Source organism: Dermochelys coriacea, chromosome 4 (genome assembly GCF_009764565.3).
Source record: "Dermochelys coriacea isolate rDerCor1 chromosome 4, rDerCor1.pri.v4, whole genome shotgun sequence".
NCBI classification, from domain to species: Eukaryota; Metazoa; Chordata; order Testudines; family Dermochelyidae; genus Dermochelys; species Dermochelys coriacea.
The window spans coordinates 122,731,902-122,876,080 of NC_050071.1; the positions used below are offsets into that span (position 1 = coordinate 122,731,902).

The 144,179-nt window shown below is 42.0% G+C and overlaps 2 protein-coding genes and 1 long non-coding RNA gene across 9 annotated transcripts; 1 reads left to right on the forward strand and 2 right to left on the reverse strand.

Annotated features, from left to right (window-relative positions):
* Positions 1 to 2,803: 2,803 nt before the first annotated feature.
* Positions 2,804 to 64,866, reverse strand: ACOX3 (acyl-CoA oxidase 3, pristanoyl). Of its 5 annotated transcripts, XM_038399104.2 has the most exons (18): positions 64,520 to 64,862; positions 57,257 to 57,441; positions 52,084 to 52,317; positions 50,803 to 50,877; positions 48,343 to 48,432; positions 45,938 to 46,081; positions 43,421 to 43,509; positions 28,362 to 28,458; positions 27,892 to 28,074; positions 25,546 to 25,668; positions 24,258 to 24,378; positions 21,401 to 21,523; positions 20,440 to 20,553; positions 14,581 to 14,696; positions 11,474 to 11,648; positions 10,605 to 10,672; positions 9,609 to 9,695; positions 2,804 to 4,519 (listed from the first exon to the last, which is right to left on the reverse strand). In XM_038399104.2, the coding sequence occupies exons 2-18, from the start codon at positions 57,422 to 57,424 to the stop codon at positions 4,400 to 4,402; spliced, it is 2,127 nt and encodes a 708-aa protein (XP_038255032.1). In that variant the 5' UTR covers positions 57,425 to 57,441; positions 64,520 to 64,862; the 3' UTR covers positions 2,804 to 4,399. The 5 variants fall into 5 exon arrangements, 3 of the variants coding, with proteins under 3 accessions (XP_038255032.1, XP_038255030.1, XP_043368435.1); XM_038399102.2 differs by lacking the exon at positions 64,520 to 64,862 and having other exon boundaries at positions 57,257 to 57,475; XM_043512500.1 differs by lacking the exon at positions 64,520 to 64,862 and having other exon boundaries at positions 52,084 to 52,312; positions 57,257 to 57,445.
* LOC122459710 lies at positions 9,833 to 10,598 on the reverse strand. The gene is made up of 2 exons (XR_006280565.1): positions 10,088 to 10,598; positions 9,833 to 9,934 (listed from the first exon to the last, which is right to left on the reverse strand). It is a non-coding gene; the product is annotated as an uncharacterized LOC122459710 (long non-coding RNA).
* A 462-nt stretch (positions 64,867 to 65,328) lies between the features above and the next one.
* Positions 65,329 to 92,732, forward strand: TRMT44 (tRNA methyltransferase 44 homolog). 3 transcript variants are annotated; one of them, XM_043512501.1, is made up of 12 exons: positions 65,381 to 65,651; positions 69,166 to 69,294; positions 70,461 to 70,578; positions 72,497 to 72,716; positions 75,573 to 75,641; positions 80,517 to 80,624; positions 82,331 to 82,402; positions 85,793 to 85,899; positions 86,552 to 86,735; positions 87,237 to 87,642; positions 88,707 to 88,823; positions 92,124 to 92,732. In XM_043512501.1, exons 1-12 carry the CDS (start codon positions 65,450 to 65,452, stop codon positions 92,354 to 92,356), a joined length of 1,965 nt encoding a protein of 654 aa, XP_043368436.1. In that variant the 5' UTR covers positions 65,381 to 65,449; the 3' UTR covers positions 92,357 to 92,732. The 3 variants fall into 3 exon arrangements, with proteins under 3 accessions (XP_038255034.2, XP_043368436.1, XP_043368437.1); XM_038399106.2 differs by lacking the exon at positions 69,166 to 69,294 and having other exon boundaries at positions 65,329 to 65,651; XM_043512502.1 differs by lacking the exon at positions 75,573 to 75,641.
* Positions 92,733 to 144,179: the final 51,447 nt, after the last annotated feature.

Below are 144,179 nucleotides of genomic sequence, written 5' to 3' on the forward strand. Positions count from 1 at the left end.
AGCAGCCAGGCGATTTGCCTCAACCTCCCACCCCGCCATAAACGTGTCCCCCTTACTCTCACAGATATTGTGGAGTGCACAGCAAGCAGTAATAACAGTGGGAATATTGGTTTCACTGAGGTCTAACCGAGTCAATAAACTGAGCCAGCGCGCTTTTAAATGTCCAAATGCACATTCTACCACCATTCTGCACTTGCTCAGCCTGTAGTTGAACAGCTCCTGACTACTCTACAGGCTGCCTGTGTTTGGCTTCATGAGCCATGGCATTAAGGGGTAGACTGGGTCCCCAAGGATAATTATAGGCATTTCAACATCCCCAACGGTTATTTTCTGGTCTGGGAAGAAAGTCCCTTCCTGCAGCTTTTGAAACAGACCACAGTTCCTGAAGATGCGAGCTTCATGTACCTTTCCCGGCCATCCCACGTTGCTGTTGGTGAAACGTCCCTTGTGATCCACCAGTGCTTGCAGCACTATTGAAAAGTACCCCTTGTGGTTTATGTACTTGCTGGCTTGGTGCTCTGGTGCCAAGATAGGGATATGGGTTCCGTCTATGGCCCCACCACAGTTAGGGAATCCCATTGCAGCAAAGTCATCTACTATGACCTGCATATTTCCCAGGGTCACTACCCTTGATATCAGCAGATCTTTGATTGCTTTGGCTACTTGCATCACAGCAGCCCCCACAGTAGATTTGCCCACTCCAAATTGATTCCCGACTGACCGGTAGCTGTCTGGCGTTGCAAGCTTCCATAGGGCTATTGCCACTTGCTTCTCAACTGTGAGGGCTGCTCTCATCTTGGTATTCTTGCGCCTCAGGGCAGGGGAAAGCAAGTCACCAAGTTCCATGGAAGTGCCCTTACGCATGTGAAAGTTTCGCAGCCACTGGGAATCGTCCCAGACCCGCAACACTATGCGGCCCCACCAGTCTGTGCTTGTTTCCCGAGCCCAGAATCGGCATTCCACCGCATGAACCTGCCCCATTAGCACCATGATGCCCGCATTGCCAGGGCCCGTGCTTTGAGAGAAGTCTGTACCCATGTCCCCATCACTCTTCACTGCGCTGATGTCGCCTACTCGTCCGGTTTTGCTTTGCCAGGTTCTGGTGCTGCATATACTGCTGGATAATGCGTGTGGTGTTTAATGTGCTCCTAATTGCCAAAGTGATCTGAGCGGGCTCCATGCTTGCCGTGGTATGGTGTCTGCACAGAAAAAAGGCGCAGAACGATTGTCTGCTGTTGCCCTGACAGAGGGAGGGGCGACTGACAATATGGCTTACAGGGTTGACTTACAGGGAATTAAAATCAACAAAGGAGGTGGCTTTGCGAGAAACTGAATGGCTGCCTCAAGGATAGAACTCAAAACTGGGTTTAGCAGGCCATCGATTTCACAAAGGGTGGGAGGGAGGGAGGAGAAAATGAATACAAAACAAATCTGGTCTATTTCTTGTTTTGAGCCACTTCATCATGCTGGCAGCAGACTGTACAGTAAGACCGCTAGCCACCGTCACCTCCTGGGTGCTCGGCAGAAGACAGTGCAGTATGACTGCTGGCCATCGTCTTCTGCTGGCTGCAAATTAAAAGACAGTGCACTGCAGGTAGGACTCAATCGCCATGAGACGAAACAAGGGAAATGACCTGGCTGAGTCACTCGCATGTTTGCCCAGGCGCCCGCTTAAAAGAGCACCCAGGACTACGTTGACGACAGCTACCAGTCATACTGCACTGTCTGCTGCCAAAGGCAATAAACTGCTGCTGTGTAGCAATGCAGTACCATGTCCGCCAGCACCCAGGAGCCATACGGTGACGGTTAGCCGAGTGGGCTCCATGCTTGCCGGGGTATGGCGTCTGCACAGGTAACTCAAGAAAGAAGGTGCAAAACGATTGTCTGCCCTTGCTTTTACAAAGGGAAGGAGGGAACGGGGGCCTGACCATATGTACCCAGAACCACCCATGACAATGTTTTAGCCCCATCAGGCACTGGGATTTCTACTCAGAATTCAAATGGGCAGTGGAGACTGCGGGAACTGTGGGATAGCTACCCACAGTGCAAAGCTCCGGAAGTCGACTGTTGCCTTGGTACTGTGGACACAGTCCACTGACTCCATGCACTTAGAGCATTTGTGTGGGGACACACACAAACTCGACTGTATAAAAACGCTTTCTACAAAACCGACTTCTATAAATTCGACCTAATTTTGAAGTGTAGACATACCCTAAGCATGGTTGTGCTACGTCTGCTTCAGTGGAACACTGTTAAAATTTTGTCTATGGGATGATGCCACCTATTGGATATTCTTAGAATTAATAAACTGAAGCAATTCAAAGAAAAACAATTCTGATATGCATGAGGAGTTTTAATAAATCTGGCCACGTTTACATCTATTTTATATAAACCAGTTGCTAGAAGAAAGTGTCTGTTGGGACATTCTGAATTTCGGTATACTGCTACAAAAATGAAAGGATTGCTAAAAAAAAGCAGTTGGGAAAAGAGAACCTGGATCCTTTGCCACACCACTGGAAAGAGAAAATGAAGAATAGAAAAAAAAAGAAAATGAGAACTATAGGCAGGGCTTAAAATAAGAAGTTTTCACTTCGAAGCACTTTAAACTAATCTCATGAATTGCCCTTAGCAACCTAAACTAAAACTTTAAAAGGTTTCTGCTTTGGAAAATGTACCTTGAGATTCTCCAAGAGCACACTGTTAAAAATGAAATGCCCTTTCAATGGCTTTTCCAGCAGTGAAACACCTTCTATGTTCGATCTGATTTTGGTGAAACTTTAGAAGGAGCAATATAATTACTTGATCATATGGCAAAATCTGAAAATACCACTTTTAAATGTAAATGATTAAATGTATTCTAGTAATATTTGCACACAAAAAACCAGCACAATAACAGTTATTTAATATTTGAGTCATAACACTATAAAGACTTACAAACTTTGGAATTCTGGCACAGAAACACTTCATCAGAATCATAAGTGTAGAGCTGGAACAGAATGGTGACAATTAAAAAAAAAAATCCACTAATGGCAGGGGTTTGATCCTGCTCCCATTGAGAGTCAAAAGCAAAACTCTCATTGACTTTAATGGCACAGGATCAAGCCCTGAATCCTAGACACCTTCCTAACAAATAGTCCCCCTGGCCTGAACAGGACAGCTCATGTGAGTACGGTGAGCAGGATTTGGTCCTTGATCAGTTCAGAGTAACAGGGAAATCATACAGTATAGAAAAGCAGGCAGTATCTTTCCAGATTTTATTTTAAAAATATAAAATATTTAGCACTTGAAAAAACTTACTAGTGCCTCTTCATTTGCAAAGGAAACTACTCATTACTTGGGGAATATTTACTAAACATATACAAACAATTACTCAGCTGCAGTAATTATGATCCTACTATCTTGTCCCTGACTAAATGTCTACAACATCTGGCAACAGACAAGATTTTGTTTATTTTTAACAACCCACTTCCAGATCACTGGACTAAATTTGGACCTGAAGGAAGCCGGTGCAGTCCAACATGTGTTGACTTGCACCAATTGATCTGTTGAGCTTAAAAGCTAACACTGTATAGATGGGAAAACAATAAAACAATCTAACTACTGGTGAAGTTATACAATCATTTTACATCTGCATTACCATAAATTAATATAACAATGACAAGTAAATGAGAAACTTTGAATTAGTGATATCTACAGTGATACAAAACTTGAGGGGATTAATCAAAACCTCAAACTGGAAGTCAATTTATCACATCTCTTGCATTGAAAGAACAATCAACTATTTTAAACGTTGTGGAACAGATAGTATCTTCTAAAGTAAAGTATCTTCATGGACTTCAAAGAGACTCTCTTACTCAACTCCAGTGATGCTATCCTAGTTTATCTCCACTGAAAATCCTGCTGGGTTCTAAATACCCCTTTGCTTTGCTAATACTCTCCCAGAAACTTGAAAAAGTAAAACTGGCCTGTCTGTTGATAGTTCATAGATAGTTGATAGACTTTTTTGCATGTTTAACTTTTGTAGCATGCCAGCAATTACAAGACTTTTGGACCCTATTTGCTCTCAGGACACTGATGAAAGTAATATTTAGTTTTATATGTACTGAAGCTGTGAGAAGCAATTAACTTTAATGAGATTTCTTTTTCTTTTAATCTGCGACTGATTAACATTAGCATGATTACTATGAACTACATTCAGATGTGTTGCACCATTCTTGCCATTATGTCAACAGTCCTTAAGATTGGGTCATATTGGATTTCAAACTCATTCTATCTCTTGGCATCTTCTGTATGAAATCTCCTTCATTTGCAACACTTGAAATATGTGCTCCTTCCCTCTCAGTGTCTGAAATTATGTTCTCAATCGTTGCCCTATCTGGGCCACTCTTAAATGTTTGATTTACATCCTTGACCTCAGCTTGCCAACAACGGGTTTATTAACACAAAATTCTGCCCACCATGATGGTCTCTCCAGTACCTTGCTGCCTTGAAGGACTATTGTCCACAGATTTTTATACAGCTGCAAAAGAAGAATGCAGATTAACATAAGCAGAAAATCATTTAAACAATTCAAATTAAACCAACTGAAATGGAATTGCAATTGCAACTGTATTTCTAGGAATACAGAACAAGCACAAGGAATAAGCACAAAATAAAATGCATAATTATGGGAAAGCAAGAACAAAACAAATTTGGGATCAGATCTTCAGCTGGGGTAAACTGGACAAGCAGTGTTAACTTAGCTGAGTGAGGCTGATTTGTGCCACCTAAGGATCTGGCCTTTTAACGTTTTAACTGCTATGAAACTATCACAAAGCAAAAGAAAAACAGCGAAAATGCAGTTCATACAGGAAAGATTAAATGAAGCTGTTTCATTCCGTCCATGCCTCTGAAAGTTATAGCAGAAAATACTCCGTTTTTACCCTTCTTTCTATATGTTTTTGGCAAGTTACAGAATTTTTCTCCCAGATGTGAACACTTCTGTTTGAGCATCAGAAATTCCTCTCCCATCAGCATATTGTTAATTCATCAGTCTTTCCCAACTTGTTATTTTATACAGCCCAGTTAAAAGCATTAAATGGGAAATAAATTCTGCAAAAGGCCACTTTAATAGCATAGATCTGTTGAGCGCTGGTCAGGTTATACTTTTTGCTATTTGGAAATATTTGACAGTTTCACAATTAATTTAAACTTTTTAATACCATTCTAGAAAAATGGGAGAAGGTGAGGGAGACCAGATCCTCACCTGGTGTCAATCACCATAGCTGCAATGACTTCAGTGGTGCTACACTGATTTACACCAGCTGAGGCTTTGGCCCTACATGTTTTAAATAAAAATGTCAAAGATTCTCCAAAACAGTTAATACATTTGAACTTTGATTTTTCTGGACCATAGTTAGCTGAGACATTTGGTTCCATAAAAAAGTTGGTTTGACCTCAGCATACAAAATGTTAAATTTAGTACTGAAAAGCTAACGAAAACTTTATACACTTAGGCTGAGATTTTCAAAGCTGCCTTGGATGGAAACTGGGCATCCAAGTCTTCCAACTTTACTCTTGAATCATTCAGTCCTAAAGCTGCACAGTAAGTTCTTAAGCCTCTTTCCTGCATAGTTTAAGAACTGCAGATTCCTGACCCCACCAACCCCACCTTAATAGAACCTTGATTATCCAAATGAAATTCATTTCCCTGTTACACTCAGATGATCTGGCCTGTACAGTACTGCAATTTGTACTGTATTTTTTCCATTGCCTTTCTACTCTTCATTCTCTTTATTTTTACCTCTGAAATACAAGCTGTCTGTAATTTATTAACCAGTTAAATCCACTATCTGTTCAGAATACACATTCTTACTGTCATCAATTTCTTCTGCTTCTTACTGGATATTTTAACATTCACATTTACAGTCATTTGGATACCTTTCTTTCTAATTTTCTGCTTTCAGTTATTTTGTCTTTGGATTCTCTGACTCATAGCTGTGGCCCTAATCTTATTTTAAGAACCATAATTTCCCTTTCCCGCTCTGTAGGTGGTTCATATTTTAGTCATTTTTTAAAAATTATTCCCTCTAAACCACTTCCTCAAAAACATTAATTGGATGTTCAAAGATTCGGTAGGAAACTTAGCAGGCAATTGGGAGCCTAGGACTCATTGACTGTCCATGGGATTTAGGCTTCTAACTGCATAAGGGCCAGATTTTTAAAGGTATTTAGATGCCTAGAGATGCAGGTAGGCACTTAGTGGGATTTTCACAAAGGGATTTCACTCCTATAGGAGTTGCGCGCTGAGGTGCTTTTGAAAATTCCATTTTGAATGTGGGACTTAGGAGCCTAAATCACAGAGACACTTTTGAAAATTTTACTCCTAAACTTTAATAAAGGCAAGAATCTGTATAACTCCACCAAGTACCCTAACCTTATGAGCCACCAAAGAAGTGGCTTTACTTTAAGGACCTGTATGAAAATGAGACCACTGATTTAGATGCCCAAATAGGAATTTAAGTACCTAAAAGCGGACATGCAAGTGTGAAATTTTACCATGCAATTGCTGACACTTAGCCACAGAGTGATTTTAGCCCTTTCCCCCCATGAATAATCCTCCCATTGATGGGGAGTCCCCTTCTTCAGAGGCCACACCCCAAAACCACCAGGTCTAGAAGAGTATAACAAAGTCACAGGTAGACTGTGTTCAGTGCCATGAAAATGACCACCTCCTCCTTCTTTCTCCTAATTCTCATGCGTCTGACCCCCTTTGGTAATGACTCCCCTGCAATTGAATAAGTGAATTAGAAGCTGCGGCTTTCATTTTGGATAGCTGCAACAGCTTGATTAGGAAGAGAGTACCTCTTTCATTTAGATAATTAATTTTTATGTTCTTGATAGTTCAAGCAGTAAACAAGGAAGTGGAACAAAAACTGTCTTCAGCATTTTGATGATGTGTCTAAAACCACATTTTAATTGGTGTCTGCACAAGATAAAGCTGAAAATGCAACTTAGGGTTCCTGGAATGGAGACATCAATTGGAATAACAGGGCAGATGAGTGATCTTTAGTCTCTCTTGTAGACGGAATGAAATACTTTTTAAAGGAGCTTTGCTACCACAGGATACAGGGCCAGATTTTGCCTGCCCTTACCCAAGTACACAATATAGGTGACAAAGGGAATGATGTCAATATAGTACAGCATGTTTTGGATCAGACCCAATATTCAAAGAACATTCTTATACTCTAGCATGGCCTGTATACAGGCCAGGCAGAATTGCCATGTGTCTGCTTATGAGAGCAGAGATTGTTCCATTCGTGCTCCCAGGAAGGGGAACAGATAGTGCACTGGGGAAAGCAATACCTCATGAAGGGGTGGGTATTGTAGTAGGTGCTCTCTGCTGCATACTAGAAAACTAAGGGGGGCACTCTGAATACTTTTCACTGTTCCTTGAGGGAAAGGGCAGCTCTGCACAACCCTTGTTCTGTGAGCTGTGCCTATCAAGTGTATTCACTGTAGCTCTCTGAAAACAGTACATATTGTTTTGTTCAGCCTCAGATGTAAGAGGCTAGTAAGATCCACTAAGAGGAATTTTTAGAACAGAAATCTTACAAGAATCATCCAGCTGTACAGAAAGACACTTTCCAAAGCCCTTCACTCTTAACTGGACTGAGGAAGAAACTGACATGCATAAAGAGAAGAACAGACTGCCTCTAGGGATATTTGCAAATGAACAACACTTCCAGGACCCACGGCACAATGGTATTGCTTAGGTGGTGCTAGAACTGACTGAATGACACTATGATGAAGGCAGACACTGAAACACTCTGGCCAAGATTTTCAAGTGTGATTTTGCGTGCCCAACCTGAGACACTTTGAAGAGGCCTAATTTTCAGAAAGTGATGAGAATCTATCCCCTTCAAAATCAGGACCTCTAAAGGTGCCCCAAGTTGGGTACCCAAAACCCCCAGTCACTTTTGAAAATCTTGACCTGTTTTTTTAATCCAAATTGGTTTGAGGCTCCGTTAGTTAATGTTTGTAAAATACTTTGAGATCCTCCCAATAATGGTGTAAAGCACAGTGGTGGTGTTATCATTATTATTTCTGATCTATAAGTGTACCTGTTACTTTTCAAGCTAAGGGCTGTCTCAATCCAACCTAGAGAAAGATGGGGTGAGTTGTGCATCTCTGCCATCTATACCACACACCAATTTCAACAGCATGTCGTGTATGTGTAGCTACACGCTGCAGTTTAAACGGCTGCGGCCACACTACGGTGTGTAGCTACATGTGTCAGTGACAGGCTCTGGCAGGGAGGAGGCGGCAGGGAAAGGATCAGTTTTCTCTGCTGTCTCCCTCACTGCCAGAGACTTTCCCTGCTGGAGTCTTTCCCTGTGGCAGGGAGTTGCTGGGGTCTTTTCCTGCAGAGGGAAAAGGCTCTGGCAGTGGGATGCAGCAAGACTCCACACTGAGAGAGTCATGGCACGAGTGAGCAGAGAGCATGTAGTGTATGTACTCTGGGTACATTCCTACACCCTTCCGGCATACTTTTACTTGCTTACTCCATGTCTCATGGTCTACACTGCTATTTATGTCTGTGCTAGGAGGGTTCTGCATGTACATACACTACACACTGCTGAAAGAATCCTGCAGTGTGGATGCTCCCTTAGGGAGCAGTCTGCATTGTGTCTCTGTTTTTGATTCTTGTGTGTTAAGGTTCTGGATTTTAAGAAATAAAGTAGTGTTAAATCTTTCTGGAAGGTTGCAATGTAATTTCTCTGTTTGTAGGCCATGACCATAACAATTCTTAATTGCAACAAGTTTTAGTTTCACTTTGCTCTCATATGAGACATTGTCATTAAAAATCGGGAAAAGAGGGTAAATTACATTAACAGATGACACTAAAATGAGGGTGTTGTGAGCACCAGTAATATCAGAGGAATCATTCCTAGAAAAGTTAGAAATATAGGCAAGGAATAAAAACACAAGATTCCAACTGGTAAAATGAAAGCTATTACATCTGATGAGACAATAATTTGAAACAGCAACAGAACTAAACAGAAACAACCACCTAGGATGAAAATCTAGCCCAATTACAATCAATGGGAGTTTTGCTATTGACTTCAAAGAGGCTAGAATTTCACCTTGAGGATGATACTGGATGGCAAATTAAACTATGCTGGGCGAAGTGATAGAGAAGTAAAAAAGACCAGACCACCTTTGGGGGCTATGTGGATAAGTAGAACATCACGGAACAAGAAGATAGTAACAGAGAAACCGACTCAATGAGTTTGGGAATCAGAAGGGTTGGCAAAGTCAGAAGGATGTTGGAGGCCCTCCAAATATTTAAATATCTAAAAAAGAGATCTTTCACTGTGGAACAGATTTCTACCAAAGCAATACATTCTGAACAGTAGCATGTGACTTCCCCATATACTGGAGCATATCCTCAGCTAGTGCAAATTGTCATAGCTCCATTGAAGTCAAAGAAGCTATGATAATTTGCACCAGCTGAGGGTCTGCCCTTTTCTTCTAGCTGTGAAGCTTCTTAATTTAAATTATTAGTCCGGTTACATAAATGCCTTTTTAATTATTAGCTTTACAAACACAGGAAGGTTTCTCTTTACCTCTCCATCAGCTCTGCCAATGGGCGAGTTCAGAATGAAGTCAGGAGGTGCAATGACATCCACCAAGGCAACTGCATCATCTTTCAACTGTTTAAAAACAAAGAGCATAAATTTGGCGGCTCTTCTAGATTTCTATGGTTACCTATGAACAACAAAGCAATGCTGCAAGACACCAACCAATGGTAACTTAAGAAGTTACACAGCGTCTATTCACACTATTTTTATCTTTCTTCCATAAAATAAAAAAAAAAAAAAGAAAAAAAAGACCCAACTCTATTTTAGAAGTTTTCCATGCTTTCCTTAAAAGCATTAAGTTTTATTTTCACCTAGGCAGTACTCGCAAAAAGAAAAGGAGTACTTGTGGCATCTTAGAGACTAACAAATTTGAGCATAAAGCTCAAATTTGTTAGTCTCTAAGGTGCCTCAAGTATTCCTTTTCTTTTTACGAATACAGACTAACACGGTTGCTACTCTGAAACTAGGCAGTACTGTGTATGTTCATACAAACTGATCAATACACAACTCATTCATTAACATACAATTTCCAGATTCTTCTTCTTTACAATTCATATCTTGCCTGGTCAAAATGTGTGCTAGCTTGAAAAGCTATGTGTTGAGAAAAAAATAACACAGACAATATTTATGAGCTGAGATGATAATGAAATAAATAGAACGGCATTGCTGCTTTCAAGTGTTTTATTGGCCTCCCATTTCATCCAATAAACACATTACTTCAAATGACAAATGAAATCCAGAGCATCTTCTTCCAAAAATTTCCCCTCAAAATATGAAATATTACTTTCTATGAGCTGTTGTAGAATACTCAGGCTTTGACCCAATGCTACTAACCTTCCCCTTTTTAAACAGGCTATTCAATTGCAAATAGCATAGCATCCTGGTAATCTCTTGAAGTGCAGAGTAAGTGGTATGTCTTTCTTCTGTTACTAGCATGTTGTGTTGCTGTCCATCCACACCAAAATGATATTAGAGACTTACCTTGGAACAAAGCTGCAGAATAGCATGCTGTATGAATCTACCAGGCTGTTCACCTGAAACATATCCACCTGCAAATATATTTACAATGAAATTAAATGGTGAAGCTAAGATTATGTTGATATATTCCTTTTACCAATGGCATGGTTTTATAAATCTGCTTGGCATTTATGAAGATGAAACTTGTGAGAGTTGTTATGACTCTCTCACTCAAGAGGTAGACTTTAAAAACTCGCTCCCTTAGGCACCAGGAGTCTTTTACATGTATAAGTCACAAGGCTTGTCTATGGTCCCAGGGTGTGTGAATTAGAGCATGCACTAGGGTGCTGCGCTGTAATTGCTCCATGTGGATGCTGTGGGCATGAACTAAAAGGTACCTAGTTCACAGTAACATAGTGACATCTGAAAGAGAACTATGTTAATTCAAACTAAGTACCTTTTAGTTTGCCCCAGCAAATGTCCAAATGTTACAGCACAGCATGCTAGTGTGCACTACAGTTCACTCCCTCAGAGTCTGAACTGCAGGGCCGGGTAGACAAAGACACACTTGCAGTATGGCTATATATCATCCCTCCCCCAGGAGCTGGATCTTACGGAGGTGTATAAGTTCACTACAGCCCTTGTGCTAACAGAACTGAGGCTTTTAGCTTAGCTAATAGAGTCTGAATCTTTTAGATCCAAAGTTGAATCCCTACTTCTGACAGCCTACCCAGTAATGTTGCATTACACAGGCAATAACTACACGTTCTATCATATATTCCAGTCAAGATTCTCTCTCCCTGCCGAAGTGCAATGCACTGTATAGAAAAAGTAAAGGTTACAATTAGGGCTGTTTAAAAAGTGATCCACACTGAAGATAGATTTGATCTCACCTTGGTAGAGCACAGCCATGTGTTTACTTAAAGACCACAATCCATACAGAGCACTAAGATGCTTTAGCACAGGCTGGAGTGTAGATGGTGTGTCGGGATCATGAGTGTATTCATGATACCTTTGTAAGACTGTTTGCTCGATAAAAGCGATGGCTAACGAACGACAGTAGTATACCTTAAGAAATAGAAAAGGATTAAACAACATGTTGACAAACAAAACACAAAAGGACCAGATCCTCAGCTACTATAAAATGGCATAGCAACACTGAAGTTAATGGAGTTATGCCGATTTACACCAGTTGACAATTCAGCTCAAGTTTTAACAAATAAACAAGACGCTCTGGGAAGTGTGTGCCTAAGGAAGTGCTTTCAAAGTGTGCATTTCAAATGTCTGCTTGGCTAGGGACAATTAGGTTTTTCAAAAACGCAGTGGACATATCTACTGCAACTGGAAATAAGGTTCCTAATGCTCCACCACCTCCCAACTTGTACAGTCACTTGTACCCCTGTCAAATGGCAGGGCAAAACTGATGTATAATATGCTACCGTTCTGATCTGGAAGCATTTCACACCCACTTTGTACAGTTGTAAATGACTACATAAGGTGGAAGACAGTTGAGAATCAGGCCCAAGGTCTTGTTAATGCCCATTGAGCCCTAACAGAAAATGCTATAGAAATTAATATGAATGATACCAGTAGGGTTCTATGGAAATTATAAAATCTATAGTACTGAATAGAGACTGCTCTCCTTTCTATAAATGTTTTTAAACAATCTTATGGAATTCTATAGCAGGGATAGAATTTTCTACTAAATTAGAGGAAAAGGAAGGGTCTGATCCTACAACCACTATTGGACATAGAGCTTACTAGTCCCCATTGACTCTAATGTTGTTTGAAAGAATGACACAACTAACCCTTTGCTCTTACCCTATTAGCAAGGTAAAAAAAAAATCACTACCTCTTACAATATTTTTAATACATGGGATAAAAATATAGGGTCTGAGTATTTGCATAGGAAGATTTGGTAGCCTTTACATATCCACTTGAACTGGAATACCATTTAAATTTGAAAGAGGATGTCATATGAATGAATATGTATATGAAGTAAATCCAGAGCTGAACAGGAAGCTATTTGTATTATAACAGTTTGTTACACTGCTCTCAAGTGTTTCATACAGGCATTAAATTTTGTATTAATCAACTTGTTGGGTTTGTTCTATGTTTAGTAAATCATAGTTGGTTGGGTTTCTTTTAAATCACTGCAAAAGACAGGATATTTAAAACATCAAAAACCTCTTCCAAATAATTCCACTTTCTTTGTATAGTTCTTTGATAGCACCCTTGATCAGTGTCAGAACCAGAGATAAGCTTGAACCACAAAAACCACATCTGAACACCCATAAACTTTGGGAGAGCAGAGAGATTTTTTTCACCCTCAATGGCTGCACCTGAATTTAGATCAGAATTTCATGATTAGTCCAATTCTCTAGTCACAATCAAATGTCTCTCAGTATCCCTGTGGGAGCCCTGCGAATGAGTTCTCTCCTCCCCCACTTCTTCCTACTTTATAAACCCAGTCTTGTAGTCCTGCATTTTCCCCATTAGCCTTGTGGCTAAGAACAAATGGACAGGACTCCCTTCTGAGCCTGTTAATCCTGTTCAGCCAGCATGAGACATCACAGATGAGTGATACAAAGCATTCCCTCCCCTGCTACCCTGGGATGTCTTCATGAACTTTCAACTCATAACAGCCCAGGGATAGGCCAGAAATCTGTCCCAGATCTCCTGCAGCATGACTGAACGCTACATCATTTCTCTGCCAAGGGGTTGACAGAAAGTGCTTCTTCACGCCCTGAAGTTTTAAAATCAATTCTGCAGAGGTCTCCAAAGCTCCAGCATGCTAATAATTTTCAGATGTATTTAATGCACATTATTTAAAAGAAAAATCCTCCCCTTTGCTGCACAAGCATTGTAGGGAGGGAAGAGGGCCTAATGAATACAAGGAAGAAGTAGGGCAGGGCTTCTCTATATTGCTCAGCTTCTTAACACACTTGGCTATGCACCACATTCCCAAAGGGGCGTAGTCATTGGGTAATGGGCCGTACCAGATGCAATCGTAGTTGTATTTATACTGCTGTCAGTAGTGAGTGCCAGCCAGGGGACATGTTGTTCACAATCTGATACTGACCCAGCAAAGTAGACATTTCTCTCTTATTCTAAGCTGTTGCTCTGATGAAGGGTCTGATGGTGGTTACTTCTAACATAGCTTTTGCAAAGTCCCAACTAGCAGAGCTATCCTGGTTGGTGGATGGCTGGGTGAATCCAGGTCTTCTCTACTTGGATACAGAGTTGAGTGTTTCTTGTTGCAAGTTTTCAATGTACTTTGCAGGTAAGGTTGGTAAGATTGGCCGCCTTCAGAGCAGCAGATCCCCCTCAGGAGTGACAAATGCCAAGAATTCTGTGCTTTGGGTTCCAGCCAATTTTGCTCACTGAGGATAGAGATGGATGGGGAAGTGCTGCAAGCTGTGATTTGGAGCCATCCCCCCCTTGGCTGTTAAAATCTTGTTAGGGGACAGTGGATCCACTCGTAGTGTGACTATTAATGTTTCCTTTTCAGTTTCCAGTACTGTCAGTCTGGTATCTTTCATGAGGGCTTTGCATTTGAATTATAGACATTAGAGATGGAAAAGACCTATTAGGTCATCTAGTCCATCTACCTGCCAGAGCAGGATTCTTTCCTACAGTATGTATTTGGCCACAAGCGCAGCATAATAAGCAGATGTAGCTGTACTAATTAGGAATGATAGTGGATTTAATAGTAGTAGATATAATATTCAAAAGAGGAGTTTAAAATTAAGATTAATTTGAATTTATTACACAACTATGTCTGCACGGTTCTGAAGGAAACTATTTTCTGAAAGATTTTACTGATCATAATTGTCCTCCTTTAATACCGTTTAATACAACACACATGAATGGGAATACATTTTTATCAGTTACTATGATTTTCTGCTTTATGAATGACAGAAGGATAAAGCAAACAAGATCTGGCAAACTTGGAGGAAAATAGACAGTAAATAAGGTAGGACTCTGAATAAAGTGTTACCTGACTGTTATTTCTTGCTTCAAAATCACTACTCCCAGACTGTTTCTCGTGGCTCAATTTAAGGACACTTTCTCGGAGCAGATAACAAACCAGCCATTTATATGCAGCTAATGGAACTGCAAGACAGAAGAAATTTTCCATGTGGGAAAGAGAGGAAAACTGAAATATTGCATGTTGATGTTCCCATTGCTAGTAATCACAAACAGAATCGACTTTATTCTAAACTCATGTTTTGTGGAATGGACACTGGATTCCTATAGAAGAGCTTACATAAATCAATAAAAATCTCCTGCAGCCATCACATCACAAATATTCAACCAAACAGTGTTGGGCAGTGTTATTCCCTGGACAAGAACCTCTGAGGGCCACCTAAGCACTGCAGCAAATGATTCTCCTTTCTCTGAGCTGACACTTAACGAAGCCTCCAGCATGGTCTTAGGGGACACTGTGTTGCTGGAGATGCTGGAGTAGGTTCTCCGTTGTGGACAAGTTCGGCTAATTGCAGGGCACAGGGAAGGTTTCAGGGAGTCAGCTGTGACTCCCATTCCTCTGCAACCTGATCCTAGCATAAGGAGCTGCTCTAACTTATCCCACTGATGTAAGGTCCCTGAATGACTTATGAGAGTGGAGGGCAGGCATAGCAAAGCTCCACTCTGCCATGACCCTTCCCTGCTTTCAGCCTGGACCATCTTTCCTCCAACATCCTGGAGGTGGGTGTGGGCAGCTTTCACAGGAGGAGCTATGCCACCTCCACCAGCTTGTGATCACTGGAGAGTTTCCCTTTGCTAGGGGAATGCTCTGCTGGCAACCCACTACCACAAAACTGCAACTTTGAAGTGCCTGACTGGGGCAAAGAGAATCCTGACCATAGTCTTTGAAATAAGAATAAACAAGGTCTTGGCCACATGCATTCATTAAATGTCCCATGACACTTTTCACAAGAATGGGTTGTTTCCTGTAACAGAGTCAAATTCTCAGTTTATTATTTATATTCTGCCTCCCTACAGGTTCAATCAAGTAAGGTATTTTCTCTTCCTCTTCTAAAGATTAATACTGAAAGGTACTGTGTATCTCCTTGCATTGAGGATAGCCAACAACTTGTGGGTTGAGCCCTCAAACATTGTGGAGTGACGATACATGCCGTTAAACTGTTGCCATGTTCCACCCAGATGTGGCTGCATTTAAGTGACAAGTGAAGTAACCACTGCATATCAGATTGTTACATTTTTTTAAGCACTCTGGGATTATTAGGGAAGCAAGTATTACAGAGTACATATGGGCATGTTTAGTGTTGAGAAAAAGAAGGCCGAGGGAGCACTTTATAACCATCTTCAAATATATTAAGGACTATTATAAAGAGGATGGTGATCAATTGTTCTCCATGTCCAGCGAAGGAAGGTAGGACAAGTAATAACTGTCTTAATCTGTAGCAAAGGAGATTTAGGTTAAATATCAGGAAACACTTTCTAACTATAAGGATAGTTAACTACTGGAATAAGTTACCAAGGGAGGTAGTGGAATCCCTGTCATTGGAGGCTTTTAAGAACAGGTTAGAAATACACCTGTTAGGAATGGTGTAGGTACACTTGATCCTACCTCAATATAGTGGGGGGCTGACTAGATAACTTCTCAAGGTCCCTTCCAGCTCTACATCTCTATTCTTCTTGGCTAAATCCTGGTGGCCTAAATCCTAGTCAGAGACTTAGTCCAGTGCTATTAAATGACTTCTAATAGCAAATTAATACAGATGAACAGATTTAGTGTTTTTTTTTTTTCAACTGTGATTTGGCTGCTTCGGTAGGTATTAACTGAGAGACAGAAATGTGCTTAGTTATTAGTTTGTGCTGTCCAGCATGTCACAAGCTTGAGATTTACCACAAAGACAAAGCAAACATTTATTTCAGCAAGTATTTCTTCTAAGCCTTTGCATTTTGAAGCTAGTCAGATGTTAAGTTTTTGTCATAACTATTGAGGCATTATCTCACTTGGAGCTCTGCATCATTACCGAGACTTCAGTAATCCCAGGATTTCTTCATTCAATTAGCTGAGCACTGAAGCAGTTATTTGGATTCCAGGAAATAAGCAGATTGCCTGTTAATGACATCTATAAATTAAGGTTAAATTTCTACCCACAATAAGTTTTCAGTTTCATAGACTGACTTTTGTCTTAAATCCTCATATAGATCTAATTCCCTCTAATTTCCCCCTTGGGGCTAATTTGGGTAAATAGCAGCAATAAAATCGTGGGAATGGCATGTACTGTCTTTCTTAATTTGATTATAGCAGAGAACTAAGACAGCTGCTGAAGTTTTTTTCTCACTGTTTCTCTATTTTTTCCAACCAAACTAAAGACAATTACTATACCGTGACATACTTTGTCTGTGCATATTGTACTATTCAAATGTTGCCCTGCTCTACACTGTTCTAACTCACATGCATTTTCCTTATAAAGCTATTTCAAGGCCCCAACCTAATTACATCAAATGGCGATCTGCCCACATAAGAGTCTCTGGCCTTGTCTGTACTACACAGTTTTGTCAACAAAAGTCAGGTTTCATAGACAAAACAGCGGAGGTGTACACGTAACAATGTTCCTCCCACCGATTTAACTCTCCGGCTACGCCAACAGAATAAAACCACCTTGACGAGAGACAGAGCTTTCTGCGACAAAGTTACAGCGACACGGTGTCAGTGTGGACATTGCACTTGTTTATGTTACCCTCAGTGGTCTCTGGGAGGTGTCCCACAATGCCCATCATGACCACTCTGGTGAGCAGTTTCTACTCTGCAAAGGTACTCAAGCATGCACTCCTCCCACTTTAAAGCTCTGAGAATGTTTGAAATTCCACTTCTTGTTTGCTCGGAGTGGACAGCCCACATCGCATCTTCCCAGTTGACATGCTGGCATTCCACAGCAAACAGACTCCCGTGTGGAGTACAATGGAAGTTGCTGGATCTGTTGGGTCTGTGGGGAGAGGAGGATGTGCAGTTGTAGTGCCAATCCAACCCTAGGAATGTTGACACCTATGAGCAGATTGCTTGTAGCATGGATGAAAAGGGGCAAAAAAGGGACACGTAGCAGTGCTGTGCTAAGATAAGGGAGATAAGGCAGGTGTACCAGAAGGCACAGGAGGCCAACTGTTGCTCTGGTGTGGCACCAAAAACATGCTGCTTCTACAAGGAGCTTCACACCATCCTCAGCAGTGACCCCACCTCCCTGCCAAGAGCCCCATGGATACTTCGGGGGGACTGGAGGCAGCAGCCGGCGGGGTCAGCCCTGAGGAGGTCGAGTTGAAGGAGGATGTGGGTCAGGCGACAGCTTGTCTGGTGGCGTGGTGAGCCAGGACCTCTGACTCCGGAGTGGTCTAGCCTGTTCCAGCAGTCCGGCTCTGGTATGCCTGAAGCAGGAGATGGGAGCTCTGGTGAGTACTCATTTTGCTTTGATAGTGCATGGTTGCATAAGGTAGAAGTGTCTTTTATTTTGCTACATGGTGCATGTGGGAGAAGGGACTGAAATTAACAACACTAGGTACTGTTTGCATCTGCTTCATGTTTTCCTGTGCAGCTATGCAGTGGAGGTCTTGCAAAACAGTTTGCTAATGAACACTGGGATCTTCTGGGAATCCTCCATAAAGATAAAACGGTTACCCACCTTCTTGTAACTGTTGTTCTTCAAGATGTGTTGTTCACATCCATTCCAATCAGGTGTGTGCGCGAGCCGCGTGCACAGTCGTTGGAAACTTTTTCTCTTAGCAGCTCCCATCAGGTTGGCTGGGGAGCCCCCTGGGGTGGCTCCTTCATGGTGCTCAATATATGACCCTGCCGACCCAACCCCCCTTCAGTTCTTTCTTACCAGATGTGGCGGCCGTTGGAACTGTCTCGCTTGCCTTGCAAGTACTCCCTTAGCTTACTTATCTAGTTCTCTTTTATCAGAATACTGTTACTCAGTGCTTGCAGTGATCCCTTGGGTCAAACCCTCAGGTCAAACTCACCATGATTAGCGCTCTGGCCATGCTTGCCAAGGAAAAGTGAGAAAGAGGCATATGTAACTTTTATGCTTTTATGATTCAAGACTATGAGTGAAATCACAATACTGACTCTGTGTATTGTTTCTTTTGTTTCTGCAGATGTGCTCGAGGGCCAGCTCCTACACACTGTCAGATAAGGAGGTGAATGAGGAAAAGTAAGGGCAGCTCTCATTTTGTAGTCCTTGTGCTGTAGGGCGTTATGAGCTCTACACAGAGTTCAAGGAAGGTGGCTTTATGCATATGAAAGTTCTGCAGCCACTGCTCGTCATCCCATATCTGCATCACAATCTGATCCCACCACTCAGTGCTTGTTTCCTGAGTCCAGTAGCAACAATCCACCGTGTGCAGCTGTTCTGTGAATACCAACATCAATCTTGAACTGTTTCTTTCCATGGCACACAACAGCTCATGAAATACTGCAGGATCAGCAGTTCAGGTGAGCAGTGCAGGATCCATGCTTTCAGGCAGAGATGGCAGGTGCAAAGTTTACAAGGGCAGTTGAAAAATGTCCTGAAATGCAGCTAGAAGACCTTGGAATTTTGGGATGGAGAAAACTCCCAGAACTCTTAGCAGGACAAGGTGATGATTTGCACAGTGGGATAGCTACCCACAGTGCACTGCTCTCTCTGTCGGTGCTAGAGCACCAACTGTGGATGCACTCTGCCGACACAAGGAGCATTGTATGAACGTGCACAGGAGATGTAATTATAGCAGTTTATGATAATCGATGTAACTTAAGTCGACTTAACTCTGTGGTGTAGACATGGCCTCTCCTAAAAACAATACAATAGTGGAGGACAACTACCAACAAATACAACTTTAGAGGAACAAGAATAACATTTTACTTGAAGAATACATGCAATACAGCCAATATTGCATGAAACCATTCTGTCTAGCAATTTCATGCTAGAATTCAATTTGCACATTTTGTGCCAATGAGACATATTAAGAAATGAAAATTTGGTCCCTAGTAAATTGCAGTATGCATCACACAACATAAAAAAATAGTAAAATACAATTTGATGGAGAATATATTATAAGAAGTGATGGTTGAACTGAAAAAATACTGGATCAGGTGAGAATTCAAATATTCAGCTGTCAGCTTATCAGATCTAGAGCTGGATGAATAATACAGAAAACTTTGTAAATTTTTTTATAGGATCTTTACATTTTTGAAAAATACCAACTCTATAAGTTGGCTGAAAAACAGCAAATATTTTTGCCAAAAAAATTATCAAAAATTTGAAAATTTTAAACCAGCTCTGTCTGATTCCTTTTGCTGTCTAGAAAGCAGGCTGAAAGGACATAGCACTTCTCACGGCCACCCAGGTTACAGGTAGCTCAAGAATAACACCTGTTTTTAGTGTGTCTGCTCTGGAATGAAACCAAAAGGTGAAGAGCTGTGCAAAAGTAGGAATAAAAACACCCAACAGATCAAGTTAATTCACATTTTAATCTGAATTAGTTTACTCATCCTAGTTCTCTTGAAGTCAAGGCTCTACACATATCATAATAAATACCAGAGGAAAAACATTGCTTATTAGGGATCATAGAATCATAGAGTTAGAAGGGACCACAAGGGCCATCTAGTCTAACCCCCTACCACGATGCAGGATGTTGTATCTAAAAGGATGTGCTGTAGTTTGAGCTCCCTTGAATACTGTGAGTTTGGAAGCATCACTCAATCTCTAATGCTTAAAGGTAAGCTGTCTGCTTACAAAAGATGGTGGAAAAATAAAGAGCGGATAAAGAGAGAAGAAAGATCAGCTGGCTGGGTGAAAGGGACAGAGTGAAAATAACTATTTGTATCGAGAAAATAGAAAATGGCTACCTGAGGAGTCCATGCAGTCTTCAACATTAGAGGCTGTGAATTTCTGGCCAAGAATAAGACTGTAGTCTTCCAAAAAGTTGACTGATCCAAGAGGGGATGCAATAGGAGCTTTATCTGGAATACCAATGATGAATTGATTAGTTACAAAGTCGGTGTCAGACTATTTTAAGGTAAAACACTATCCTAGGGCTAGGTTTACTCTTTCTTGATAGGCCAGGTGCAGAAATGCCAAAATATTTAACTTATTACTGCCTAGTGGGGATTCAGCCGAATAAGGAGAGGTGAATAAGTGTTGAGGAGCTGACCTGGCTGGTTGCAAGCTCCCAGTGGAGTGGAGATTGTAGATTCAATACCCATGAATGGGTTTTCCACACCTGGAAGATCTTGGCCAGAATCTTTGCCAGCAATTTGTCCCGTGATCTTTTATCCAGAAAACAACAAAAGGCTATAATAATAATTATTCAGTTAGGCTAGACATTCTGCAACCTGTACTCTCAGTGCCTAGCACCAAAGTTCATTTGGAATGAATGACACGGATTCAGATGCTATTTGACTCGTATAAGGGTGGTAGGAGATAGATAGCCTTTATATTATTTTTCAAGGACCACAGACCCCCCCTCCCTGTGCAGAAAGCTTCCAATTACTTCCAGTGAACTTGGGAGTTTGAATCCCTAGCAGAAACGGCACCAAGCCCTACATTACTTTTTATCATGTTAATTTTTCAAAACTACCTACTTACAACATGGAAAACAACTAGTTACAACAAGGTCCAGATACTGTGGAGATTGATGCAATAGAAATATATAGAGAGAGATCAAGACACTTGTTTCTGAAGGTACCTAGCACATTATTTGGATCTACAAATAATGATTATATAAATTCTGTCAGTATGAAATTATCTCCTAATCTTGTTACCAAATCACCATTAAATCTAAAACAAGATATAGTATGGCATGCAAACCTTGGTGTTTAGCATTCACCCAGCTCAGTAAGTAGTTGCTGGTTTGCTGAAGCAGAACGTTATTGTCTCCTTCATATGTGCAGTTTGGGTCATTGTCATTTCGAATATCACCTAGACGATTCACTTTTAAAACAAAAGTCACAAATTTTAATTCGTAATGTAATCATAATCAATCATTATAGAAACATGGGTCAAAAGAACTTGGAAACAATTATTCTGTGATTAAAAAAATAAGAAATTGAAATCAGTTTCCAATACAATATAATTATTCTTACCAACAGATGACGCTGAAAACTTACCCTTTGTTTACAAAACTAAATACATGGGAGCAAATTTTCAGAAGCATGACATCCATTTTATGAGGGCAATCTGCATGTTCAAAATCTGCATTGTATTTCTCCTCCTTCATATGAATTGCAAGGGCTGTCTGGATAGTTGTAACTGCCTGATGGCCAGTGCAAATATTCCACTTTGCAGCTGAAATTCATTTTGTGGGTGCAGATTTTGCATCTGCAAATTGGATCTGTGCGACACTGTACCTCAAAGTAGCACCCTGGAACCCATCTTCACCACTGTGATATGATTATGATATGTTTTGTACAAAGAATGCCTTGTGAGCTATCATTTAAAAAGTTTTGATCTGTTGAACATTACCATCCTGTTGAATTATATGTGCTATCATTGATGTAAAGTTATGAAGTACTGCTCCGTATGTGTTACTGAAATATGTTGTGAAGTGGGGAATGCTCACAGCTAGCCTTTCAGTAGCAACAAAGGAGCAACTATCACTGGCCAGATAGGCGTTGATGGCCATCAAGAAGAATCCACTCTTCCAGAGGCTTCTCGGAGAGGGCACGTATGCAATGAGGGTTACCTAACCCCCACCTCACAGCAAATATCTTTCTAGCAGCTGGAAGAAAGTATAAAAGAGGAACAGTGACATCATCACTTGGCCTCTCTCCTCCCCCATCTCAACACCTGGGAGAGCATCTGAAGACAAAGAGACCTAGACAAATTGGAAGATTGGGCCAAAAGAAATCTAATGAGGTTCAATAAGGATAAGTGCAGGGTCCTGCACTTAGGATGGAAGAATCCAATGCACCGCTACAGACTAGGGACCGAATGGCTCGGCAGCAGTTCTGCGGAAAAGGACCTAGGGGTGACAGTGGACGAGAAGCTGGATATGAGTCAGCAGTGTGCCCTTGTTGCCAAGAAGGCCAATGGCATTTTGGGATGTATAAGTAGGGGCATAGCGAGCAGATCGAGGGACGTGATCGTTCCCCTCTATTCGACACTGGTGAGGCCTCATCTGGAGTACTGTGTCCAGTTTTGGGCCCCACACTACAGGAAGGATGTGGATAAATTGGAAAGAGTACAACGAAGGGCAACGAAAATGATTAGGGGTCTAGAGCACATGACTTATGAGGAGAGGCTGAGGGAGCTGGGATTGTTTAGTCTGCAGAAGAGAAGAATGAGGGGGGATTTGATAGCTGCTTTCAACTACCTGAAAGGGGGTTTCAAAGAGGATGGCTCTAGACTGTTCTCAATGGTAGCAGATGACAGAACGAGAAGTAATGGTCTCAAGTTGCAATGGGGGAGGTTTAGATTGGATATTAGGAAAAACTTTTTCACTAAGAGGGTGGTGAAACACTGGAATGCGTTACCTAGGGAGGTGGTAGAATCTCCTTCCTTAGAGGTTTTTAAGGTCAGGCTTGACAAAGCCCTGGCTGGGATGATTTAACTGGGACTTGGTCCTGCTTTGAGCAGGGGGTTGGACTAGATGTCCTTCTGGGGTCCCTTCCAACCCTGATATTCTATGATTCTATGATTCTATGAAAGAGTTTGAACCAGGGAGATTGGTCCCAGGCTGGGAAGGGAATCTAGCCTGTATATTAAGGACTGTGAGCTGCCTGTAACACCTATTAGGGTGAGAAGAGCTATTTGATTCAGATCTTGCTTAGGCTATATCTACACTTACAAACTTACAGTGGCACAGCGGTACTGATATAGCTGTGTGGCTGAAAGAGCACTTGTGTAGCTGTATTATGCTGACAGGAGAGAGCTCTCCCGTTGACATAATAAAACCAGCTCAATGAGCAGTGGCAGCTACATTGGCAGGAAAGGGTCTCCCGCTGACACAGTGCTGTGCGCACGAGCACTTATGCCAGCAAAATGTATGTCGCTCAAGGGGATTTTTTTTCACACCCCTGAGCGACCAAAATTTTGCCAACATAGCGTAGACATGGCCATAGTCTGTTAAAGTTAGAATTTATACTGCGTTTCTATTTTTATTTCTTATGTAACCAACTTTGATCTCTGTCTACTACTTATAATCGTTTAAAATTTATCATTCTGTAGTTAATAAAACTGTTTTATATTTTATTTAAAACGGTGTGGTTTTGATTAAAGTGCCTGGGAAATCTCAGCAAAGGTTTAAAAGGACTGTTGCACGTCCCTTTGTTGGAGTGACAAACTAATTAATGAGCTTGCACTGTCCAGTGGAGTCTTGAGCAGTGAAAGATGGTATATTTCTGGGGTGCAAGGCTGGGGTGATTGCCGGGTGTGAGTCTCCACATGTTGATGGCTGAGTGATAATAACGCCTGGCGGGGTTGGCTGTTTGTCACTGGCACAGGTTGTGAGAGACCGCCCAGGCTGGAGGATTAAGGGGGCATAGCGGTCCGACAGCTCCAGGTTGTACCCTGGGGACCCCATCACAATATGTAAAAAGGAAGACGGGGCCAAAGCTCTTTTGAAAACTTACTGCCGCGGATACATACACCTGTACCCAGCAAAACCTGTGAGAGAAAGGTGTGCAAATCATCATTGACTGCATCTGTGCAGGAATTTGTAACTTACTGGCCAGGTAACCGTGCCCTCCACAAGCTTCCCGACATTCCTGTGCTGCTTGCTGGGCCGTCCAGGAGGCCAGCGGTTTACCACCAGTAGACAAGGCATGAATCTCGCGCCCAATTTCAGCCTTTGTTTAAAAAAAAAAAAAAAAAAAAAAAAAGCTCACGGTAAATAATGTTTTTTTAAACAAAACAAGTTCAAGAGTACACACAAAAAGCTAAGGGTGAAATTCATCCATGCGACTGCCAAAGTCTTGACCAAGACCAGGGATTGAACCAAGTATTAAAAGCATCAATACCTCTTGAACAAAAAAAGAGTCAGGCTCTCTAGCTGTGAGCTGTAAACAGACCCATATCTATGGACTGGTCACAAAAGGAGACACATAATACGCACTAACCGGGGTGCAAGGCCTATACACCATTTAACTTGGCCTGCACAAAGCCTGAGGGTTTAAGTGAGAATGAAGTGATAAACAGTCACTATGCAGAGCTTGACACGGGTGAATTCCACCTTAAGTTATTACAAAAATAATTCTATTTACAAAAAGGCTATAAAAAACTATATAGTGCACTTATGCTGGTCAGAGTCAGGCCCTGTAAAGTGCAGAGAGATCAAAATATTTCCTTGACAGAGATTGCCAAGAAATTCACTGCACTGCTCATTTAACCCACATTTCATAAATGTTAATATTTTACGTTAAATTATTTTCAAATGTATTAACTTGAACTGCAAACTTGAGCCTGACTCTGAAAAAATATTGTTCTGGCTTATTACAGAAACTCTCTGACATGTATCTCATGCAGTGTCAATTTCAGTTGACCAAAACTGAATCTTCATTAAGGCAATGCAGTGAGACAAGGGGGATGAGGTAATATCTTTTATTGGACCAACTTCTATTGGTGAAAGAGACACAGCCTCTTCTTCAGGTCTGGGGAAGGTATTCTATGTGTCACAACTAAATACAAGGTGGAATAGATTATTTAGTATAAGGAGTGCATATTGCAAGAGCCCACTGAAGATGCAATGACCGGTAATTACTTAGGCCTCTAACTCAAGAAGAAACATCTCTGTTTAGGAAAGAATTTGAACATATGCTTAAATCCCATTGATATCATCAGAACATAAACCCATGATCAAAGTTACCTGCTTTCCTGGCCTTTAACACCAATGTTTCTCACCACTCCTCCCCTCATTTCTGAGCCACTTGTGTATACAGGTTCTTGGTTTAACTATTGGAAGTTTACTGCATTGAAAACTCGAGTTGCAATTGAAAGGATATGTATAAACATTTCACCTGTCTTGGACTCTTATCCTTCATCAGAAGACCTATGTGAAATTCTATGAAGTTCATGAATAAAGACTTGGCGAAATGGTCTAAGGCATATGTAGCTGCCAGATAGGGAAGCAGGCGCCATTGCTGGAATGAAAATTAAATCTGTGTGAGGGAAGGTTGATATATACATATTATTAGGGGCTTTTCCAAGGATACTCAGAACCCCTGTGGTACATTTTTTCAGTTTCCAGAAAACTACCATATTTCAACTTCAATCTTCTAATTATTAAGCATCTGCCCCGCACCCGCAATACCCTATCCAAATACAGACTGTATTGTTTGCGGTTATGTTCAATTAGTAATTAGAGGTGGATGGGAAACAATTTTCCTGTCCCACAAAAATTTGAGATTTAAAAAAAAAAAAAAAATTCCCATCCCAAATGAGGACAAGTCAACTTTTCATAAACCAAAAATCCCCAGGCCCCAAAAAGAAGAATTTGGATCAACTGAAACATTTCAATAATTTTGAAATGTTTTGATTCTGTTTTTGTTTTTTTCCTACCACAATTAGTTTAAATTTCAAAATGAAAAGTCATTTTGTACCAGAAAGTGGAGTTTTTCATTTCAAAAATAATTTTGACAATTTAAAAACTTCTTTGGATTGAGAAATTTGTTGAAATCAATCCTCTCCAGTGAACAGTTATAGTTTTGACAAATTGGCATTTTTCAATGAAAAATGTTTCATTGAAAAATTCCGAACCAGCTATTTTTGTAATGGCCCTTTAAATCAGTAAAATAAATGAATCTTCTTCACAGGAATGCTCATGGTGAAACCATCCAAGTTCGTGGTTCCTATTAATTTTTGATAAACATCAGATTAAACCAGCACATTGGTTCAATGAAATTCTTTGGGGGCAGAGACCATCTTTTTATCCTGTGTTCGTACAGCTTCTGACTTGGGCTACAGCAATACAAATAATTATTTCTATATTTTCAAAGGTTAATTAAGAGAAAAGGATAAAGCAATGCACACAAACATGCTAACGAACTGTGCATTGACAAAACCAATGGTAAGGTGGAAGGTATTCTTCTTCTTGTTTTCTTTAATACCCACAATGTTGTAGGCAATGTTTACACACAAACATCCTCCCCCAAGAGCTTTCAATTGAAGATGACAAGCCAAATCAAAAGGTGAGAAAGAGAAATATAATCAAAAGAGGTACAGTTGTTATATAAGTTATGCACTTCTTGGTTTGTTAAATAATTTTAACCACTTCAGTGGTATCTGACTGCCCCTAATTTATCTATGATTAGTTTGCCTGTTTCTTGACGGCCTCAATGAAGAAATGGGTCTTGAGGATAATCTAGAGTACAGCCCTTATGGGTCAGTTGAAGTAAGGTGCTCCATGGAGAGGGAACAGCATGGAAGTAGGTGCAACATTGATTGTGGGAGATGTGGAAAAGAGGGTAGTCAGGGCGAGCATCACCAAGGGACTATGGAAGAAACAAAATGTGAGACAAAAGCAAATAAATAGAGAGGGGCAGAGCTGTGTGGACCTTGAAAGTCAGGATAAGAAATCCTGAATTTGATGCAGTGGAGAAGTAAAAGTCAGGAGAAGGATTCAACAGATGGAGTTACATGTTCAGAACAAAAGATGAGGAAGATGATCTTAGCAGCTGCATTTGGAATAGACTGGAAGATGATGTCAATGTAGGGCAGACCAACCCAAAAGAAAGCATGATGAAAGTTGATATGAAGCCAGAGTTTCTGAAAAGTAACAAGTTTCCTCTCACCAATGTCAGAAAAGTACTTCTAAGAGCTCAATAATATATTTGGGTTTCAGTATTCCAAGGTCTGATTCTTATTTACACAAAGCCAATTTACACCTCTCTGGCAGCGAGAGGTGGGTGCTTTAAGGCCTCTTTACATTGCTAGATTGATGTAAAGGGGCCTAAGGTCTTGTCTACACTTACAATGCTGCAGCAGCTTGTGCTTAGTGAAGATTCAACCTATGCTGACGGGAGAGATTCTCCAGTTGGCCTAGGTACTCCATCTCCCTGAGAGGCAGTAGCTATCTTTGTGGGAGAAGCCCACCCAATGACATAGTGCTGTCTACAGTGGGGGTTACATCAGTATAACTATGTGGTCAGGGGTGTGGCTAGAGAAGTTGGTAGTGTAAACCAAGTCTTACTGAGAATCAAGACTTCAGAAATCTATAGGACCAGACATTCAGCTAGTGTAAACTAGTATAACTTCATGGCTTTCAATGCAGCTATGCTGATTTACATGAGCTGAGGATCTGGCTTTATATTTTAATACATTCCCTAGATTTGAATGAAATGCCATATTGTAGATTTAGTTAGTACCTGCATTTGGTATTCCAGGACTGGTATTTCTTCTTCATCTGTTGGTCCAAACTGACGACGTATGGCAGAGAAGCGAATGGCTATTGATAAGGCAAGCTTTAAATTAACCACAGACATGCCTATGATCATAACTCTACCACTGGACAAAGCCCCAAGAGACGCGCCAAAACGCTGCTTGAGATCCTGAGGGAATAAAAGACACACTAAATGGGCAGGTTCAGCCATTCCATAGCTTCATAATTGCACTGCCTGCAACATCAGAATCCTGGTAGTTATGCCAAATGTTATACTTTCAAAGACTCACTCAAGGAGTTACACCCATTGACTTTAATGGCCAATGCATGGCTAAAACCCCATTCAGCTCTGAAAATAGAAGGGAGCAGTTAATAGAGTTGAAAAAAAAATACAAAGAATTCCTTCATAGCATATTTGGTAGACTGGATTCATTGCACATACAGTTCATTTCATACCTTAAATGAGCTGATGTATACCCCCTCAGCTGTGACATCTCCAGTTCTGTTCAAAACGTTTTCTTTAGGTATCTTCACATTGTGAAACATAGCAAACCTGTTCAAGTAAATAACTATATTAATAATAAAATAGGAAGATGCTTCCCGACATAGCTTGGGTATATGCCCCAACAGACTGCCCTGATGCATTAATGGCTGGCTGCATGAAGATTTCATGCACAACAGTGAACTGAAAACAATATCACAACACCGGTATTTTTAGAGTCAGATTCTGCCACAGAGAGGAGGATGCCTGCGAGAATACAGGTCTCCACATAAAAAAGTTCTATGAAATGCAAGCTGGGTACGTTTTCTGTTACACTTTTTATTTCTTATGTTAAATTTGTTTTGGTTTTTCGAAATAAGTATGACGCCTCCAGGAAAGATCCTCACTGACTGCACCTGTATTTTCTTTCTGCTGTCATCTGACCAGCTAACACTTAAAATATCATGTCCTGTGATTATCTTTAAAAGAAAGAGCTTTTGCAGAAAGAAGACCAATGAGAGGAAGGACTGTCTTCTGGTTAAGACACTAGACATGGACTTATGCAAGCTATTTCACTCTGTGTCTCAGTTTCCCATCTATATACAAATGGGGACAATAAAACCTTTGTCTACCTTGTCTATTTTGAGTCAGATTCTTACACTCATATTCAGGTCAAATCATGTGTTACTCCACAAATAATACCATTGAACTGAATGGCTCGCTCGTGATGTAAAATACTGCTCAATATAAATAAGGAAATCAGAATCTAGTTCTGAGTTTGTAAATTCTTTTGGGCAGGGACTGTCTATTATTAGGTGTTTGTACTATCCCTAGCACAGCAGGGCCCTGAATTTGATCAAATATCTAACATCAACAAGAACAATATAGAATCAACACATTGAAAGGGAACTGGAAAAAGGCATTATTGTACAGGAGCTCCAGCTATGATTTTTGCTCTCTGATACGATGTAGCATCTTAAAAAGAAATTAATATTGATAGAAGCTGCATAAACAGGACACATTTTTTTCAGAAAATCGTATACTAGTCATTTTCAGCCAAATAGACAATAAGGGCTGGCATGGTATCATAACATCAGCTCTATTTCTGAATATCTCAGCATCTAATATTGTTTGAAAATCTGTATTAATAATCAAAGCAAATTCCTCATGCTTGCCAATACAGGCAAATATATTTAATAACACGCGAGAGAGCCAGGTCTTTTACATCAATAAATTATATAAGCTTTACAATGCTACATGTACTTTAAAAATATGAGTAATTTCCAAGGAAACATACCTGCATATTGTATTTATTCTGCCTCAGAGATACAGGACATTTTTTGACTGAGCAATATATACTCATACAAATGGTTGAAATGTGCAGTCTAACTGAGCATTAGATTCTTACTCTGCATATAGACCCACTGATTTTAGTGGGACTACTCACAGAATAAGGTACTACACGGTGAGAGTGAGGGTGGTGGAGTCAAGTACAATATTTACAGAAGTCCATCTTGGACAATGGTTTTGGATCCTCTACAAAAAATGTGGGGGGTTTTAAAGATAAAAGATCTTTTGATTGATATGCAACCCTCTACTTTTCCCACCCCTGAAATAAACCCATCAAAGCTAAAATAAATCCCCAACAGCTTGTCCCTGCCTAATATTTGATAGTGGCAAAGTGTACAGGCTAGGTACAACTACAGCATGCCTGTGATACTAGGGTCTCCTCTTGTAAACACTTACTGGGAGAATGTAATGCTTATTACTACTGGCAGCTGTCCTATTGAAGTGAATGACAAAACTCCCAGTAGTAATTTAGGTGGAGAAGACTGTAACCTACTTCATGGACCCACACAGGTTCTTAATACCCCTTACTTCCCTATATGGGCTACCTGCATTCCTTGTGCGAGCACAAGAGTGAGGGCAGGTCCTAGAGGCCAACAGCTAGTTTCCACCCACAGAGGTGAGCAGGGAATTGGCAAAACATAAGTGAAACTATCTGAGATAGCTGAGCCAGTGTCAGGGATGGACTCATCCAGTCCAGCTTCTCTCTCTCTAAAAAAAAAAAAAAAAAAAAAAAAAAAAAACCCGGGGGGGGGGGACAGGGTGAGCAAAAGACCTATCACAGTCATGGTTGTTGATTCTAGAAGGAAGCTCCACCCCTGATTAAGAGTTGCTTCCGACATCATTACCTGTGGAGAGGTAGGAGCAGGACTGGAGGCAGCAGTTGCTACCTGGAGAGAGAGATGCTTCAGGCAGCAAGTGATTTAAAAAGTGATGGTCAATAAACTAGTATCTCAAAATTATGCTTTGAAGCCAAGGATAATTCCATGTGCTTGCATCACTTCTCCATTCGTAAATCTGATATACTCTGCTAAATTTCACTACTAGGGAACTTTCTATTAGTTCAATCTTAATTGGAAGCCTGATTCAGTCACATGACCCTTTTAAAATCCAGCCTCAATATTAAAAGTTTAGTAAACAGAACCAATCTGATTTGTGTAAAATTAGCATATGGGTACAATTCTGCAAATACCCATGCATGCTAATAATTTTACTTATGTGAGTAGCTCCATTTATTTCGGTATGACTATACACTTGTGTAAAGCTACTCGTGAATATTCTGAGCCTTTAATACTCAATTTCAAGTCCAGCAAGTCTCTTTTATAACACCATATTGAAGATGTACAGCTATTTATATGAGCATATAAATTACCCAAATATTCTCACCTACTAATTCTAAGAAGCAAAAAAAGAATTAACAAAATAAGTTGCATGTTGTTGTAGTGAGTGCTCTTAACGGACCAGCTATAAAAACAAAATGCCAGACATACAGAGTATTGTTTGATAATCTCTATACTGCATAAAAGATTATCCAGAATGTCCTTGATGGAAAAAAAATCCATACTATCACATTTCTTATAACTAGTGAACCAGAAAATTAAATTACATTCGCTTAACAGTAACTGATCTTCCTAGTATTACACTTTATGGGTTACATATTTACTGCTTTTTCCTCAGCTAATATCTAAATAAATCCAAATAGCAAATGGTAAAACCTTTAAAATGCTTGAATAAGTGGGCAGAAAGATAAGTTACAAATCCACTGACAACTACCGTGAGTGAAGAAGTGAGATTTATTGTTTATGAAGACTAATGATGAAAATAAAAACAGACGCATCTAGTACTCTAGATTTGAATGGGTTTATGAAACTACAGCCAGTTCTCCAAAAACTTTTATTCTTTTAAAATCTTATTTTTTTTATAGTTAACCATATAAACCAATTGGAAGGTGATGTTGGAACATATTACAAATAAATAAGATTTCATAAAGTTATAGATCACTTTTTGAATGGCTATTCTCTCAGAAAACATAATAAACAGACACAGATCATATCTGTCAACAAGTTTAGGGGAAAATCCATTTAAATGAATGGAAAAGCACACAAGAACCTACGCAATGGGCAAGGTACATGTAGTGGTGACATTGGAATTGAATAGAGACTGGGAATGGACGAGTCATTACACAAAGTAAAACTATTTCCCCATGTTATTTCTCCCCCCCCCCACTGTTCCTCAGATATTCTTGTTAACTGCTGGAAATAGCCTACCTTGCTTGTCACCATGAAAGGTTTTCCTCCTTTCCCCCCCCCCCCCCGCTGCTGGTGATGGCTTATCTTAAGTGATCACTCTCCTTAGCATGTGTATGATAAACCCATTGTTTCATGTTCTCTGTGTGTGTATATCAATCTCCCCTCTGTATTTTCCACCAAATGCATCCGATGAAGTGAGCTGTAGCTCATGAAAGCTTATGCTCAAATAAATTTGTTAGTCTCTAAGGTGCCACAAGTACTCCTTTTCTTTTTGCGAATACAGACTAACACGGCTGCTACTCTGACACCTTTCCTGTGGCCTCCATTGCAGAGCAGTTAGTGTGATCAGGGCTCGAATCATTTTGTGTTCCGAGAGATGGCTCTTATCTGTAAATATACATTGTTGGGATAATTCCATCGGGGTCTGCCTCCAGTTGTGTGTTCTTCGCCATGGATAAATTGACAAGTTCACAGATTTTAAGACCAGAAGGGACCACTAGATCGAGTCTGACCTCCTGTATAACACAGCAGGCCATCAAATTTTACCCCATTAACTGCTGTAGTGAGCCCAACTTGTGTTGGCTAATGCAGATCTTCCATAAAGGCATCCCATCTTGATTTAGACTGCAACTACTTCCCCTGGTTGTTTGTTCCAGTGATTAATCACCCACACTGTTAAAAAATTGTGCCTTACTTCTTGCTGTGTTAAACATTGGACTGCATCCCAACAAAATAATGAATGTACTGCTCTCCAAACTTATTTCAACCATCACCATTCAGCAGCCATTATCATTTCATTCTTGCATGCACAATCCTACTTGTGAAGGGCAGTCACATCCCCATAATAGCCTCTATGTCAGGGATCTAGGGTTAACAGCAGTGCTGCTGCATTGCTAATCAGTGTCCCACATACAATATTTTACAAATAATGTACACAGGAAATGTTCTAAATCTAGTACTCTGAGGTTTTCCACCATCCACCTGCATTCATCACTGATGCATAACTGGGCTACACGTATTCCTGCCTGGATCAGTTAGGCAGGGTGAAGTCATAATCCCACAGCAGCCTCTCTGTCAGGTCTGTGGCCAGTGGTGCAGAGAACATTTCAAGCAAAGTTAATCTCTCTTCCCTTAAATCATGCTACAATCATTAATCTGGAGCGCAGTAACACAGATAAAAGTGAGCAGCTGGAAAAGCAGCACGCTCCCTGTGCCAGTACTAAAGTAATAAACTGTTACCTGCAGTGCAGATGGCAAGACTGTGCTTTTGGGGAATTTCAAACCCACTCAGATCTTTTTTAATGGCCAACTTCTGTTTTTGACTATCTTGAGAATGTTGAAGTGGTAATTCCTTTAATCCTCCTAGCCAGATGTAGCCGGCATGGGGATGGGATTGGAAGATTGGGGATCAGTGATGGTTACAGGGCACAGTGATGGTTACGGGGCACAATGATCAAGTAATGTTAGAGGTAGAGTAGACCAAGGGCAGAACAGGGGACATAGAGGGATGGTGAAAGCCTGCAGAAGACAGAAAGACCAGTCACACATTTTAGAATCTGGAAGCTCACAAAGGGATGAGGTTGAAGAGAAGGAAGGGTGCCGGAAAGCTGGGAAAAAGTTTTTAAGCAGCATTTTGGGCCATATTGCCACAGTCAAAAGTAGAAGCTTGTATCTCTAACAGCAACACACAGTAGCTATGTTAATTCACCCACCTCATTTTATAGAAGCTATAACTGTGCCAGGCACTTCATGGAAGAGACAGAAAGACACAGACCCCCACCTCACTGTGCTTACATTAAGGCCCAATCCTGCAGTGAGCTCTGTGTGGGTGGACCCTTGTGTCTGCAGAGAGCCACACTGGTTCTGGTGAGACTCTGTGTGGAAAGAGGCTGTGGGGAGCTTACTGCAGGGCTGGGGGCTTAATTTTAGATGTTCCAAAATGAGCGGGAGAAACAAACCCAGCCAAACCCATATGTTTCTGAAAGGGTACTAAACACAGTTTGCCCTTGGTTATAGCTGAACTTGCACTGGGTTCAGTCGCAATCATTTGCTGACATAAATTTTCAGTAATCAGCAATTTTGCTACTGTAGAAAAAGCCATAGAGCCTTCCAGGAAGACAAAATCGCAATTTCTAAAGTGAAAAACCAGCAGAAAAAAAAAGAAATACACGCTGTCCTACTAACCCCACCCCCAAATTCTCTCCTCCCAAACCCCTCTTTTTACACCTTTTTTATATATTACAGAGAAGCAAAAAAAGGTCATGAGCTATGACAATTTGGGAATCTGTCTGTACAATTTATGAATTCTGTGTGAGATTATGAATTCTGGGTATCTTGACCTAGCTGCAAACTCCATTTTGAAGCTGCAGCCTTTTGCCTTCTCTATGGTCTGTTTGCCTCTCTGTTGGGTTGAAATTCTAAAGGCTGGTGACAAAAGAACAACAAAAGGTAACTGACTTAAAATGTTTGCCCACTGAAATGAAATAGCTCTGAACAATAGACAGGCTCCCAACTGCAGAATTAGTCTAGCAGGGGAGAGGTTGCCTTGGCCACAAGGTCACTTGGCAGAGGTTTTTGATCAGATGGGAAAGTTGGCAAGAACATCTCCTGACAAAGAGGGTTAAGAATTATAGAGAGGAGCTGACCTATCTGAGGTGTTTGGCCATTTTGTCTCTGGTTGTGGAGGAGAGAGAAACAACCCAGCATGTAGGGGTTGCATGAGGCAGGAGACCCCCAAGCACAGGGTGAGCTAGTGAGGGGTTTAGGATGTTACATTCTATATGCTCTGAGCTCTCCTGTGATTCATAGATACTAAGGTCAGAAGGGACCATTCTGATCATCTAGTCCGACCTCCTGCACAGCGCAGGCCACAGAATCTCACCTTCTACCTTGCCATAAACTAGCAGTGGCCTGGCACATCTAGTAGTATGTCACAGTTGGAAAGCCAGTGTTTGCCTTTCGACAGGTTTCAGAGTAGCAGCCGTGTTAGTCTGTATTCACAAAAAGAAAAGGAGTACTTGTTTACACAAGTAAGTAAACAAGAAATAATGTGTTACACTTGTGAAACATGTCTCTATGTTAAATGCTTCACAATCAACACAGAGTAAAACTGTAACCCAGGAGCTGCACACCTTTGGGGTGGAGTTCTGAGAGAAGCGTGTGTAAGTATGGGAGAGTATGAAGGGTCACCATTGTGCCCACAGGTTAGGCAGTTGGACGGCACGTTCCAGTTCTCAGAAGGGAATGCCGGATAGAAAGTCTGCAGCCCGACAGTGTACCTAGGGCCCCCAGGATGGTGGCAATTTCTGAACTCTGTTCAGACCCTGGCAGCTTAAAGCATTCAGGGATCCAGAAGTTTGGATTCTCCCCCTAGCAATCTGGTTGGTGACCAGAAAGGAGGCACTTGACTAGATCTATGTCACAAGCCCAGTTATTTTTTTTGAACTATCTCCATTTACAGAATGCAGCAAAGCAATACACACCCAGTGCTAGTAACAGGCAGATACTTATGCTACTCCAAACATTAAGGCATGACTGAGGCTCTGAAGCAGTTACCCCCTCTGGTGGCTGCATTATGTTACTGAATGAGAAAGATGAATAACTTGGGAGGAAAGAATGAAAAGCCTGCAATGTGCAGAATGTGTTTTTTTAAAAAATACTACACAGTAATTTGTATGCACTAAATGTTGTGTAAATGGTAGACAAGAAAAGAGATTAAAAAAATAGGTCTGGATTTTTTTTTTTATTTTTTTAAAATGGGTGCCTAAAGTTAGGCTCCTAGGGAGAGGTATTCAAAAGCCATGTGCCCCCAGATCGTGAGGTGTTCATGGACTACAGGGATGGGGGGGGTCTATAGGAGTTTGTTAGACAGACAGACAGAGTAGTCCATTCAATGACTTTCAATGGGACTTGTGCTCCAAGAGCCCTTAGGTGTTTTTGAAAACCCAACCCCTGATAAAAACATCAGGGTCTACATTACCAGGAAACCAAACCTCAGCCAAGCAACCCAATCGATTTGTAGTTTTCAAAACCAGAAGGGACTATTATGTATCTAGTCTGACCTTCTTAACACAGGCCATAGAATTTCACCCTGTAATTTCTGCAATTTCTCCCCGCACACCAGTCCTTAATAGGTTCCTAAATATGTACAAGTATTTAGGATCCTAAATTTAGGCACTTGTTTTTGAAAATCTTGGCATTAGCCCCTTCTATTCCAGTAGCAAAATTCAAGAACAGAATGTAAAATTGCTTCATCACTTTCCTTATGGGTCTGCTTCTGATCTTACTTCCGACAGTCTTACATCAGTGTAACTCCACTGAATTCCATGGAGGATTTACAGAAATGAGATCAGAATCAGGCCTTGGGTGTGCATTCTTATAGCTTATCTATTCTTATAGCTTATCTATTAAACATACTGAAGTTTTAAGTAACCTGCATATTAGGGGTGAAACTTGCCCCATTCTCATCTCCACTCAAAATGGAAACTACAGCATGCAAGAACTTCCCTTAAGTAGTCTTTTGCCTTCTAAGGAGCATATTGTGGCATATAACTATTGCCCTGAGTAGGAGGTGATGTACCACCCTAAGGGGAGTCAGGAAAGGTGTATGCCTCAGGGAGGATTTTCTCCTTATAAAGCCTGGTATGCGGGGACTGCACCATATGCACCCGCATCACTGAGAATACTACAGCCTGTCTGCTCTGCAAGCTGGTATAGAAAGGCCAGGTCACATCCTCCCCTCTCCCTTTGGGGCTTCATGTGCTTCTGGGAAGCAGTTCATCCAGTCCCCTGACTACCCGGGCTGCATTTGTAACAGACCTTTGTGCTAGCTCTGCAAGATGTGTGTGGGCAGGCAGTGGGGAGGATCAGTTCTTGTGAACCCTCATCTCCCATCCTCACACATCCAAATAAAGATTACTTATGTGACATGATTTATTCAATTTACAACATTTGGGAGGGTTAGGAATAAATTTACCCTTGTTGGTAGCTGGGATGCACATTACAACCCCCGGCAGCAGTGGGGCAGCTTAATCTCCTAGGGACGGTCAGCATTCACCTTCCTTTGTGGTTTCCACAACTGGAAAGCAGTTTTAATTTTTGGTTGAAGCTCCAAAGAAACCCATATTCCAGAGGCTGCTCAGCAGATGTACTGAATCTGCTACCCTGGCCATACCTATTCTCTGTGTAGAACCAACAGCTTCCAGGCCCTCTAGCAGACTTAGATGTGCTGGTGCCTTACTCTACTACGACCCCCATCCCAGCAGCTTTTCTGCGACTGTGGGTTATGCTGTCAGAAAATGAATGAATGCATGGCTGATTAAATCATCTTATTGTTTCCTTGTGCTCCTTGTTACAGGGTGGCTGGCCGGCCATTTTAGCAGGAGATGGGTCCAGCACCACCTGTGACATAGCCCACTCTCCTCCCTAGGTGGGGAGAATGAGGAGGGTCCGGTGACCACTAGCCCTGGGATAGATAAGGCAGAGGCTTGGAAAGAGACTGCAGAGGTGAGATGGCTCCTGCGGGGAACTCTGGGACACTGGGAAGCTGCTGCTTTGAGAGCAGGAAGACTGACCCTCAAGGAGGAAGGGCTGTGTCCAGCTGAAAACTAGGTGAGGTCTTAAATTTTCAGTTATTTTGTGTTTGAAGGATGTTGCTGCCTATCCAGAAAGAACTGAATTAGGGGAATATAAAGGAACCAGCTGGAAGAAGCCAGCCTGAATCTAATCACAGCCTCTGGGGAGAGGGCTGTGGGATCACCTGACCAGGGGAAAGGGTTTGGGCCTGAAGGGCCAACAGAAATGGTATAAAAATTCATAAATCAGACACTCCGGGAGGGTACTTGTATTTTATACCTCTGGACTGTGGGGTTTTTTTTGGAGGAGCCCTGAAAGAAGGAGAAATCGAGGCAGGTGCCTCAGAGCCCCAAGGAGAAATTTGGGAGGCAGCCAACCCCATTACACTCTCCCATTTGTCTGTCTGTATCCACCTGTTGTCTCATTTTATATTTAAGCTTTTTGGGGCAGGGACTGTCTTTTTGTTCTGTGTTTGTACAGCACCTAGCACAATGGGGTCCTAGTCCATCACTCTGGCTCCTAGAAACTGCCATAATACAAATGATAAATAATAAAAAATAACTTATACCTATTAGCCTGAGAGAGGGGGGTTAGGGAAAGCAAACTGAAAGAGTGGTTAGAATACCCACAATTATTTTAAATTAGCAGATGTCCTAACCAAGGTGGGGACTGTCTAATGACATTTACACAGCATGTTGTGTGCTATTTCTTTCTTATAATGTACTGCATGGCCTTCCAGTCTAAATGTACTGTATGCATTTTATCTCAAAGTACTGGTTACTGCCCATACACTTGAAAATAAACTGTGTAATGAAAAAAATGTCTATGGGGCACAGGATTTTAGAATACAAATATTTATAAAATAATCTACTGTTTCAGCAGTGATGCACACGCATATTATGGACACACACACACACACACGCCAGATTAAATGCTTTCTGTGTTTGTGGATCTGTACTTAAACTATTCTGCAGTTCAAATATAAATTTCAGTGTCATTACTCCATCTTTGCATAAATGCGAAGCTGAATTACTCAGTTTATTTAGACACATACAACAATGCCACCTGCTGGATGGTAGCTTGTGGTACATACGCAATAATGCATTACATTTCAAAAATCAAGTGAAATCATTAGAAAAATGTCTTGTGGAAAGAAAGAAGGAAAACAAGAAAGTTCAAAATAACTGTCTGACTTCACACCGGTGTCGTTATTAGGGGGAAATCTACCTGAATTTCCCATTGTATTTCTTCTCCCTGCAACCTGTATTTCTTCAAATGGCCTGCCTTATGGGACTTTCCTGGAGGGCAATGATGCCTGGAGAGAGGTCTATTAATGAAGCTGTGAGTACTGGAAAACAGGATGGGAGAAAATGGAATTGTTCATCCATAGCTGCTTAAAATTTCAGATTTTTTTGTCTTAAAAGTTAGCTTGGTTTTCCCAATTTTGGGGCTGTGGCCTCATTCTCTCAAGTAACTTAAAATGAAATATTATTGGTGGTGGGATATTTGCCTGCTTTGTTTTGGACTGATGTGCTGGTGTTTCTCATCTTTATTCTCTTGTTTTTAATGTGTCTGACTCTCACTTCATTTTATATGGTTAGTTTTGTCCTTGCTTCAGGGCTGGATTAACTCTCCTGTGGGCCCAGGGCTATTAGATTTTGTGGGCCCCTGTATACAAATCTTTTTTCCTAATTTTAAAACAAAATGATCACAATTATGGCATCGAGGCTATTAATGCTATCCTAAACTTGCCTTTTAATTAACAAACCCATTCTGTGGTTACATTTGCGTCTTAAAACATGGAGAATATAGTTAAGTTAATTCAAAATAGCCTACTTCTTACCTTATAACAGCTGTTATATTAGTTTCTTTCTGGGAGGGAATTTGGGTGCAGGAGTGGGCTCCAGGCTGGGGCACAGTATTGGTGTGCAGGAGAGGGTGAGGGGTGCGGGCTCTGGGAGGGAGTTTGGGTGCAGGAGGGGATTCTGAGGTGCAGGCTCCGGCTGGGAGGCGCTTACCACAGGTGGCTCTGGGCCAGCAGTGCAGCAGGGCTCAGGGAGGCAGCCTGCCTGTCCATAGCCCCACACTGCCCCTGGAAGCAGCTGGCTGCTGGCATGTCTCTGTGTGCCCCTGGGGCGAGGGGGACATGGTGTTTCTGTGAGCTGCCCACGCCTGCAAGCACCATCTCTTCAGCTCCCATTGGCCAGTTCCTGGCCAATGGGAGCTGCAGGGACATGCTGGGGGCAGCGCATGAACTCCCCCTCCCCCAGGGCTGCAGAGATGTGCCAGCAGCCAGCCGCTTCTGGGAGCAACGTGTGGCCATCGCATGCAGGCATCCTGCCTGAGCCCTGCTGCGCTGCTGGACTTTTAGCAGCCTGGAGAGCACAATCGATGGGCAGAGGCTCCAGGATTGACCAGTGAATTGAAATCGATGGGTTGGTGACCACTGAATTGTATATAATTATGAATTTATTTTTGCGTGGCCCCCTTAGCCCGAGGTTCTGGGCTGCAGCCCCTAAAGTCCCTGCATTAATCCTGCCCTGCCTTGCTTTGATTGGAGTTAAAATGCCACTGCCAACAGTGGTCTGAGACTAGGTAGTCACTTATTTCACACTGAAATAAACATTTTCATATCTAAATGTTATTATGGATAGTCTCTCTAAGGTCTGAAACCTAGATTTCAGCATTACTCTAGTCCTCCTCCACCAAAGCTGCCTGCTGTTGCTTCTGAGTGCTCAGTCAACATGACTGTGTCCACCAATGTGTGTGTTCCTAGTTCTCCCCCCTCAACAGCCTGATGAGCTGAAAAGTGTCTACCACTGAGCCATTAACTTGTATCTGCTTCAAGCCCAGGAGTGTGCCTTGCTGAATATACATGCTTGGGCTTGTTTTGATTAATTTTATAGATTCATAGATACTAAGGTCAGAAGGGACCATTCTGATCATCTAGTCCGACCTCCTGCACAGCGCAGGCCACAGAATCTCACCCACCCACTCCTACGAAAAATCTCACCTATGTCTGAGCTACTGAAGTCCTTAAATCATGGTTAAAAGACTTCAAGGAGCAGAGAAGCCTCCCTCAAGTCACCCATGCCCCATGCTACAGAGGAAGGCAAAAAACCTCCAGGGCCTCTCCAATCTGCCCTGGAGGAAAATTCCTTCCCGACCCCAAATATGGCAATCAGCTAAACCCTGAGCATATGGGCAAGATTCACCAGCCAGAAACTACAGAAAATTCTTTCCTGGGTAACTCAGATCCCATCCATCTAATATCCCATCTCAGGGGATTAGTCCTATTTACCCTGAATATTTAAAGATCAATTACTTACCAAAATCCCATTATCCCATCATACCATCTCCTCCATAAACTTATTGAGTAGAATCTTAAAACCAGATAGATCTTTTGCCCCCACTGCTTCCCTTGGAAGGCTATTCCAAAACTTCACTCCTCTGATGGTTAAAAACCTTAGTCTGATTTCAGTCTAAGCTTCCTGGTGGCCAGTTTATACCCATTTGTTCTTGTGTCCACATTGGTGCTGAGCTGAAATAATTCCTCTCCCTCTCCTGTATTTATCCCTCTGATATATTTATAGAGAGCAATCATATCTCCCCTCAACCTTCTTTTAGTTAGGCTAAACAAGCCAAGCTCCTTAAGTCTCCTTTCATAAGACAAGTTTTCCATTCCTCGGATCATCCTAGTAGCCCTTCTCTGTACCTGCTCCAGTTTGAATTCATCCTTTTTAAACATGGGAGACCAGAACTGCACATAGTATTCTAGGTGAGGTCTCACCAGTGCCTTGTATAATGTTACTAAAACCTCCTTAGCCCTACTGGAAATGCCTCTCCTGATGCATCCCAAAAATCACATTAGCTTTTTTCACAGCCATATCACATTGGCAGCTCATAGTCATCCTATGATCAACCAATACTCCAAGGTCCTTCTCCTCTTCCGTTACTTCTAATTGATGCGTCCCCAGTTTATAACTAAAATTCTTGTTATTAATCCCTAAATGCATAACCTTACACTTCTCACTATTAAATTTCATCCTATTACTATTACTCCAGTTTACAAGGTCATCCAGATCCTCCTGTATAATATCCCGATCCTTCTCTGAATTGGCAATACCTCCCAGCTTTGTATCATCTGCAAACTTTATTAGCACACGCCCACTTTTTGTGCTGAGGTCAGTAATAAAAAGATTAAATAAGATTGGTCCCAAAACCGATCACTGAGGAACTCCACTGGTAACCTCCCTCCAACCTGACAGTTCGCCTTTCAGTAGGACCCGTTGCAGTCTCCCCTTTAACCAATTCCTTATCCACCTTTTGATGTTCATATTGATCCCCATCTTCTCCAATTTAACTAATAATTCCCCATGTGGCATGGTATCAAATGCCTTACTGAAATCTAGGTAAATTAGATCCACTGCATTTCCTTTATCTAAAAAATCTGTTACTTTTTCAAAAAAGGAGATTAGGTTGGTTTGGCATGATCTACCATTTGTAAAACCATGTTGTATTTTGTCCCATTTACCATTGACTTCAATGTCCTTAACTAATTTCTCCTTCAAAATTTTTTCCAGGAAAAAAATTGCTGTGGAAAACCCACATTCTACTTCAGTAGAGCAAGCGGATGAGAAAAATATCAGAAGAGCAAAGGAAGGTATCCAAAAAAGTAGGTGAGCTGGTGGCTAAAAGCTGTGTTAAATTGTATGTGCAACACTAGTTGTGGATTTTTTGGTATTTAAATGTAACTTTAGGGGTTAATCATGCCTTTCCCTATTAATTCCATACTTGTGTAAAGTGACATAGCAGATTGCCATAATGGGCCAATTGTTTTCTTTAATCTAGGCCACTAAAGGAAGGAAAAGCACGAAAATAATGTGAATGGTGTTTTGCTGTAGCCTGGTGAATCTGGCATCCATCCATCTGCTCAATGGAAGCTTCAGCATGCAGATCTGATTTTTCTCATCTTCTGTCCCTAACGATCCAGAAATATTCATCCCTTCAGATTTGCCATCCCTAAGAATAGGTTTTTTGATATATGGGCCAACATGGTCTTTCATTACTGCAAGTCTCTTTCTAGCTGTTGTAAACAATGATTAAGTCTTTCAGGAAATACAAGGAGCCCACAATTTTTCTGGTAGTCATCCGCACTTAACTCGGATTACATCAGCCTTGGCTCAGTTTCCGCAAGATGTTCTTTTTGTGTGATGTTGTGTGATAGGGTGTACTGACTCTCTGGACTATATGGAAAGAATCTATTTGGCCAACAGTCCCCTGCATCAAGCTGATGTTTGGAAGAAAACTTTACCACCTTACCTTCTGATCTAGGGGAGTTTATCCAGGAATCACAGAGGCTAAACAAGATGGTGAATTTGACTGGGGGGCTTGGTTAACCCTATATATTGGCTAACTGTAGACTTGCTCACCTTGGGGGCTCAGAAACCAGCAAGACAGTTAACAAGTAAGGATTCTTGCCCAGAGAGCTGGGGAAGATAATTTGCGATTACATGTGACTATTTGTTTCGTTCATTGTAACTACTGCTGGGTAAGTACAGAGTATATTATTTATTATTAATTATTTTTATTATTAGAACACTTGGATGTTCACAGAGTATGAATGGTGCTATGTACAAAAAAACCTGCTTCTGTAGAAGCTAGAGAATGGAAAAGCAATGGTGGGTATTAAAATAGAGAATACTAATACTGAAGGGTCTTCAGTTTATATTTTGTAAATAACAAAATATCTTTACAGTAAGTACTTGCCTCAACATGGAACAGACTTAGCACTTTTGCACCATTTATTTATAAATAGCAATATAAGTATAGTGATTTTCTTCATTCAAATGTTATTGACTTACCCATTATCCAAACCATTCTGCCCAAGTTTCTTTCCTATGTCACCCACCATCACCCCTGGCATAGGAAGCAGCGTTTTTGTATCTCGAATCTATGTGCAAATTAAATGAAACATTATTTTAGTCCTGAGAAAACTAAAGCTCTTGGTGGAATCCTTTCAAACAGTGAAAAGTACTCCCAATCTATTTTGTTATTAGCATTTAAAAAAAAAAACAACCTCACTATTTTTCCAAATACAGGTAAATAGAATCCAGTCTTGGATATAGTTTCTGCTTAACACGCTCTTTCATCCAGGATACTATAAATTCAGTAATGAAAGCGACTTGGAAATTTTTCACTTTTTTTTGATAACATGCCACTAATTACCCTATCATGCTCCAAATGTGCATCTATATAGAAGAATCTTCCAATCACAATTAGCATGAAAACCTTCTTTTGGTCTATGTGGACAGGAACAGAAATCAACAAAACTGATTAAATTTATGTACTAATTGTGTCCTGCCTTTCCCAGGGATATACGACTGTTTCATCTGGTCAGCAACCCAGTTCATTTAAATATGTGTAGCTTTGCCACTGCTTCTGCAAGTTTTCTGCTGAAAATGGCTCCAATCCTGCAAACTGATCTCTGTGGTTGGAACCCTGCTTCCATGCAGATTGGCTTGTAGGATCAGAACAAATACTGGTACCCGAAAGAGAGGGCTGGAAAAATTGGCTCACCCATTTCACTTTCCCAGGAGAACGTGATCAATTTCTGCAAAGTCCATGCTTTCATTTAAAAATAAAATTTGATAGCCCTTAAGATTACACAGGTAACTCTCCAAATGTGCCCAGCATGTGAACTAATGCAGAGCTCATAGGATTAGGCCATTCATTTGCATTTATTTTGTTTTTGCAAACAACCTTCTTTATACATTAGGATTTTTATGTTTACTGATTTTTAAAAAAATTTCTTCATGTTTAATGCCCAGAAGTTCCTTTACATTGACTTTTCTATGACTAAGCCCCAGGAGGTCTCCCTCTCCCCACCACAAGTATCATCTCTCCCTGGTTTAGGCTTGCCCTTCTCTCTTCCCTGTGTTGTGGTCATACAAGGACCAAAGGGCTCTACCAACTACAGCAGGCTTGCACTACAAGATGACATCCATGACCAGCCAGTAGGGAAGGTCATCCCATTGTGGATGTTGCAAGACAATGTTTTCTAAAAATATCTGTGACATATTTGTGAAACGACTGTTTTCGATCAGGCCATGTTTACAGTCACCTAGTGCTTACATTCCAAATGCAAGGGTAACCCACTGGTCAGCGTGTGCTAGGTAACCCTTTCTGTGCCCAAATCACAGACAATGTGAGTCTGTTACAGCCCCTGATTCTTTAGCGCGAGCTATAGAAAACTCGCTCTCTGAGCTTTTAGGTCCCTGATTCAATCCCACTGTCGTCCAAGATGACATAAGCAGCTGGAATTTCAGCAGTTTGTAGCATCCTGCATACACATTTCAGTTTATAGATTCATAGATACTAAGGTCAGAAGGGACCATTCTGATCATCTAGTCCGACCGCCTGCACAGCGCAGGCCACAGAATCTCACCTTCTACCTTGCCATAAACTAGCAGTGGCCTGGCACATCTAGTAGTATGTCACAGTTGGAAAGCCAGTGTTTGCCTTTCGACAGGTTTCAGAGTAGCAGCCGTGTTAGTCTGTATTCACAAAAAGAAAAGGAGTACTTGTGGCACCTTAGAGACTAACAAATTTATTAGAGCATAAGCTTAAGTGAGCTGTAGCTCACGAAAGCTTATGCTCTAATAAATTTGTTAATCTCTAAGGTGCCACAAGTACTCCTTTTCTGTTTGCCTTTCGTTTCACTTGCAATACATGCTGCCACTTGAAATGTCACAAGTCTCTCCATAAATTCAATTTTTTGCTTCATACATGTAATGTTCAAAAAACAATTGAAAAAAGCTATCCCCACTTCATTCATCCCAGAAATCTGATATTTCAAAAAATGATGCTAGAATTACCATGTTTTTGGCCTCTTTGGGAGATCCACAGAAGTTAATGCAGATGCAGTGTGCAAGTGATGAGGATCCTCATTAGAAAACAGGATCTGATCTAATGTTCACTGAAAACAATGGAAGTGTTTCTACTGTTTGGCTTTGGACATTACATCCAACATATGCCCTCACTTATTCTCATTGTATTTATTATTATATATCTGTCCAGTTTGTGTTAGGCACTTTCTAAACACTTAGGGACATTTTCTGCTCTGAGGAGCTCCTGATCTAAAGTATTTCACACTTTGTAGGCCATTTCAAACTGCATATCTGATGCAATAATATGGAGATTCATTTGTACTTTCTAATTATAGCAATTTGCTATTATTAATTCGACTGTATTCTTGCCTCAAAAGCACAGTGATCAAATAAATACTGAAGTTTGGTAGAAAATGTTAGACATTTTTACAGAAATTGCTTAATAGACATAATACAGTGACATGAAAAAACAAAGTAGTACTCTTTTCTCACCTGCACAACAAAGGAATGTAATCCGTGGCACTGCCCATCAGGAGTGTACAGCTGGGCGTAGACGACAGCATGAGTGGCATTTTTCCCCATGTTGCCAACCCAAAACTTGGCAGCTTCAAAATCAGGAGTGTTGATGATAAATTTCTACAAACCGTCAAAAAGGAGGAAGTCTTAAATCATACGAATCAATGTACATCCATCACTTCTTTTTGTTTGCTGCCACTGTAACATTTTGAAAATTGCCAGCATTTCATACTGTACTTCGATCCAACATGCTCACAACAGTGAAAGTGGATTTAACAGGAATCTATAGGGCTAAGCTTTATTCTAGAACATGTGTCTAGGGGAAAGTCAGGGCAGAACAAGAGCGTGACTGTCAACCTGAGGCCTAAAATTCAGCTCTCAAATTTCTTATAACATGAGGAGGGGAGGGAGTGCCATGGAGACACACAATGGTCTCTGGGGGGTTTTTTTGTGAATGCAAAATGCTCCTGACATTTGGGCATAATCAGGCATCTTGATATCAGGCCCTATTCTGCAATGTGCTCCTCACCCCACAGACCCCGTTTGCTTCAGTGGGACTTTATATGTGAGGACAAGTCTACCATCACTGAGCTCATTGCAGGAGAGGGACATGAGGTGTTATATTGCCTAACAGACTTAAACAGAGAAAAATATATCTGCAATCATTTGCTTTCACCAATATGGAGGCCCAGTGAAGGGCAAACTGGAATTTTTGCCTCGTTAATGACATACTGTGTTTATGTTTTCAATCCATAATTCCCATTGCTTATCATTTTAGAGCCACTTTATGACATACAAGATATGTCTACACTGAAATCATTGAGTGTGATTGCAGCTTGTATAGACATACCCACAGAAATAAGATGGATTTTATCTGAGACTGCACAACTTGCTAGACTGCTTCTGAGCAGCCTCCCTGGAGGGCTGCCACAGAGCCAGCTGCTTCGGGCACTGGAAGCAGAAATTTAAAAACAAACAAACAAAAAAAAAACACCCACAACCAAAAACTGTTTTGGATCTTCCAACACAGAATTTTTCTGAAAATGTCCCTCCCATGGAAAATTTCATGTATCTGACATTTTGTTCCAATTCAGAATTAATTTTTTTTTTAAAAGCAAAATTTTTTTGTGGGATGGAAATTCCAGTTTCCACGCAGCTTTATTACTACTAAAAAGTGCTAGATATGAGCAAAGTATTAATTATTGTTAATCATAGAATCATTTTGGCCTGATATCTTTATAACAGATGTGACACTATCTTGGGGGAACTCCCTGCACCCCATGTTCATCCTTATTACATGATTGTGTGGTATCCAATGCAAAGTTTGTCATGTCAGGTGTCTTCGGAAGGCTCATGATGCACTGAGCATTGTTATTATAGTAATGTTCTAGGTTATAATTTCATGTATATAGTTATGAGGCTGAAAATGTGTCCTCACGGCTTAAAATAAGCTCAGGCAAAACTCTCCAGGAGCAGAGGGGCAGTTCACACCTCATCAGGGCATGTATGGGACAACTCAGCCCAGCCTCACAGGAACAAAGAACACTGGCCTAGGCAGCAACAAAGGATCGGTTGGACTCCTGACTGAGTCACCCCCCCTTCCCTTGGTCAGTTTGGGACTACGATGAGGTAATGCTCACCTGACCCTGAAGCGGAGGGAGGGGTGCAAAGTCAAGAGGAAAGAAAGAACATGATAAAAGGGAGAGACATTTGCCACCTACATCTACAGACACCACCACCAAGAGACTGAAGCGCTGATCAAAGGGGAGAGCCTGGCTGAAGGGCAACCAGCTAGCCTGTAGTGAGAAGCATCTAAGTTTATAAGGGCACTGAAAGTATTAAGATCAGCTTAGAATGCGTTTTGCTTTTATTTCATTTGACCAAATCAGACTTGTTGTGCTTTGACTTATAATCACTTAAAATCTATCTTTTGTAGTTTATAAATTTTTTTGTTTATTCTACCTGAAGCAGTGCATTTGGTTTGAAGTATGTCAGAGTCTCCCCTTGGGATAACAAACCTGGTACATGTCAATTTCTTTTCATACAAGCTTGCAGCATCCAGTGGGCATAACTGGACGCTGCAAGACGGAGGTTCCTAGGCTTGTGTCTGGGACTGGAGATATTGTCATTCAGCTGTACAATCCAAGCAGCGGCTGGTCAAAAGTGCTCACTCATGTGCTAGGAGCAGCTTACATGCGAGAGGCTGTGCATGAACAGCCCAGGAGTCGGGGTTCTCACAGCGGAGCAATATAAGGCTGGCTCCCAGAGTCGAGGATTGGAGTGACCTAGCAGATCACTGGTTCAGATAATGCCAGAGGAACGTCACAACAGAATGTAAACAATAAAGTACTAAATGTCACTTCTGTAGGTTACAGACTGACCTGCGTGCTGGGGTCGTATCTGGCAGTTGTTCGTATGCCCTTGGTATTGCTGCCATGGCTGACTTCAGTCAGAGCAAAACATCCAAAAATCTAAACCGTGAATCAGGAGGTGCAAATCAACTCAATGTTAACATGGTAACTCAAACATTTTAAAAGTCAAGAGCGTTACTCAATATGGTATTGCTGTAAAAATGAGTTAATAAAAATCCAGCTGCTTAGTAGGAGGTTACATTGGGCCAAATTCATCCCTTTTGTAAGTCAGCACAACTCCTGCAATAGGGTGGCAGTGCTTTTCCACTGAGCCATCTTCCTGGCAGGTGTCGTAATCCTGTAGGGAGATGCTGACTCATACCGGCAGGTGCAGATTATTAATTACACCCATCATATAAGAAAAGTGGGACTGGCTCTTTGAGTAGAAGGAATTGTTGCCTACAAGAGAGGAATGGTGGGTTGGTCTCTCTGTAGGGAAGCCACAGGAACAGCCAGTGCTTAATTTATGCCAGGGCTGAGCATTGGCACCTTTAGGCTTGGCAGTTCATAGCCCTGGCACTTCTGAGCTTCCTGCGTCAGTTCTGAATATGAAAAATTACTTGACCTTCAGCACCTTATTGCTTGAGCCCTGGTATCTCTCATTACAAATTAAGCACTGGGAACAGCCTAGTTTGGAAAAAGATTAGGCTGTCTATGTTTTATTGAAAAATTGTCAATAACGCAAACACTTGGAAGGGGTAAATTCAGACTAAATCCAGAGTGGGTAAATTCTTTTCTTAGCAAGGTGCGAAGTCCACCTGCTCGCAATTCTACTGCATTCAATGAACTGCATTCCCTTACACTAGGGCTAAATTTGGCCTGTTATCTTTATTCTTGTGCATCCTAAAAAGGCAGGGTAGTTCGATTGGATTGGGGTGAGACTGGAAAGCAAGCCCGCACCACACTCAGTCCACAGCAGCGGCTCGGCTACTGTCCCATGAAGCTGGGCCCGGCTTCCCGTTCCAAGCATTGTGACCTGGTGTATGGAGTCACAGAACCACTCAGGTTTGACCCAGCTGCCCCTCTATCATGATGGAGGGGTCCCTGGGTCAAATTTCAGTGAGTGGCACTGCAACCCTGTTGCCAGGTCACACCACCACACAGTTTCAAAGCCCTTTTGAAAAGGTGAAAAGTTTAAACTGAAACCTAAGGCAAAACTACTGCAACAGATACAAAGCACTAAGCTCTATTTGATGCTAAGGGTATTTAATTGTGTCACTAATTGAATTCATATTGGTTTAACAGTGAGCCCATCTACATAATCAACTACTTGCTACATAACATGAGCTGATCAATAAATAAGCATTTTTTTAAAAAAAAGAATGAAGGAAAAAGATCACACAGTATTTCAAATTAGTGGCAGTAAAATTTTGCCAGTATCGCTTTCATTATGCTAGTTATCCTAAGGGAAAAAAAATAAAATAAAATAAAATGCCTCTGAAATAGGGGGTGCTCTTTCACAATAATTAATACTGTATCTAGATAGTCACTAGTGTGATGTTTCTGGACTATGGAATGTAATGGATAATTCATCCTAGGGCTCTGATTGGGTGGCAGAGCCTGCCAATGTAGAGAAAGGTGAATATTAGAGAAGGCCTCCTCTCTCTAACAGCGTAATCTTAAATCTCCTTGAGGGACAATGCCAGAGCAAGTAGCGTTAATGGCTCCAGCCCCTCCTTGAGGAGCACCCAAGCCAGTACAACACAGCATAAACAGGATGGGTCAAGCAGATTAACAGAGCCAGACACTAAGGTGGATCTTGGCTGGCTAGGACTCAAAATGTGAGTTGGTTCACTTCTGTTCCTGAAACTTAAGAGAAAGCTTAACTTGTAGTGAAGTATAAGAATAGATGAGAGTAAATATACATGTTGGCTGTTATTTTAAAACTTTAAGACTTTTTCCTCTAATGCTTTGTTCTAATGGCTAAATAAAAATATTTTGCTTTAAGAAGGCGCTTGGTCAGTATCACGAGTCTCAGGTTCTGGCAGGGCTGAAATGCAGGTGCCCGAGATCCAGTCAGACCTGCAGGGTAATAAGTGGTTTATATCCGGGCCTCAGTTTAATGGTATGTCTAGACTCTAATCACAGGGTACGATTGCAGCTCAAGCAAATATTTCTGACCTACTTTTAACATCACTAGCTCAAGGCTAGAACCATGAGTAAATTACTCAGAGTTCTGGTCAGGCTTGTGTTACACTACCGTGGTTTCACTGCTCTCGCACTCAAGCTAGGTATCTACTCGAGCTGCAATCACACCTGTTATTGCAGACTGGACAGACCCTAAGAGTGGAAGAACTGCAAAATTCCACCCCGAGTCAGGTAATGGTGAAGGGCTGAACACCTGCATTCAGAGATCAGAAAGGGCCAAGAGGTGCAGCTAGCCCCTTAACCATGACAATATTCAACCCTGAAGAGTTACCCTAAAATTACCTCCATGTTACTGGTTTGTTTCACGAATTCCTGATGCCTTTCAGAGCCAGTATTCTCAATTGCACCACCAAACACCTGAAAACACAAAATGAGAGAGATGACTGTGAAATCCCTGTCAAAATGCTGGAAAGAGTGCTTGAATAAACACAACAATCACTAAGTAGGACATTCACCCTTAGTAGGGGGCCAACAGAACTGTCCAACACTTACGTCTCACTTAAACGCTATTTTCAGGGCTTAAAGTGGTGATCTGGCTTTGTGCTAGCTCCTCTGTACTGGACTGAATGTCATACAAAGTCAGAACACACTTTGCATTATACAGAAGAGAGGCCAAGGATGGAATGGGTCATGGAGACGTTGCTCCTCATGACAAGCCCAGCTTTTGGCAGCTGTAACGGAACACTCAGTGGGTTACTTTCCACTGGTGTCTGTAGTTACAGGTGCAAAAGCCAGTTTAGGGATGCAAAACCTTTGAAAACATACTAGCTCACTGCACGTAGTTCGGTTTTAAATGACTTGGGGTCTGAATCTGAAGTTGGCCAGCAAATCCATCCCAGATCTGCCGTAATTGAAAGCTTTTACAATCTCATGCTGTTCTAATTACAAAACAGTTGGTGGTCGCAATTCAGTTCCTGCTGGACAGCTATCTACGCCCCAAAATCACAACCACAGCTGGTACTAAGTAGTAGAGCTGGCCATATAGCAGAAGAAATCATCAATCAAATAAATCATTTAATGGAAATAGAAATAGTCACTAAATAATGCATTCAGCCAATGTGATTCAAACATCTCTATTGACTATCCTTACTGGAAGATTCAACTGAAGGACAAAGAATTGAGGGACAGATCCAAGGCCTATTGAAATCAATGGGAATCTTTCCATTAGCTGCAGTGATTTTGGGACATGCCCTGAATGAACAAGGCCAATTTCTCCTCTGACACAAAAAAGGGCTGGCCCCTCCAAGACGGAGGGGAGGCTCATGTGGGGAAGTTTTCAGTACCAACACCTCTGATGCACCTCTTCTATTATCCAAGAGTGAAGTCCTGGCATCACTAAAGTCAATGGCAAAGGTGCATCCCATCGATTTCAATGGAATCAGAATTTCACACCAAGACTGTCCAATCCAGCACTTTTAAACAGTTTAACTCACTCTTCTTATTTAAAAAGAGAAAAATAGTTGTATCAAGATATTGCTTTTAGAAAATGTTCCTCAAAGAGGGGGGAAAAAAAAAAAATCTATGAAAATGCAGTAACAAGACTTTTCTCTGAATTGTACTTACCTGAGCATTTAACAAATATTTGGTACCTAGAGACCAATCATACATCCCTAGGCAGTTTATAAGAACCATAACTTTTAATGGCTTCTCCATGATATCTTCCAGTTTAAGAAACTCATATTCAAAGAGCCTTTTACAGCGTAGGAATGTCAGCTCACGATACTTCTCGAAAGTCACATCTTCTCCAGGGTAGCGAGCAAAGACAGGATCATTTTCAAAAGCAGAGAAGATTCTATTCTTGAGGGGAGAAGTTGGCAATAGATATTTAATACCAGAAAGTTGGAAAAAGTTAAATATTAAAGAATCAAGTTAATTTTCCTCCCTGGCTGAATTAGGCTTTCTAGCACAGCAGCTGTTTGTTCAGCCAAAAGAAATAAATAAATATCCAAATAAAATTTAAAAACACAAAAGGCTGAATTAAAATAACTGATATATGCAAGAGAAAAATACACTAAAATGTGATTTTACAGATAATGTGAGTGCCAGATGCATCTTTCAAAGTGAGACAGCCACACACTTAGTACTGCATGAGTGAGAAGCTCCTGTAAATTGCCATTTATTAAAATTAAATCTCCACAGTACTGGATGAGTCAACATATCCCAGGAACAGTGTTAGGCCATAGTTGCCTCACATGGTTGCATTTTAGTTGGTTAGCATTATTATTTGATTATTGGCAGGAGTCTAATATTGTTTTAGAGCTAGTCCTCCTTTGAGCATCAGTGTAGAGCGCTGAGGGTCATATTCAGGCTCTTTGCCAACTAGCAGTGGCTGTGTAATGCCATCTCAGCCATTATGTGGCCACCTATGACAGCTCTCTTCCCAGAAGGGAGCAGTTGCACAGTCTATCTAGTCCAACCGCCAACTATTGCCACCAGGGCTGAGGTCTAGGAAATAGACTGCGCACCTTCTAATGGTCTAACTTGGAGCAGTTCCCTCCCTGGCTGACTGACTGACTAATAATCTGCCCAGCACAATTTTTAAAGGGAGCTTGTATCTGTGAAAATGTCTGTCTTCTTAGACAAACAGCTTCATTCATATAATCTAAGGAGAAACACACAGAGCTTTGGCAGAAAATGTGCCTTTCCCTGCTCTTCAGAGAAAAGGTGACTGGAGGAAAAAGAGGGAACCCTCTCTCCCCCCATGAAGACTATTGTATTAATTTTGATTAAATAAATGGGCCCAAAGAGTGAAAGGTGTTAACGTGACCCTGAAACTGTCAAACATTAACCTGTTTAAACAAGGTTTGGTGTTTGGTATACAGAGATCTTTTATGTTGTCAAAGATCTCTGTATATCAAACCCCAAACCTTGTTTAAACAACATAAAAGAGTGGACAGGAATGGACTTTGCGGAGACTCAAGCACTGACACACAATCATCAGGAGATAATTGGTTGACTGTTCATCAGTGATGGTGCCCCAGTGATCAATGCAGTTATGGGAGTCATGATGACGATGATGATGATACAGAGATCTCAACCTGCTTAGTCCCATGACAAACACACCATGAAGTAGCCTTTTCACCTTTTATCATAACCCAGCTCATAACAATATGCGGTCTTGGCTGGCTCAGCCAGACTCTTATTAGACAGAAGGAGAAAGGAGAGGAATAGGAAAGAGAAGAAATGAAGTAGGGAAGGAAAAGGACTGAGCAAGAGATAGAGACAGTGAGTGAATCTGACTGTCAAAGTGTCATATCCCTAATGGGTGTTTGGAATTCAGCCAGAGCTAATGGAGGTGATGATGTCATGTCAGTCCCTTTCTTGGCCTGGTCTGGTCAGGACATCTTTCAGTAAATGACAAAGACCCAGTGGTATTACAGGACATCCAAGGAGATGGTGGGGGTGGCAGCCATGATGGTAAAGCTTGTTGCAGCAGTTGCTGGCAGACAGCTGCTGCTTCTGCTTAATTTTCCCACCCCTAGTGTTTTTTTTTTATTTTAAGACCCCCAAAAGGGAGTGACGGGCTGAATAGCCCATCCCCTCATTATTTTATTTACTAATTAGAACAAATTTTTGACACCCCAGTTTTGGTCAAGGTAGATAAAAATCAATACTTTAAAATAAAATAAAACCTTGACTTTTTTCATTCAAAATTAAATATAGGTTATTTTTTTAAAAAAGTAAACCTAGTTAAAATTAGATTTGAAACTGACAATCTATTAAAATAATTTAAATTACTACATATTTTTGCCTAGTTTTAATGAAGGTCAAACCACTGAACTGGTGGAAGTGACTTACTAAGCACCTGGAACTAGATTTTGTTGAAGTGCTAAACCAGCTTTTGCCACCAGTAGTCTTTTCTGCAGGTGCAGAGAGAATATTTTCTTCATTACAGTTTATTCAACTGTGTTCAGTTCAATTACTAGATCATTCAAATTTTAGAAACCGAATGGAAGTTGAAAAAAGCAGAAAACACTTGTTTTCCTCTTCCAATCTATCAATAAAAACTAGGTGTGAGAGGATGAGATCTACTAGTTCTAAAATATTGAAAGACATGGTGAAACAATCAGTTCAATTCACTAACTACAGATAATACTTCCTCTGTTTCATAAATCAATCAGCTAGTTTTAAATACAGACCATGTTTTGATTAACTTTTTTATGTATTCAGCATATTAAAACTAATTTTATTTAATAAAAAAAATTAAAGTACTGTTGTGTATTTTTAATTAAATATTCCATCCAAATAGTTTCTCAAATCACAGGTTTAAAAAAAAAATCTTCTAGTAAATAAGAAATGCATCATTCACCATTTTCTAATAAAATATGGAAACAATAACAATCTGAATAAAGGTTAACTTAAGCTTCATAATTGTTTAAATGTACATAGATATTGTGTATCCTCCCGATTAGTGAAAAGAAGCACCAAATTTAGTGTAAAGACTATATTTAGTTGCAAATCAGCATGTTTTAATGGTTACCAGCCAAAGAGAATAAACCTCTCATTAGGAAAATAACTAAAGTACAAATGCAAAACATGATTAAAATCGATGATTTAAATCAAGATTTCCTGCATGCCGATTTAAAATCATGATTAAAAGCAGTCATTTAAGTCACTGATTTAAAATCAGTACACCCTGATTTTGGTCCATTGATTTCTTGTTTCATTTTTTGGTTTACCAGGCATGATCTTAACACAGTTCTTTAATTATGGTAATAGGCATTTTTGTTTAGACTATTTTTTTTTGTTTGTTTCCCCTTTGCAGTTTCTCTCATTTATTGGGACATTTGATAAATTTTAAATTAGTTTTTATTAGCTGAGCTTACAATTAGGGTAAATTTGTAGTCCCAGTTATTACAACAGTGTTATCTGCCTGTGCAGCTCTGCAACTCCCTGGCACAAAGGGTATTTTTGTCCTTTAGCTTTTCAGTAGGTCAGCCAGATGCAGAGCAAAGTATTTATGATCTCTCTGATCTTTTAAGGTTTGTGTATCTGAGGCCCAAAGATACTTTTGTGATGCTAGCAGACCAGGTGCCAGCTCAAGCCAAAGTCCCCACATCTCAAGTGAACGCTGGCAAATACATAGCTGGTATCAGTCTGGCTTGCCTGTGTGTAAGTATTGTTAAAATTGTTTCTAAGAAAGCGTTTAGACTACGTTGAATACTTGTGATTTGATTTGTTGCATGTATTAATCTCACTTATAACATCTGTTCCCATACTGTATGGTAATATTTGAGTGGTTGTATTGTGATCCTCTGTGACAGTGTAACTCACCAAACAGGAGAGAGACGTTAACTAGGGTGAAGTGCTGATCTTCAACAGAAGACGTTAAGTCCTGTCCAACAGGAGAGGTCTATCAGCACCAGATGGACTATTGTGGGACATTATAGAGGACAAAAGACATTTGTTCTGCCTTCCTCCATGTGAAGATGAGTCATACAAGTGGATTCCTCCCATCAGGGCAGCTTGCAGCTCAGGGCATACAGCAAGAGGGGATAAAAACTCCTAACTATCCCTGCTTGGATTCTGGGGGGGGGGGGGGGGGGAAGGGGGGAGGAGGAGGAGGAGGAAAGAGTTTTCTAAGATAAGAAAGAAACCCCCAGATGTTTAGTCAGGGTTAGCCCTAAAGGACTTATACAACTTTTTTTTTTATTATAGCAGCTTCTATTATCTTTTGATACTTAAAATTGTAACTCATTTATGTATATATGTTTACCTGTTTTAATCTTATAAATAACTCTTGTTTCCTTTTCCTATTTAATAAATATTTATTAGAGTTTATTAGAGGATTGGCTACAAGCGCTGTCTTTGGCGTGAGATCTAAAGCGCAACTGACTTGGGGTAAGTGACATGGGGGTAACCTTAATATTGCTGTGATTCTTGGTGAAGGGATAATCTATCTCAAAAATATGATCACCTGGGGGCTGAGACAGATCAGAGTACCCGAAGGGACTGACTCTATGTTAATGCTTTTTATAGTGCCTGAAGAGTTTTCACTTGATAACAGGTGGTGAAATCTAAGGGCAGGTCTACACTTAAAATGCTGCATCAGGACAGCTGCACCAATGCAACTGTGCTGCTGTCGCGCTAAAGTAAAGATGCTCCTATGCCAATGGGAAAACTTCTCCTGTTGGCACAGTTAATCCAACTCCTCGAGATGTGGTAGCTATGTGGACAGAAGAAGCTCTTCCGTCGATGTAGTGCTGTTTACACGGCAGGTTAGGTCAGTATAACTACGTCAGTCAGGGGTGTATATAGGGTAGACCTGGCCAAAGTATAGAACTCACAATTTGGGATTTGTGCCCGGTCTCCTAACAGTCTGCCCTGAGGTTGGTACTCCTGCTCGAGTCAGCACAAGCAACACTACAACTTTGATCTGGATAGGGTCTTATGCAAATATAGTAGGTCACTGCTTTGTTAATTGGAAATGGAGACTTTAATTTGGTGTCTGCTGTAATTTAGTATTGCTTCCCAATATTCATCATTAGTAGTTAAATAAAAAAGTGATATTTGATCAGTGCATTGAAAGAAGTATTATTTAGAAGTCAGTTCTACTCTAAAAAGTGACTACAAAAAATGGTAAACCAGTTGAGTGCTGATAGTCCTCTAATGCCTCTCTCCTCAACACTGACCCATCATTTATCACTTCAACTTATGCCCTCCCCTTCAAAAATACCCTCACTTTTCCCAGACAACATAGCAATCCTTGGGGAAAAAAAACAACAACAAAACTTACCTTGAATTGGATGAGATCTTCTTCATCTATAAACACTGCCATCTCCTTCCAGCTGAAGGAAGCCCTCTTACGGTACTCACAAAGTGGCCCCTCAGGGAAATCTGGTAGCAAGATGTCCCAAGAACTTTGGTTGCAAGTGGCTTCTTTCAGATCACTAGTCGATGCCATCTTGAATTTAAACACTTCTGCATCCAACAAGAACATATCTCCAATGAGCTAAAACACTGAAAATGTCTATTTTTTCCCCACAAGTACTTTTATCAGTGGATAAAAAAGGGAATTGAAGAGTGTGTCAGGATGTACCTCATCCTTTGAGGCCCCAGGGCCCCACTACACCCTGCCACCAAAGAAGAGCAGCAAAGGTGGGTCCTCAGGTCTTCTTAGAGAGGCCTCATTCGAAGCAGCCAATCAGACCCCAGTAGGCTCTGTTAAAAGGAGCTGCAGGGGCTTAGCAGCTCAATTCCTGGCTGGGGCCAGAGGGACATGGAAGGGTGCTCTGCTCTGGCCAAAGGGAGCTGGACAAGCTGCATTAGCTAAACCTGTGAGCAAGAGGAGCTGAGAGCTGTAGCCCTAAAGTAATAGGCAGAGGTAAACAGGCTTGGTTCAGGAGCAATCAAGTAAAGGAAGCAGCACATGGCTTCTATTTATAGGGTCTCTGGGCTGGGTCCTGGTGTAGTGGGTGGGCCCCATCAGCTAAAGGGGAAACGGCCCAAGTCCTGAGAAGGGGATAAGGCTTATTTAGAAGCCCAAACAAAGGGCTGGAAGTTAAGGGCTCAGGGACAGGGCTGAAAGACTCTCTGTTTGGTGGACTCTTGGTTACTACACCCGCCTCCTCCCCCCCAAAAAAAAACAAAAACCCCAAACCTTGAGATGACCTGTCTGGAGAGTTAATGCAGAGATAACTGGTGAAGACAAAGAGGCTCCAGGGAGACCGCTCTGGGGGTGGTGCCCTCTAACAGGGCAGGGAAGGACTTACAGTTAGCCCAGAAGGGTCTGAGAAATGAGCCCAGAAAGGGAGGTGAAGACACTAACAAGGGTGCAGCAATATTTCTTGTTGGGCCTTTGTTACCCCGGAAGGGGTTCATTCATGCCTATTGACTGTGTGTGTGACTTGGCTGGAGGGCTGAGCCACTGAAGATCTGCCTAGCGAGGCTGGCTGCCCACAGGGGTGCCTGGAGAAAAAGAAAATGGCGGCACCACACTCAGCTCACAGAAGTAACTCATGAGAGGTGAGTGCATCCCATCACAAAATTCTTCATTAAATCCATACATAATCATTCAGAAGGGACAGGGACTACAGACTCAACTATTAAGACTGGCCTTCTCTTTTTCTAACTTAACTGATTTAATACAAGTTAAATAACTGTCTTTGATCAGATAGAAATGGCTTATACACTCTTATTAAATATGAACTGAGCAATGTGAAAAAAATATATAATTTATGCATACTAATAAAACTAGATAAAAGGAAGATTTAGATAAAAGGAGCTGCAGAAGAAAGTGCTGTGATTTAAACATCAGTAAAAAGATTAGCTCGCTCCCAAATGAAACACTGTTATAAAATATTAAAGCATCTCCACACATGCAAAAAAAACCAAAGCGTAAAATGCAGGAGATGAAAGCATTTCTTTTCTTCCCTGACTTGTCAGTTAATGTTAAAACGAACTATTCCAAATGGCATTTGTCGGTCAGCACTTTATAACCAATCGTTTTATTCTCGCCGTATCACCAAAGTGACCAATGAGTGCCAGGAAGCCAAGGACCTCACTGAAGCCAAACTAGACAGAAGTGATGTTGGCAGGGAGACAGAACTTTGGGGAACTGGCAGGAGCTCTGACCTCCTCTTCCATTGAGGTCATCTGCCTTGGTGTTGTCTCATACACCTATGCAAAGTTCATGTAAAAATGACTGTAAAATACTACCAAATCAGCATTGTATCACTCTGTACCTGCAGTACACAGGTATAAATGGGAAGGGCAGAATCGCTACCCGGCCCTTTGCATCCACAGGATATTCAGGGTATGTCTTCACTGCAGAGTTAACTCATACTCTTACTTGGGTGTTGCTCCTATGGCCCTTCCCATCCACACACAAAAGCCCTCATGCAATCCAGACTACCTCAGTAAAACTTTCACTCCGGGTAGTAACTCACCCACTTTGCAGTGAGACCTCAAGCTAAACCACTTGAGAGCTGATAGTCCTCCAATGCCTTCCTCCCACAATGCAATGGGAAAGTCAGAGTGTGTCCTCTTACTGCATCACAAAGAACCATGGGATATGCCCCTAGAAATCCTACCAATACATGCTCGGGGGCACAGTACCAGTGAGGACACAGTAACTTGGATAGGGCTTTGCGGTGTGGATGTTCACATTGAAGGCAGGCTAACCTGGGTGCTGATCACCCAAGCTAACTCTGCAGTGAAGACATGCCTTCTGTGTAAAAACAAAACAAAAAGAAACCCCAACCCATCTGCGACCATTGTATCAAGACACAGTTGCATCGAGAACAGACTAGATTAAGTCCCCCGTGGAAGGGATACCCTTGTGACAGCAGGGATGGCCACTGCATTCCAAACTTATATTTTCAGCCACTTAAAACGTTCCCCAAAATACAGACTTTTTAGGCTGCAATGACTTTGAAGCCTAACTCCTTTTTGTAATTTATGAAGACCTCTCCCCACCCAAGGACTAAAATCATGTGTTCTAACATTGCCCTGGATCCAGCAAACAGTGGGTAGAAGTCTTAGTAAATACAAATTGTTCATCTCACAGGATCCAGACAGTTATGTAAAAATGTTACTTTCTCATCTGAATTATCGCTTTCAGTATTTCCATGCAAACCTTTCTTTTCTACCTGCTTGTAACTTTTCTCAAATATTTTCCTTGAGGCTGAAATATAGAATCATAGAATATCAGGGTTGGAAGGGACCTTAGGAGGTTCATCTAGTCCAACCCCCTGCTCAAAGCAGGACCAGTTTTTGCCCCAGATCCCTAAACGGCCCCCTCAAGGATTGAACTCAGAAGCCTGCATTTAGCAGGCCAATGCTCAAACCACTGAGATATCCCTCCCTCCCGACATCACATGCATTGAACAGGCTACTTGGAAGTGGGGAAGCCAGGAAAGCTCCCCTGTTCTCCTCTCTAAATTGTCTAGTTCCTGGTTCTTATTACACACTGAATAACTTCCTAAACAAAGAATGTACCTCTTCCCGTGCACACTTTTTTTTGTCGTTTGTATTACCGTTTTCTAGATTACACTGTACTAATGTGTTCAGACTGGCAGGTAACCTTTGGCTGAGCACAGAGGTTTTGTTACCATGTCTTTTATTTGATAGACTAATATATATATTCATGTTATTTTAATTGATGCATCTAGATGTGGAGGCAACAGGTGGCGTGGTAAATCCTTAAACAAACAAATAGCTCTCTCCATGGTTTTCAGGTCTTTACTGACTTCTGTTCCCCAGCTAGGAATTTCACAAATAAATCACTCCAAAGATGTTCATACTTACCATTTTGTAAGCAAACATGGAATTCACCCTCCCTCTGACCTTACGCTATGCTCATAGTCCAGATATAAATTACTCATCGGAGACACTTAATGACAAAATACAGGGTCTAGAATTCAAACCCAGCTTTTGTCTAAAAGTGCACTGTCTGGTCAATGGGAGAGTTTGTCTTAAAAGGAATAATACTTATACTGCGGCATTTGGAATCCCTCCCAAATATTGCAGAATCCTGCTGATAGAGGTCTCCACCCTGCAGCTGGATCTGTACAGGCAGAAATCTGTGCCTGTGCAGAGTACCACTGAATTTAACAGGACTCCATGGGAGCGTGAAGATTTAATTGCAGGATCAGGATCATATAGCTCAATTATGCCCTACAGATATACCATGGGGTGCACTGTAGAATCTCTGGAAGCATGCACAGAGAGTGCCTCCATTGTTACACTTTTTCACAGGATGCAGGACACTCTCTCCCTGCAACCTGCCAGCTGCATCTTATTCTCCACCCCTTTTGAGATAGCTTGTGCCACTAGACCTACGCAGTCCTGCTGCTGGAATTGTACCCAGTGGGGAGAACATGGGAGCAAAGGAAGGAAGTGTCACGGTCCAGATTCACTCAAATATTTAGGCACCACTGCGATCCACAAAGTTAATCCTGCTTAGCTTCCACCTAAACTGTAAGTGCCTAAACAAGTGCCCAAGGGACCTATAGTGTAGACAAAGCCTTATACAGCAAAAATGGAGGCCCTAAGTTTCTGCCCCAGGGAGGTAGCTGGACGTCTCTCATGCCTAAGCCCCAGCATGATTCTCAAACCAAGTGAAAATAGCTGTTGCCTGGCCTACATTGCCTGTGGGGCCTTATCCAATAGGCATTCTTTGAGCATGCCTAACTGTACACACAATGGTTGGGGGGAGGGAAGGAGGTCACCTTCCTTTTAAACTTTAGTCCAGTTATTAGGGTAGTCCCTTAGGATGGGGGAGATCCCAGTTCAGTTCCTCCTCTCCCTAATGAGAAGGGATTTGAACGGGGTTCCCCCCCTCTCAGATAAGTGCCCCTGCAGGGTCTGATCCATTGCTTGGTGATGCAACACCTACATCTCTGCTGATTTAGGCCCACATGCTCTTTCATCCCATTGTACACCCACACAGAGAGGGGGCAGATCCTCAGCTGGTGTAGACTGTCATAGCTCCATTGAAAGGAACAGAACTAATAATCACCAGCTGAGGATCTGCTTCAGGGACTCGACATAATCAAATTTATATGAATTTGAATCCTTTTGGTTTGTGAGAACTCTACCCTGATCTAAACAAACTCAGAGACCCACGGCCAACTTGTTTATTAACTTGATCTTGGATTCACTCCTTTTGAGTTAACATAAAGCAATCTTGAATTACTGTTACAATGAAAAGAAAAGGAGGACTTGTGGCACCTTAGAGACTAACAAATTTATTTGAGCATAAGCTTTTGTGAGCTACAGCTCACTTCATTGGATGCATTCCTGTAGCTCACGAAAGCTTATGCTCAAATAAATTTGTTAGTCTCCTTTGTACAATTTTGTACAAGTCCTCCTTTTCTTTTTGCGGATACAGACTAACACGGCTGCTACTCTGAAACCTGTTACAATGAAAGTTTGAGTTAATCAAACTGCTGTTAGGTAAAAAGTTTAAAACAAAAGTCCCCCCCCCAATTTTGGTCTTTGTTCCCCATCTTATGATCTCACCTTTTCTCCTCATCCACCAGCCTACCGACTGAGGATCTTGTTCTTGCCATCAGCTCTTTTATATTGTGTTTCAAACCTGAACAATGAGGGAGGACTCTCCCAATGTAATCCTAGATATGAGTTGAAGGAGGGGGGGAATTCAAGCCATGCTGACTGAGGGGAAGAGATAGATGGGAAAGGCATAAAGATCAGCTTGCAGTGGGCCATAAAAATGCCAGAAATTAATCTGCATGCAAAAATGGGCAGAACCTATTGGGTGAAAATCTGAAAAGCCTGAGTTCCACTAAAATCAGGCCCATGGAGTGCCCACTTGGTGGTGTAGACAGAGCAAGTTCTCTGCTACCTCCTACTGCAACCTACTCACAGAAGCTTACCAGAGGGCTGCATACTTGTTCATGTGGGCTGACATCCTGTGTTATCATGCAACCAGAGGCTGGAGGTGGAGGGACTGGTTGGAGTGGAGTGTGGGACCCAGCTGGGAGGGAAGGAGCCAAGGGACCTGGCTGAGTGTATACTCTGGCCTACATAAAGGACGAAGGAGCATGTGATCCTTTAGTTTACCACTAATGGTTTCACTCTTCTCCTTTCCCACTTCTCTCTCTGCTCTATTTTTAACCCCTTAGCATCTCTTTCCCCACAACTTGATCCTCTTAGAATGTCGCCACAGAACAGCTTTGCAGTTGTGGGTGATGAGAATGTTTTGGAAGAGGAATGGGAGGCAGAATTTCTGGGTGCCATCCTTCGGACACACAGAAGAGTTAGCAACCTGGCATTGGTGCAGTGAAGGTGATGAGGAGCTGGCTTTAGAAGAGAAACAGAAAGTAACAGACAATGGAAAAGAGCTTGAGCCGAAGCAGAAAAATAAACTACTTTTCTGACACTCAGGCAATAAAAAAAAAAAAAGGCAAGTCCAAGGGGTGAAAGTCAGAGCCTCAACTGGGCAGAAAGTCAGAGCCTCAAACCAAAGGATACAGGTTAGACTGATCTGAAGCAAGGAGAAAAACAAGATCAAAATCCTGCAATGAATGATGCAAGTGTGTAACTTCATTACATGGTAGCTCCACGGAGCTCAATGAGATGATGCATTTGAGTAAATTAATGCTCATACGTAAGCATTTGGAGAACTCGGGCCTTTTGTGTTTTTTAAAAATTCCATGACTTTACATCTTGGGATTTGTGTGTGGATGTGACTGTAAACAACTGGACCTGTTTCACGGACAGCTGCCAAGTTAAGAACGGGGTACATGGGGGAACTCATTTTAGTAGTGAAAATTCATAATTGTGTAATAATAGCTGCCGGTAAATCAGTACAGAACCATTTGCAATATACTGCTGAGAAATAACAAGGCACAAATAATGCAGCCCAGACCCTCAGGAGCGATTGGAATTCAGGGAATGGCATATAGTAAAAGAACTGTCCCTTATCAATACCACTACAGCAGCCCGACATCCTCCTTGGAAAAGGCCACTGCAGTATAATGCACAACCAGCAGAGTGAAATAATTAAAAACGTGGTTCAGAAATGAGCCTCTGCTGTCCAGCCAGCCAGAAATGCAACAACAAAGAGGGAAGAGTAAACTGCACATTTAACAACTTGCCACGGTTTTATTAGAAAACCCTTTTTATTTTTTTATATTTATATATATATATATATATATATATATATGGATTACAACCCACGAGGGCCCCTTTCAACGGGGAACGACTATCACATTTCACAGCCTCAGGGACACTATCTGGCCTATCTTCCCTCCCCAGCTGTGGGTGAGGAGAAGGGTACCGTGAATGGGACACTTGGAAGCGAGGGAATCAGTCACTGGCACCAGCGGGCTGGTACAGAGGGGAGGAGAGGGCGGGGGGGGAGAGCTCGCCATGGCTCCGTACGGGGAACAGCTGCTTCTGCTGTTACCTTTGGCTTCTCCCCTTCGCTGCCAGGCTGGCTCCGGGGTGAACCCCCAGGACGCAGCCACCGGGAAGGGGGCAGCCAGCGGGACTCCCGGGGGGTGGGTGGCTGGGTGGAGAGTCTCTCACTTACCGGCCGCTGCCGCTGCCTCGCTGCAGGAACTGACGGTGCAAGCCTGCGCCTCGCCCGCCTCCTCCCCGCCGGAGACACGCTCACTCCGCGACTCCGGCCGGGCTCCGGCACCCGCTGGCGCTGCGGGCGGCGGCGGGGCACATGGGGCTGCCGGCGGGGGCGATCGCGCTGCGGGACAGCGCCTCGCTGCTGCCCGGGGGCTTCTGGGCCGCCGTCAGCGTCTGGCTGGAGAAACCCCAGGTGGTGAACAGGAGACTGAGCGGCTCCCGCATCGAGGCGCAGAGGAGAGTCCCTGCCCCGGCGGTGGCTGGGCGCAGGGCAGGGCCGGGCCGGGGGACAGGGACAGGGGCAGGGGCAGCGGAGGGGAGGGGCGTGACTGGAGATGGGGGGAAGGGGGCAGGGGCAGCGGAGGGGAGGGGCGTGACTGGAGATGGGGGGAAGGGGGCAGGGGCAGCGGAGGGGAGGGGGATGACTGGGGATGGGGGGAAGGGGGCAGGGGCAGCGGAGGGGAGGGGGGTGACTGGGGATGGGGGGAAGGGGACAGGGGCAGAGGAGGGGAGGGGGGTGACTGGAGATGGGGGGAAGGGGGCAGGGGCAGCGGAGGGGAGGGGGGTGACTGCGGATGGGGGGAAGGGGGCAGGGGCAGCGGAGGGGAGGGGGGTGACTGGAGATGGGGGGAAGGGGGCAGGGGCAGCGGAGGGGAGGGGGGTGACTGGGGATGGGGGGAAGGGGACAGGGGCAGAGGAGGGGAGGGGGGTGACTGCGGATGATGGGAAGGGGGCAGGGGCAGAGGAGGGGAGGGGGATGACTGGGGATGCGGGGAAGGGGACAAAGACAGAGGATGGGAGGGGAATAGCTGGGGACTGGGGGCAAGGGAGGGAAGAGGAGAGGCAAGTGACTGCTGGGGATGAGGCTATCCCTCCTCACACAATGCTGGAAGCTCTCTGGAGTGATTTCTCTCGCATGATTGCTCAGGGGGACTGGGAAATGCCAGCCTTCATTAAAGAACTTGGGAAAGAAAATCAGCCTGAGACAGATGCTCTCGACCTTGATGCGGTCCTCAGAACTCTGTTCCCTAAAAGTCACCTTCACCATTGTTCCACTGCACCAAGAAAAGAAATGGTCATAAAAGGTAATTTAACAAAAGTGATGAATGACAGCACAGAGCCAGAGTTGTGGAAACTAGCTGGGGCTTTCATATATGCAAATTCCAGCTGCCTCCTGAACCCATAGCAAGAGGGGATCATAGAATCATAGAAGACTGGGTTGGAAGAGACCTCAGGAGGTCATCCAGTCCCTTGCTCAAACCAACAACACCAACTAAATCATCCTAGCCAGGGCTTTGTCAAGCCAGGCCTTAAAAAGCTCTAAGGATGGAGATTCCACCACCTCCTAGGTTTCACCACCCTCCTAGTGAACTAGTGTTTCCTACTGTCCAACCTAGACCTCCCCCACTGCAACTTGAGACCATTGCTTCTTGTGCTGTCATCTGCCACCACTGAGAACAGCCTAGCTCCATTCTCTTTGGCACCCCAAAGCAAAGGATGATAGCAAAGGAATTAAGTCACCCTGGAAATTCCTGTGATGGTACCAAGGTCAACAGTGGCAGGTGAAAGGTATTTTCCATAGGTGCTAGCGGAGTGTGTCTGACTGTTTTGTCTTTAAACATATTAGTAAAATACTTCAGACACTATCTTTTTGGGGGGAGAGAAGTAGGAGAATTTGACTTTGAAATGTGAACATCAACCTTTTAGATAAATGGGCTGAGGGGTTGTCTCGTTTCATTGCAGTGACACTGTTTTTCCTTTCCAATGCACCTTCCCAATGTTAATTATCTTTCCTCATAATCTCACATTTCTTATGAGAGTGGATAAAGCAGCACCTACAATAAGAATACCTCCGATATCTTCCATTGAAATACTATTTTCAAAATATTGACGATCAATAGGCCTCTGTGTAATCAAACAAATACATCCTTCAACCTACAGAAGTATAATAAAGCACTATGTAAATGCTAAAGATGGGATTTTCAAAAACACTTAACAGAGACAGGCACCCAATTCACACGGAAAGTAAATAGGAGATTTTGAAAATTCCACCCTAAATATTTATTATTGAGTTTGGTATGTCTATTACCCTGATACTGGATCCAAGTGCACTTTTAAAGGACAGTGACAGCCTCAAACTAGAATCCATCCTTTAAAATACCATATTTTTTCAGCTGCTCTTCTAATATTGAAAAACCTATTACCACCCAAAATGAAGCACTGAGAAAATTCCAGCTGCTACTAGATTTCTTCACAGCCTCATGCTTTATACTATTGCTAAATTTAGCCTGTTTGTTCCATTCTTGTGAACAAGGAGGATATTGAAATAATGCTTGTCTATTTTAAGAAGAAAGGAGAAGTATGGTGGGGGGACTGGTTGGAGCTCCTACAGAAATAGGGCAAACAAAAACACAGCTGGCAGTGTAGGTGTAATTGTAGATTTACAAAGCTTGACAATAGCCTTTGAAAGTATAGAACTAAAAAGGGACATCTGCAGCTGTAGAACCTGACATGGCTTGTAAGATTTTTCAAAGCAACTGGGGTCTCTCTGTCGCTTTCAAACTATCTGTTGTTTAATAATCCTGGTATTTAGGGTTGCCAATCCTCCAGGATTGGCCAGGAGTCTCCAGGAATTAAAGATGAATCTTTAAAGAATGTCATATGATGAAATCTCCAGAAATACGTCCAACCAAAATTGGCAACCCTGCCTGGCATGGAATTTTAAGCTTTCCTGAACAGAAACATACAGTAATGTGTTCTATGCACAGACAATCTTACTTTTTATGACCCTGATCCTGCAGTGTATCCGTTCAGAGTGGATCTTTACACCTGTGTGGAATCCCACTGAAGAAATATACAGGGTGTGGATTGAATTCTAATATTGGTCCTTGGAAGGGAACCTAAATCCAAAAGCGAGTAAAGTAACTAATCTAAGACACCAACACTGATAGCTGCCTTGAAATACTCAAAGGTCTTGGAATTCTTACTCAGTACCTTTTCTGAAACCATTTACAGTGTGTATTGTACTTCTGAATAATTTTTTGAGGATGGAAAGAAAAATCACTTATCTCATGTTTTTATTAGTCGACAGCCCTGCGTCTGGTTGTTTTAAAACTTCCCCAGGGGATTCTACCCATACAGAATAGCTTGGTAGACATGTTACAAAAAAAGAAAAGAAAATGATTTTGGAACATTCAGTTTAGAATGGGTTTATATAGTCTCACATCAGACAGGGGACTGGGTAAAGATGGATTAAGTTTATTAAGGTCATCCAATGCTGTACAAAGTGCAATGCTGTACAAAAATGCAATGCTATCTAAATGTGTCCATACTAGTCACACCCTTTTCCTGATCCTCCATTCCTTGCTCACACAGAACTGCTGTTGAGATCAGTAGGAATTTTGATGGTTTAAGGAATGTAAGCGTAGACCCTGACTGCCTATTTGGTGTCCTGTGACTATGTTGTTGTGTTGGAATGTATGTTTTGATGAAAATAAATAGAAAAGGACAAACACACATTGACTTATTTTGTATTCCTGCCAACTGAAGGGTGTTGGAGAAATTCAATAGCAAAATATTTGCTAGAGGATATTTTTGTGGTTACCTTTATAAGTTAATAATGCCAATGTAGACCAATAACAGCAGTAATAATTCTTTTGTAGCAATGCCATATGGAACATAGTAAGCAATTTAGGGTTATTTTATAGGAGGCTATATGGATATATTGAAGATATGGGAGGTAAAATCAATAGCATGTGAGGACTAGTTTATATCATGCTATTTATGGTTTGCTGCCCTTCTCTTTGTTTTTCCTTGATAGGAAGTTTAAATGAAATACTATTTTAAGTTATGTAGGAGTTAACCTTGATATGCACACAATTCATGTTAGAAAATGAGACTGGACAGCTAGATGGTGCAGGCATTTCAGGGCCTGATCCTTAGCTGGTGTAAGTCAGTATAGCTCCATTGACTCTGTTTTGGGACCGTATTCTACCTGACATCATTTGAAGATTATAAATGTCATTGGACCAATAAGATGGTGGTTGGATTTTATTCAGTTTCCTTTTGATTTAGAAAATAACACTAAGGAACTTGCTTTCTGCTATGCGAAGTCATCCAGAAGTATCATCTGGCTATTTGTGTGCTGTCTGCTTGTACTCAAAAGGTTGTGTTAAGAGCAAGGAGTGGGGTTTAAGAACACTAGGACATACCATTTGATTACAAAAAAGGGAAGTTAATTAAAGCCAGCCTTGTACAGTATATGTTAACAAGATTTCAATCAACAGCCGGATTATTTGACATCTCCCATCCTTGCATTAATAAGGAAAAATGGTGTGTGGAAGTTTTGTCCACCCTCGCTCACAAAAAGTACAGTTTGGGAGCTGTGTGGTTATGCTTCCTCAGTGCTGTGTGTGTAATTAAGTGCCCAAGTGCTGCATTGTGCCTTTCAAACCTTTTTTTTTTTTTTTTTTTTTTTTTTTTGGGGACACTGAGCTGAGTATTTATCTATCCCAAGTACATCTGCTGCTGCTGATTCATTTTACTGGTGAGGTTTTGACTGTCTACCTTACAAAGAATCCCAAAGGTCGTTGCTTGCAGTTAAACACAAGGAGGCAGTTGTGATTGCTACAGATGCAGAATACAGCAGCTCATTATACTGCACATCATCAGAAGGAAGTTATCTTTTGAGAGAGAGAAGAAATGCTAGCTTACCAAAAACCAAACAAGGCTCCTGCACCTGAAATGTATGATTGATGCTGTTGGGCGTGGTATTCGAGGGGCAGATGGGAATAGCTGGCTTTTACATTAATGTTTTATGATCACAAAAAACAAACCAGTTATATATAAAATTATATGTGATATCTATCCTTCCCCCTCCATTTATATGCCACTTGTCTTCTTAAACCCATATCCTTCAGACACTTGGCACATGCATAAGTTTGCTCATGTACTCAATAAGAGTATTGGAGCCAATAGGACTGGTCAGATGTGTCAGTATTTGTTAGGCAGTTAGGCATTAGGTCAGAGGCTAAAAAGTAAATGGAAATGAGAAGGGAGAGCTCTCACTGCACTAACTGAGAGGGAGTGGTCGTGTAGGGGAGCATTGCTCACTGAAGTTGGGGAGAAGAGAGAGTGCTCCTCTCTGATTTTTGGTCCCTCCCTCTTACTTTAACCCTTGCCTTGCTCCACAGTCCTGAAAACTCAACTTCAGCTGAAACCCTGCACCAGGCCACCTCGGAGATCCAACGGGTTTCCTTTGGGGCAGGGCCTTGTCTTTATGTGGGGGATCTGGATATTACTACAGTTGAAATATAATAGTAGTATTTTTTTTCAGTTTTGAACAGGTTAATTCACAAAATTGTTGATAGGTATCTTCCTGCTCTTTTGCATTACAACAGCTATGTACCACGCTGGGTAGTTGTATCTCCCTTAATTTGGAATTTACTTTCCAGGCTTCCAGTTTTAAAGAGACAGTGAGTAGCAATGTTATGGTGGTAAATGACTTTCAGTAATAGATATCTGGCCACATATTGATTACACCACATGGTCCCTTAGAAGTCAACTAACATGTTTTAGAGTTAAGCACACATGTAAGTCTCTGCAGGGTTGGGGCCTTAGAAATGCTGCAAAACATCTTGCAATAATATGCACAGTATTGCAAACTGTATAAAGAATCAGCAGTTTTAGATGGCAAAGCTGTTTCTTATACTACACCTCTCCTGAGCATTAGGTTCCTTTCTCTGCATCTAAATACAGCTTGCTTCACTAAGTTGTGCTCTGGTATAAGCAGCAAAATATTAGCTTCTTATTTTGCGTGGCTAAGAATTACCCACATTTCTACACAACATAATAGTTTGAGCCAGTAATATTCCACAGTTTACAAATCTTTTCAGATACCTTTAACGGGACTGTGACCTTTCTACCATTGGAGGAAAATGATGAAGGAAAATATCAGGTTAAGAAGTGCAACATTTATCAAATTCGACTTACACATGCTGAAGATGATGAATGGTGAGTGCTGGGGAGAGAAAGGGGAAGCAAACCTCTGCACTGGCCTAAGATGACACCATCCTCTTCTATAATGTGTCTGGATGGTTTGATTTGTGTTATATAGGGCCTGATTCATGTGATAGAGTCCCCTGCTCCTTATTTAAGCTATGATTGTCCTATGGCAGTATGTGCACACCTGAATCCATTCACTTGATCTAAAATTGTTAGCTCACTGTTTTCAGAGACCTGAACTGAGTGCATCATCTTAGGGTATGTCTATACTACCCGCTGGATCGGTGGGCAGCGATCGATCCAGCGGGGGTTGATTTATTGCATCTAGTCTAGGTTCGATAAATCGACCCCCGAGCGCTCTCCCGTTAACTCCTGTACTCCACCGGAGCGAGAGGCGCAGGCGGAGTCGACGGGGGAGCGTCAGCAGTCGACTCACCGCAGTGAAGACACCGCAGTGAGTAGATCTAAGTACGTCAACTTCCGCTACGTTATTCACGTAGCTGAAGTTAGGTAACTTAGATCGATTTCCACCCCCACCCCCTGCTTGAACCAGGTCTTAGTTAGGGCTTGATCCTGCTCCTTTGAAGGCAATGGGAATTTCACATTGACTTTAATGGGGGAAAGATTAATCCCTCAGATCCTTATTGAACGAATCATTCTGTGGATCACAGTCTCATCTTGCCGTAATAGAAAAGTAACCTTTTCATTTAATCAATTCTGCTTTCTTTTTATAATTGCTAGATGACAGTACAGAAGTGGAATTAGCTAGATATTAAATGTTTCTCGGTTAATTGAAAAATCCCAAATTTGTATCTGTACAACTAAGCCTGTTCCAGTTTTGCATGGATAGGATTATGAATTGTGCCGTCTGACTTCCTTAAAAATGTTTATAATTTGGTCACAGTCACTTCTGAAGTCTACTCAGAGTAAAGTTAAGCACTTGTGTGTTTGCAGTATCAGGGTCAAAGTTGGAGATTTCTCCAAGTTGGGACATGGTATTTTAAAATCATGAAAATTAGATTTGGGGAATGCCTGACTGATCACCCAAAGCACAGTCCTGCAAGGTACTGAGCACTCTAGTTCTGATCCACAAAGCACTTAAACACTTAGCATTTAAGTGTGTGAGTAGTCCCGTTGACTACTCACATGTTTAAGTGCTTTGCTGGATCAGGGCCAGAGAGCTGAGCTGTTGTGCAGTGTCATGTTCCTAGTCTACCCCTCGGCCAATGCTGTCGTATATACCCTGTGTAAAGTCTGGTTTAGTTTTAAATGCCTTAAACAATGGGAATTCTACCACATATTCTGGGAGACTCTTCTACTGCCTGACAGAATTCATTGCTAAGATGTTTTTTCTTTTACTCACTCTGTTTTCTGTTGTTTTCATGTATTACCTAGTTGTTTCGTATTCTGTCCCTTGCACCTCCTTGAATACCTCATTTTCCTCTTGGATCTTTATACCCTTCACATAATTGTGTAATGTTATGAAATCTCCTGCATAGGCCCCAACCCGGCAAACAGTTATGTGATTAACATGATGCACATGAATACTCCTGTTGAAGCCAATGGGGCAACTGAAGTGAGCAAAGTTATGTGTGTACTTAAGTGTTTGCAGGATTGGCGTCCTAGTCTCCAGATAGCCAAGCTATAAATATCAATTCTTCTGATCTTTCCTGGTACGTCAGTTCCTTTCTTCAGTGCACAGAGTGGGATTTTCAAAAGCACTCAGCACTGGGAGCCACTAACTACAATGGGAGCAGTTAGGCCAATGCTGAGTGCTTTTGAAAATCCTGCCCTATGATGTATGCAAAAGATAAATGTAATAAAACTTGTGTTTAAAGTGGCTTCTGCTATTTTTTTCTCTTGAATGAGTCTTTAGTTCAATCATTGACATACACTGTATTTATTCAGATTTCTTATATTTTTAAAGGTCTGTGTCTATTTTAACTTCATCTCCAGAAAACTGGGTCGCAGATGGAATTGTATACCCCAAAACAACGTGGCTTGGAAATGAACTATTGCCCAAACTGGCTAAATGGTCCACAGAGAAAAAACAGAGTGAGTTTAAAAGTACACTCTCGCTCATTTCTGTGGCTAAATACAGCAGGGTTTATCAAGAACTAAAAGAAAAATACAAAGAAATGGTAAAGGTAAGTGTGGCAATAAAATCTAGAGTCCCATTCTCTCATAGTGTTTTATGCTTCCTAAGGAGACTGGGGTCTTAGTTAAAAAAGGAGAAATCTATTTGAAAATCATTAAATTAAAATTTGTTCTTGATTTTAAAGTTCCCTGTGTATGTAAAGAGAGTTCAGTGTTATTACATAGTGTTGGTGGTAGTTATGAGTCAAATTGAAATCTGCATTATTAATTCGTAACTAGGAGAAAATGAAGAGCAAGATAGCATCTAAGGTGCAGAGCCTTGGTGTGCTGCCGATAACAATTTCAAAAGTATCTGAGTGACTTAGGAGCTTGCGTCCCATTTTTCAAAAGTGACTTACGCACTTAGGAGCCTAAATGTCACTGAAAGCCATTGTTGCCTTAGGTGCTTAAATACCTCTGACAGCCTGGCTCTAAGTGATTTGGGAAAGGATCTTAAGAGACTTTGGCACTTTTGAAAGTTTTACCCTCAGTGGCTTGCTTTAGGCCTCTGCTGCCGATGTTTTACCATCAGGTTTCCTAAAAATTGCCACCTTAGGCTTTGATAAATCCTGTGTGCATTCACATGTGTGGGAATGTTTGCTTGCCAAGCATTTGCTCTTCAAGAATTATTTTTTGAGCTCCAGGGATCCTTCATCTGTATTGAGGGTGAATTCCCTCAGAGCCAGGGAAACCATCTCAACTGTCCCTTCAATCTGGAGGTGGCATTTTAACAAGACTTTCCTTTCTGTCTCACCCTATTTCTGTGGTTGGTGCATAGTATATATGTAGCTGCCCACTTCATGCTCCTTTCAAGTAAGTCACTGGCTTCAGCCAGCCCAAAAATGCTAAGTAGGCTTGACATTGTGTACTGCCATCTCAATATCCTAGACCACCGATTCTTCGCTGGTTCCCTTGAAGTCAGTGTGGTGAGAATTAACAGGAGCTTGAAAGACACTGTCCCTGGCCGACAACTCTGAAATGGACCTGTGATTGGGACCAGTTAGGTCAGAGAGATTCTCCTATGGCATTTGTGTACTAGAGGAGACCTTTAGCACCCCATTTCCCATCCAGTTCCCTCGAATGATGTGTTTTGTTCTATCCCAAATTCTTTGCTTCCAGTGCTTTTCTCTTCCTTCCCTGGTTCTGCACAGGTGTTAGTCCAGCTCTGGAAATCAGGATACAGGTACAGTAGGGCTGTGATTCACCTTACTTCCTGGCTCCCCAAGTAGCTCTCCTTTGGTGAGTGACAGGGCAGACCTAATTCCCTCTTCTCCCTCACTTAGGGCCTGATCCAAAGCCCATTGACGTCAGTGGGAGTCTTTCCATTGACTTCAGTAGACTTTTAATCAGGCTTTAGGCACCGGAGTCTGATTCTGTGAGGTGCAGAGTGCCCTCTATTCCCACTGAAGTTAAATGACTTCACCCAGAACTTTGAAAGATTAAGCTATGAGTCAGTCATCCCAAGGATCAGTCAGCCCAGTACACAACCAGTGGATGTGGTCTTCTGGGCCATATAAGCTCCATGAACTGTGGCCAGGATTGGTCACTACACTGCCAAAGATTCAACAAATCCTTTTATGAACAAGCAGTGTAAAAAATGTTACAGGGATATTATCTTCCCCATGGAAGAAATATCAGTATAAATAAGAGGGGGGCTGGTCTTGTGGCCAAGACCTCTGACTCATGAGATCTGGCTTTAGTTCACAGCTTTGCAATAAGTAAATCACTTAGTCTTTCTGTGCCTCAGTTCCCCATCAGTAAAGAGGGTATACTACTTATTTTCTCCCCCCCTTTGTCTATCTTTTTTATTTAGATTGTAAGCTCAAGATTCCATTATACTAGGTTCATTTCCTGCTGTGACCTATAGGCACCTAAGTTCCCTCTAAGGTGCATGGCCATGCAGCAGGCTATTAAGTGCCTCCCATTGAGGCACCTCTCCCCTGGCTGCTGTGGTGAGACAGGGCTGGGGGGAGTCCTCTCTCTCCCTATCGCAGCCCCGGCAGCCTGCACCCCAAACCGCTATCCTGGCCCCACCCCAGAGCCCACACCTCCAGCTGGAGTCCTCACCCTCCTGCACCCCAATGCTGTGGCCCAGTCCTGAGTCCCCTCCTGCACCCTGAACCCCTCATCCCCAGCCCCACCCCAGAGCCTGCGCCCCCAGCCAGAACTCTCATCCCACTATACCCCAGTCCTCTTCCTTAGCTCTGAGCCCCCCTCCTGCACCCCAGACTCTTCATCTCCAGCCCCACAGCCAGAGGCCATATTCCCCCACACCTCAACCCTCTACCCTAGCCCTGAGCTCCCTCCCACATTCCGAACCCCTTGGCCCCACCCTGCCACACATCACCTCCGTATTGGTGCACACAACTACATTAAATCCGCACATGGTTGTAAAAAATTAGAGGGAACATTGATTGGCACTGCTGTAATACAAATAATAATCTTTCCAATGGCAGACATAGCCATACCAATGGATGTGAATTTTCCTGAGTCAGATAATAAGCAAACCGGTGCACCTGCAATGTACTAGAGAACACGTGGTGGGCTTTGTTCTGTGTGATTTGCACATCTGGAACCATAACTGGTCCCGAAACTTACCTTGACTGAATGACTGCAGATGTTCTCTATCCTAGTGTGTGTACACAAGTTAGTTTATTGTGTGACTCACAAAAATTCACGCAGTCTTTCATATTTCATATCAGGGGGCAAGATTTTTTTTTAATTAATTGGAAGATTAGAATTCCATAATGTTAGTGATAGGTTAAAGATGGGGTGACTATCAAGGCCAATCTAGTTGAGCATGTTCTTTAAAGAGATGTGGTTAAAATGATAACGCAATTGGTAATTTTACCTCTGTTTATCTGAAGGTGTGGCCTGAAGTAACAGATCCTGAAAAATTTGTATATGAAGATGTTGCCATTGCTACTTATCTGCTGGTAAGTGTCTGGTAATAGACTAGCAGGATTTTAGAAAAGACTAGATTACGAGTTCTGGGGTAGCAAAAATGGAATAGTGGTTAGAGCAATAGACTTGAGAGTAGAAATCTGTATTGTATTCCCGGTTCTGACACTGACTTCCTATCTAATCTGATACGAATTACTTCAAATGAGATTTTCAAAGCAGTCTAGGAGAAGATGTAGGTGCTTTTGAAAATTTCACCCTTAAGTCCCATTTTCAAAAGAAACTCAGGGCCAGATTTTCAAAGGTATTTAGGCATCTAAAAATGCAAATTGATGTCTACTTGGATTTATCTGGATCTTTAAGCACCTAAATACCTTTGAAAATCTGGCCTTAAATTATTTAGGCTCCTGAGTCACTGAAGCATTTAACGTTTTCAGAGGAAGTCTAAATGCCTTAGACTGCTCTGAAAATTTCAGTCATAACTTCTGTGATTCAGCTTCTTCATCTGTAAAATAAAATATTAGTGAAGATACTCCCGTATGGACCGTGCAGTATAATGCAATACGATTGCTTACAATTTTATTTTCAAAGATAACATTTGTAGATGGATACCAATATTAGGAGAATACAGTCACATTTTTTAGGGGTAAGATGATCACATCTTGTGGAATATTCTTAACAATTTTTTGTTTTTGTTTTTAAATGTACTTTGTGACAATGGCTGTAAGTTTAACCTGTTGTGTTCCTTGAGATAATGTATGTCCTATGAAGTGACAGTAATTCTTTTAATAACAATTGTTAAAATGATTCAGTTATTGGTTACAAAAGCTACTGTGACATTACCCAGTGTACAATCTGGACTGTCGAACAGCTGTGTCCCCTCAGTTCTCCAACCTGGGGTGCCTTTTATACTGCTTTTCTGTGAGAGCCACCACTCCTGGTTTGCTCACAGACAGCTTCCAGCATGTAAATTATTCCCAGCTGTATAGTGGCTATAGCCAGCCACTCCTGAATTATACTGCAGAAAATTCCTAGTCCCAAACTTGTCCCCAGAAATGTGCATGTAATACTGCCGAGCTCTTTCCTTCTGGACAATATAAGATCATAGAAAGTCCATCATTTTATTAATAGAAAATATTAAAATAGAAAATTCACAAATCTTGTTATCTCAAATAGAGTCTCCCAAACATTTCAATTCAAATACACTGGTTTGGATAAAACAATGAAACCAGTTTATTAACTACAAAAAGAAAGATTTTAAATGATTACAAGTAATGAGGCATAAAAGTCAGAGTTGGTTACAAAGAAACAAGGTAAAATACAATAATACCTTACTTAACAAGCTAAGTGAATACAAAGCAAAAGGTCTTTCTCAGCACATGCTTTAGTGGTCTTGCTGGCTGGAATCCCTCAGTTCAGAGCTGCTTCTTTTCTTCAGGCATTGTGACTGCTGTGGATAGAGAGGGAGGAATAATTTGGGGGCATCTATTCCCCTTTCTTACAGTTCTCTTTTCCCTTTGAAAATCACTTCCAGCTGAGGGTCAGGAGACAAAATCTAGGACGGAACCTTCAGCTGTTCCTTTGCCAACATGTAAATTTCTCACTCGTATCCTTTTTCCTGCCAAAGAATTCCCACGTAACCAGATGATTGATAGTCCATTTTGTTGACACCTGGGCGAGTTGTCAGTTTGCTTTTTGTCTCTGAGGAACTGGTATGTGCCTGCTTTTCTAAACTTGGAATATATCTCAGTAATGTCATACAGTAGAATCTTACAACTTTACAGACCGTGTTGCCACACATATTTTACTGGGACAATAATGATGAGCAAATTCATGAGTTTTCAATTGATGCCTCTCAAAGCATACTTTGTACAAAATTTATCGTAGTCTCATAAAAGGGATTAACAAAAGAGTACAGAATGTCACCGCTACTCATTAACTTATTATTAAGTAATATTTCTATTCATCCTTCTTGCAGAATTTTAAAATATCAGCATTATGGTGTACACTACTGAGCTATTTGTAAAGAAGTTAAAGAGAGATTTTAAAAAGGATATTGTCAACCTTTATCTCTTCTCGTGGACTTTGCCTTTCCACTGGCAACCAAACGGAAGGGAAAACCATACAACTTCCTTTTGTTCTGGGGTCGCATTGAGTTGACATGCTCTCTAGGCACATGCCCAAACAAGTACCCTCTTGGTATGTGTTATGAAATGGATTGATGCACATGAATCTGTGTAGAAAATGATTGGCACCTCAAAGGAACTGCAGTGCAGTGCCAACATGCTTAACATCATGATCTGTAAAGTGGAAATTGTAAACACAAGCTGGTATTTTGATGGAACTTACCAAAATCACAACTTGTGGGAGGGAATGAAGTGAATATCCATGAAACTAACAAATTAGCAACAATCGAAAGCACAGATATCAATTCTGTGTTCAAAGGGTTCCTGATATTTTTGCTTAGAAGAAACAAAAATAATCCTACTAAGTTGATGGTGCCTGTTGTAACATCTGATTAAGAAGGAAAGTCTATCTGGTAGTTAGTCACAGAATAGGAGCCTATAACAAATCCATGTCCTGCAGGCAACAAACAATTATCAGATGAATTGCCTGTGCAGCTGGGACTAGAATCGCGATCCTCTGAGTCAATCAACTCAGGCCTCTTTCATTTGAGCTAAAAGAATTTTTATTCCGTAGCTGTCACTAGTAGTAGTTTGCATTTTGTTGTCCAGCAAGTAGAGAGCAGCATCACCTGCAGATGCACAAAGCCAATGTATTATGCAGAATCTAGAATTGTAGTTTCCAGCTCTGCCACTGATTCTCTGTGTGACCACCTGTACAACGGGTGTTAATACTTAACCTATTGCTACTCTCCTGCTTTAACCACTCAGCTCCTACTTAAGCTCGCAAAGTATAGGCACATCTCGTGTTAATGGTCCCTTGAGGTCCGATCCTCAGTGGTGCTGAGTGCTATCAACTTCTGTTGGCTGAGATGTGTATATGGAGCAGGATCAGAACTTCATAGAAAGTACTAGGGGCTTTGCAGGATCGTGACCTTTCTCTCTTTCTCCCATGAAAATCTTTGTGCCTTTGTTCTGATGTTCCCCCCTGTGACTGGAAGGGCTCCCTAACCTTGTTTGCCACATGACCTTGCTCTCCTCCTTCACCACTTGCTTCACTCTCCTGATCTGTCACTCTTGTAACCCTTGTCCTCCTTGAGCCACTTTTATCATCCCTAGTCCTGTTATATCTCATTTAGGTAGTTAAGATAATTGGGGCAGGGCATGTCACTACTATATTGGCCCAAAAAGAAACATTTATCCTTAAGGCATTAGGCAAATAATAAGTAATTTATGTTTATAAATTAATTGCTCTGAGATCATCCAATGAAAAGTGCTTTCTAAGTAAGATCCCGGGTGCAATATGGCGAATAAAGGCCTATGTTATGTGACAAGGCCAGCTCTGACATACACAGCTGAGCTGCACTGAGTGCTGCAGCAAACTCAGCATCCTGCAGCAACGCTAGGAGACTAGGAACTTGTTTGACATTTTTCATTTAGTGTTATTAAATAATTCTAGCAATGCCCCCACTGTATGAAAATAATATATAAGCAGTGCATATGATTTATTTGCATTGTGGCAGAAGGATTTCACTTCTGTGAGGCTTAAGAGCTGCATAGTTGGCAGAGGTGTGCAGTTGCATGAGGGACAGAAGAAGACAAAGTGTGGCTTCTGTTAAGGGAGGTAAGAAGAGGTTTCCCATTCTCTCTTCTAAACTGTGCGGGAGTTTCACTTCATTTGCATAGGGCTTGTGTGTGTCTCATAGTAGCCACTCTCCTCAACTACACAACTTCGAAGATGCACAGAATTCCTCTGTCAAGACAGTGCTCCATTGAAGGCAACATAACCCAGTGGATAAGGCACCATTTGGGAATCACTGGATTCTACCTCCAGCACTGCCACTGGACTGATGTGTGACTGTGACCAGGTTATTTTGCCTGATTGTACCCCAGTCTCCACACTCATGAAAGGTAGCATCTTAGAAATCTATGGGTAAAAGCAGTAAAGTAAGGTCTAAGTAGTAATACTATCATTCAGACTTTTCTGCCCAGCACCTATGGGGAAAATGGATCAGTAGGGCAGATTGCTTCTGAATCACAAATGATCTACTTTCACTACTTCCCACTGTATGCTTTAAAGGGCATCAGGAAAGACACAAACAAAATACCCCTGTGGAAAAGGGAGGCAAAATGGTAGATGCACTAGCTGAGGGGTTGGAAGATGGCTATTTTTGTTGATTTACGTGGCACAAACCAAGATTTTTGAGCACCTGTTGTGTGATCCCACAATTGTGTTATTTCTGTCTAACATATTTACATGGGCCCCCTTGCCATAGTATCTCAGCCCCTTTACGCTCTTCAATGTATTTATGCTTGCAACATCCCTGTGAGGTAGGCAAGTGCTGTGATCCCCATTTTACAGATGGGAAACTGAGGCACTAAGTGACTTGTCCAACAGTATACAGGAAGTCGATGGAAGAGCAGGGTATTAAACCTAGATCTCCTGAATCCTAGGCTAGCAGCTTAATCACTTAAAACCATTCTTAAATCACTTTAAACTCTCAAAACATTCTCAAATCACTTAAAACCATCAGTGCACTTGGGCATGAACTTTTATTGTTAGCTTATGCAACCTCTCATTTAAACTTTTTGCTTGAAAATGAATTATGTGCTTCCACTTGCAAACCCTTATTCATGTGACTAGTCCTTACTCACAGGAGAAGATCCATTGAAGTCCATATCTCTACTCATGTGAATAAGAGTTGCAGGAAAGGGCCACAAATATTTTAGTCATTGAGAAAATGCTCTGAGGGATTAAAACTTGTTTTAATTTTTGTCTTTACTTAGATCCTTTGGGAAGAAGAGAGAGCAGAAAAAGGGTTGTCTAAGAAACAGTCTTTTGTAGACCTAGGATGCGGAAATGGTCTGCTGGTTCATATTCTGAGCAATGAAGGGGTAAAAATAATCTTTTTTTTTTTTTTTTTTAAACAAAAGTGGAGGTGTTCAGTATTCTGGTTCTCTTTTCCTTTATCTGGCATGTTTGATAGCTGGAATGTGCTTCATTAATATCATTAAAGCAAGGTTTTGAATCTCCGCAATTATCAGGAAAAAAAAAAGAACTGATTACAAGGTTTTTGTTAGCATAAGTGGTTCTCTGTGAAATGAACTTGTTTCCTGCTCACGTCTAATGTAGAGGAGAAGAAACAAAATGTAATTATGCAGCCTAATCATGCTATTGGTATAGAAAAATGGGAAATAACTTAAAATCAACAAAATCTTCAGGGTTCTGAAATGAAATCTTTTATCTGCTAATCATCAAAGACACAGTGAGCCAGGGCTTTAAAATGGAGTTTGTTTGATTGCATCAAAAAAGGAAACTAGGTAATATAATGTGTACTAAACGTATCGTAGACTGTACTTTATGGCACAGTCTATGGGTTTAGTTGTTGCCTGTACTGTCTTTTTGGATTCAGGGGGAACACTTCTGGACTGACAGAACTCCACACCAACTTGATCCTTGGAAAGAAAACTAACTAGCCCTGGTTCATTGCAGGATTTATCCCTTAACAGTAGTGATTAAGCTGATTTCCTTGGCAGCTGGCCTTGTTACCCTACCATTTAACCCAGTAGGAAGTATATAACAGCTGACATTTACTGGTAGTCAGAAGATGAAATGAGCCAGATAACCCTTGCTCTGGATTTAATTTTGCTACTGTAATTTGTATCTCAGAAGAAGGGAAGTTTGTATTGAAGCCAAAGTCCAACAATTCTGCAAGCTACAAGATATTTTTCCTTACCACGACAAATGATCACGTAATTGTGAAAAAGACTACCAGTACATGGTGCTTGTGTGCATGGAGCATAACAAAATGTAGGTCCTCGAGGCTGATTTTTATCAGAAATGTTTGATGGAAACGAAAATGTTAAAGAAGAGTTCTATGTGATACAACAAAATCCCATGACTTTCAGAGTCTGTCTGTTTCATCTCAGAACATTTTCTTCATCATTTTTAAGAACTTTTTGAAAAGGAACTTAATATTATAAAAAAAATTTTATAGGACTTTAGGCATTTAATGAAAAACATTTTTAGATTTCATGGAAATGTTTATTTCATCCATCCAGTGTAACATAGACTCAAACTGAAAGTCAAGTTGGTAATTTATTCCTTGTTTCTTAGCTTAGTGTGCAAGCATAGCACCTTATGGTGAGATCCTGTCAGATACATGCTAAACAAGCTTGGGCAGAGTCAGTATTTGGATGGCAAAGGAACAGTTTTGTGCTGTAGATAGTGGTGTTTGGGAATGATTCAATGGATGAGTCAGAGATGAGATGGCTAACCGAGATTCTGACTTGTTTATGCTCAGACAGAGAACCAGGGCATTTCCCAAACAGGCATCAACCATCATGTCCAGGTCCAGGTCCAAATTGGGTAATTATATTCTGACGACCTACATTTCCCCTGCTCTTTCCATTTGACATGATATTCCGGTTCTAACTCCACCTGTCGTGCAGTGCTGCTGTGTTTCATAGAGGTGGCTGCATGTCAGTTGTAGATCAAGTTATCCCTGTATTTGGTTTGTAGTTTTTGGATGAAAGACATGCTTATAAATATAAGATATTATGTTTTATTTTTTAACCAATTATTAATCCAAATATTTCAGTACCCAGGTAGGGGAATTGATGTCAGAAGAAGAAAAATATGGGACATGTATGGACCACAAACACATTTAGAGGTATTGTAAAAAAACAGACCTACAGTATCTTTATTTTTATTTATTCATCAGTCATTGCTTCAGATTATTTAATTTAATATGAATATATGAGTATTGTTCTGTCAGTTGCAGGGTGATGGTTCAGCATAGTCATGTTTGTAGGTTGTTGGCAAGGAAGGTTGGGGTTAGGATATCTGTTTCGTATTGTATGCATGCATATGCTCAATTTCCCCCCAGTTCTCAGTTACAAGAACCAGCATGGGTAACCTCCCCGCTACCACCCTTCCCTGCCACGCACACAAAATAAATACAATCTTTGATCTTGAAAGATCAGAGCTTATATAGTGGTGGTGCAGCAACACCACATAGTGCTATCCTTAAGGAAATAGAAGTTCAAAAGTGTTTGGCTTATTCTTGAGAAGTTCATAATAGAATCACTCTGGAAATGATTCCAGCCACAATCTTCCTACAGTGCTGTGTGCCATTTTGGAGCAGCATTATTGTTCAGTCTTAAAAGGAACAATCACCTGCTATGCTTATTTTGTAATAAGCCATCACAATAATAGCCTGCAGCAAACTGGAAAGGAAAATAGGTCTGAAAGAGGGATTATCTTTCAAATTCCACATCAGCATTTTTATGAGAACAGAAACAACTAGAACACAGGAACATTCACTTTCAATCCAACTGTGCATAGTCTTCTGTGTATTAAATCCTCATGTTGATTGATAGTTGCCTTGTTCCTTAGTTTCCTCATTTTCTTTTCACTAAACTCGTGAAATTGACTTTTCTTATTTCCACTCTCTCAAAAGTACTCTATTTCCCCACACTGCTTAAAAAAACAGGAATTTCAAAGTCATGGAGTTGAAGGGTTGATATTAGCTTCAATCAGTCCAGCAGAGTTTGTACAAGTCATTGAAGTTTAAGGTGCTAATTTATTACATGAAACTCTGCTAATTCACTTCAGTGCTGGCATGCATCATCCCTGCTTTTCCAGTCCCTGTCCTCGAGTACAGAGACCGCCAGTTGTATCAAACTGTTTAATGGCTCTCAAGTGTGGACAAATAGAGACTGAATGTGTCTATCACAGTTGTTTTCCCACGCAGTCCAGAGCCAAACTTTAAGCCAAGGGTTTGGGAAGTAAAAGTCTAGAGTGGCAAGACAATGTACTACTGCAGCTCCCATATGCTATATACATCTAGTCACTTCTGAACTAATCAGTCACATTCTATTCTCTCCTGTTCTATATTAATTCATTTAGGCCCTGCCCCATGAAAGTCATTGGACATTTTTCCCATTCATTTTTTTGGGCTCAGGATCAGGCCATAACGGCACCATTTTGTGAGGTGCTGAGCACCCTCAACTCTCATGAACTTTTTTAGGAGCTGAGAGCACTCAACACAGTGCTTTGCACCATTGGACCCCTAATTGTATAGCGAGGTGACAAGAAGGAAAAGTATCTTTTCCTTTTGCCCTTTAATTTTTATTAGTCTTTTATAGCGTTTTTTAAAAATTTGCAAGTGCAAGTAATAAGGTTTCAGTCTTGGTTAAATGAACATAGAACGGTTACAAATATGAACATAAGCTACAGGAATTATATATAAATATTTGAAATAAATGCCTTATAAAAGCTGTTTGGTGGAGAAGATTTCGAAACCTTATTTCATCACATGCATTTGTGGCTAAGGGAATTTTAAATTACAGGGTTTGTAAAAGAAGAAACCACCTGTTCATAGCATCTTTGTGTTGCCCTCAGTGGTTTTTTACCTTGATTTTTTTTTTAAAGCACAACTTATAGTATGAGTATTGCAATCTGTGGCATGCAGTGCCAATACTAAAATTATTCATGAATGTGGAGTATTGCAGCACCAATTGGCTGTCAGACATGATGAATACAAATCTGTTCATTTTTGAAACCGTATGGATTAGCAATGCTATATTCTGCATTTAAATAATTATCCATAATCAATCAAAATTAAAATATAGTGTCGGTGGTAATTTGTTTATCAGAACATAAAGGCATTTACCAAACATTTTGGTTTAGTATATTTGGATGAACTGACATGGAGCGTTTTGAGTAACGTGTGTGTGCGTATGCAGCATGTGTGTTTGTATGTCATGTGTATACGTATTTGCATGCACACTGTATATAAAATGAAGGCATTGATAGTGACTCCAGAGTTAAGGCTGTATAGAGATTTTCATTTAAAGAAAGATTAAAATCTTTCTGTATTCAGTTTCCATCTCTGGCCCAGTAACTCTTCAGAGGACTGTTAATTTTTCCATGGAAATTTTGAGAAAAAATATACTAACTTTTATGAGGAAACATTTTAAAATGCCTCCTTTTTAAAATTTAGCTCTCTTCCTCACTGTTTTTTGGGTTCCTCTCGCGAAATAGCCACAAACTCCAATTTTCTCTCTCTCACGTGTGCTGACAGCATCTTGGGCATTGGCCACTCTTGAATTTTTAAATTAAACCAATAACAGTTCCTGCTGTTCAGGATACCTTATGGAATGTCCCCAACTGTAGTTATTGCACAGTCTCAATGGCAGTAGCGTGGAGGGAAGGCGTCAGGTGCTGATGCCTCAGTGCAGACATGCTGAGTGCCCACACAGCCCAACCCTCTCTAATTAAAGCCCCCCCCATCAAAATCCTTTTCCCCAGTTCCCACGCCCATCCTAATAACTCCCTGACTTGGTGTGTGCCAGGCGGCAGCTCCATGATAAGTTGAAGGGGCAAAGAACAGTGACTGTAGAGGTGTGAGAGAGTGTACACAGATGACATCAGGGTGAGTGGCTGTGGGGGAAGAGAGGAGCAGAAGGGTGGAGAGGGGAAAAAAATGGGATTTAATTTGAGGTGGACCTGGGGATGGGAAGCAGACCAGAGAAGCTGAATTCTGATGAATCACCTGCAATAGATGCTGTGCAAACGTATGGAGACACAGTCCCTGTCCCAAAGGGGTTTATGATCTAAGACCCGGATCCTGCAAATTGAAGTCACTGGGGCTCTCTGGGGACACAGGAGTCTGCCCATGCAGATACAGATTGCAAGGTTGTAGTCTAAGAGGATAAGTGGCACAAGAAGAATGGTGGGGGACGGATACAATCAAATGTATATAATTTTATATTTATGTTTATGCATGTTTTTGTTGTTGTTATAGTCTCTCTGTCTAGCTTTACATCTGACTTGTTTTATGTTTCTACTATTACCTTATTTATGCTTTGCACCAATAAGACATCATTGCATGGCAAATGTATTTGCTTTTGGTTCAGATCAGAAAAACATTGGTAGTTCACATTCACTGTTGCTGTTCCCCTCAAATCTATTTTAGGGTTTATACTGCTGCCCTCACTGTGTCAAATGCAATAATTCTAAAAAATGTGGGAATGAAATGTATTTTATTTTTTTTAAGGAATGTGCAGTCAGACCAGATGACAGTTATCTCTTTTCAAATGTTGACTGGCTAATAGGAAACCATTCAGATGAGCTAACGCCATGGATACCTGTAATTGCAGCTAGGTATGGAAAAAAGTTTCTGCTAAGCTCTATTATATGCATACCCTGGGATAACTGTATACTTTTGCCTCCAGTGTTCATGAAACAATGTGGTGGTCTGTGATCTCATTGCAGGACTGGGTGGGGTTGGTGTTTATCAGAGCAATTGCTACTCACAAAACATTTATCTCTGTAGGTATCCCATTAGGAAGCACGAGAATAGGGTTCCTGTGTAGAGGCATTTCTCCATCACAGAAAGCTGCAGTAGCATAGCAGCTCTCCAGTTTTTTTGACACAAGAAATCTAACTAGATTTTATTCTTAGATTTAAGTCCTAATCCTGCAAGCACTTACTATCTGGCCTAGTGCTTACTGCCTTGGACTGTCCCACTCACTACGTCTAGCAGCAAGAGTTTGCAGGACTTGGTCCTTTGATATTAAATTAAACTGGGATGATAAATCTCTAGAGCAAACACTCAAAATAACCAGTGACTATTTCACTCAGAGGAGCACTGAAGGAGGAACATATTTATATTGCTTGACCTAGAAGCTCTGTCATGCCATTACAATGATTGTTTATTGCTTGTATCTGAAGTGGTATTGACTGTTTCATACAGCCACTTAATAAAATTAGCGTTCTATAACTATTATTCAGTAGCCAATAATCCTTCTTGCAGGTCTTCCTATTCTTGTTGCTACTTTGTACTGCCTTGTTGCTTCTTTGATTTCCATGGAAAATATAACCGAAGGCAAAGCCAGAAGACACAGTACAGAGAATATCTTGATTTTGTTACGCAAGTAGGATTGGAATGTGGCTTCACTGTGGAAGAAGATTGCCTTAGAATTCCCTCAACAAAAAGGGTAATTTCTGATGAATTTTAAAATGCTGCTAGCTATTTATAACACATATATGTTTGTTCATTATGCTTGTATTGGAGAAGCAGGCCACAACAGATTAGTACATAATTGCAGACAATATTTTCCATACAAAGGCTAAAATCATTCATCTATCTCCTGCATAGTCTGTCACATCCCACTCACAAAAAGGGGCCTAAAGGAAGCAAAGGGGGCTCTATCATTTTATAGTGCTACATAATCATATGCATGTTAGTGGAATGAAAATATTATTGTATATCTGCTTTTCCCATATAGTCTCCTACTACCATTTTTTGTCCCATAGCATTTAGGTTGTTTGTCCCTTGCTGTATCTCATAAAATTCACATTGTAAGATCCTTAAAGTAGGGACCCATTTTTGGTCCTGATCCTGCCTTTTGGGTAGGGACTCTAAAGATGCTGTAAACCTTTGATGAACACCTTTGGTGCAGCATAAATAGTACTTTTATTTATTTTTGCTAATATAGGTATGCCTCATTGGGAAGTCCAGAACATATCCACCTATGCAAGAGGATCGAATCAATAAACAGAGAACACAGTATATTAACAACCGTCAGTCCGGCTCTGGGGTCACATCAGACAAAACAGTTGGATCTAATCAGTGTGACAACCACCATGTTGTAAACTGTGTCATTGACCAAGCAGCAATGTCAGAGTGTGTTGCAAATGAGACAAAGACAGATGGTGGCAGGGTCTGGTTATCTGGATTTCAACCCAGAGAAAAAGTAGAACAAGTCAGGAACTGTGCTGCTCTCCCTCGGGATTTTGTAGATGTTGTGGTTTTGACGGTGGCAAGCTTACTGTTAAATGCAACCCAAGAGAAACCATGGGATCATACACTTGACGTACGTTTAAACACCTGGAATAAAGGAGGTAAGGTTGTTCTTAACGTGTAATGTAAATTGCATACAACAGTGCTTGCTATTAAAACTTACAGTTTTGCCACTGTCAGTACATACCATGAAAAGTACTGTAATGCAATTTCCTATAGCAAATATACAGAATATTCTTAGAAGTCTCTTTACTGCTGTCATCCCTGTAATTGGTACACTAATGTTAATTAATTGCAAAGTCATTTGCAAAAATTTCTTTGCTAACCTCCTTAGATGCCATACCATTTAGATTTTTATATCATCTGATCACACTCTATTTTTTTTTTTTATCATTTGCTAGATTCTTTTTTTCACATTTAAATACTGGATGATAGTCTGTATTTTTACTTTTAAAAAATTAACTCAATTTACATTTCATTGTTGACAATTTTAAGGCTACTTTTTGAAAGCCTGTCTGCAAACGCTTATATCTATTTCTTAAATTAGTAAGTTTTTTTTTTTTTTTTTTTTTTTTTTTTTTTTTTTTTGAAACAGTCCTGCATGACATTCTCATACACAAACTGGGGAAATGTGATTGAGAATAAATTACTGTAGAGTGGGTGCAAAACTCGTTGAAAGACTCTACTCAAAGAATAATTATCAATGGTTCACTGTCAAACTGGGGGACTTGGATAGTGTAGTGGAGAGTATGCTTATAAAATTTGTGGATGAAGCCAAGGTGGAAGGGGTTAGCACTAGGGATGACAGGATTAGAATTCAAAACCACCTTGACACATTGGAGAATTGTTCTGAAATCAACAAGATGCAATTCAATACAGTACTACACTTAAGAAGGAAAAATCAAATGCACAATTACAAAATGGGGACTAACTGGCTAGCTAGGTGGTATACTGTTGAACAGACCCTGGTGGTTATAATGGATCAACCAGCAAAACGTTTCTGCCACTCTGCAGAGAAACCATACAAAATAACTCCAAAAATATTCTGTAGATTCCTCTAACTGCAATGCTGGGATACCATACTGCAGTGTATAGATTTTGCTTGTATTTATACTGGTCTGGTGAACTGACACTTTTTTAATGGCTATATTATTGTTCACTGCAGAAAGTCTTTCCTTGAGGGAAGTAGCAGAACATTTAGACAAAGCGACTTTAAAGAGATTAAAGAATGAATATGGAGGCCTGCAGACATTGCTCAGGAACAATCATCAGGTGTTTGAAGGTAAAGAATAGAGAGATTTTCATTGATAATCTCTCATTTATATTTTTCTAAATTGATTTATATATAATTGAAAGATCATTGGATTAGATCTTCAAAATACTGAGTACACTTCCTTGATGAGCAGAATTTTCCTTATATTTACTCCTATTGTATTTCCTAAAATGTCATTTGTAGATCTTTCCTTTGAAGGGTAGGGCAGAATGAGATTGATGTCTTGCTAATTAGTCAGCTGGTAGTGGATGAGCTGTGCATTTGGCATGCTTCCCTATACAGACCATTTCCCCCTTATTTACCTGTTACTGTAGCGGGAATTCTCAGCAGGATGCTACACTTGGACTAGATTGGAGAAAACTTTTCCCCCCTCCTACAGTGGTGACAGTGTTGAAGGAAGTCAAGTGCAGATTAAGAAAGTCTTCTGGAGCCTCTCATTAAGACTTAGTCTGGACTTAACAAGCACTCCAGAGAAAAATGCCAACACAAAAGACAACTGGTCTAGAGTAGAGCCTCTAATTATGCGAGGCTTGACAGATTTATACAGGCTGCAGTAGCCTGGCAGAATAGGAAGCTAACAACAAAATAATTTTATTTTTTTTCAATGTTCTGTTGATTTTCTTCGGGTTTTCTTTTTGCTGCTGTCATTGTAGGATTTTTGTGGCATTAATGCCTAGCTGCTGAATAATACTCAAAACCAGCACTTTCGAATGTTGGTGCATAGGTTTATATAATGTGAGTGTGTTTTATAAAGAGTTTTCAGTTCTTGGATCCAATGGTCCTATGTTAGCAGAAATATGGAAGGCAACTGACCCATGACCATTGTCCAGAGTGTCACCAGGTACCAGTGGATGAACTGGTAGGTTACCAGAAAACGTATATTCTTCCTGTTTTATTGAGAGGAAGTAGGTAGAAGCTTTTTTGTAGTTCCAGACTATAGTAGTCCTGAGGAATAATATAAAAGCCCAGACAACGTTGCATCTACACGAGGACTTTCTATGGTATTAGTCCTAGCCCTAGGAAGTGTTAGATGCCACAGAGATTATAAACATGTGTGCCCTCTGTTGCTACCACCCGTGGAACTTTGTGACCATCAATAGGAAAAGTGCTGGTTTTAACAAGGTCGGATATGGGTCTCAGTCTGACTCCCACTGAGAAGAGTCAGTTCACACTTGTCCTTCGGGTTCATGCTGCCCCTTCCATCGATGATCATCTTGTGGTGGAACTAGTGAAGTTCCACTACAAAGCAAGGTGGGGCAGGAATTGGGACCCCCAGCAGGAGGTGAGTTCTCATGTTTTCCTTATGCCAAGCTCCTTGGGTTCCATCTATGGCCCCACCACAGTTGGGGAATCCCATTGCAGCAAAGCCATCCACTATTTCCCAGGGTCACTACCCTTGATATCAGCAGATCTTTGATTGCGTTGGCTACTTGCATCACAGCAGCCCCCACAGTAGATTTGACCACTCCAAATTGATTCCTGACTGACCGGTAGCTGTCTGGCATTGCAAGCTTCCACAGGGCTATTGCCACTCGCTTCTCAACTGTGAGGGCTGCTCTCATCTTGGTATTCTTGCGCCTCAGGGCAGGGGAAAGCAAGTCACAAAGTTCCATGAAAGTGCCCTTACGCATGCGAAAGTTTCACAGCCACTGGGAATCATCCCAGACCCGCAATACTATGCGGCCCCACCAGTCTGTGCTTGTTTCCCGAGCCCAGAATCGGCGTTCCACCGCATGAACCTGCCCCATTAGCACCATGATGCCCACATTGCCAGGGCCCGTGCTTTGAGAGAAATCTGTGTCCATGTCCTTATCTCTCTCGTCACTACGCTGACATCGCCTACTCGCTCGGTTTCGCTTTGCCAGGTTCTGGTGCTGCATATACTGCTGGATAATGCGTGTGGTGTTTAATGTGCTCCTAATTGCCAAAGTGACTTGAGCGGGCTCCATGCTTGCCGTGGTATGGCGTCTGCACAGAAAAAAGGCACGGAACGATTGTCTGCCGTTGCTCTGACAGAGGGAGGGGCGACTGATGACATGACTTACAGGATTGGCTTACAAGGAATTAAAATCAACAAAGGGGGTGGCTTTACATCAAGGAGAAACAAAAACAACTGTCATACAGAATGGCCCCCTCAAGGATTGAACTCAAAACCCTGGGTTTAGCAGGCCAATGTTCAACCCACTAAGCTATCCCTCCCTCTGGTATTTCAGGCAGGACTGAATCTTCATTAAAGTTTTCAAGGTGACCCTGACAGACCTCACCAAAACGATTGTCGGCCGTTGATTTCACGGAGGGAGGGAGGGAGGGATGGGGGAGCAAATGAATACAAAACAAATCTGGTCTATTTCTTGTTTTGATCCACTCCATCTATCTTTTACATCTTTGACTGGCAGCAGACGGTGCAGTAGGACTGCTAGCCATCCACATCTCCCGGCTGCTCGACAGAAGATGGTGCAATAGGACTGCCAGCAGGACTAAAGAGAATGACCTGGTTGAGTTACTCCTAATTTAGTACCTGTGCTCATGTCTGCCCAGGTGCTCCTGACCGACCTTACCGAGGCGGCCAGGAGCACCTCGGACACGATGAGGATGGTTTTCAGGCCTATTGCACTGTCTGCTGCCACAAGGCAGTGTGTTGCTGCTGCTGTGTAGTAATGCAGTACTGCATCTGCCAGCACCCAGGTGACATACCGTGACAGTGAGCTGAGCGGGCTCCATGCTTGCCGTGGTATGGTGTCTGCACAGGTAACTCAGGAAAAAAGGTGCGAAACGATTGTCTGCCGTTGCTTTCACGGAGGGAGGGAGGGCCTGACGACATGTACCCAGAACCACCTGCGACAATGTTTTTTGCCCCATCAGGCCTTGGGATCTCAACCCAGAATTCCAATGGGCAGCAGAGACTGCGGGATAGCTACCCACAGTGCAACACTCTGGAAGTCGACGCTAGCCTCGGTACTATGAAAGCACTCCACCGAGTTAATGCACTTAGAGCATTTTGTGTGGGGACACACACAATTGACTATATAAAAACGATTTATAAAAAACTGACTTCTATAAATTTGACCTAATTTTGTAGTGTAGACATACCCTAAGTGGGAATATATAGTCTCCAAAGAAGATTTAATATATGCTCTCAATTTGTTATGCATTTATTTCTACTCCTATGCAAGTACCTACACAGTGCAGTTTGGTTTTGCATGAATAGCCCATTTATAGTACATATATGTATTCACAGATGATCAGTGTAATTCCCATGACCTCTAGTAATGGTTTGTGTGCTTGCTTTTTTTTTTTTTAAACCCTCAGTTCTAAATGGAAGAGTTCATATTCGTGACTGGAGAGAAGAGAAACCCTCAAGGGGAACCAAGTCAGAAGTAAAACGAAGATTTTCTGCTGAAGCTTTTAAAACACGTCTCTGTTGGTTTTTCATCCACCATCCTGATGGCTGTTCTCTGACTTCTGAATCTTGTCCATATGCTCATGGGACTGAAGAGCTGAGGCAGTCTCAGATTATGAAAAAGAAAAAGCACCCACAGTAATAAAGTACTGTTGGTTACTCTTAAACAGCACAAATAAATGGGTTTCTGATTAATTGAATGGACTTCTGAATGCATGAAGAATATATAAGATTAAGTCTCTCTCTTTATTTATGTGTTCATTGTATTTATCCAGTTTCTTATAAGTCCTTTTCTAATTTTAACTGATTTTTTTTCCTTTTTAGGGATTTTTATGGACAACTTTGAAAATGTTGAAATCTAGATGAAAATGTCCATGATTTATTTTTTTATTTTATTTTTGGTAACATCCTTAAAGTATAGGGTTTTACATTTTGAAAACAGTTGTGGTCTGACTGCTTACTGTTTTTTATTATGTTTTGTTCAAACAGAAAAGTAAAACCAGCTTTTAAAATCTCAACACAGTCTTCAAAATCTTTGGCTGATTGGTGAGGCCTCATCTGGAGTACTGTGTACAGTTTTAAGCCCCACACTACAAGAAGGATGTGAAAAAATTAGAAAAGTCCCGTGGAGGCCAACAAAAATTATTAGGGGACTGGAACACATGACTTATGAGGAGGGGCTGAGTGAACTGGGATTGTTTAGTCTGCGGAAGAGAAGAATGAGGGGGGATTTGATAGCTGCCTTCAACTACCTGAAAGGGGGTTCCAAAGAGGATGGATCTAGACTGTTCTCAGTGGTGGCAGATGACAGAACTAGAAGCAATGGTCTCAAGTTGCAGAGGGGAAGGTATAGGTTGGATATTAGCAAACACTATTTCACTAGGAGGGTGGTGAAGCACTGGAATGGGTTACCTAGGTAGGTGGTGGAATCTCCAGCCTTAGAGGTTTTTAAGGCCCGGCTTGACAAAGCCTTGGCTGGGATGATTTAGTTGGTGTTAGTCCTGCTTTGAGCAGGGGATTGGACTAGATTACCTCCTGAGGTCTCTTCCAACCCTAATATTCTATTATTCTAAGGGGTATCCGGGAGTGAGGAACAAGGGCTTTTCCTCTGCAAAAAGCTAAGGGAGATAGCCCCTGCCTCTCTTTGATTTGGGGAGCACCCCCTTTTCTGCTTTCTGATGCAGTGAGTCTACCTGCCGCATTTCAATCTATGATAACCATTGTGGGTTTTGCTTTTAAAGTGTAAAAGGAGAGCTCTTTGGGCCGTGTGGGGGAACCAATATGGAGGACTCCAAAGCATTTGTTTTGGGACCTTCGAAGTCATGACCGGCCTTCACTATTCATTCAAGGTTCATTTAAAATTGATAGAGTCAGCACAAACTGTGTTTAATGATAACCTTTCTTAGATTGACAAGACTTACGGTCATCATACAACAATGGCATGTCTTGTCATCCTCCAGTTGGTTAAGCTCCTGCTGGAACATGTCATTTTCTTTAAAGGGCGAAAATCTCTGTAATAATTGGTGTAATCTTCTGTTAAGTGATCTTAGAGTTGAAGGTTCACTATCCAGTCTCCAGTACAATGAGTCATTTCAGTCCTGGCCTGACAGCATTGTTCCATCCAGGATGTGTTGAGGCACAGACCCTTACACTGTGAAACCATTTGGGAGGAAGCTCACTGAGACAGGATTTTGTATGCAACTCCACTGCTACTCGGAGCAGCAGCATGAAGCAAGGCTGGAGAATGAAGAGAAGAAATGTGTGGCCAGGTAAGCTAAGCAGGTGGTGAAAGCAATGAGGTAAAGCTTGGTTGCAGGAATGGAGGCAGGATCCAGGAGTGAGAGTGGGCAAGTGTGGCTGGTAGAATGGGGAGTAGAAGGTACAGCGAAACTGAATGCCAGCAGCAGTGCAGAGGAAGTGAGAGTTTGAGAAGGAATGAAGCATGGTGAAGATGGAAGAGAGAATGGAGGAGGAATGCAAGTGGTGACAATTTTTTGCAAAACTGCTCTGAAACCACTCCCAGCTTTGCTTTAATAGTCACGGTCCATTGTAGGCAGAAAAAAGAAGCAAGGCAGCAAGGACTGATTCCTCTGCCTCCATGGCAGAGACAAGCTGGCCTCAATTCACTTTTCCCTTGATAACTTCCGTTTCCAGGGAATGTGGGTTTCACTGGCCATCCCACTATGACACACACGCTACAGTGTGCACATTGGCCTTTTTATACTCATGTTTAGCCTTGGCTACATACATGCAGAGCAAAAAAGAAATATAAAGTCCTGTGCTTGGGCTCCCCAACCTGCACTTCTGCCACACCTTGGGGGTAGGGTTTGATGGAGGGGGGAATCCTCTAAAACAGTGGTCTCCAAAGTGGGGTGCACAAGACCATCCCTGGGGGTGTGCAGCAGGAGGAGTGCCGCCAGAGTGGCAGGAGGGTCGCCGCCGAAGGAGCGCCGGCAGCAGCTCCTGCACCTTTGATTCTTTGGCGGCATGCCTGTGGCAGCTCAGCTTTTCCCTCTCTCTCTTTGACCACTGCTGTAAAATAATGCTTTCATTGCAAGAAAATCCACAGGGGTTTGCAAGGATATGATGGTGCAAAAAGTAGCCTCCCACTCAACCATGTCCCTCAAAGGCACCACTTCAGGAAAGGAATTAATTTTGTGCTTAACTTTAAGCGTGTGCTTAATTCCCCATGCACAGAGCCCCAAAATGTGGTATTCATGCATAAGGGCTTGTGTAGGGTCAGAGGGGAAGTTTAGAATGCCAATTTTCTGCTCTTTTATTTCCTCTCTAACAAAATAGATAGGGCGTGCTGAGGCCCCATCGGCTGGTCTAGTCATGTATATATTTATATCCTCGACCAGTCTCAGCTATTTTTACACATAGCCTTTTCTCCATCTATTGTGGAGTTTTCTTATAATTGGTGTGCCGCACAGAATGACTTCCTCTATATAACTCTATTTTCTGCATTCCCCCACATATCATTCCAGCAACCTGTCATCAAGAATGCATGATTGCTTTCCTTCCTTCCCACCTGCCATCACTGCGGGCAACAAACCAGTCAACAACTCGCATCCAATTAAAGAAACTTCCCTGTTGACATTAAAAGGATTGGAAGAAATATCCTCCCTTCTCATGCTCTTTCATCAAAATGTTAGCCTCATAAATAATTTCTAGATGTAGATGTGGGGTTAGATGTGGAGGAGGGTTACTGTATCTACCCTGTCACTTTGTCTATGGTCTACGACCTCAGAATGGCATTTATACAACACAACTTCAACAAGTGCAGAGGGTGCTCAGGGAGAAGTAATCCCACTTCTAAAGATTAAAGGCAACTGAAAAAAATGAAGCAATACAGAAGCCCCATAAACTGATGGGGTATTTTTTCCCTTGTACTTCCTGATAGGTTTTTGAGCATCACCACTTGCTTTGATAACATGACCTTATTTGACTTTTATCATTAGGATGAAAGAACATTTAAAAATAGAGTTGCACACACCCCTCCCCTGGACAGTGCATGACGATGGATGTCTTGACAGATCTCTAGCGATAGAAAAGTGCTAGGTGATTGCTCCTATTCCCAGGCAGGCTCTGGGTTGGAGATGCCTGCTAAATAGTTTCCATTTTGTCCAGTTTTACAAATATGCATGTCAAGTTGGTATTCTAGGTACAAATAGTGTGTTAAAATGGGTGCCAGTGATTTCTCTTTTAGGACTTAATCCCTGACTTCACTGGGGTTGAGCCCAGCTTTAGATCAGGCCCATAAACCAGAGAAGAGCAATAAAGGGCTGTTTATAGGTATCCTGTGAGTAGCCTACTTAATGAAACATGTTCCAGATCAATGAAAGCTGTGTCATTTTGAAGACCTATGTTTATGGTATCACTTTCAGCCAATCATTTACTGAATGATTTTACACATTATTAGGTACACCAGATTTAGAGGCTGTGCTTCCAGGAATGATTACAGCCAATTTGGCAGCTAGACTGGCTTCAAGGTAGGTTGAATAATGAAAAAATGCCACTGTGATATCAGACTGTGTTTTGCATCAAATCTCACTGCCTTTCTCCCCCAGCCAAAAACAGTAACTCAGTTTAAGTCTGATCATTAGTGAACTTTGAACCATGATTTTGTGGGCTGAATATCATTAAAATACAACATAGTGGATGATTAACAATTTCAACAAGGACATTATGAAAGGAAGTGTTTCACAATCAACAGAAATTCAGGATAAGAAGAAATCTATGTCAAAGCAGTGTATATGTATCAGGTATTTGTGTCCCACCCCTACGCTAAGTAAAAGGTTATCAGCACATATGATCCTGGTCTATCCAAAGTTGGATGTCTGCCTCCTGTAGCAGGTAATGGTTCCTGATAGGTGGTTGTTAGTAATTTACTATACGTGTGATTTAAGAGGTACTTTCGTACAAAAATTGCAGTTTGTGAATGCCTCAAAAGCAATTCTGTCAGGTCATTAAAAGCTGCACATTTCATGGTCATCTACATATGCTATTCTAGTGTACAGGAACTGGGTAGTGCTCTTTAAATAATTTGTGAACCCTCCAGTGGTGCTCACTGTCGTCTGTGTTTTAAAAACCAGCCAGAGCAGCAGTGTGCACATATGTAACTAGACCTTGTATACTGTGAACAATTTTAGTGAACAGTGTTATGCGTGTGTGGTTGCTTTATATTATGCTTATTGTATTAAGAGCAAAATATACCATGGCTATAGTGTTCAGTTACCATCTTCCCATCACCATCACTTTGAGTTATTTCTAACTGACTTGTATAAATACGCTAGAGGATGAAACATGGTAGATAACGGCAGCCAAGATCCACTCCCCAAATCCCCCAAGCTTTATTGTAACTGGTTTCAACAACTTTAAATAGATGAGGCCCAGTTTCAGGGTTTTTTTAAGGTGTGTATCAATATTCTAAAAAATTCTTGAATGGATGGACATGATGCATGGTGCCAATTGTTCAGGAATTAAGGATCCAGGTTAGCTACTTTGTCATTACTTAATGTTTCATACTATGGATTGGGACAGAACAGCATAATCGTTCCAAGCACCAATCATCTCAATGTGTGCTGTAGGGCTGAGTTGTGGTCTGCTGTATCTGGATGCAGCCTGGCACCCTTTTTAAGCAAACCCTCATCCAGCTCCTGTTGAATATCGCTGCCTAACAACTAGCTAGATACTCGCTATTGGACAAACAAAAGGCAGATAACCAGAATTTTGAGGACTCTGAGGGATGCGTTTCTGTTTAAATGGGAAACCTTTCTAACTGCGAACTTGTATCTCCTGAAGCATGTGCAGAAAGACACCACTCTAACCCCAAGAACTGCTGTGAGGTGACAGCCTGACTGCACCCACACTGTATGCTTCAAAATTTTGTTATTCAATGAGCAAACACGGATCTGGGTGGGGACATTTGCTTGCTCTTTTTCCAGGGGCCAAACATCAAAAATTCACAAGGTTTTAAAGTTGTCTATTCATTTGAACTTATGACCCTCCCTATCACAGTGCGTTTTTCCTCACTAAAACCAGGAGAGACAGACTGACACCAACAGCAGCAGTCTGAAAAATCCCCTTATTTCAACTGTCATTGAAATGCTTATGGAATACCCTGGGCATGAACATTTTGGTTCTGAGCTTTAATTTTTAAGTATAGTTTAGCATGTTGGCTCTTGCCAGGACCTCAGATGGTTAAATAAATACCTTGTTTTGAACATCTTAAATGTTAAAATGAACATACAATTTTTAGCCTAATTTTATTAGACAGTTTCCCATTCTCCATCCCAAAATTCTCACAACATACTGTATTCACATTTAAAAAAGTAACAGATTATTTTCAGCACGATTGCTTTTCTATTTCTGAAACGCTTTATGCATCAAATATGTGCATCCTTGCTCTCAATAGCCTTTTGTCTAGATCTTTTGGGACCGATCCTGATCTTATTCACTCTGGAGTAACTCCACTAAAATCAATAAAAGCACAGTGGTCTGAGAGAAGAAACATCCCTTTGTCAAAGAGATATTTTCATGTTGATGATGTGCTGTGCTCCAGTATGACCAGCAGGTGGTGCAAGCTAAGAAGATGCTGTAATGGGCTTCCCCTCCCTCATTAGCTGGGTGTAGGTGGATATCGTTTGAGGTGGGGAAGGGGGCAGGCAGTTGCAGGGACTTTTGGGGAGGCAGGAACAGATATGATAGTTCTGGTTAGGTTACAGTTTGTTGGATTTTTAGGCAATGTGGTCTCTCTTCATTCTTTTTGTAGCATCAAAGGTACCTAGAAAATCTGCTATAGCACTTTTTGTTTTCTTACCCACAGCCCTCCCTTCCTAAACTACCCCCTTTTTTAAAAAAAAAATCTTCAAGGTGTTGCTGCTAAATAATATTTCTGGTAACTGGTGTAATTAGCTGCTTTCAGTGTTTTCTGGGCACTGGTGATCAGATCTGGGGGAAATGTAAACTGGCAGGGTAGAGCTTGGCATGTGAAAGAATAATACATAAACCATTTTCCCCAAGTCACTTTTTTTTTTTTTTAAATGTTCTGTAGACTCATATTGGGATACGCTCCAACAGCCAATACAGCCCACGGCGAACATCACATTGACTTAGATTAGGGTCTCCTATGAGTCCAGTGTCTTTATGTGAAATGGAGAGCATGTCTCAGTGGCAGAGATGGATTAAGGTCTCCTGGGGCCTGAGCAAGTCGTGGGGAGGAGTGCTGGAACTGTGGCCCTGTCCCTTCTGCCTGCAGCCCTGCCTATAGGCCCTCCCAGTTCTGCCCCTTCCCCCACAGCCCTGCCCCTCTTCTGCCCATGGTCCCATCCCATTCTGCATACACACACATCCTGACTGCGGCCCCATCCCCAATTCGCTTCTTACGGCAGCCCTGAGACCGGAGAAGCTCTATCCCCCCCATCATGGCCCCTGGACCACAGCGGGGAGTGAGAGCTCCTCCAGTTCTGGGGCCACAGCCGGAGTCCAGGTGCTGGGGCTTCCCCTGCCCTCCCGGCGCTTCTGCGGGGGACCGCGGCATTGGGTTCACCCTGACGCCAGCCCGGCGCTTCTGTCGGGGTCTGGGGTCAGGTCTCTGGGCTTCTGCCGCCCTGCAGTGGATGTCTGCTGCGGGACCCATTTTTCTGGAGGCCCCTGGGCACAGGCTCTATGGGGCCATTGGATAATCTGCCATTGCTTAGTGGAATAATAGAAGCTCCCTCACCTACTCCTTACTACTCCATCTCTTCTTCCTTCTATGCAACATTCGAGGGTAAAATGGTCATTTGGGTGGGATTGAGGAAGATTGGTTTGGATAAAGTAAAACTCAACTTAAACCACAGCAAAACTTTAATGGCAATTTTTGACAATTGTTTTTCTTTTTAATTTTTGTATGATTTTAGTGTTCTTGGAAAGTGATGAACTGAAAGCCCTGACACCGGAAATCCTTTATTTACCCCTGAACAGGAATAGTTTGGGTAGATTCCCTATGCCGCCCTGCCAATATGCCCCATCCCTGACCTGGAGGGACCACTTACAGGGCTGAGAACCTCCAAGGCCTCAGTGGTAACTAGACAATAACTGCAAAGCAAACTAAAGGGATGCTGCTGGTGGAAAACACAATATTCCAGTGAGCAACTTCATTTGAACAGCATATTGTTTGATGATGAAAACAAGTTAAATTTCTATATTTCTATAGAAAGGAACTGTTCTTTCTATCTCCAACTCTCTCTTCCCACCTTCTTCTTCTTCCTCTGTACATCTCTCCCCATGTCTTCTCCTCTGTTTTTTTTCTACTCTCATCATTTCATGCTCTAGTCTTTCCTCTTTTGCTGTCTGTCAGTGGAGAAGAAAATTGACCAAGGCCATTCTAAGGCACTCAAGGCCTGATCCAGCTCCTACTGAGTCAATGGGAATCTTTCCACTGATTGAGGTGGGAGTTGAATGGGCCCCACCCCTGTCTTTCCCCCACGCTGAAGGCAGCCAGAAGAAGAGGACTGGATAAGACTGCAGTTTCATCTAGAATATTTGAGAGCAAGTATGGGGCAGGAGGATGGCACTAGTTAGTCCCATGTTGAGCTTCTTCTCTTTCAGTAAAAGCACCAAAAGGGACAGTGGACCTGCAAATTTCACTAAGGATGGGACACAGATATTTGGCTACTGTGCAACCACGGTCACCCTGATTAAGTGTGACCCAGACATGAGATTACCAATTTCTAAACATAAGGGATAGGAGAGTTTGTCATCTTTCTTGCATGTTCCCAAAGGATATTTAATAGTGTTCTGCACGTGATACCACTTGCAAAGCTGTTTTGCATGGTGACTCAGTCATTGAAACATCCCGCTCTGTTTAAACACTGCAGCTTTTTTATAGTAAATATTTATTCTTTGGATTTATATTAAAAATGCTTACTCTGTTTCTGGAGCTAAAGATTGATGAGTGTAGGCTGATCTATGTTACGTTGCTCTATCAAAGATGATAAATTGGAAATCACCCTTATGCAGAGAGAGAGAGAGAGAGAGAACAGACTATGGAAATGAAAAAGGTGGACTTCAAACTGGCTACAGTCAGAGAGGCTAACAAGGTAGTAATTCTCAAGGAATATGTACAATACGCTTGTGTTAAATCAAGCTATTTTCCCCACACACTTCAGTCAAAGGGACGCTGCTTTAGATTAAAACATAAAACAAGTTTAACTACGAAAAGATAAATTTTAAATAATAGTAAACAGATCAAAGCAGATTATCTAGTAAATAAACAAAACCACAAACTAAGCCTAAAATACTAGAAAGATTGGATGTGAATTAGCAATTTCTCACCCTGACTGATGATACAAGCAGGTTTGCAGATTCTCAAGGCAAAAGCTGCACTTGCTTTGCACCTTGGGATCTCCAACCCCGTTCCAAGTCCTTTTCTTTCGGAACTTCTCTCAGGCGTTGAGTTCTGGGGGAGTGAAGAACAACAGATGATGTCACTCCCCACCTTATATAGCTTTAACATATGGTGGGAACCCTTTGTTTCAAAAACAATTCCCAGCCAGTTTGTGGAAAAATACAGGAACCCAAAATGGAATCCAGAATCATGTGGTCTGGTTACATGTCCTTACAGGCTGTCTGGAGCGTTCTCAGGAAGGCTCACCAGGTAGGGGATAAGCTTCTCCTGAGGCCTGTTGTTTTCCTAATGGCCATTTACCCTGAATAGGCCTTTCACAACCAGCTGTCTAGGCTGGAAGCGTTTTGCCTCCTGGGTGTCACCCAGGTATAACCACATTTGAAACACAGATGCATAGTCAATATTCATAACTTAGATACAAAAATGATACATGCATACAAATAGGATAATATCAGCAAATCATAACTTTTCCAATGACATCTCACATGACGCATCTTGTACAAAAAGCATCACAATTATGCCATAATCATATCATAATAACATTACTAGGGTGAATATGGGGTGTAGTGTCAGTGCCATTTTGCACGTAGCTTCCTCATGGGCATAAGAGGACAATAACAAAGTGATGCCCCACAGTGGCCCATTTGTTTTTATACGCCTTCTTGATGGGCAAATGATCCCTCCCACCTCACAGTTTCAGAGCAAACATTTTTTTTACAATTACAAAGCAAAACTTAACTATTACCTTACAGCAAGGGATAAAGATGTTATTTATAAGTATTTATAATTTATAAGTATTGCATACAATCTAAAGACATTGTTATACCTCCAATACCCATCTTAACTGTACTAACACACAGGGGAAACAGACCAGTTTCCAGTAATGAATTTGTCAGTGCTCAGCTGAGCCCTAAAGCCTTGGCATGACCTGGCACCTAGTCTGCCAGTGTCTCATCCCCACCACACTTATGCTGATTTTCTACATTTAATAAGTTCAATTGGACTTGAGGCTACACACCATTTGGATGAAGGGGGGATGGATGCCTTTAATGGAAGGGGAATATTGTATCACAACTAGTTCTTTGAAGCACTTTTCCCCTGTTGACCAGCATCACTGAGGTCTTACCTAGCCACTCTTCATCCAGGAGCTGATTTCTTGTAGATGTTGTGACATGTTTGTGATGGCAATGGTTGCATCTTTGGAAAATGAGATATCTAGTCAGGAGACATTGGCATATTGTTGACAACAGAGTCTATGGGATGTCACTACCTCTCCAAATGATCTCATGTAGATGTTGAAGAGGAAGGGAGATTGGAAGGATCTGAGTCAGAGAGTTGTAATGAGGGCTTTTAGGGATAAGGGAAGTGGTTATCCATTAACACTGCCTGGGTCTTATTGGAAGAAAATGACTGGAGGCTCCCCCCCCCCAAAATAGCACTAACAATCCTATTCCAGCTTTTGTTCTGACTAGGGATGGTTAGAAAACCCACTTTTTCTCCTCCATTGAAAATTTTGCCTAAAACTCAGCACTTTATAAAGACAAGGAAGTTGAAAGAGTGTCATGCTAAAAAACATCTTTGTACAAATAAAAGTTTGTACAGATAAAAACCTGAAGTGATTGCAGACTTCTTTGTGTTCATGGACAGCACAGACATCTACAATGTGGGATTACTGTACCTACACCCACTTGCAAAGGGTTTTACACTTCGGCTTAGGGGAATTACTTCCTGCAGCTGGAAATATGGAAATCTTTCCCTACTAAAGTCTAGCAGTGAGGAGAAAAATAGAATAATGTTCCTTTAAACTGTCCTTGGGGGAAAAAAACAGAAAAGAAGGGAAAATCACAATGATTGATTTTTATTTTTATTTTTATTTTTTCCTAGGGGTATAAATTTAGTTTTATGAGTCATAACCTCCCATTTTCAAAAATGGTCCTGACCTATAAAATGCTAACTCTTGTTAATATCTGTAATGAAGGTTAAAAGTTGCATTTTTAGAACCATTCATCAGTAATTGTCAAAATTAGGCAGTAAAGTGTATCCATAGGAATAATCCTGATTGCAGGCAGAACATAAAAAAATGAAATGCTGTACTCTTCATTACTGAATATATCAACTACAGCTCCATTTTTTCCGTGACAGAGGTAAGGTGTGCTGGCACACATGAATGTCATGTGTGCTTGCGTGCTTCTTTGCAAGATTTTTTTTTTGAGCATAAGATCAGCATCTGTCTTGGACAATTCCTTTCTATTCATTGAAAGCCCCGAAGCAAATAGAGACTGGAGATATAAAGCTGAGGTTATTTTATTTAAATAAATAAATAGTGTTGCAATACATGCTTTCCCCATTTCACACATAAATCCATGTTTACATACAAGTAGGCACTGAACTGGTTATTATTGCTCTATGCGCTGTTGTAGCCATGTTGATCCCAGGACATTAGAGACAAGGTGGGTGATATCTTTTATTGGACCAACTTCCATTGGTGAGAGAGAGAAGCTTTCAAGATTACGTAGAGCTCTTCAGGTCTGGGACATTTAGGCTATGTCTACACTACAAATTTGGTATAATTTACGTCACTCACGGGTGCAAATAATCCATATCCCTGAGTGACATAAGTTAGTCTACACTACCGCGCGGGGTGTCGATCTAAGATATGCAACTTCAGCTACGTGAACAGCAAAGCTGAAGTCGACGTACTTAGATCTACTTACTGCGGTGTCTTCACTACGATAAATTGACAGCTGATGCTCTCCCGTTGACTCCGCTTGCACTTCTCATTCTGGTGGAGTACTGGAGTCGACGGGAGGGCATTCAGTGGTTGATTTATTGTGTCTATACTAGATGCAATAAATCGACCCCCCACTGGATTGATTGCTACCCGCCAATCTGACCTAAATACCTCTGTGGACAGCACTATGTTGGCGCAGAGAGCTTCTCCCGCCTCCCTAGCTACCGCCTCTTATGAAGGCAGGAGGTATTAAAATGATGGGAGAGCAGCTGTAGGGGGTTGTTAGTGGGTTAGAGGTCAGTGTGATGGGGTGTCCACCCCACATGAGGCCTGAAGGGGTAAATTAGGCCAATTAACATATAGGCTGCACCTGGAGGAAAACCAGAGCCTGCTAAGGCCTAATTACTAATGAAGTCCAGCTGGGGCAGGAACAGGCAAGGCTTCTATAAAGTCTAGGAGTTCAGGCTGAAGGGTGCTGTGGTGAGGAAGTCTACAGTCCTTGATACAAGAGGGAGTACAAGATACAGGAACGGGAAGGTGTGGTAAAGTCTGAAAGGGAGGAACTTGAACTGTTGGTTTGAGGGTTCCTGGATTGGAATGTGGTGTGGTGGGTGAGCCTGAGTTCCCCTAAAGCTACACAAACAGTATTTTATCCTATTCATTATTCTACATAACTTGACTGCATACAGCACCCCTCTTTCAGCACTGATACGTACATACTCCTTCAAAGTAAGGCATCTCTAGCAACTCTGCTGAGTTGCTAGGACAACATCAGGAAACTTATGAGTTCTTCTTCCCAAGAAAGAGTACCTCTTGTGGTGTTGCATTAATTTATATTGCTCTATATTTATCACAGATAGAGAGAAAAGTGACAATTAAACTATGACACTTCTCCAGATAATTGCCATTTAACTTACAAACAGAGCTAGAGCACCAAAGGAGAAGAGGGCACAGATAGATACCCTGCCCTCTTTGATACTTAGAACATAATAAAGATTCTTCTATAAGCTCCATTTTATCAATTAAGATAGCAATATTTTTGCTAACAGAAGAAACCAGTTTTCACAGCATCAGTTTTAAGCACAGCATGACATGTCACAGCTGCCATCTTGGCTGACACGGAGGTTGAATCAGGGATCTCCGTAGGTAAAAAGCATAAGCAGACTTGCATCTTCTGCAGATCAGGCACAGAGAGGGACTTGTAATAACCCACTGCTGAGTGTATGTAATCAGAGCATCTAGGGAGGGAGCAATTCACTGGCCAGCAAAGCTGAGCGGTTGTGTGGGGTACCTTAATTTACTTCTGGTTTAAACTAGCACAAGACTACTCTTCCCTGGGAGCTAGGAGAAGCAACAAGGGCATTATGCCACAGATGGTATCTCCGAAGCTCAGTGCCTCCCATGGCTACTGGTGTAGCTTATGTGCTCAGGGCTGTGCCTAGGGGTGCAAGTTAGCCCTTCATTTGCAAGCAGTACAGCAAATCACTGCTAAATACTTCCAGGGATATTTATGAATTTAAGCCATCTGTTCAATGAAACTGAGTTCAGTCCCATTTGGTAGCTTGTAATAGGAATAACTGTAAAAGTAACTTTAAGTGAAACTGCTGATCTCTCTCAGCTTCAGATCATGTACCCCTCAACGGGCAAAGCCATCAAGGAAAGGGGAGGGCAACAAGGTCTGGGACAAGATGGGTATCTTCTAATAAATACTATATCTTAATCTAGTCCTATCCATTTCATACCAGAGAACATCCCAGATATCCCATTATCATGGTATTCATATGCACAAGTTCTACTATAATGAGCGGTTTGATCCTAAATCTTACAAGAATTCAATTTAAATTGCATTATGCATTCCCAGTCACTGGACTGACAGCGTGGAAACACCATAACTGAGGAATATTCCTCAGTTACATTCTGTTGAGAGTAAAGTATGAATAAACTGTCTCTAAATGGCTGTGGGAGATGAAGTTTTTCTTTTTTTTTTATTTTATTTTTTTCCCCTCCCACTTCCTGTCTCTTCAGGCTGCACTATTTAAACCAAACTGTGAAGCAGAATATTTGAGGCCTGGTCTACACCAAACAGTTAGATTGACCCAGCTACACTGCTCAGGGGTGGGAAAAATCCATACCTATGAGCACTATAGTTAAGCTGACTGAACTGCTGATGTAGACAGCACTAGGCTGATGGAAGAAGTCTTCTGTTGACCTAGCTACCACCTTTCAGAGGTGGATTACCTATGCTGATGGGAGAACTCCTCCTGTTGGTGTAGGTAGTGTTTACACTGAAGTGCTACAGTTCTGCAGCTGTCGCGTTTTAGGTGTGGACAAGCCCAAAGAACAGCAAAGACTGAAAATCAGCAAACTAAAATGCATCTACTAATTTGGTCTCAGCTGTTTTAGGTTTCCTAAAAACAATGGTTGTGTTTTGTTCTCAGTTTCAGGTTGACGATACGCAATGCAAACCAAAAGGCTTCTAAAGCGTGTCTCAAAATAAATGTGACCTTTGCAGAATATGTTGGTGTGTGGAAAATTATAAACTTTGAAAGAGAACATAACTGCAAGAAATGAGACTGGATCCACTAAGTAAATATGCTTTCAATAATTATAAAATGTTGGCCTCAAACTCTTTGAACATATGCTCTGATAAATTAATATGCTGCTGTTTAAACGCTTTGAATATTCCTATTTTGTTAAATAATTTCAACAGATGGTTAATATGACCCCAAAACCTAAGAGTGTCAACCAAAGCTTTGCTGTACTAGGCTAAACTGATCCTTGGTGTCATTTTGGCTTTAGTGGAATTTTACCAGGGAAGATTGTGGCCTATACAAGCTCTGTGATTGTATTGCTCTTCTGTTCATGTCTACAACTTACGTGCACTTAGTTTTTCTATACAATACTCTAAAAAAGTAATCTGACATTCGCTGCAAATATATTCTATACACTTTGAAATAAAAGATGCTCCCTGCATGTATTTGTAACAAATACAAAAACCATAGTATTAGAGAAGCAAGTAAGGAGAGCATAACATAAGAGAGAAATAATTCAATGGGAGCCTAGAGAGGTTCAGAATATGTACAGAAAATAAGAGGAGATTTGATGTGGAAAAATAGATACAGTTGTGGAAAAGTAAATAATCCAAAGTATAGATAATTCAGTGGAAGGGAGAAATTTAAGGAATAGTGCAAAAACAGATTTAGTGATTTTATTCCTAGGCTTTTCTACAGTGCCTTTTGCATTAGTATATGTGCACTTCAGAATTAGTGAATTTATCCTTGTAACACATGCTGCTAAAGCAGGATAATGGCATTATAATACCCATTTTACAGATGGGGGAAAACTGAGGCATCTCTTTTTTTTTTTTTGTTAAGGCTTCAATCTTGCAAAGAGCTGAACATTCTCAAGAGGAGTGATTTGCTGGTCTAACCATTCCTGAGCATTCCTGAGGTATGTGGCATCTTACAACTTGGCGCATTCCTGCCAGCTGCTGAAGGTTCTCCTCAGCACAGGAACAAGGATATAAAGACACTGGAGGGAAGAGCCAGGAAAAGAACCCAGATTGTCTGCCTCTTAGTCTAGGGCCTTAACCATAAAACCATCCTTCTCTTCTAGGAAAGAGTAGATAGCAAATTATGATCCCTATTCTTTAACTCTTCAAGTCTTTTTAATGGGTTGATTCTCAGGCGCAAGAATCACTTACGTGAATGAGGGTTGCAGGATTGGACTCTATGTGCAGAGCAGTAAGGCAGCATAAGGGGTAACGTACGATTTGGGGCTGATTACAGGGGTCATTAAAACACAGATCATGGAGATATTCCTTTCATTATGGCAAGGATGCTGCAGTCAGTTCTGGGTGCCTTAATATCACAGAAAGGTAGATAACTTTACTGTAATCCAAGAAAAGTAACAATGCTGAGGGGGCTAGTCAGGAGAGATGAACTATATGGCCAAGATTCCCAAATAAAGGTGCCTAAACTCAGGCTCTTAAATCAGTAGTTAGGCATCTCAGGAAATTACCTGATTTTTTTTCAAAGGCGCTGAGCACCCAGCAGCTCCCACTGAGGTTAAAGTATTGAGGGAGCACGTTGCCCTATTCAGGTCTCTGTAGGGACTACTAGTAATAGTGCTCACCATTGCCACACTTGGGACTCGGGTTGAGTAGCAGAGTTGTACCCTTGTTGGCAATGCAGCCACGATTTCACCCAGGGTGGTAAGCCCTGAGAAGGCAGCACATTGCATCACCCTATGCTAATCCTTCTGGTAAATTACAAAGCAGCCGTGAAAGATGAAACCCTTCTCCTGCCAGAAGGTTAGGGGCCACAATAATGGGGGAAATCAAAGGGCTGTTAATTCTTCAGACATAAGAGGGGATGAAGAGCAACTAACAATGAAAGGCAACTTCTACTGTTCTTTGCAACATGCCCTAACACTGATTTGCTCTACTTTAGAGCTATTTACATGGAAGCCCTCCAAAAAGGAGAGGCTAGTCTGTACGCTGCTTTTTTCTCCCTCCCTCCCTTTCTCTGGAAGACCATTTACCAGCTGGGGATTGCCAGAGTGGACCAGCCCCACCCAGTGCCTTGCCTTGCCTTCTAGGTTTTGTTGGTCCTGCCTCAGGGTAGGGGCCTGGACTTGAATCTCCAAGTACCTTCTTGCCCTATGTTTCTATGATTCCCTGTGCCCAACAGGCCCCTCCCTATCCCAGAAGCTCCACTGGTTCTGTTCCTGGTGAGGCATCCTCCACCCAGGTAGTATCCCCAGAAGGGTAGTTAGGGACAATAGCCCCTCCTTATATGCTATCTGAACAGCGCAAAGTGGCCAATTCATGCATGTTTGCCTTTTGACTCTGGATTTCTGTATCTTTTGTTGCTTAAAGAAAGGCAAATTGACGGAATAAAAATTCTGCCCAGATGGGAACTTCACAGATGAGAAGATGCTGCATCATCTTACACTCAGTTCTTTTAAAAGCTTCCTACTCATCTGATGCTTCAGCTTCATCTCATTGGCATTTCCTGGTGAGCCTGGTTCCCCCATATGTGAATAATCTTTTTCTAGACCATGATAACACCTACAGGAAACAAAACATCTTTCCCCATGTACTCAGAGGGAAAGAGCTTTGGTTTTGATTATTTATTTTCAGTTGTAATCGCTAACGCTGGCTTTATTAGGCATGCTCCCATGTGGAATTCCTCAGGAGGGTCCTAAACAAGCATAAGGCCATCACACCGGTTCCACTCCTTGTCATTATAATTAAGTGATGGTGGGTCACCGATCCAGGATCCTTTCCTTGCATCCAGAACACACAGTGCCTCTAGCTCACCTCCTACAGAATTTTTATTCTGTCCATGCTGTTGTCCATCAAAGCCAGAGCCAGGAGAACTAGTTTGTTCTCAAGTTCCTGAGACACAAATGTCACCAGGTTTTGTGCACAAATGTGGATGAGGGGCTTGGATCACTCCAGACACCATGAATATACAATCCCAATAATAAACACTAAATCAAGTCATAAAATATGCACTACCAAAAATCACTAGTAAAAACTCCAAATAAAACCGCATAAAATCCCTTTACTGGGAATCAGTCCAAAGGGCTAGGGGCTAGCATCACAAATAGACATAGGCGTCTAAGCCTGGGGGCAGGTGCCTAAATCTCATATTTTTAGGCACTGCTGTGATTCACAAACCCCTGAGGGGCTGCCACCTAATCCTGCCGATGCCTACATTCTCTTGGCACCTAAGTTTTGCAGTAAAAGTTCCCTACGTGCCTGTGTTTCTGCCTCTGAGCATGTGTGCTGCTGCCCCACTCTAGGTACCCAGATGCCTATATCCTGCCTAAGCACCAGAGCAATTCACAAGCCAGGTGAAGACAAGTGCTTCTTTACCTAACTTTTGTGTGTGGGGCCTGATCCAGGCAGAAGAAGGGTTCCCCGATTACCCTAACCACTGGACCAGAGCTGGTGCTAGGCATAAACAGACAAAGCAATTGCTTAGGGCCTCAAGCAGCTCAAGGGAGCCCCTATTAATTATTAGTGTGTGTGTATGGGGGTGGGGCAAAATATTCTTATTTAGGGCCCCGAATGGGCTAGCCCTGGCACTGCACTGGGCTAAAGACTCTCAGCTGGGATGTGGGAGACCCTTGGTTCAAGTCCTCCTTCCACCTCATGAGAAGAGAGACTTTAAACAGGGATTGGGAGACTGCATTAACTGCTGAGCAGGTAGGGGGTAGTCCAATTGGGGGAGGGAGTTCCCTCAGTCTCTGCAATTGAAATAATAATTGCGCCAGAAACAGTGAGAATGACTCTACAGCCCAGTGGTTAGGGCACTCTCCTTAGAGGTGGCACATCCCAGTTCAACTCTCTTCTTTTAATCGAGCAGGGATGGGACTTGAACTGGGGCTCTTCCACATCTTCAGTGGGTACCCTAGTCACTGGGCTAAAGGTTATCAGGGTCAGTGTAGCAGCAAGGAATTAGGTGACCTCTGAGTATTGGATCAGGCCCCATATGTAAGTTACAAAGAAGAGTGCCTCTTGTCCCTTGGTTCATAAATTGTTAGCAGAGATAGACACCTAAGTCCAGACTGCAAGGAGGCACCTATCTCCAACAGAGGGGTAAGGGTTAACATACCTCCCTCTTTTCAGCATCTCCCATTGGCTAGCCTGCCTACCATGCTGGCTATGTGAATTGAATTCTGAGGTGCCTGCCTCTCACCATTCATTGTAATGTGAGCCTAGGCAGGGCCGGCCCCCAACATTTTGGCACTTGAGATGCGGAGCTCAAATGACTCCCCCATGCCCCCTCGCTTGGGCCAAAACTTTGAAAGATCTCAATTCCGCCTTCTTCCTGTTCTACCTGTTCTTCCTGTTTGAATAATCAAAGTGGTGCTTTCCATGCCTTCTTGGTTGCAAAGATTTGAACTGCTTTCTGCTGAGGGTCCACAGTCTGGGCCAGCTCATGTTCTATTGACATGGTTGCAAGGCCTTCAGTCTCTCCTGTGTCATTGTGGAGCGTAGATGTGTTTTTATTAACTTCAGCTTGGAGAAGCTGCGTTCTCCACTGGCAACTGTTACAGGAAGTGTTAGAAGTATGCGCAGAACAACAAAAGCATTTGGAAAGAGGGTGGTCATCTTATTTGTGCACATATATTCCAGAACAGCCTTTGGAGTTGATCCTGCTGAAATGTATCTTGAAAGGTCTTTCAGTTCATCACCTAAATCATTTGCATCAATATCGCGCATGTCATCGTGTGTCAACACTGTCTCTAGTGCCCTGCATTGCTGGTGTAGGTCTTCTTCAGGTATAGTGTGGAGTTTTGGAATATCATACAACATGCCAAATATACTGCTGTGTTCCTTGAGCTGCATGAAACATTCTTCAACTGACTGTATTGCACAATCTAGCACCTGGTTAAAGAATTCAACTTTGAATTGTTGTTTGGGGTCTCTTATGGATTATCCCGTGCCTTGTAATCAAAAATGTCTTCTTCTTCGGTGACTCTTGTATTCTTGAATGGGTGGGAAAATAGGTTCAGTGTGAAGTTACTCTGCCAACTTCTGTGCATTCTTTAGAAAGTTTTGAAATTCCTTATCTGACCGGTAAGACTGTAGGATTGACTTTACTTTGTCCAGTTGTTTCATTGTTCCAGATATATCAAAATCAACACCTTGGAGTCTCTTGCTTACAACATTTATTTCAAATAGTATGTCATGCCACAATACTAAGCCACACAGAAATTTGAACAGGTTTCAGAGTGGTAGCCATGTTAGTCTGTATCAGTAAAGTTTTGAAGTTATGTATGTTTCTGGTGATTCCATTTCCCTCTGCCACTGTTCTCCCATGAACAGTGCCTGTCATAGCATTATCCTCCATAATGGCAACTATGGCATTGTCTGTCTTCCCAATTTGGTTTTTCATAGGCTTTATTGCCTCCACTTGACTTTCCCATTGTGTGGCACTCAGTGGTTTCAGTGTCAGAGAAGATGTTCCCAGATGTTGCTTCAAAATTTGCCATCGATGAGTTGATGCAGAGAAAAATACATACATGCTTTGAATTACATTAAAAAAATTCAGCAGCCTCACTAGAAGCTGATGCTGCGTCACTGATCACCAAGTTCAATGAATGAGAACTGCATGGGACAAAAAAAGCTAGAGGGTTTAACTCTTGGATCTGTCTCTGCATTCCTCTGTTCTTTCCTCTCATGTTGGCACCATTATATTAGCCCTGACCTCTCATGTCAGCTATCGCAATTCCTGTATCTTCCAGCTTTTTAAGAAGCACATTTGTCATACCCGCTCCTGTAGTATCATCAATGTCAATACATTCTAGAAAATACTCTCTGACAGTCACCATTGCAAGGACATTTTCACTAGGTTCTGTTGTTGTTACAAAATGCACCATTAAAGTAATTTGTTCCGTATGGCTGATGTCAGGTGTACTGTCCAGAATTACAGAGTAATATCTTGCTGATTTCAGATCTGCCACAATCTTCTATTTGACTTTTGTTGCCAGTAACTGTATGATCTCATTTTGAATTGTTTTTCCAAGGTAGTGGTGTACATTTCTTGGGTGGTGACTCTTCTTAGATGGTCCTGAAGTACAGCATCAAACTCAGCCATCAGCTCCACAATTTTAAGGAAGTTTCCATTGTTTGGCACATACAGCTGACCTGAAGTGCCATGCAGTGCTAGATTTTGGGTAGCAAGCATTCTCACAATGGCAATGAGCCTTTTCATAACATTTTGCCAGTAAAGAGACTCTGATGCAATCTTCTCTTGATGCTGATCATCTATGGTGGCCTTTAACCTTAGTCTCATCTCAAGCTCTTTCCACCTATGGAATGCTCTCTAGTGATTTGCTGCCTTCTCATGGCATGTCAGATTTCTAGCCAGATTTTTCCAGTCCTTTGTTCCTGTAGAACCCAGTGTAGCTGGAACTTTAGACTGGAAGAGTTTGCAACAAAAACAGTATGCAGCATTCTGGGTTTTTGAGTACATAAGCCATGGCCTCTCCACTTTGTCACCATTGGGGATTTCACACCAGTAATGTGTTGGATGGAAACTTCTGTTTTCATTGTCTTTGGGGAACATGAAGTTTTTCACTTGCTGTGGCCCATGCAGTACAAGGAAGTTCCTCAGGCTACTGCTCAAATGGGTCCACAGTCCTGGATCATCTAGACTTAAGGAACTAAACTCAGCAGCAGCTGTTTCTTGCACCTCCACCACACTCTTCTCTGATCTACACTTTTCTTCAGGAACGTGCATGGTTACATCCATTTGAGATGGAGATATGGATGCTGCAGTAGCTGCCAGGTCACCTGCACTCTGACTAACTGGAAGATCAGGCATCTCCTCACCACTCACATCTTCACTGGGGCCAGAAGGCTCACCGTGAACATTTGTGTCTATGTATCTCAGGAGAGCGCATTCCTGCTTAGATAGAAAAGCTTTCTTTGCTTTCTTTCTTTCTTCTTTCTTCACCCCAGGACGATGTTTTCTTCTTTCACTAAAGACTGCTGTTCTGTGCCAGCCACACTGGCTCTCAACACTTAATTGAAGGGGACAAATAAGCAGGGTGGTAGCAGGGCCTGAGTGAGTGTCTTAAGGGCCTAACTGGCTCCTATCACTTCAGTTGGCTGCCTGTTCTCCTCAAGTGGGTTCAGGGAAGCAGCAGGAAACAAGAAGCTCCCTGGGAAGTTGGTGTTAATCAGTCCAGGCTCCTGGGGGTGCTAGAGAGGTACATAAGAGGCTCCTCCTCCTCTCTCTCCCTGCAGCTCCTGCTGCTTTCTGTTATTCCCTCTCACCTTTTCTCCTGCCTGCCTGTTATGTCTCTGGTGCCCTCCTTCCTCCAGCACAGCACTCCACCATCTCTGTGCATCTAGAGCAGAGAGAATACATGTGCACCGGCAGCAGACACAATTTTCTACACTGTGGGTCCTAGTGGCACCCCTCTTCCCCCCCCTCCCCCCGCCTCCCCCAGTCTGGCACCTGAGGCGGCTGCCTCAGCTCACCTCATGGTAAGGCCAGCCCTGAGCCTAGGCATCTAACTCAAGCCTTGTGGATTGTGATATTCTAGGTGCCTAAAAGTTGCGTGTTGTGACACTCAGCATCTCAATACCTAAGTCCCTATGTGAATCCAGACCTAGGCGCATATGGGATTGGAACTTGTAACTGCAACTCCAATAGATGACTTGACAGAGAAGGAGACATGGAAGGAAGAGTTTACTAAGCTAGTATGGGGCATTAAGGAAGACCTATAAACATTGCACATAATGATGCTGAAGGGGACCTGTAAAGTGCAGTGTAGTGAAGTGGGCATGATAGGGTTGGCTGGGTTACTCGGAGTATTATAGGTTGCAGCCATATTCCACCCCTCTCTTACTTACCATTCAGTCAGTGGGAATTTACCCTCACTCTATTGTGATGCAGTTCAATAAAACAGCAAGTTCCTACCCTGCACTCCTGTGAGTAGACATAGTTTTATTGCACCGAGTGGTTCCTTTCCAAAATGCAGGCTGCTGGGATTTCACATGTTAAAGTGACTGCATATTTTCCTCTTAAACTGATGGGCTCCAACTGAGATCAGGGCCCCTTTCTGCTAAGTGCTGTATAAACACATAGTAAGAGACAGTCCCTGTCCTGCAAGACTATGGTCTAAATAGACAAGACAAGAGAGAATGGAAGGATTGTCTTCCCCATTTTACTGATCGTGAACTAAGAAAACTAAAGGCCCAAATCCTCAGAGGTATTTAGGCACCTAACTCTTTTTTGTGCCTAAATACCTTTCAGGATTTCAGGATCAGCCTAACCAGCTGATTCTAGGTCACTGAGGACATCTGTGGTAGACCCCCCCAAAATGACCCTAGGTCTCCCAAAGCCCTGCCCAGTATCTTAACCACAAGATGATTCTTCCTTATTTCACATTATTTGTGTGTGTTCTTCCTTCTATATTGTGGAATGGTGGGGAGCATTTGACCTTGTGATGTTCCCCATGAGTAAAAAGAGACAAGACTCTGGGGATTTTTTTTAATGAGGCTGCTGGACTCACACAGACATCAGGTCTCTCTAGCTTATGGGTAGGAGAACACAGTGTCACCACACAGAATCTGTCTAAATCCCGGCGCAGCTCAAACCAACATGCAATGGATTGCTGGTTCCATTTTCAGGTCTTTACACATTAAGGAGTAAGAAAAAGAGTCTATCTTTGCTGTCATTTGAACGATGTTTACGGATGTTTAGTGTAGCGATCCCTTCTGACCAAGAGGGGTACTTCCCCCTTCTACTAGGGATTCTACTTAACATGAGGAGATGTTCTAATTAATGTATTAATTTATAGTAAAAGTAAATTAATGTTGTAGTCTCTTGGGTAGGTGAGATGCATAGGAAAGCCTAGGAATACAATACTCAATAGTAGTACTGGAAATTGTTCAGATTTTCTCAGGATATGAATTTTACGATGAGGGACTGAGGGTGAAGGGGAGGGTTATACATTAAACAGTTACATTCTCTTTCATCTAACCAGTTTCATCTGTCTAGCTTTCAACATCAAGGACCAAATTCAGGCCTAGTGCAGCTCCATTGACTGTAACTGAGCTGCGCCTTCTTCCACCAGGGCTGACAGTGGCTCTTGTTGTTTGAAGTAGGGTGACCAGATGTCTTGTTTTTAAAGGGACAGTCCCTTTTTTTGGGACTTTTTCTTATATAGGCGCCTATTACCCCCCACCCTGTGTCCCGTTTTTTCACAGTTGCTATCTGGTAACCCTAGTTTGAAGAGGAAAAATAAAGAACACCAAACTGTGCTTTGCTTGGGTAAAGTACTTTCTACACTTATACCAGTGCTACCAAAAAAAAAAAATAGGATAATGAGATTTTTATATAAAGGGTCTTAAACCTGAAGCAAGCATACAACAGTGAAAATGTATTGGCTATGTATTTAACTGCTATCCTGACATTCTGGCCAGACCACACTTGAAACTAGAGAGACCAGGAACTTGAATTTATTTTATTTAGAGCACAAAATAAATCAATAAAAGAAATAGGACATCTCTTACAGCTGCAGGCAGCAAGACGGCTGGCTATTGGAAGCTCTGCTGCTAGGTTTCTAAGGATCCAGGAGGCCACAGAAGATCTATTGATTTCAGTAGGAGCTGCCTGTATGAGTAACCATTATGATTTCTTCTCTCTGCCTAAACTACTTGGGCTCTTGTCATTAATCATATTCATTCAGACTAGCAGGGTAGCTGAAAATATGCTTCTCCCATATGCATATACATGGAAGTTAGGCCACAGAAATGTTAGGCCACAGATCTGTAAGTCCTTAGGTGGTTAAAATGTCATTAGGGATCCACCCACAGTTCAACACCAAATGGGTTTCACTTTCTCACTGAAAAAAGCTCAGCAGTTCCTGGTTGATCACCTGCATGGGGCAGATCTCAATGCTGGGCATATGGAAGCCTTAGAATAGTAGGTTTGACTAGTGTGTGGAGCACAGTGCAATTTCCCTACCCCACAACTCTGAAATGCTTTTCTTGCACCTTATCCCACATTCACTGAGACATACCACTTCTCCTAATACACTGTAGCTTCCTTTCCTATCCCTCAGCTGCCATCTGTCTTCATCCAAAGGGAAGACGTAGCATTTCCTTCTCATTCCCTCACCCTCCCAGGACACTACAGGTTTCCTCATCAGGCACTCAGGTGAAGAAAGGCACAAAGAGAGTGGGTTTAGTTTATTTATTGTCTCTCCTTCTTTTGCTTTTCAAAACAAAACAAAACAAAACAGTTGCTTTTCCTGTTACAATCACTCCCTGAGCAAGGTCACCTCATAATGTGGCCAATAATGGACTCTCAAGGTGGTAGAGATCCAGTAACCATAAACATGGATGAAACATTGTCATGGTGCAGCACTCTTCTCAAATGGTGACAAGGGTGTCCCTTGTTTTCTTCTGTCTCTTAATGCTTTCTTAATGCTTAATGCTTTCTTCTGAACCAACGTAAAATATGTCTCTTTTCACCTCCATGTCCAAGTGCCAAGCAGTGGTGTAGAGAGTAGATAACACAAGAGGAAATCCTCACCTCAAATCTGAGATGGTCTTATGCGGTAAGCATCACTGATGCAATGTTGCTGTCCCAGAGGGACTTACCTGAGATGATGGAGGACTTGGAACATCAAACAGGCTGGCACCTGACTACTGTTGAATCTGGCATGCACCCTATTGTGCCAGCCAGGCAGATGGGCTTGAATACATGCAGCCATAAAATAATGCATGAGCATCAGAACTGCTTCACAAAAGCAATAAATCTCTGCTATGAAAGGCAAAATTGCGGTCTGTGAGGAAGCCACCCATCTGAAGTTGAAGGAATATGCTATTGCTGTTCTAGTTCTTTGCTTGAGGGACTTCAGTAAAGTAAAAAATAGCTTCATAGCCCAATTGAATGAAATTTTAGAAAGCATGAATAAGGATGGTGAGTGGAGAGAAAAATATTGTAACTTATCTACTACACCTGCCAAACCCTTCCAAATTTTGTAGCGCATTAGAGCCGGTTCACAGGCCTAGACATTTGAAAGGGTTCAAGTTAGGACAAGCCTCATTTTCAAAACTTGTTTCAAACCCAATATCAAGGTTTGTGCACCTTGCATGGACTCAAACTGGGTTGGTTGGAAGAGGTGACCCAGTAACTGTGATCTTCTCCAGCAAACCCGATTCAGATTTGAAATAGACCCATCGACATCAGCCTCAAAATTGTAAATAGCTGTCATAATATCACAGACCATCAGCAGGAGGCATTTATTAAAGAAAACTATACACACAAACAAAGAGGCTTTCACACAATCTGAGTTCAGTTGTTATTCTCCTTATTTACCAGGGACCACATCCTGTCTGAAACTTACCACAACAACCAGAGACATCTAGTAGCTGAATGAAATGCACAGATAATCTCTCTAGTTTACAGGTCATGCTTGAATTGGGATGGATTTGGGGTACATTCAGTGTTCAACACTAATGTTAATCCAAACTAGCTAAACAACAATTGCAGAGGACGGCCAGCTTTCTGATGAACAGCTAGGAGTGACCTGTGTGTATGTGCTTGTGAAAAGCCCCATGTATTCTATTTCCGCTTGATTCATCCTTAGGGGCTAAAGCAATAAAAATATCACTAATGTTATGTAGTCATCAGGATATAACAGTAGTCCTCAAAATTTGGTCGTGAAGCACTTACTGGTGGTCAATGCAGAGCAAATGGGTCATATGGTACTGGCTCCTTCTCCTTCTTTCCAGCTGCTAAATAGCATTGAAAGGCAGTTAAATGTATACAAAGTGTTTTTCTAATATTAATTTAACATTAGCAGTCACTGCAGGTGTGGCTTTCAAAGGAAGCTAACAGACATAGGTGTTCAACTCCTATTGAATTAAATGACATTTGTGTGCCCAACTCTCTTAGTCTCCTTTGAAAATCACAGCCATTTTGTAAGGCTTTTATAATGCTTCCATCACTGTGATATCTGAGTGCCTCAAGCACCTTGATGTATTTACCCTCAGAATACATAAGAACATAAGAATGGCCATAAGTCAGATCAAAGGTCCATCTAGCCCAGTATCCTGTCTACCGACAGTGGATAATGCCAAGTGCCCCAGAGGGAATGAACAGAACAGGTAATCATCAAGTGATCCAACCCCTGTCACCCATTCCCAGCTTCTGGCAAACAGAGGCCAGGGACACCATCCTGGCTAAAAGCCATTGGTGGACCTATCCTCCATGAACGTATCTAGTTCTTTTTTGAATCTTGTTATAATGTTGGCCTTTACAACATCTTCTGGCAAGGCGTTCCACAGGTTGACTGCATTGTATGAAAAAATACTTCCTTTTGTTTGTTTTAAACCTGCTGCCTATTAATTTCATTTGGTGACCCCTAGTTCTTGTGTTACGAAAAGGAGTAAAACACTTCCTTATTTACTTTCTCCACACCAGTCATGAGTTTATAGACCTCTGAGTTTTATAGACATCTGTGAGGGCTTGTCTACATTACCTGCTGGATCGATGGGTAGCAATCGATCCAGTGGAAGTCAATTATAGCATCTAGTCTAGAAGCAATAAAAACGACCACCAAGCGCTCTCCCGTCGACTCCAGTACTCCACCAGAGTGAGAGGCACAGGTGGAGTCGACAGGACAGCATCAGCCGTCAACTTACCACAATGAAGACACCACAGTAAGTAGATCTAAGTACGTCGACTTCAGCTATGCTATTCACATAGTTGAAGTTGCATAACTTAGATCGATTTCCCCCTCTCCCCCCAGTGTAGACCAGGGCTGAGTTAGAGAAGTATAGCTATTCCCATTTTACAGATGAGGAACTGAGGCACAAAGAAACTAAGGCCATGTCTATACTACCACTTATGTTGTTCGGGGTAAAAAGAAACCCTGAGTGACATACATCTTTCCGGCATAAGCGCTTGTGTTTCACAGCATTATGTCAGCGTGAGATGCTCTCCTGCTGACTTAGCTACTGCCTCTTGTTTAGGTGGTTTTATTATGTTGATGGGAGAGCTTTCTCCTGTTGGCATAGAGTGGCTACACGCACGATCTTAAAGCAGCACAGCTGCATTGATACAGCTGTGCCACTGTAAGTTCGCTAGTCTAGTCAGGGACTACGTCTGCATGATTTGCCCAGTGCCACAGAGGAATTCCATAGCAAAGTAGGGAATCAATTCCAGCTCTCCCAAATCCCAGTGGAGCACCCCTGACCATGGGGCAGGAGCGGTGACTGCGGGTGGATGGGCCCCCTGTGCTGGTGGAGGGTCCTGCCGGAAAAGGGAAGCGTCTGAGGGTGAAGGGCAGGCTCAGAGTCAGTCTGCCCTGGCAGTGGAGTGGGGGAGCACTAGGACCCTGCGGTAGCAGTTGCTGCAGGGAGGCAGCATGGAGCTGCTCAGAAGAGGCAGAGGCAGGGATGCTCTTCTCCAGGGCCCAGGGAGGCGCAAGGGGAGCCGGGGGCAGCAAGAGGGGGCCGAGGGACACTCGGGGGAGGTGCAGTGGGGTGGCAGGTGGGACCAGGAGGGAAATATTGCTGAAGCTGGGCCCCTGGGCTCTGAATATTGCTGGTGCCAAGGCACCATGTGGAGATATAACTCGCCACACCTGGTTCTGTCTGTACCTTACCAGAAAACTCTCTGATGGACACGCTGTAGTATAGGGATAAGTGGATAAATACATGGATTTCAAAGCATACTCTCAACTTAAAATCACTATCATCTGCAGTAAAAAATTCCACTGTTCTAGATTGGTATCTGAGGGAAACTTTTAAAAAGAAAAGCAGTACTTGTGGCACCTTAGAGACTAACACATTTATTAGAGCATAAGCTTTCGTGAGCTACAGCTCACTTCATCGGATGCATTTGGTGGAAAAAACAGAGGAGAGATTTATATACACACACAGAGAACATGAAACAATGGGTTTATCATACTTACTGTAAGGAGAGTGATCACTTAAGATAAGCCATCACCAGCAGCAGGGGGGGGAAAGGAGGAAAACCTTTCATGGTGACAAGCAAGGTAGGCTAATTCCAGCAGTTAACAAGAATATCAGAGGAACAGTGGGGGGGTGGGGTGGGGGGGAGAAATACCATGGGGAAATAGTTTTACTTTGTGTAATGACTCATCTATTCCCAGTCTCTATTCAAGCCTAAGTTAATTGTATCCAGTTTGCAAATTAATTCCAATTCAGCAGTCTCTCGTTGGAGTCTGTTTTTGAAGCTTTTTTGTTGAAGGAGAGCCAGAAGAGTACCCAGAAGTCACCTACTACAGGACAGGCCCAACAAAGAAAATAACAGAACGCCACTAGCCATCACCTTCAGCCCCCAACTAAAACCTCTCCAACGCATCATCAAGGATCTACAACCTATCCTGAAGGACGACCCATCGCTCTCACAGATCTTGGGAGACAGGCCAGTCCTTGCTTACAGACAGCCCCCCAATCTGAAGCAAATACTCACCAGCAACCACACACCACACAACAGAACCACTAACCCAGGAACCTATCCTTGCAACAAAGCCCGTTGCCAACTCTGTCCACATATCTATTCAGGGGATACCATCATAGGGCCTAATCACATCAGCCACACTATCAGAGGCTCGTTCACCTGCGCATCTACCAATGTGATATATGCCATCATGTGCCAGCAATGCCCCTCTGACATGTACATTGGCCAAACTGGACAGTCTCTACGTAAAAGAATGAATGGACATAAATCAGACGTCAAGAATTATAACATTCAAAAACCAATTGGAGAACACTTCAATCTCTCTCACTTGATTACAGACCTAAGAGTGGTTATCCTTCAACAAAAAAGCTTCAAAAACAGACTCCAAGGAGAGACTGCTGAATTGGAATTAATTTGCAAACTGGATACAATTAACTTAGGCTTGAATAGAGACTGGGAATGAACGAGTCATTACACAAAGTAAAACTATTTCCCCATGGTATTTCTCCCCCCCCACCCCACCCCCCACTGTTCCTCTGATATTCTTGTTAACTGCTGGAATTAGCCTACCTTGCTTGTCACCATGAAAGGTTTTCCTCCTTTCCCCCCCCTGCTGCTGGTGATGGCTTATCTTAAGTGATCACTCTCCTTACAGTATGTATGATAAACCCATTGTTTCATGTTCTCTGTGTGTGTATATAAATCTCTCCTCTGTTTTTTCCACCAAATGCATCTGATGAAGTGAGCTGTAGCTCACGAAAGCTTATGCTCTAATAAATTTGTTAGTCTCTAAGGTGCCACAAGTACTTCTTTTCTTTTTGCGAATACAGACTAACACGGCTGCTACTCTGAAACCGGAAACTTTTAAGTCTCAGGTTAGTTCCACTTCTGATGCAACAGTTTCCTTCTTTTGTACGGCAACTTGAAAAGGAGCATTAAAGGTTGACGTATTGTGTAGAAGATAGTTATTGTAAAGTATATACTGTTTGTATTGCATTTCCTAAAGATTTTTCTCTGTGAGATGAGATTTCCATTATTGTATAGCTAAGGTTTGTTGATAGACATTGGTTTACAATAAGCAGTGCAGTAAATGCCACAGAAATATTTGTGCAACTCAGAAGAAAACTGAAAAAAAGTTTTCAAAGCTGGATATTTGTTTAATATGTTCTGTGTTTGATAAGGGTAAGTGGAAATCCATCGGATTTAGTTTGGCATTGTGTAGAAAAAAATAAAAATATAGTTGTTACAAATGATCCAATCAAGATGGAAAATATTTATTTGAAGAAGCCTGAGCACACAGAAAGTTACCATCCCTCCTATAGGTATGGACAGAAATGGAGAACGTAACATACATTTTGTCAAAGTGGTTTTGATTCTGAAGAAAACCTGGAAAACATAGGTGCTGGAACTACGGGTGCTGCTGCACCCCCCCGGCTTGAAGTGGTCTCCATTATATACAGGGTTTACAGTTTAGTTCAATGGCTCTCAGCACCCCCACTATATAAATTATTCCAGCTCCTCTGCTGGAAAATATAATCTTTTATCAGCTTTAGGCAGATTTTGGGGACTGAAACAGCAGCAGTCATGACTGGCAGCCTTGTCTCGTCAAGGAGCTGACAGCTGAAAGCTCTGGGAGTTGCTATGGTCCCCACAGTATGGTAGAAAGTAACTCCTGTTGGTGTAAGTGGGTAGCTACCCTCTGCATTCGCAAGCCTTGGGTATTCATTCCAGTCACATACCGGGCCTGTGGGCCCCTAGAGTGGGTTCTATCACAGAGAAAATGTAGAGAAAATGAAGTTTTGCAAATATATGAAGAGAACTCCATTCAGCAGCATTTAAACAAAAAAGCTCTCTGGTGGTGTGATGCTGCCACTGCTGTGATCGAGTGAGTCTTGACATGCCTTTTAATTTTCATCTCTGCAATCCTACAACAATGAGAAATCCAAGCTAACAGAACAATACAAAGAGTTCTCTAAGACACAGGCTAGCCTAATGTGTTAGTATCAAATGAAACAAAACCCCAAATAAGCCTTTGGAGGGATTTGTCTGCTACAGAAATGAACTGAGAGGCTTTTATAGATGTAGCTTTGTTGAACAAGGATTTGGGGGCAGGGATGGGAAGGTGAGATTAAAATATTGGTGGAAGCACTGAATGGATTAAAGGATATTAAAAAATAAACTCATATGTCTGTTTTACATAATTAGTGACTGCTGAAGTAAAAACTAAAGTCTGATGTGAGGCAATGGCTTCAGAGAGGTGTGTATGCTGGGGCATTTACTCAGTAAGCCGTCAGTGGTGAATTATTGACTTCAGAGGTCTGGTGTGCCATGACACAAAAAGCAATCTTGTGATGAACAGCTGGTTTTGCAGAACCATGTGTACTTTGGCATTAGCCAAGGAAACCACCCTGTAATGAAGCCATGATTTCACCAAACCTTTTGCAACTTGACTCCAGCACATGAAGCTAATCTATATTGATGTCTTCACACATTCTGGAATGAAGGAAACAAGCCTGTGTTGATGGCAGGTGGGATTTTCATAGGAGATGTAGGAGTGCAAATCCAATTTAGGTACTTCTAAGACTCCCATCTGCTCTACAGAGGCCTGTGTGCATGACAACAGCCCGTCAAACAGGCCTGTGATGAGGCAATGAAGGCACATGGGTGTGTGTGCCTTGATGTCTGTCCTGCAAGCTGGGATGTGATGAGTACATGACTTCAGAGGCTTGAATTCAATCTTGTGAACTAGCCTGTGCTGAGCAAAGTTCAGCCAGAGACCCACCCATCCAAGAAACAAATGAGTGAGTGGTGAAGCCATGATTCTACTCAAAAACTTGGTGTCAGCATAGGAGGGTAGCCTGTAGTGAGATGGTGACTTTACCAAGGCTTCTGGGCCTTGTCATAAGATCAGCAAGTTAGCCTGTGATGAAGGTATGATTCACAGAGGTCTTGCTGTTCTGATATGAACTCAGGACACTAGTCTTTGGCTCTCCCAAAATAATTAGCTATCCAAATAAAGAATGGGTTCTTTTGTTGCATTGGTTTTTGCAAATAAAGAAAGACATGTTACCTACCTCATGCTTTTACTAGGCCTTGTCTACATTACAAATGCTTTGCTGGTATAGCTCTGCTGGCAGAGCCACCTAGTGTAGATACAGCTTATGTCAATAGAAGGAGGTTTTCTGTCAAGATAGCAACACCTCCATCCCAAACAATGTTAGCTATGTGAATGGAATCACTCTTCTGTTGGCACATCTGCATCCACACTGGGAGTTTTGCTGGCATAGCTAACTTGGCTAGAGGATGTGGCTTTTTTGCACCCTGACTGACATGCTTATGTTGTCAAAATTTTGTAGTGTAGACCTAGTCTAAAGTTGGGGAAGATTTTCAGTTCATTTCAGAGAGTTGGTTCATTTTTTGTATTTCTGAGGTAGAACTTCTGAACAGGGACACTTAGTGTAAAGGCTATCATTCTGAGTATGTAGTTAAAAGAAGATGACATTTAAAAACTATACAAAACCTTAAACTGGAAAAATAGTAATGGTTCAAGATAACTCTTCGTGCACTTCATTTTTATTTGAGATTTTTTTCTTCCTTTAACCTTCATTTCCACTTACACATTAAAAAAACTGGAGTTCAGAGTTTCACAGCTAGTTAACACTTGATTGAACATCACTCAACCACTAGTAATTAACAGCATATGTTTCCAAATAGTTTCTATGTTACTGTATTCACTGGCAAACAATTTAAAGAGGCAAGGTAGATGAGGTAATGTCTTTTACTGGACCAACTTCCGTTGGTGTAAGGGACAAGCTTTTGAGCTACACAGAGCTCTTCCTCAGGTCTGGAGAAGATAACCAGAGTGTCTGAGATAAATACAAGGTGGGACAGATTGTTTAGCATAAGGGGTTCACACATGCTGTAAGAGACTACTTAAAATGAAGTAGGCAATTAAGGGTTATCAGGATGTATGGTGTGTTACAAATTGTTGTAATGAGCCATAAAAACCACTGTCTCTTTTAAATCCATGTTTTTTTGTACCCAGCAGAGTTATGAATTTAAGTTCCCAGGTTTGCCTTTTCAAGATGTTATGCAGATTTCCTTTGAGGACAAGAACTGAGAGGTAAGATATGAAGTGATTACTTTGTGAAAAAAGTGTTCACCCACAGGTGTTATGGTGTTTTTGTCTTATCGTTTTTCTGTGTGTGTTCATTCGAGAACATAGTGATTGTCTGTGTGTTTTCATCCATGTTGTTGTTGGAACATTTGATTCACTGGATAAGGTACACCACATGTAGTAATAGGCATATGTAGGACCCATTGATCTTGAAAGGTGTGTTGGGGATATTGATCATCATAGCAGTGGAGGTATATCTGAATATTTTGCATATGTTGTTCTGGCAGGGTCTGGTGCTGCTGTGAGTTAGTGTGTCCTTGTCTTTGGGGAGCTTGCTTCTGATGATGAGGGTAGAATGGTTGGGAGGTTGGTTGAAGGCCATAAGAGGGAGTTCAGAAAAAGATTTCTTTCAAGATAAGATCCACATCAAGTCTGGGTTGTAACTATTTGATGATACCTTGTATGGGTGCCAAAGTGGGATGGTAGGTGTCAACTAGGGGAGTATGGTCAGTGGGTTGGGTTTTTTTTTGTATTGAAGTGGGTTCTGCTGGGGTATTTGGTTGACCCATTGCATGATGCAATCTACCTCTCTGGTGGAGTGCCTTGTTTAATGAAGGTTGTTTTAAGTGTGTACCCAAGACTTTCTCTTCAGAGGATATTCTGTGATGTCTTAGTGCCTGGCTGTAAAGAACAGGTTTCTTTGTGTGTCTGGGGTTGTGGCTGGATCTGTGAAGGTAGATGGGTGATTCTTGAGGTTTCTTTTGAGTATAGTAATTTGTAGAGTTCCATTGCTGAAACTGATAGTGGTGTCCATTAAGTTGATGTTCATATGAGAGTGTTCTAGAGAGAGTTTGATGGATGGGTAGTGGTTGTTAAAGTTGTGGTGGAAATCTACGAGTGAGTTTAGGTTGTCTGTCCAGAGGATTAAGATATACTTGATGTATAACACTGGTTTCATGGTGCATTTTCCTGGAAATTCTTCCTCGGGGTGGCTCACAAAGAGGTGGCCATGATGGCATTTTGGGGAGCCATCCAAGTACTCATGGCTGTCTCCATGGTTTGGAAAAAGTGTTTGTTGAATGTAAAACTTTTGAGGGTGAGGATGAAATAGATGAATTTGGTGATGTAGCTGGGGTGGAGTTCTAAATGTTGCATATTATCTTGTCAGTATTTGAGACAGGCAGCAAATTCTATGCGGGGGAGGGATAGCTCAGTGGTTTGAGCATTGGCCTGCTAAACCCAGGGTTGTGAGCTCAATCCTTGAGGGGGCCATTTACGGATCTGGGGCGAAAATTGGGGATTGGTCCTGCTTTGAGCAGGGGGTTGGACTATATGATTTCCTGAGGTGTCTTCCAACCCTGATATTCTGTGATTCTATCATGGTGAGGGATATTGATGTATAGGGAGGTGACATCCATGGTGACAAGGATAGTGTTCTGAGAGAGGTTATTAATGTGGTGGAGTTTCTGGAGGAAGTTGGTTGTGTCCTGGAGGAAACTGGCCCTTTGTATGCTCTGTGGTTTGAGGATGGTTATTATGATAGTCTTGGTATCCATTCAGTAAGAGTGTCATGGCAAGATATGATGGGTCTCCCTGGGTTCCCTGGTTTATGTATCCTGGGAAGCATGTAGAAGGTTCCTGGGGTGGGTTTGTGTGGGATGAGGTTGTAGAGTTTTTCTTAGTCTTTGGGGAATGATTTGGTGATGTCTTTAAAATCCTGTGTGGATTGTTGTGTGGAGTCTTCTTTTAGTTCTCTAGACTAGGTGGTGTCAGAGAGTTGGCCTTGTTGACGTAGTCATCACAATTAAGGACTATCATGGTGCCCCCTTGGTCTGATGGTTTGATCACTGTCTGGCGGTTGGATTTCAGGGAATGTATAGCTATCCTCTTGGTAGTGGAAAGATTGTGGTGGAGGTAATATTTGTTGAGGATTTCACAGTTGTTTTCTGTAGCAATTGATGTAAAATGATCCAGTGTGTGGTTTCGTCTTATGAATTCAGTCAGATGATTCTTTCTTATGACTGTTGGTGGGGATGTTGTCATTGTGGATGGTGGCAACTTTTGTATTATGTTAGTGAAAGACTTCTTTTAGTTATTCACATGTTAGTATGGTATCAGATTCTGTGGTTGGGCAGAATTTCAGTCCTTTGGAGAGTACAAATACTTCAGTCCCAGTTGGGGTAGTCTTGATAGGTTGGTGACATTGGAGTGTCCACGTGATAGGTCCTGGTGTTGTGGTTTTTCTTAGACATGGTGTTTTGTTAGTTGTGGAATTGTTATAGTTGGATCCCCTTTTTGTTTTTGTGTTGGGTGGCTGCCATCAGGTTTTTTGATAGTTGCTTTTGGTTTCCTGCATGATACAAAATATATTACTTCACCTAGTGTCAGGAATGAGGGCCCGCAGTGGCACCTGCCTGGTCACCGGGCAGCCAATCAGCACAACTGGGCCACAGCAGAACCACCTGATAGGCTAAGGCAGTCAGGTGGCTTTCTCTTAAACCCAAGAACTTTGGAGGATCTGTTGCTGCTTGATGCCTTCGCCCATGGATTCTCTGTTTCCCTGTGCTCACCTCACTTCAAGCTCTGCTCCTGCTCTGCTCCAGCCTAGACTTTTCCTTGCACCTAGCCTTCTTCCAGTCCTGTCCTAGCCTTGCTCCTGCCTTGCAGCCAGTGCTGCTTTTATCTTCCCTGACTCCAGGTAATCCCGTTCTGACACTCAGCTCTGATTCCTGGCTATAGACTCTGTCACTAGGCCTAACTTCTGCTCCGACCACAAGGCATGGCCACCTACAATCGAGTCTCTCAACACCTACCTTGCCTCTCTCAGATCTGGGGACTGCCACGGCTACAACACCATTGTAAAAAACATTTTAAATGATTTTTAAAATACCCTGTATTTTTGAGGATAAACACATGAGAGCAAGGTTAAAGTTGAATTATCAATCTCAAAATTGAATGACTTCTGAGTATTTGATTTCTGAGCCTTAATATTGCATTCTTGCTAATTTTTTTTTTTGTTAATCTGTGTTGGTAACTCCCTGTATTCAGCAGTTTGCAAATGGAGGTCAATTCAAATGGAGAATCCCTGAACTCCACCCATGGAAAACTCAACTCAGATCCTGGTTTGAACTTCCCAGTTCAGGCTTCAGGTTATAATGGAGCTCAACTTGAACCCTGAGTCTTCAGTCCAATGAGTCTTGAGGGAGTTGGTTCCAAGTCGGAATTTCACAGCTTTCGTACTGTCAACACCTAAACTATCAATTGCTTCTTTTATAAGAGAGGAAGCCCCATTTGTTGCCAAAAGGTAAAGCTGTTTTTAAAAAATCATCAAATAAAACACTAGTATTCAGAAAGTCAACTGGATATTGATGTATTTTTATTACTGTAAGTTCCAAGTGGTAGTTTAGTGCCACTTCCACTTCAAAACTTTCAGATATTGTGTTTTGAAAAAGCACTCTGCATGTTAATATTTTAACAGTCACAGTCATCATACCATAGCTAAATGATATTGTACTTCAAGGTCTCTTTTTCTTTGATTCCGCATAGGTCACACAGTAGTTGTAAAATGATTGGACACTCGGTATTTACAGAGCTTTTCAGTCAATAAAGGGGGTGCTTTTAAACCTCTTTCAGTGAGCAATTTTTTTTGAAAGGCAATAGATAAGTATGCAAAATATGGCTTTTAGTACTAGACATCAAATATTATAGCAACATGATGGCATGCAAGAGCTAATCTCAGTTGGTTCATGATGTCACAGAAAGTGAAATCTATAGGACAGCCTTTTGCAAATAGCAAAGACTATTTTTTCCTTGGATTATATGGATTCAGAGAGCCCGATTCCCCTCTCACTTTGGTGTAAATCAGTTGTGCCTCAACTGAAGTTGATGGAGTTGCATCAGTATGAGAGGAAGAGAATGAGGTCCTAAAACTCTACTGTATTTATATTACAGAGAAAATAATTCAAACCAGAGAAGATGCTCTGCTATCTACCGTGAACTCTTTTCTGTTAGTAGAAGACCATTTCCATTATTCAACCAATTTTTTACAGTCCCTTTAGTAGGCTTTTGGTCTTTCAAGACAGGTGTCACTATTAATCCACATTATGTAGGGTCTGACCCTGAGAATGGTGGTTGTGCAAGAGAAGTAGTCACTGGCAGTCCAACAAGAGTAAGAAGCGACTGGACTAGAAGACTCTCAAGGTCCCTTCCAGGCCTACAATTCTATGATATGGAATTATTCAAGGCCTGTAGAGGGGAAAAAATGGGTGAAAATTGCTCAAAGCAGAATGAGTCAATATTGCCCAAATGAGCTAAGAGGAATAAGAGGAGTCCTGCAAATATAAAAGGGAGAAAAGACATCCTAGAAAGATAGACAGAAAGGACATTAGTAAATGAGTAGATGGGTGTTTTTAAAACATTCAGAAAATCATGGTTAATTTTCTGAGTATGTTTTTAAACATTGGATCCAGAGACTCATTTTATCTTTTTTTCTTGAGAGGCCATTTCCACTTAGGGCTCAGCAAATGAGGAATTGCCTAGCTAGCTGGTGTGCTAATCTCGCTGAGCACCAAATACAAGAGTTAAAAGGTGTCATTGTTATCAAGGTAAGCCTGTTGTTCTCTGGCCAATCTGTGGTGGAAGGTTTATTCCTTCACCTAGAGATATAACTTGCCAGTCAGCTTAATGCTACTTCTGTTGAAAGAATGCTTTTTTATTGGGTTCTAAAGGAGGATAGACATGAACTCATTCTATTTTTTTGCAGGGCATCCTAAATTATAATTGATGAGAAACTCCACACATGGGAAATGTTAAATCAAAACACATTTGGCCAAATTTTCAAAGATATTTAGGTGAGTAATGATGCAAATAGATGTCTCTGTCTTGAAAATCCCACATTTAGGCATCTTTATGTGCCTAAATACCTTTTGAAAACATAGCCCTATGGGCCTAATTCTGAGTTACTCCATTGCTGAGCTTGAGGCAAATGGGGGCAGGGGATGTCCAAGAAAGTGACTTTAAACCACTCCGAGGATTCTGGGGCCATTCAGGTGCTTGTCTCGCCACCTGATGTAAATTAGAGCAGCCTTATATCTGCGCTAATTTATGCTTTGCTTTCCATGGCCCTCACTGAGCTCTGGAATCAGAAAATAGCTAAAGTGTAGTGCTTTTCAACTATGCTACCTCCTCATTAGCTTCGTCGTACCTTACAGTGGTTAGCCAGTGAAGGACTGTCAAGATGAGGATGAGGAACTTAAATTGGATTTGGTATTGAAGGGGGGATACAGGGAAGTTAACTGAACACCAGAGTGATATGCTTAGATCTCCCTGTTCCTCTTAAGAGACATGCCACTGTGACCAGTGGGACCAGCTGCAGTTTGTATGTCTGCCTGAGTCAGCCACAAACAAAGCACAATTACGTACTTGGTGTACTGGATTGTGGGTTTAATCTGCAATAACAAAATCTTTCCTTTTCCCTTCCTCCATTTTCTCAGAGATCAATTGAGCCTCCCATAAGAGACTGGCCCTCTTGGAACTTGAGATTTCCAGTCTCACAGTGTGAGAAACACAAAGAACTTTTTTGATCTTCAGAACATAATGAAATAGATCATTATGGGTTGTTGTTTTTTAGTTAATAAAGAATTGGCTATTTGAAGCAAAGGACATTCTGTGGCGTTTCACTTTGCAGCAAAGCTATCAAGGAGGAATAATGCAACAGGCAATCATTGTCTCATAGTCTACGCAGAAGGCTATGATTAAATCCTATGCTATGATTTACTGAATTTTGAGAGAAAAAGGCAAGGGAACGGGAGATGAAGCACAGACAGTAAGAAACTGTAACTGTACTGTTCCCTTGAATAGCAGACTCCGTCTCTCCGATATGCATTCTTGACAATCATCAAAGAAAATTTCAAATCATTTCCAGTTTCTTTAATAGAGTGGCTTGGCATTTAAAGAGGCTAGGCTGCCTGTGATTCACGCATTGTTTACTTCACCATGGATCCTGACAGTCAGAATGCTGCTCTTAGTAACTAAGAGTGGCTGTAGAGAGCAACAGTATTTGTTTTTCTTTAAAAATCTATTGTGTGTTAACTGCCATCAGTATGTTTAGTTCTACTGTAGACACAGAGCCTGATTTTCCTCTGACTTACCCCTGTGTAGATCAGAAATAATTCCAGTGAGATCAGTGGCGTCACATCGGTGTACAGTGAGGGGAGAGTCAAGCCCTCATAGTGTATGCTTTTTCTTATAATAGTAATGGCCAATGATACCTGTGAGCAGAACCTTACTCCACAAGGCATCACCGTTAAAGTCAATGGTCAGCTTGTGGAGCAAGGTGCTACTCACCCTAAATTTTAATTTATGATAAAACTGGGCATGTTTTTTCTTTAGAAAAGAAGACTGCGGAGGGGGGAATATGGTAACAGTTTTCAAATATATTAAGGCCTGTTATAAAGAGGACTGGTTTCAGAGTAGCAGCCGTGTTAGTCTGTATTTGCAAAAAGAAAAGGAGTACTTGTGGCACCTTAGAGACTAACAAATTTATTAGAGCATAAGCTTTCGTGAGCTACAGCTCACATCCGATGAAGTGAGCTGTAGCTCACGAAAGCTTATGCTCTAATAAATTTGTTAGTCTCTAAGGTGCCACAAGTACTCCTTATAAAGAGGACTGTGATTGATTGTTCTCCAGGTCCACTCTAGGTAGGACAAGAAATCATCAGTTTAAATTGCAGCACAGGAGACTTAGGTTAGATATGAGGAAAATCTGTTAAACTATAACGATAGGAGATGGATCACTTAGGATTACCTGTTCTCTTCATTCCCTCTGAAACACTGGCATTGGCCACTATTGTAAGAAAGGATACTCGGCTAGAGGGACCATTGGTCTGACCAGTATGGCCATTCTTATGTTCTTCTGATAGTTAAGTACTGGAATAGGCTTCCAAGGGAGGCTGTGGAATTCCCATCATTTGAGGTTTTTAGAACAGGTTAGACCAGTGGTCACCAATGCATCGACCATGATCAACTGGTCGATCCTGGGGACTCTCCCAGCCGATCGCGATCTCTGGTGGTGCAATGTGGCTGCCGCTAAGACAGGCTCCCTGCCTGCCGTGGCCCTACCCCACGCCCGGAAGCGGCCAACACGCCGCCCCTGGCCCTGGGGGTGGGGGGCAGGGGTCTCTGTGCACTGCTCCTGCCTGCAAGCACCGCCCCCACAGCTCCCATTGACTGGGAATGGGGAACTGTGTGGCCAATGGTAGCTTTGGGGGCTGTACCTGCAGAGAGGAGCAGTGTGCAGAGGCATGTCCCCCCCCCGCTTCCCAGGGGCTGCAGAGGAGTGTTGGCCCTTTCCCGGAGTGCTTGGGGCCGGGGCAGGCAGGGAGCCTGCCTTAGCCTCACTGTGCAGCCTGGGAGCCGTCTGCGGTAACTGCCGTCTGCAGGAAGCTGCACTCCAACCCCCAGCCCTGTGCCATCTCCTGGAGCCAGCACTCCATCCCCCCCTTCACCCCAAGCCCCTGCCCCAGCCCTGAGCCCCCCTCCCAGAGCCATCCCACAGTCCCTCCTGCACCCCAACACTCTGCCCCAGCCCAGAGCCCTCTCCTGCACCCCAGCCCCCTGCCCCAGGCTCAGCCCAGAGCCTTCTCCCACACTGTGAACCCCTCGGCCCCAGCCCAGAGCCCACACCTCCTCCCAAACCCCAAACCCCTGCCGCAGCCCGGTGAAAGTGAGTGAGGGTTGGGGAGAGTGAGCAGCGAGGAGCGGGGGATGGAGTGAGCGGGGCAGGGCTTTGGGGAAAGAGCAGGGTAGATCCTGGGTTGCCCTTAAATTAAAAAGTGATCTTGGGTGTAAAAAGGTTGGAGACCACTGGGCTAGACAAACACCTGTAAGGGATGGTCTAGGAAGGTATACTTGGTTCTGTCTTATTGTAATGGGCTGGACTAGATGACCTCTCCAGGTCCCTTCCATCCTGACATTTCTATGATGCTAAAAGATTGTGGGATATGTTGGCTTGCAGAACAATTTTTTTAGCCAGTTTTGTGGCTTGAAAAAGCTGCTAGAATTTTTGGTGTCACTTTGACTTTTTCAGTCACTTATCAGGATGCGTGATGAAGTCAGACCTGACAGCTATAAGAGAGTGGTGGAAGGAGGTATATCTGCTCTAGAATGGTGAAGGCCCTTTTTCTTGTGAACCGAAAAGAAGTTACCTCAGGTTAATTAGAGACATGTAAGTTCAATTAAGGACTGCAGTGACCTTTAAAAACCCCTCTTCTGGTGAGAGAAGGGGCGGAGGAATGGGAAACAAACTGTAACAGGGAGAAGAGGCTTCTCCTTAGTAGTGGGCTGTTCTCCTCCCTATAGGGGAAACACTGAGTTTACTTCTGTTTAGGGAAGGGCTGCTAACCAGAAGCCAGCATAATAAGCAATGCTCTGGTGGGGAAAGGAAATATATATCTTTTGTGTTGTGAGTTTTTTGTTTAGGAGAACTACTGAGACCTATCTTGAGGCCCATATTGTACGTAAACCAAAAGTTAAGAATTAAAAACCTTCAGAATAGGACAGACTTACTTCAGGGCTCACCCACCGACTCAATGGAAGAAAATCTCAAGGATGACTGTGGACCACTCATGTAAGCAAAAACAAACAGAAGGAACAGCCAGGGATCTTGTAGGCCTCCATTTTACAATGGGATCCAAGTGGGCATATCTTGCACCCAGGTGTATCTGACTGCAGGACTGGGGTCTTATTTAATGTTCAATGTAAGTGTTTGATTTAGTTTTTCCACAAGTCAATCAGTCCGAGAGTGATAAGAGCTTAGATTAGGGCTGGTCAGAAATAATTTTCCATCAAACCTGTTTTTCAATAGAAAATTCACTTAATGACTTTTAGTACCCCCCTTATCCCCCCAAAAAATCTGACTTCCACAGATAATGTTAAGGTTTGGTTGAAATTCTTTATTTTTTTGCCAAAAGGTGAAATTTTGTGTGTAAACTCCTCCTCCGTGCCCCTCCCAATCCTCTGATCAGCTCTAGCTTGGATTCCTAGTAGATAATAGAACATTTTTAACACTTAGAAAGAAAAGTTAGGGCTCTCATTGGTAAAGCTCTCCAAGGCAATACCAATAATATAGTAGTAATTCTTCTGCCGCCCTGCATGTGGTCACATTTTTCATGGCTAGAGCTTCGGGAGATCTTGAAGCACAAATACTTATCAGTAACCCTCACCAGCAACTCTCAGAAGTTTAAAGACTAACAAATTTATTTGGGCATACGCTTTCATGGGCTAAAACTCACTTCATCAAATGCACGGAGTGGAAAATACAGTAGTAGGTATATATATACACGAAAGCTTATGCCCAAATAAATTTGTTAGTCTCTAAGGTGCCACAAGGACTCCTCGTTGTTTTTGCTGATACAGACTAACATGGCTACCACTCTGAAACCTCTCAGAAGTTTGTGAATAGAGACAGGCTCCCACTTCCCTCACATTCCAGCCTCACAAAATAATTTGGAGAAAACACAGGTCCTTCCCAAATTCTTTCCTGGCAGTGGGGAATTCCCTTCTGTTCACTCTTGGGAACTCTCTTCTCAGGGACCCTTTGGCCTTAAAACAAAGAGAGCAGAGTTTTAGCTCCCAGCCTCTAACTGAACTCCTTGAAAATTTGTTTTTTTTCCACCAAATGCATCCGATGAAGTGAGCTGTAGCTCACGAAAGTTTATGCTCTAATAAATTTGTTAGTCTCTAAGGTGCCACAAGTACTCCTTTTCTTTTTGAAAATTTGTCTCTTCCTTACTCTCTATCGGCCAGTCACCAACCTGTACTCCAGACGTGATGAGGCAATCACTCTATCTCAGTGGCTCTGAACGTTTCCAGACTACTGTACCCCTTTCAAAAGTCTGACTTGTCTTGTGTACCCCCAAATTTCACCTCACTTAAAAACTTACAAAATCAAACATAAAAATACAAGTGTCACAGCATACTATTACTGAAAAATTGCTTACTTTCTCATTTTTACCATATAAGTATAAAATAAATTCGAATATAAATATTGTACTTACATTTCAGTGTATAGTATATAGAACAATATAAACAAATCCTTTTCTATGAAATTTTAGTTTGTACTGACATTGCTAGTGCTTTTTATGTATCCTGTTGTAAAACTAGGCAAATATCTAGATAAGTTGATGTACCCACTGGAAGACCTCTACATACTCCCAGGGGTACATAGAATCATAGAATCATAGAATATCAGGGTTGGAAGGGACCCCAGAAGGTCATCTAGTCCAACCCCCTGCTCAAAGCAGGACCAAGTCCCAGTTAAATCATCCCAGCCAGGGCTTTGTCAAGCCTGACCTTAAAAACCTCTAAGGAAGGAGATTCTACCACCTCCCTAGGTAACGCATTCCAGTGTTTCACCACCCTCTTAGTGAAAAAGTTTTTCCTAATATCCAATCTAAACCTCCCCCATTGCAACTTGAGACCATTACTCCTCGTTCTGTCATCTGCTACCATTGAGAACAGTCTAGAGCCATCCTCTTTGAAACCCCCTTTCAGGTAGTTGAAAGCAGCTATCAAATCCCCCCTCATTCTTCTCTTCTGCAGACTAAACAATCCCAGCTCCCTCAGCCTCTCCTCATAAGTCATGTGCTCTAGACCCCTAATCATTTTCGTTGCCCTTCGTTGTACTCTTTCCAATTTATCCACATCCTTCCTGTAGTGTGGGGCCCAAAACTGGACACAGTACTCCAGATGAGGCCTCACCAGTGTCGAATAGAGGGGAACGATCACGTCCCTCGATCTGCTCGCTATGCCCCTACTTATACATCCCAAAATGCCATTGGCCTTCTTGGCAACAAGGGCACACTGCTGACTCATATCCAGCTTCTCGTCCACTGTCACCCCTAGGTCCTTTTCCGCAGAACTGCTGCCGAGCCATTCGGTCCCTAGTCTGTAGCGGTGCATTGGATTCTTCCATCCTAAGTGCAGGACCCTGCACTTATCCTTATTGAACCTCATTAGATTACTTTTGGCCCAATCCTCCAATTTGTCTAGGTCCTTCTGTATCCTATCCCTCCCCTCCAGCGTATCTACCACTCCTCCCAGTTTAGTATCATCCGCAAATTTGCTGAGAGTGCAATCCACACCATCCTCCAGATCATTTATGAAGATATTGAACAAAACGGGCCCCAGGACCGACCCCTGGGGCACTCCACTTGACACCGGCTGCCAACTAGACATGGAGCCATTGATCACTACCCGTTGAGCCCGACAATCTAGCCAGCTTTCTACCCACCTTATAGTGCATTCATCCAGCCCATACTTCCTTAACTTGCTGACAAGAATGCTGTGGGAGACCGTGTCAAAAGCTTTGCTAAAGTCAAGAAACAATACATCCACTGCTTTCCCTTCATCCACAGAACCAGTAATCTCATCATAAAAGGCGATTAGATTAGTCAGGCATGACCTTCCCTTGGTGAATCCATGCTGACTGTTCCTGATCACTTTCCTCTCCTCTAAGTGCTTCAGGATTGATTCTTTGAGGACCTGCTCCATGATTTTTCCAGGGACTGAGGTGAGGCTGACTGGCCTGTAGTTCCCAGGATCCTCCTTCTTCCCTTTTTTAAAGATGGGCACTACATTAGCCTTTTTCCAGTCATCCGGGACTTCCCCTGTTCGCCACGAGTTTTCAAAGATAATGGCCAAGGGCTCTGCAATCACAGCCGCCAATTCCCTCAGCACTCTCGGATGCAATTCGTCCGGCCCCATGGACTTGTGCACGTCCAGCTTTTCTAAATAGTCCCTAACCACCTCTATCTCTACAGAGGGCTGGCCATCTCTTCCCCATTTTGTGATGCCCAGCACAGCAGTCTGGGAGCTGACCTTGTTAGTGAAAACAGAGGCAAAAAAAGCATTGAGTACATTAGCTTTTTCCACATCCTCTGTCACTAGCTTGCCTCCCTCATTCAGTAAGGGGCCCACACTTTCCTTGGCTTCTTCTTGTTGCCAACATACCTGAAGAAACCCTTCTTGTTAGTCTTGACATCTCTTGCTAGCTGCAGCTCCAGGTGCGATTTGGCCCTCCTGATATCTTTCCTACATGCCCGAGCAATATTTTTATACTCTTCCCTGGTCATATGTCCAACCTTCCACTTCTTGTAAGCTTCTTTTTTATGTTTAAGATCCGCTAGGATTTCACCATTAAGCCAAGCTGGTCGCCTGCCATATTTACTATTCTTTCGACTCATCGGGATGGTTTGTCCCTGTAACCTCAACAGGGATTCCTTGAAATACAGCCAGCTCTCCTGGACTCCCTTCCCTTTCATGTTAGTCCCCCAGGGGATCCTGGCCATCTGTTCCCTGAGGGAGTCAAAGTCTGCTTTCCTGAAGTCCAGGGTCCGTATCCTGCTGCTTACCTTTCTTCCCTGCGTCAGGATCCTGAACTCAACCAACTCATGGTCACTGCCTCCCAGATTCCCATCCACTTTTGCTTCCCCCACTAATTCTACCCGGTTTGTGAGCAGCAGGTCAAGAAAAGCGCTCCCCCTAGTTGGCTCCCCTAGCACTTGCACCAGGAAATTGTCCCCTACGCTTTCCAAAAACTTCCTGGATTGTCTATGCACCGCTGTATTGCTCTCCCAGCAGATATCAGGAAAATTAAAGTCACCCATGAGAATCAGGGCATGCGATCTAGTAGCTTCCGTGAGTTGCCGGAAGAAAGCCTCATCCACCTCATCCCCCTGGTCCGGTGGTCTATAGCAGACTCCCACCATGACATCACTCTTGTTGCACACACTTCTAAACTTAATCCAGAGACACTCAGGTTTTTCCACAGTTTCGTACTGGAGCTCTGAGCAGTCATACTGCTCCCTTACATACAGTGCTACTCCCCCACCTTTTCTGCCCTGCCTGTCCTTCCTGAACAGTTTATAACCATCCATGACTGTACTCCAGTCATGTGAGTTATCCCACCAAGTCTCTGTTATTCCAATCACGTCATAATTCCTTGACATCACCAGGACCTCCAGTTCTCCCTGCTTGTTTCCAAGGCTTTGTGCATTTGTATATAAGCACTTGAGATAACCTGTTGATCGCCCCTCATTCCCAGTATGAGGCAGGAGCCCTCCCCTCTCAGACATTCCTGCCTGTGCTTCCTCCCGGTATCCCGCTTTCCCACTTACCTCAGGGCTTTGGTCTCCTTCCCCCGGTGAACCTAGTTTAAAGCCCTCCTCACTAGGTTAGCCAGCCTGCTGGCAAAGATGTTCTTCCCTCTCTTCGTAAGATGGAGCCCGTCTCTGCCCAGCACTCCTCCTTCATGGAACACCATCCCATGGTCAAAGAATCCAAAGCCTTCTCTCCGACACCACCTGCGTAGCCATTCGTTGACCTCCACGATTCGACGGTCCCTACCCAGGCCTTTTCCTTCCACGGGGAGGATGGACGAGAACACCACTTGCGCCTCCAACTCCTTTATCCTTCTTCCCAGAGCCACGTAGTCCGCAGTGATCCGCTCAAGGTCATTCTTGGCAGTATCATTGGTGCCCACGTGGAGAAGCAGGAAGGGGTAGCGATCCGAGGGCTTGATGAGTCTCGGTAGTCTCTCCGTCACATCACGAATCTTAGCCCCTGGCAAGCAGCAGACTTCTCGGTTTTCCCGGTCAGGGCGGCAGATAGATGACTCAGTCCCCCGGAGGAGAGAGTCCCCGACCACCACCACCCGCCTTCTCCTCTTGGGAGTGGTGGTCGTGGAACCCCCAACCTCAGGACATCGCATCTCATGCCTCCCAACCAGCGGGGTCTCCTTCTGCTTTCTCCCCCCAGACATATCATCTGGTCCACTCTCCGCAATGGTACCTGTGGAGAGAACATGAAAGCGGTTAGTTACCTGTGTCTGTGTTACTGGAACCCGGACATTCCGCTTACCTCTTCTGGAGGTCACATGTTGCCAAGCTTCTTCACTGGCCTCTTGGCTCCTCTGTGCAACCTGCTCTATATCTTTAGAGCTTTGTGCCCCTAGAAGGCTATCCTGAGTTTGGTCCAGATAATCCTCAGTCTCTCGTATACAACGCAGGGTCGTTACCTGTTGCTCCAGACCTTCAATCTTCTCTTCCAATATGGAGACCAGCTTGCACTTTGTACAGACAAAGTCGCTTCTGTCCTGTGGAAGAAAGACAAACATGGCACATCCAGTGCAGGTCACAACAGCTGAACCCCCCCCTTCCATATCACCTACCTACTATGAGCTTCCTCAGAGACGTTGGCAAGATGTAAGCCTCACTAGACTCACTCCAGGCGAACTCCCAGGCAAACTCCTGCTGTGAGCTGCTCTGCTGTCCCCGCTGCTCAGCGGGTTCGCGAGGCTCTGGCTATTTTTAAACAGCCAGGCTTCCCTGACGCAAACACACAGACACCCTAATGCCCGCCCCCTGCAGGCTAGCAGCCAATCAGACACTCACTCAGGCTCTCTCCCTGCCCTCCCAGCAAACACACGCTCGGATACTTCCTCAGCAAGCAAACACACACACTCGGATACTTACCAGTCCCAGGCAAACTCCTGCTGTGAGCTGCTCTGCTGTCCCCGCTGCTCCGCTGGTTCGCTGCCGCTCAGCTGGTTCGCGAGGCTCTGGCTATTTTCAAACCACATGTACCCCTGGTGGAGAAATTTTGGTAAATTTGACCTGGTAGGTCAATTTTGGATGTAAACTCCTCAGAGATTGTCTTAAATTATAAAAGCACATTAGTTTCTTAAGGATTGTTTACATGCAAAAGTTTTGCTGCTTAAACTATACTGGTACAATCCTCCTAGTATGGATGCAGTTATATTAATATAAGGGTGCTTTGTGTGGGTAGAGTTATTCCTGTATAGGAAGGGGAATAAGCTATATCAGAGTAACCTGTATTTTGGTATAACAGAGGAATAAGCTATATACAGAGCACTTGTATTCTGGTATAACTGCATGCACGCTAGGAGGTGTACTGGTAGCTATTCCAGTAAAAAATAATACCGCTAACCAAAATAGCTATACAGGTACAAAAACTATGTGTAGATCAAGCTTCAGAAACTCCTCTTTTTTTCCCTATTCGCAATATAACGTTAGGGTTTTTCTTTTTTCCTATACGCAATCTGATCTGCCTGCTAAGCCCTGGCAGCATAACTTGTTTTTACCTCTGCTGTATTATACTTTCACCAGAAGGAAGAAGTGATACATAAGTTAGCAATAACAAATAGGTCAATGGTGGTGTGGCAAGTATGAAAGCAATTCCCATTTGGCTGTCAAGCATAGAATGTGGATTGCAAAGCTAAGCATTTATAGGTCTTTTTTAAAGCTGTTTTGCAGTATGGTACATAGAATCATATGTTTGCCTGTTAAAACTCAAAAGCTTAATTGGAAAAGCATGCCCCTTTGATATTTGTAGTTTAAAATATGGAAGGAGTCAGCAGGGAAGGTAGAGCAAAGTTCTCAAGTCTGATCCTGCTGTGCTAATTGAGGAAAACTACCCATTCCAGATCTCCTGTTTGCAGATAATGAAGTGGAGGCACTGTTGGAAATTTAAGGTGTCAAGAGAATGGGTGCTGAAACAGTTGTAGAACAACAGCTCACTGGAACTGGATAGTATTTGTAATATTAGTGTTGGTAGGCTATTGCTGGGACATTGGCTTGTTCTTAGGGATAATCCCAGTTTTTCTTACAGAAATATATCAGACTTGGATGAAAAGCCCCTATAAAATTAGGAAACTTTTTAAAATTGAAAATCATAGACCCATAAAGTTAGAAGGGACTTCACGGATCATCTAGTCTAACTCCCTGCCAAAGTGCAGCATTTCTTGAATCAAAAAAGACAGGTGGCTATCCAGCCTCCAGCTATTCCACAACCTCCCTAGACAGTTTGTTCCATTGTCCTACTGTTCTTGCAGTTAGAAAGTTTTTCCTGAGATTTAATCTAAAGAAGTTATGCTGTAGTTTGAATCCATTGCCTCTTGTGCTGCCCTCTGCCAAGAGAATGCTTTTTCTAAATCTTTTTTTTATGTATTTGAAGGCTGCTATCATGTTTCTCCCCCCCCCCCAACCTCCTCTCTTCCAAACTAAACATATCCAGTTCCTTCAGCCTTTACTCATATGGCTTGCATTCCATCCCTTTGATCATCTTTGTCACTCGCCTCTGCATCCTTTCCATGTTCTCTACATTCTTTTTACACAGTGGTGACCAATATTGGATGCAGTTTTCCAGCTGAGTAGAGTGGTACTATTACTTCCCAGGACTTGCATGCTATGCTTCTCTTAATGCAACCCAAAATTGCATTTGCTTTTTCTTTTTTTTTTCTTCAAATTATTCAAAATAATGTCAAATCTTGAATTTCAGAAAATGCTAACCAGCTCTAAATAATATCAGAAGGAAACACAAAGTCTTAATTATTCCTGAATGCCAGTGTCCAGCTTTGAAAAACTTGGGATATCTTTCAGTCAAATCCCTGAGTCACAGAATGGTAGGAGTTCAGTCATTTCCCCCAGAGTCTGTTTCTTTGGAACTGCCTAATAACTACTGTCCTTCCCCACTGTAGGGTCACTCTCTTCTGTGAATATTTCCCAACGTGCCTTTCTAGTAGCCTTTCTAGTAAACTTTGCAGAAACCAACAGCTGTAACCCTAACCTGGCTGCTTTCCAGTTGGCTGCTGCATCTTAACCTCTTATTGTGTTATTCCTCTTTCTTATTCTCAGGTAGATGTCACATTGGCAGTGTTTATCTAAGAGTTCTTACAGGGATTGAAGTGGATGTGCTGCTTAAAAAAAATACAGTCTTGCCTTAAAATCAGGTATCATCCCAGAGGACTAGGGATAGCAACGGTTTATACTTATCTTTAAAAATAGTGCTGGGGAACATTTCTGTGAATTACAGACCTGTCTGCCTTATTTTAATAGAATGATGGCTGGTTTAATTGATCATTAAAATAAAGTTATAAAGCCCTTTGATTAAAATAAGATGCTGGCAAACAAATTTGGCTTCTGTAAAGGAATATTGCCTCTCTAATCTAAAGAATTGTCTTGCCATATTAGTGAAATAGTAGATAATGAATAACCTATTGACATAATTCATTTTAATGTTCAACAAATCTTTGACAGAGTTCCTCACAACACGTGTTGTTTAAGAAATCATGGATGAGTGGTAAAATTCCGTCATGGATTAAAATTTAGGGAAATGAGAAAACAAAAATTAAGAATAAATGCTTAGTTTTCAGCATGGCAAAAGGTTAACAATACAGCCAGTAGAAAAAACCCCTCACCATTTCAGGGAAGGGTCTCTGACATACATATGTTTCTGGGGGATTGACTTAGGGCTTGGCTACACATGCAAGTTAGAGCACATTAAAGTAGCCTCAGGCACCCTACCTCACGATCGGTCCACACTGGCAAGGCACCTAGAGCTCCTGGACTCTGCAGCTGGAGCTCTCCTGGTAATCCACCTCCACGAGAAGCATAATGCTTGTTGCCCCTCGGCTGAAACGCTCCAGCGTCAGTGTGAACGAGGTGTTGCGTTACTGTGCTGCGATCGGCCTCCGGAAATATCCCATAGTCCCCTTAAGTCAAGTGGCCAGTCTTGTCATTGTTTTGAAAAATATCATGTTTGTTGTGTATTAACTAATTCACAAAGTGTGATAATCCCCAATGGGTCTCCCAACTAGGGTGACCAGATAGCAAGGGTGAAAAATCAGGATGTAATGGGTGGGAGGTAATTGGCATCTATAAAGACAAAGCCCCAAATATTGGGACTGTCCCTATAAAATTGGGACATCTGGTCACCCTACTCCCAACCATTATTAAGGGGTGAGGTTCTAATGAATAAAACAAAATCTACAGAATGGGAAATTAGTAGAAATTGTGACCTATAGGTAAATTTGTCAGCATTCCAGTTATAAATGACACCCCTTGAGGGATTATTTTGTCCAAAGTATTTAATTTTTAAAAATTAATTAATTTTTATACATTAAACAAGCATTAATTTTTTGTTAGGGGATTAACTGGCAAAACATTTTTTACAGATTCCATATTAATAGTGTGTGGTATGCTTTGCTTCTCCTCCTTTAAGCTAGCCTGACCTTATTTGCCAGTGCTAAGATCATCTTGGCTTCCTTTGTGGGTTTTTTGATTGAATGCATAAGGTTATTTTGACATCACAAAATAACACTAGCTATATCCAGTAACAAGCCCAAATTCTAATGCATTTTCTTTTTCTATGCACATTTCCACAGTGTTATCTCAGCAGTACAGTGCATGAGTCATTGTTTTTTTTATAATGACTTTCTAATATTCTGACAAACATTATGTGACAAAAGAAGAATGAGAAAAATATATATAATGGTAGCAGAGAAGTTTGTTTCATTATGTCCTATTTTACCATAGCAGAAAAATTAATGTTGAAAAAGAATATTAGTAGTTTAGTTCTTGAAAATTGGAATGAGCGAAGTAAAGAATATTTACCCAGTTATATTAAAGGGAAATTATAACTACAGAACTAAACGACTTACAAATTAGAGGTCTGCAATAATGATCCTAGATATTAGGTAGCTAAACCACTGTGCTACCAGTAATGCTTAATCTTTGGGCTGGAAACACTATTTTGTTAGAACACACAGCAAAATAATTAGTTTCATAGCCCATTGTTTCCTTTGCTGGTTTCTGGAAAATCCATCCATCTAAGATAGAGATGGTAGACCTGTGGAGTTAGCTTTATGCTAACCAATGATATTTGAGTTTGCACCCTAAAATAAGAGCTGAGTGGACTGTTTGCAAGAAATATTCATTGAATTTAGCTCTTGTATGTTTTCCTAATTGCCTGTAAACAAATTTGTTCATTGTTCAAATTAATCAGCAAATATTTCATGTAGACACAGTGCAGCTTATGAGTTGACTGCCGATGAGCCATGTGCTGCAGTATTGTTTTGAAAATGTAATATTTTCATTTCAGGTGATGATAATTGGACACATAGAAACTGTGGTTAGTATGTTTTTTTCCAAACTAGATGATCAGAATTCTTAGATTCAGGATCTGTTGCAATAGTTATGATTGAAGATTCAGCATATTTATGCACAGAATTTTGAAAGATCCACAATCACTTAAAATTCACTAGATTTTTAAAAGATAACTGACTAAAGTTAGGCCCCCCAAGTCCATATATAGACTCTTAAATAAGTGACCTGATTTTTCAAAAGTGCTGGACGTTCATCACCACCCATTGATGAGAATGGAACTCCTCTTATA

What these genes read in the sequence shown, in the direction of transcription:
- TRMT44 (XM_043512501.1), top strand. Translation starts at nt 65,450, where the DNA reads ATGCTGGAAGCTCTCTGGAGTGATTTCTCTCGCATGATTGCTCAGGGG. An exon ending in CATGCTGAAGATGATGAATG is followed by an intron (nt 70,579 to 72,496) that starts GTGAGTGCTGGG and finishes ATATTTTTAAAG; the next exon opens with GTCTGTGTCTATTTTAACTT. An exon ending in ATATTCTGAGCAATGAAGGG is followed by an intron (nt 80,625 to 82,330) that starts GTAAAAATAATC and finishes CAAATATTTCAG; the next exon opens with TACCCAGGTAGGGGAATTGA.
- ACOX3 (XM_038399102.2), bottom strand. Translation starts at nt 57,460, where the DNA reads ATGTTCTTGTTGGATGCAGAAGTGTTTAAATTCAAGATGGCATCGACT. An exon ending in AAGATCTCATCCAATTCAAG is followed by an intron (nt 52,318 to 57,256) that starts GTAAGTTTTGTT and finishes TCTCCCCTCAAG; the next exon opens with AATAGAATCTTCTCTGCTTT. An exon ending in AAGCAAGAAATAACAGTCAG is followed by an intron (nt 11,649 to 14,580) that starts GTAACACTTTAT and finishes CTATTTCTTAAG; the next exon opens with GTATACTACTGTCGTTCGTT.